The sequence below is a fragment of the Theobroma cacao genome, chromosome 8 (assembly GCF_000208745.1).
Source record: "Theobroma cacao cultivar B97-61/B2 chromosome 8, Criollo_cocoa_genome_V2, whole genome shotgun sequence".
Taxonomy (NCBI): domain Eukaryota; kingdom Viridiplantae; phylum Streptophyta; class Magnoliopsida; order Malvales; family Malvaceae; genus Theobroma; species Theobroma cacao.
Genome location: NC_030857.1, coordinates 5,614,993 through 5,754,422, shown reverse-complemented (window position 1 = coordinate 5,754,422; position 139,430 = coordinate 5,614,993). Strand labels below are relative to the sequence as shown.

General features: G+C 34.9%; 19 protein-coding genes and 1 long non-coding RNA gene across 29 annotated transcripts; 11 read left to right on the top strand and 9 right to left on the bottom strand.

Annotated features, from left to right (window-relative positions):
* Positions 1,402-4,009, top strand: LOC18592233 (ABSCISIC ACID-INSENSITIVE 5-like protein 3). Its single transcript, XM_018125637.1, has 3 exons — positions 1,402-2,266; positions 2,381-2,452; positions 3,792-4,009. The coding sequence occupies exons 1-3, from the start codon at positions 1,475-1,477 to the stop codon at positions 3,870-3,872; spliced, it is 945 nt and encodes a 314-aa protein (XP_017981126.1). The 5' UTR covers positions 1,402-1,474; the 3' UTR covers positions 3,873-4,009.
* LOC18592232 (uncharacterized protein DDB_G0290685) lies at positions 5,539-7,621 on the top strand. 2 transcript variants are annotated; one of them, XM_007018836.2, is made up of 3 exons: positions 5,539-5,934; positions 6,152-6,309; positions 6,960-7,621. In XM_007018836.2, exons 2-3 carry the CDS (start codon positions 6,181-6,183, stop codon positions 7,422-7,424), a joined length of 594 nt encoding a protein of 197 aa, XP_007018898.2. In that variant the 5' UTR covers positions 5,539-5,934; positions 6,152-6,180; the 3' UTR covers positions 7,425-7,621. The 2 variants fall into 2 exon arrangements, with proteins under 2 accessions (XP_007018898.2, XP_007018897.2); XM_007018835.2 differs by having other exon boundaries at positions 5,542-5,934; positions 6,954-7,621.
* On the bottom strand, positions 7,810-13,305 carry LOC18592231. The gene is made up of 13 exons (XM_007018833.2): positions 12,918-13,305; positions 12,740-12,827; positions 12,560-12,659; positions 12,397-12,470; positions 12,232-12,303; positions 12,014-12,091; positions 11,563-11,687; positions 11,290-11,362; positions 10,506-10,567; positions 10,044-10,424; positions 9,048-9,150; positions 8,446-8,655; positions 7,810-8,158 (listed from the first exon to the last, which is right to left on the bottom strand). Exons 1-12 carry the CDS (start codon positions 12,998-13,000, stop codon positions 8,455-8,457), a joined length of 1,440 nt encoding a protein of 479 aa, XP_007018895.2. The 5' UTR covers positions 13,001-13,305; the 3' UTR covers positions 7,810-8,158; positions 8,446-8,454.
* On the bottom strand, positions 14,028-18,302 carry LOC18592230 (uncharacterized protein At4g37920, chloroplastic). 2 transcript variants are annotated; one of them, XM_007018831.2, is made up of 6 exons: positions 18,063-18,302; positions 17,246-17,643; positions 16,647-16,815; positions 15,789-16,033; positions 15,003-15,190; positions 14,028-14,606 (listed from the first exon to the last, which is right to left on the bottom strand). In XM_007018831.2, the coding sequence occupies exons 1-6, from the start codon at positions 18,217-18,219 to the stop codon at positions 14,447-14,449; spliced, it is 1,317 nt and encodes a 438-aa protein (XP_007018893.2). In that variant the 5' UTR covers positions 18,220-18,302; the 3' UTR covers positions 14,028-14,446. The 2 variants fall into 2 exon arrangements, with proteins under 2 accessions (XP_007018893.2, XP_007018894.2); XM_007018832.2 differs by having other exon boundaries at positions 14,028-14,598.
* On the top strand, positions 18,380-20,841 carry LOC18592229 (pentatricopeptide repeat-containing protein At4g18520). The gene has a single exon (XM_007018830.2). It carries the CDS (start codon positions 18,552-18,554, stop codon positions 20,412-20,414), a length of 1,863 nt encoding a protein of 620 aa, XP_007018892.2. The 5' UTR covers positions 18,380-18,551; the 3' UTR covers positions 20,415-20,841.
* LOC18592228 lies at positions 21,591-27,588 on the top strand. The gene is made up of 7 exons (XM_018126277.1): positions 21,591-21,838; positions 22,681-24,029; positions 24,778-24,833; positions 24,931-25,164; positions 25,272-25,563; positions 26,067-26,263; positions 27,189-27,588. The coding sequence occupies exons 2-7, from the start codon at positions 22,761-22,763 to the stop codon at positions 27,340-27,342; spliced, it is 2,202 nt and encodes a 733-aa protein (XP_017981766.1). The 5' UTR covers positions 21,591-21,838; positions 22,681-22,760; the 3' UTR covers positions 27,343-27,588.
* Positions 29,515-31,489, bottom strand: LOC18592227 (probable glycerol-3-phosphate acyltransferase 3). Its single transcript, XM_018125630.1, has 2 exons — positions 30,794-31,489; positions 29,515-30,648 (listed from the first exon to the last, which is right to left on the bottom strand). The coding sequence occupies exons 1-2, from the start codon at positions 31,487-31,489 to the stop codon at positions 29,776-29,778; spliced, it is 1,569 nt and encodes a 522-aa protein (XP_017981119.1). The 3' UTR covers positions 29,515-29,775.
* LOC18592225 (alkylated DNA repair protein alkB homolog 8) lies at positions 32,829-36,038 on the bottom strand. Of its 4 annotated transcripts, XM_018126242.1 has the most exons (4): positions 35,883-36,024; positions 35,150-35,231; positions 34,120-34,819; positions 32,829-33,431 (listed from the first exon to the last, which is right to left on the bottom strand). In XM_018126242.1, the coding sequence occupies exons 2-4, from the start codon at positions 35,196-35,198 to the stop codon at positions 33,344-33,346; spliced, it is 837 nt and encodes a 278-aa protein (XP_017981731.1). In that variant the 5' UTR covers positions 35,199-35,231; positions 35,883-36,024; the 3' UTR covers positions 32,829-33,343. The 4 variants fall into 4 exon arrangements, with proteins under 4 accessions (XP_017981731.1, XP_007018888.2, XP_007018887.2 ...); XM_007018826.2 differs by having other exon boundaries at positions 34,120-35,231; positions 35,862-36,027; XM_007018825.2 differs by having other exon boundaries at positions 34,120-35,231; positions 35,883-36,027.
* LOC18592224 (aminotransferase ALD1) lies at positions 39,007-43,196 on the top strand. Its single transcript, XM_018126240.1, has 10 exons — positions 39,007-39,110; positions 39,242-39,270; positions 39,492-39,559; positions 39,714-39,830; positions 39,925-39,987; positions 41,338-41,442; positions 41,566-41,616; positions 41,917-42,237; positions 42,352-42,558; positions 42,714-43,196. Exons 1-10 carry the CDS (start codon positions 39,034-39,036, stop codon positions 43,005-43,007), a joined length of 1,332 nt encoding a protein of 443 aa, XP_017981729.1. The 5' UTR covers positions 39,007-39,033; the 3' UTR covers positions 43,008-43,196.
* Positions 45,223-46,012, bottom strand: LOC18592223. Its single transcript, XM_018125483.1, has 2 exons — positions 45,694-46,012; positions 45,223-45,608 (listed from the first exon to the last, which is right to left on the bottom strand). The coding sequence occupies exons 1-2, from the start codon at positions 46,010-46,012 to the stop codon at positions 45,223-45,225; spliced, it is 705 nt and encodes a 234-aa protein (XP_017980972.1).
* LOC18592221 (restin homolog) lies at positions 50,056-62,092 on the top strand. 4 transcript variants are annotated; one of them, XM_007018818.2, is made up of 12 exons: positions 50,056-50,187; positions 50,652-50,743; positions 51,134-51,236; positions 52,573-52,773; positions 52,990-53,112; positions 53,335-53,372; positions 53,449-53,578; positions 54,312-58,790; positions 59,494-59,649; positions 59,856-59,957; positions 60,040-60,182; positions 61,418-62,092. In XM_007018818.2, the coding sequence occupies exons 3-12, from the start codon at positions 51,159-51,161 to the stop codon at positions 61,695-61,697; spliced, it is 5,730 nt and encodes a 1,909-aa protein (XP_007018880.2). In that variant the 5' UTR covers positions 50,056-50,187; positions 50,652-50,743; positions 51,134-51,158; the 3' UTR covers positions 61,698-62,092. The 4 variants fall into 4 exon arrangements, with proteins under 4 accessions (XP_007018880.2, XP_007018879.2, XP_017981402.1 ...); XM_007018817.2 differs by having other exon boundaries at positions 51,098-51,236; XM_018125912.1 differs by lacking the exon at positions 50,056-50,187 and adding an exon at positions 50,419-50,529 and having other exon boundaries at positions 51,098-51,236.
* LOC18592220 (membrane-anchored ubiquitin-fold protein 6) lies at positions 62,393-64,861 on the bottom strand. The gene is made up of 3 exons (XM_007018816.2): positions 64,327-64,861; positions 63,355-63,525; positions 62,393-63,015 (listed from the first exon to the last, which is right to left on the bottom strand). The coding sequence occupies exons 1-3, from the start codon at positions 64,454-64,456 to the stop codon at positions 62,960-62,962; spliced, it is 357 nt and encodes a 118-aa protein (XP_007018878.2). The 5' UTR covers positions 64,457-64,861; the 3' UTR covers positions 62,393-62,959.
* Positions 79,503-82,052, bottom strand: LOC18592216. The gene is made up of 2 exons (XM_007018812.2): positions 82,007-82,052; positions 79,503-81,052 (listed from the first exon to the last, which is right to left on the bottom strand). Exon 2 carries the CDS (start codon positions 80,728-80,730, stop codon positions 79,885-79,887), a length of 846 nt encoding a protein of 281 aa, XP_007018874.2. The 5' UTR covers positions 80,731-81,052; positions 82,007-82,052; the 3' UTR covers positions 79,503-79,884.
* On the top strand, positions 89,298-94,645 carry LOC18592215 (aspartic proteinase-like protein 1). The gene is made up of 10 exons (XM_007018808.2): positions 89,298-89,778; positions 90,121-90,259; positions 91,019-91,260; positions 91,403-91,630; positions 91,767-91,905; positions 91,993-92,063; positions 92,149-92,248; positions 92,758-92,818; positions 92,941-93,012; positions 94,291-94,645. The coding sequence occupies exons 1-10, from the start codon at positions 89,474-89,476 to the stop codon at positions 94,515-94,517; spliced, it is 1,584 nt and encodes a 527-aa protein (XP_007018870.2). The 5' UTR covers positions 89,298-89,473; the 3' UTR covers positions 94,518-94,645.
* LOC18592214 (heavy metal-associated isoprenylated plant protein 22) lies at positions 98,239-99,137 on the top strand. Its single transcript, XM_007018807.2, has 2 exons — positions 98,239-98,645; positions 98,790-99,137. The coding sequence occupies exons 1-2, from the start codon at positions 98,492-98,494 to the stop codon at positions 99,083-99,085; spliced, it is 450 nt and encodes a 149-aa protein (XP_007018869.2). The 5' UTR covers positions 98,239-98,491; the 3' UTR covers positions 99,086-99,137.
* On the top strand, positions 103,119-107,219 carry LOC18592212 (agamous-like MADS-box protein AGL104). The gene is made up of 12 exons (XM_018125631.1): positions 103,119-103,365; positions 104,199-104,252; positions 104,360-104,392; positions 104,515-104,533; positions 104,655-104,716; positions 104,853-104,880; positions 104,966-105,027; positions 105,122-105,221; positions 105,325-105,375; positions 105,478-105,584; positions 106,657-106,780; positions 106,902-107,219. The coding sequence occupies exons 1-12, from the start codon at positions 103,181-103,183 to the stop codon at positions 107,043-107,045; spliced, it is 969 nt and encodes a 322-aa protein (XP_017981120.1). The 5' UTR covers positions 103,119-103,180; the 3' UTR covers positions 107,046-107,219.
* LOC18592211 lies at positions 117,236-117,755 on the top strand. The gene is made up of 3 exons (XR_001929048.1): positions 117,236-117,325; positions 117,417-117,510; positions 117,741-117,755. It is a non-coding gene; the product is annotated as an uncharacterized LOC18592211 (long non-coding RNA).
* On the top strand, positions 124,197-125,676 carry LOC18592210. Of its 2 annotated transcripts, none has more exons than XM_007018803.2 (7): positions 124,197-124,383; positions 124,561-124,614; positions 124,775-124,835; positions 124,964-125,025; positions 125,193-125,202; positions 125,314-125,375; positions 125,479-125,663. In XM_007018803.2, the coding sequence occupies exons 1-7, from the start codon at positions 124,253-124,255 to the stop codon at positions 125,504-125,506; spliced, it is 408 nt and encodes a 135-aa protein (XP_007018865.1). In that variant the 5' UTR covers positions 124,197-124,252; the 3' UTR covers positions 125,507-125,663. The 2 variants fall into 2 exon arrangements, with proteins under 2 accessions (XP_007018865.1, XP_017981173.1); XM_018125684.1 differs by having other exon boundaries at positions 124,200-124,383; positions 125,196-125,202; positions 125,479-125,676.
* LOC18592209 (zinc finger CCCH domain-containing protein 15 homolog) lies at positions 128,322-129,276 on the bottom strand. The gene is made up of 2 exons (XM_007018802.2): positions 129,126-129,276; positions 128,322-128,783 (listed from the first exon to the last, which is right to left on the bottom strand). The coding sequence occupies exons 1-2, from the start codon at positions 129,216-129,218 to the stop codon at positions 128,649-128,651; spliced, it is 228 nt and encodes a 75-aa protein (XP_007018864.2). The 5' UTR covers positions 129,219-129,276; the 3' UTR covers positions 128,322-128,648.
* On the bottom strand, positions 130,138-135,035 carry LOC18592208 (low affinity sulfate transporter 3). The gene is made up of 12 exons (XM_007018799.2): positions 134,561-135,035; positions 134,424-134,472; positions 134,038-134,245; positions 133,771-133,945; positions 133,494-133,559; positions 133,182-133,412; positions 132,958-133,084; positions 132,517-132,803; positions 131,017-131,210; positions 130,853-130,938; positions 130,683-130,759; positions 130,138-130,593 (listed from the first exon to the last, which is right to left on the bottom strand). Exons 1-12 carry the CDS (start codon positions 134,888-134,890, stop codon positions 130,441-130,443), a joined length of 1,983 nt encoding a protein of 660 aa, XP_007018861.2. The 5' UTR covers positions 134,891-135,035; the 3' UTR covers positions 130,138-130,440.

The window sequence follows — 139,430 nt, the reverse complement described above, 5'->3', positions numbered from 1 at the left end:
AGGGCAGCCCTCGAGCATTGGTGTAGTAAAAGTCCCACCAAATTTTATTTTATTTCTTCAGGATTCGTCAAACTGAAATGTCACTCTCTCATTCGATCGGTCCTTGGCAAATTTGAAAGGGCGTCATTCGATTGTAGTGTCAACCTTTCAGTTCTGTCAATCTTGGTTAGATTTCCTTTGGCCACAATCCAAAAAGTCTAGGGGAGCACCTGTCCATCAAAGGGTTTTTTTAGTGTCAAATGCCCTCTACTTTTGTCCACAACGCCTGCTTTGTAAGAACGCATGGGGGCACTCACTTCTGTTCCAAAATTTTGGGACCAGATTGGCATTTAGGGGATGTATGTATAACTTTTGTCATTCTCTCCCTTTACTCCCCATTTTCACTTCTTTAATAAAAGTCGAGAAATATATTTCTCTTTCGTTTCGTAAATCATAAGATCGTTTTATTCGTTTAACAAGACTCGAATCTATCACTTATAATTTATTAGATATAAATCATTCCATTCGCTTCTAGGGCATGCTCCCTTATCTTTTTGTCTGAATTTAAGCTTTATCATTTTATGTTTTCTAGTGGACATATTGTCCGTTGTCTTGAATCCAGAAATACAAACAAAACCCGAGATTTAATCTTGAACTGGGCTTGGCTGGTGACAACAAGGTCTAAACGAATCTTAACTCTCGAGTTAGTCTGGAAGAAGTGGGCTTGGGCCCAGGAACAAATGGAGGGGTATAATCGTCATTAAGGTGAAGCCAAACTTCATGCCCCGGGCAAGATGTCAATAGCGGATTGGCTCTCCAGTACATGAGAAAGATCCTCCACCGCCAAGAACTTCCAGAAATAACTACCTTAACGGTCAAATCAGTTGTTGGTTTCATTTCCCCCTCTGAAAATTGGAACAGCACCCACCCACACAAAGAGAGTTTGATGAAATAAAATGAGCTTGGTAGTTTGATACTACTTGGTTGGGTCTTGATTATTTTTTGGGAGTCTCATCTCTATAGATATCCCACCAAATTAGCAAGGAAAATAGGTCTGGCTGTTTAGATGAGTAATCTTTTCTCATTCTCTCTCTCTCACGCCCGCACTCTAAAAATAGGATTCTCCTCAACAAATCCACATCTGCCAGATCGTTTCCAACGCCTTCTTCGATCTTTCTGGCGGTTCAGATATTACTTCTCAACAGCCATCTACTCTCACCATTTTCTTCACAAACCCTGTATTTTCTTTCCTTTTTTTGGGTGGTTATATGTCACTGTTTTTCTTTACTTGAAACTGTATTTAAATTCCTTCCAGTCCAATATTTTCCTTTAAGTGATAGTGTGTGATTAGTCAACTTAGCTGGGATCTGGATATTGGATCATTAAGATTATACTGCTCGATGGTTTGAACTGTTATTGATCTAGAGACAAAAAAAAGAGTTGTTTTTTCCTTGGAAATGTTGATTACATTGTGATTTTATTGATTGATTGGTGAATGGGAGATAGATTTATGATGTCTCCAGATAGAGCTCGGGGGCAACGATTTCCGCCTCTGGCTAGACAGAGTTCTCTATATAACCTCACTTTTGATGAGGTGCAAAGCCAGCTGGGGAACATAGGCAAGCCTTTGAATGCTATGAATTTGGATGAGTTGCTGAAAAGTGTGATAGCTGTTGAAGGACAGTTGGTGCAAAACCCTTCTTCTTCGTCATCGTCTGCTTCTTTCGTTCTTGGGAATTTCAATTTGAACGGAACATTGCGTAAGAAAACGGTCGATGAGGTTTGGAAGGAAATTGTTGATCATGGCAACGTCAATGCAATGGATAACCAATTTGTTCAACAGCAATTGACGCTTGGAGAAACAACGCTTGAGGATTTTCTTGTTCGCGCCGGTGTTATTAACACTGCCAGTCAAAATGGTGTCCTTGATCCACAACAATTTATGGCAATTGATCCAATGGCTGTAGTTTCACAACAGGCTGATTGGCTGCAGTTCCAAATGGCTACCGTTCAGCAGCAGCAACAACAACAAATGACAATGATGGATTCAAATTTTAATGTTCCAGACTCATCAGTTTATGAAGGCCAAGTTGTAGACGTTGGGTACCCGAAGAACCAACTGGCTATGACAATGCTGACTGCGATGTCAGCAACATCTCAGGATTCTCAGGCGACTACTGCGAGGAAGCGCAGATGTTCAGATGTGATGGAGAAAACTATTGAGAGAAGACAGAAGAGGATGATCAAGAACCGTGAGTCAGCAGCAAGGTCGAGGGCAAGGAAGCAGGTTGATATACGCGAAATCTCTTATGAATTCTTCGTTTCAGAGATGTAGAAGAGTGAAAAATAAAGTGAATATATGTAGCCCAAATAATACTTATCTGTTTGTTTGGTATCATAGGCTTATACCAATCAATTGGAGGTTGAAGTAGATCAATTGAGGAAAATGAACAGCTGGCTCAAAAGGCAGAAGGTACCTTACTCGAATCTTTTTTGTGAAGAAAGTATATGCTTCAAGCATTTCTTTCAAGTTAGTGTTTAATTAAGCATCTTAATCACAGTTTGCAATGCGGTTATGACTCTTATGAAAGCAAATCGAGGCACCTATTGTCTTGGTTTATCATTGCATACCGTGTGCATTATCTTCACTGTCTTAGTACTGTTTTGCCCGTACAATGCTTTTAGCAAGCTTGCTATCATAGGATCATGAACAATGTTCTTGGCTTGGATAGTGGTATAAGCATATGGCCATAGCTCGATTTTACAGTTTTAGAGTAGAGAATTTCTGTCTAACTTTGTTCGTTGTCTTCCTGATTTACGAAGTAATGAAACAGATTATGTTAACCATTGATGAATTTAACAAAAATCTAAGAGATAATAAGGTATGTCTTGTTCTGGGAACAATTTTATGTTCACCCTCAGATTTGTTCTTAAAATATGGGGTTTATTAATTTATGTTCTCAGGATTTTCAAAGAATTGTTCTCCCTTAGAGCTTTGAGAATATGCAGCAAAGTTTGCATGACTTCAAGGCCTTGTCCAGTGTCAACTCTTTTCACCTATTACAAGTTTGAAATCAAGGGAATTTAGCCCATTTCATACCCTACTAGCCACTAACTTTTTAAAGCCTTGTTCTTGAAGACAAGGTCATAGAGATTCCCCCACAAAAATTTGGCACAATATTAAGAATTTCGCATGTACCAAGAAAAAAAAAAAAACTGAATGGGCATAGAATAATATTTGTTGATGGAATAAAAATTAATGGGTTCATATTACTTACTGGCTATCAGTTCAATTCTGATTAGCTATGCCTATGCAGTCAACCAATTCATGAGAAACTGACAGCTCTTTTAGGTTGATGGGATGGCCAGGAAACTTATGAACATAGGTTACTCCAGGGGCTGGTGTTTCTTTTAATTTCTGTTGGTATATTGTTTCACAGCAGAAAATCAAAAGTTATTTGCACAGATGCCAGACATAGATTTCGTTCCAACATGTTAGGAGTAGCTAGCTAAAAGAGCTTGGCTATAGACTTCAATTAACTTGTTTGAGATAGAAATGAAGGCTCTTCCTGAAGGGAAGATTTAGAGTAGCCTTAGCCAATCATATCTCCATATGTTAGTAGCGGAGCATATAACAGACTTGTGTGTTGTTGTTGTTTTTGAGGTAATCTCTTAAAAAGCTGTGAAAAATATGCAAGTGAAGGTATGTACTTAGTTTTGGAAGTAAAAGATTTACAGTTTTTAGCATCTATAGAAAGGTGGGAAAGATTAAACAGTCAGAACCACTCGTTTAATTGTACTTGTTTGAACAGGAAGTGAATATGCTTTTGTCCTCGAATACAAATGCTCAGCCCAAGTACCAGCTGCGGCGTACCAGTTCAGCTTCATTTTAGCAAAATTTTGTCCATCCTTGGCCAATTTCTGGTCATCATAAGCTTATTCTATTTATTCATTATTCTTTTAGATTGACATAGAAATTAATTTTTTTTTTAGATTGCATTAATGTGAGCTTTCCTTTTCTTGAATTTACCCTACACATTCAATGTTGGACATATTGACTCATATCCTTTTTGGTCCAATAAGGTTGAATATTACAATTAATTGGTTAAATTAGACTGCTCCTGGCATGCAAACAGCATTTACCAGAATTTAAAAGAGAAAAAAAAATACTGTAAAAATGGATCAATCATTTATGTTTTTCTTCTAGTTTATACTCTCATACCTCTCAATTAATCTCACCATAATAATTTGTCCATATGTACCATTCAAGTATAATTCAATCACCCCAAATTTCCAGTGGCATATCCTGTACAGAATATGCCAAAAATATATTTGTATGAATATCCATCATTTTTGTTGTGATCATGGTATCGTCCCAAATTTGATATAGTAATTAATTAATTGTTATAAATATATATGACATCTGTTTTCAGAGTTAAGGTCCAAATTTTATACTTGTTTCTTTCCCTTATCATCTGTTCCATTTTACTAATTAAAAACAAAACTATCAAAACTTTTTTTGGCCAAAAGTGTCTGTGCACTAATAGATATATATATATATATATATATATATATATTGGAACAAAGGATGTACTAATTAACCTAACCAAACATCTTCTCCCAGAGGTCCATGGCACTCAAAATGATTATTGAAACAGTTTTCTTCTGACCCCAAAATGGGCATTCATTATCATTACACTTCTTTTCATCAGTTTTGTTTGCAAAATCATGAACTGTCAAATTTCTCTATACGGCTTAGATGGACCCTCCCACACTGTACAGCATGATGTACTCCCTTTTATACAGGAAATATGGAACCAAAAAGTTAGCAGAATATGTTGTAAGGCGTGGAGCAATCTCATTTGAATAGAACGTACGACCAGGAATCCAAGCTTGGGGTGAGGGGGTGGGTCCGAGGAAGAATAATATCGTCAGCCAATGAGTCTTTGGAACAAATGCCAATGGCATTTCTACTTCATGTATGCGTAGCTGAGCTCCTTTTTTTTTTTTTTTAATATGCTTTGCTTTAATTTCTCATCTCTTCAAAAAAGGAAAAGAGAAGAGATCAAAGAGGGAATTAAGAACTAACTTTCTCTAATCTAATTACATTTCACCACGTTCACTCTATTTCTTATTTGCATGCTGTACTAGATATTTTCTTTTCCCTCCTTAACTAAAGAAAAAAAAAGAATTAGGTGTAGAAATATATATACCAATCATATAGTATGATCTTAGGGTATTAATTTAATCTAATTAAAGGGTATTTAATTTGAAGAAGTAGTGTTTAAGTCACATGATAAATTTAAACGGATGAAATACCAAACTTAGCTGTTAATTGAACTTGAATATTCTCAATATGACAAAGGTCTGAAAAAATAAAAAAAAAATAAAAGTATTTATCATTTCAAAAATAAAGGGAAGTATAAGAATAAAGGGAGAAAGAGGAGGAATGACCAACCAAACGTGCAGTTATATCGAATCCTATTCCCAAGCAACCAAATAATAAAATAAACTAACAAAGACTTCATTTCTTTAAGTCTTTTTTCTTTTTTTTGGCTCTGCTCTTACTTTCTCTCTCTACTCTTACTTCAAATTTCCACTGTACCTTGCCCCGTGTGTTTGTCTACCCTAACATTGACTCAAAGCTTTCACGTAAAAAAGAAAAAAGAAGAAACCCTTCTCTCCTTCCTTCTCCACATGATCATTATCAAACGGCTGGCATTGAAACAAAAGTCCAATCAGAACCTTGTTAACGTTGTAGCATAAAGCAGCCTTAGATCTATATCGTCCCCCGTTCTTTTCAAAGTACCCTTTGCCATGTCTTTCTCTTTAGAAACTTCGCAATTCCTTTTCTTTTCTTGCACGACTGCACCCCCACTCTGAATTTTCTCTCGTTTTTTCTTACATTTTCCTCACCTTCCCCGGAAAATTTCCAAAACACCCAGAGTTTTTCAGGTAAGCTTTTTTTTCTGCTCCTTTTTTGTCGTTTTCTTTTAACTAACGTTAACTGTTTCCGGCGAGACATGCATATATGTATATCCCCATGTCTTCTCTATTTTAGTAGTTTTGTTCTTCCTTTTTGGAACAAAACTGCGTAGATCTGACGGTTGAGATAACGGTTTATCAGATCTAACGGTCAATTGATTGATTTACTGTCGCTGTCCCTACGCAGGGGGTTTCTTTTTTCTGTGTGCCGTACAAATGGAGACTAAAAAAGGTAACATCGAGTTGATGTTCAACCAGGGTTTGCTAACGTCCGCATGGGGAACGCTGCTTACGCTACTCGCCTCCTTGGTTACGCTTCAAGCTGGGCAGCTTCTTTCACCACGAGTAAGTTTGCGAATCTTAATTCCTGAAAAAATCAACGTTATGTTTAAGTGTCTGTAATTTACATTGGATTTTTTTTTGGGTAAGTACTAGGTTTTTTTTTTTTAGCATGCTAACTTGCGCTGTTGTTGGTGAAGTGTACACGTTCGGAACTGAAATAGAAACATAGATTCGGTTTATGTAAGTTCTGTTGAGTTCCGTGAGTGTGATTCTTTGCGGGCCCACCATTGATTATCTTATCTTATTTTTTAATGTGACAAAATTTATTCTCATGTCAAAACCGATATCTTTTAACTATTACTTTATTTGTGTAAAGAAAATATTTCTTTTTCTTAAAAATATTTTCTTAAAAAAAAAGAAAAAAAAATCCTTTTCATGTATGCATATATATTTTATTCATCGTGGACCACGTTCAACCCTGCATATAATATGAATATATATGTAATAGTCTAACGTTAAAATCCGGAAGAAAATCTTTGCATGTTTGATTAGCCCAGTAAGCCTTGGATCAAAGGCCCATCCCATGTTAGTCATCAAGAAAGAAGCCCAAAAAAACCCAATAAACAAGGATCATCGTTTGTTTTGGACCGCTTCGCTTTCCATTGTGTCGGTTTAATGTAACTGCTAAGATTAAATTGATTTAATAGTTTCAGGATCTTATTGAGCTGTTGATAGCAACCCAAGGAAAAAACCGAGAAAGTTATTTGGGTGGACGTGAATGTGAACCGGTTGATGCTGAGGGAGATGGAGATGAAGACAATGATGATGGTGGGTATGGAGAAGGTGAAGAAGAGGACCCTTCCGATGAAGAGGGAGGAGGAGCTGATCATGGGAACAGTCCCAATGACGCAAATGGCGACTCCAAGAAGGGAACTGAAGGAGGGGCAAACGGTGCTGGAGAAGAGAATGGAGAAGAGGAAGAAGAGGAAAATGGCAATGATGACGACCGGAATGAGGATGATGATGATGCCCCGGAGGATGATGAGAATGATGATGAAGACAATGAAGGTGGCGACGAGGAGGAGAAAGAAATTGTAGAAGATGAAGAGCCCGAAGATGAAGAAGAGGCAGAGGATGAAGAAGAGCCTGTTCAGCCACCAAAGAAGAGGAAGAAGTAGTTATACACTTTTGAGACCTGCTTCTTTTTGTTGCTTCAATAATGCAAACTGAGTTCTTTAACCACAGTTTTATTTCATGTAGCTTAAGCTTTAACTATTGAGGGACAACAATTGATGACTTCAATTTTCGTTCATATATGCATGTTTAGACAACTTTGAAATTTCATGTTTAATTGGCATTGAAGCCAATCACAATATTATACTTTATGATTAGGACTTTATAGCTAGAAACTGATAGAACACATAACTTTCTTATTTAATTTTATAAGCACTATTACGTCATATATTTTATCCGAGAACGGACCCTAGAACTGGCTGAGGAGATTAAAGTTTCTCTTTCTCCTCTAGAATTCCAATAAATATCACTACACTAACAATAATAATATTAAATTTGAAAAGATAAATTAATAATTATATTTAAATTAAATACAGAAATCGAAGCAACACCGTGTTGTATCTGAGCAGAGGGAAAGAAATTTAACTGGAAAAGCAAAGCTAACCTGTAATATAAATATCAATGTAATTTTTGTTGAATAATTTTTTTCTACTATTTCTTTTTCCATGGAAAATAGGAAAAAGAAGATCTCAATTTACCTATAATTATATCTACAAATCACTGCCTGACATAATCTCTAGCTATTTACATTTAACACAAGGCCACGCATTAAACATATTGTAAATGCCAATCCTACCCCCCAGCATTTGTTTTGGTAAGCATATCCTCTTCCTTGAACCTATCAATTAAACACACAGAAGAAAATCATCTGTTAAGAGAAAAACCAACAATCAATTATTGAGATGACCAAACAAATTATCCTTTTCTACATCACATTTGGTAGATATGATCTCTTCTATAAGAATGGCCTCTGCAATGTTAATGCTTAACACCACGGTTTTGTTTGGTTTAAAGCTGTGTTTCTTCAGATTTCATGATGAAAGAAAATCATTGGCCTGAGATACATACTGCTAACATATCATAACTCAAGACTTTACTAGATTGCATATGCAATGTGTCACTTACAAGCACCGGTCATCTCTTTGTGGCATCAATAAACATGGCTCGAGTCCAATGCTCAACATCCTCTGTTTGTGACGGTGGAGGGGGAAATGTTGGATGCTCCACAAGATCCCATTCTTCAATAAGGCTTTCGTTCTTCCCAATATCAGGCATCTCAGTGGCAAAAAGAAAACTGGCAGCTGAACTTGGAAGGTTATGATCAGAGAGGTTTTTCTGCAAGGTCAACGTAAAACAAAATCATAATTGTTTATTCAAATCATCAAGCTTCCAAGATACAGTCCAAAACCAATCTCATCAATCGTGGTTATTACAATCTCTGTAAAAGTGGAGATAACAATTGGAAAAGCATATAAATTCACTACCAAAGCTAGAATAAAAATCAAGAAATGATCCAACCATGCAAATGCCTTTCAATTGAATGGCAACAGCTGAGTTGTAGAATATATTTTAGTCATATTTTTCCAAAACTTCTACCTCCCCAATGATAACAGCAACAAAAGATAAAAAGACAGAAAAGTAGATAGAATAGAATGTACAATGGTGAGAAGTCAACAAGCTAAAATCTCAAAAGGTTCAGTTGAACAAAGTCAAAGGCAATTTTATACCGTCAAAGGCAGCATGTGTGCACTCTCCAATAACATGCTTGATGACATGGCAGAATTGACATTCCATACAGATTTGTTAAGTTGTTGAGCTTGCTTACTTGACCTGAAAATCCAAAAGATAAGCACAATGAACAACTATGAAATCCAAAATATATACATACATGCCACAGGTGAACGTGTACAAAGAGAGCAGCAAATATAAAATAAACAACAGTTGTTCTCATACTCATCATGCCAACATATTTGTACGATAGATTCATCACCAGCCAGAAACTAGGATTTTATAGAACTGAGTATCAAATCAGTTCAAGCTCAGCTCCCTCCACGGTACAAGAGACTCAAAACAGTTTGTCTTTGAAGGCTTATCAAGACAATTTCTACTTTGACAAGACCAAACAAATAACAATTGGTGAAATGCTAATTTAAATTAGCTGTGAGTAGGTTTGATAAATGAAAGAGCTAAAAATCAAATGAAATTCAGTTTTACCAAAATTAGAAGGGGAAAAAAATAATTCATATCCTACCCAAGAGATGCCTTTCAGACCATTTATAATCAATATGTTGGTGATCTGTTTACTTGAAGCAAGTTAGAAGTGGGGAATATGGTGCATCCTAAAATCAAAGGGTTACTAATCAACTGATAAAGACATTGGAAAAGAAGCACAGTAATTTTGTTTCAGTATGTATGGTGACATTCAAACTCTTCCTACAAGATATCTGACTGTCTTCTCATTCGAGAAATTCAAATGGCTCATTCATGAATCCAACTCCTGAGACTTCCAAATTTAGCTATAAATTTCTCAAAGTCTACTTTGTAAAGGAAGACCAATTTAGAACATAAAGAACCATCTGAAAATAACTATACAAATATTTTTCCCCCTTAAGTCTTATTGAAGAGCACCTAAAACCAGTTGTTTTTGTAGTTCAAAATTTTCCGACTAGTACAACTTAAATGATGATTCAGTTCATAGATCAGAAATAGAAGGCAGGATATACCTTGAACAAGCCATTTTCAAGGAAAAAACAGATCGCACTTCCTTGGTTGAAGATAGAGTGGCCAGTAATTTAGAAAATGCTTCAAAGGTAGATGCCTCAGTAGGAACATCTAAACAGAGTGAGTTATAGCAGAAAGCTGTTATGCATGCAACACTTTTCTTCAGAAGAGATATCCCTATCTGCAAGTCCTTATGTGTTTCAACAGTGTGAGAAGAGGCAGAAGAATAATTGAAGCTATTACTTCCAGATGAATCCAGGCGGGGCCTTCTCTCGGATTCCATTGAAGCGACACCAAAATTACTAGAGCTTCTATCTGTCCATGAATTATCCCCACTAGTAGAGCAATAATTTTGGCGCGGTATAAAAAGTGGATATTCATTGCTGCAAAACACAAACCCATATTCAGTCCCATAAGAGAAAAGCCTTGGTCAGCCATGTTAATTAACATTTCTAGTTAGACACCTTCGAGAAGAAGGGCGTGCATTCCAATAAGAATCTCGTTGCCATATCCGTGAGCAAGACCCCTGAGATAAAACTATAATATGATGAGCATAACAATAATAGATATCTTGCATGCAATCAATTTGCTTGTTTATCGTTATTGAAACCAACATCCTTCTATGGGAAACAGCAGAACTTGAAAAGGGGAAATATCTCCAAAACATCGTTGCTAGTAGACATTTTGCACCACCAGAAGCAAACAATGGAAAACTAACATATTTAAAGAAATAATCACCAGCACAAAAACATAAAGAACATTTGAAGGAAGAACAACCGTCATAATGCTTTTCAGCATAAAAAAGTCACGAAATTTGAATTCTTTGAAATTCATTCTGGAAAGCAGAAGGTTGTTGAAAATGAAATGCAAATAATTTTGTACTGTAATCAATAAATTTTAAAGATGCAAGTCATCCTAATCGAAATGAAAAGATATTTTTGAGTAGACCTTGCAAAATGAACTACATTTCAAACATTAACAAAAAAAAAAAAAAACTCTTAGAAATGCTTAATAAAATGCATAAAAAGAACGATCTATTCTTTTACCAACACCGTCTTAAAGAATGGTAATTTTGTTTAGTAATTATTCATTACGATTTGCATTTTTAGACCTCTTGAAGATTACCCATGGGAAATGCAAATGACTAGAAAACTCAAAAACTCAAAAGATTCAAAGAAATCCAAAACAAAAATTTTCAAGATATTTTTTAGAAATAGCATACAGGTGTAATCAATTCTTCGTTCTTACCGCAAAACCTGAGTTATGAAGTACAGGAGCAGCCAAGTTATGAACAACAAGATTAAGAAGTTGCACCATGTATCTGTATTCAAATCATATGGATTATCAAAGTGTCAGAAAATAAAAACTCATAGTACTAAATAACTTAGATAATGATTAACATTTAAAACATAGGGAAGGCCAAAGGAAGTATCCCAATGTTATATTACCCAATGAGGTGAAAATAATTATAGCAGGGGTATTGTGGTCTTATAGCCTTATAAAAATAAGCAAAAACATTACCCTAATGAGGCAGCAAGCTGCTCGGATGGAACAGAGTGTGGATCAAGCCCTCTTGGTAAGCCAACATTGCAAATCAGATCATACTGACCACAAGATCCATCTCTTCCCTCACCATCTAAATTTACCTGTGAAAATTGAACCCATTTAGCTTACTTAAAAGCAACATGATTTAAACTAGGAGGCTTAGTGCCTCAAATAGGAAAGGGGAAGGGCAGGGGAACTAGGCATATAAGCTTTTTGGGCTAAATATCCTCATCGTAACCACATTAGCTACGTTGTTAACTGAAGGTAAAAGCAAAATATCACTCTAGGTTTTCAGTTAAATTTCCGTAACTTACATAATCAATTAAGATCATCAAGAAATGGTTGTTAACTAAAAGAAGCATATCAAGCACACTTAATAGTCACCAGTCACTATATGGGATCAAAACAAATTTTTCATAGCACATACCCGGCGTTGGGGAAACAATTTGCATATTTGTTTTATGACCACAGACTGCTTGTGAAGACGCTCTGAGGTAATTGCCATCTGCAACTCAGGAAATGCATTAAGTCACAACTTTTAGATAAATAAAGACATTCTAATAGACTAGAAAAACCAAGAACCCAACACAAACATAAATCTAAATTCTCAAAAATAACAAAACATCAATAACAGGCAGTTCTTACAAGCCCCAAACTCTGTGTGCAGATAAGGTTGGGATAGAACTTCTCGAGCTTTTCTACGCGATTCTTTTCCAACTGCAAAGAGAAAAATATAATGCCTATAGTTATCGTTCATACAACTTAAAAACCAGATTCTCATGAAGAAACAAAATGAGACAAAGTTAGTACCATGCCACGAGCGGATTCAAGCACTCCATACTTAACCTTTAAGTCGTAAGACACTCTCTCAATCTTAGCCTTCCCTATAAATAAAGCATCATTTAAAATAAGTCTAATTACAACTAACATGAATAGAAATTATGAATAATAACTAAGGAGAAAGCATCAAAACCTTGAGCTAATTGTTCTTTACTGCGACGAAGCTTCTCTTTCAAGTCAGTTAGCTTCTCGTTTTGAAGAATTTTCCAATTGAGTTGATCATCAGCTTTCCTCTAATAATAACACAAATAATAATTAAACAAAACTCGAAAAAGGAATTAAAAAAAGTTTAATTAAGTGAAAGAAATGGAACCTTTGCAGCAAGCACTTCGTCTAATTTTGAGTATAAAAAATCACGACGGCTTTTCAAAGATTTCAACAAAGAATTATACTCATTTAATCTGCAAAGAAGAGTTCATCAAAACAACAAAAAAGTTAACAGCTCAAAAGGCAAATTCAATGAAGTTTATACCGAAGATTTCTTTTTCTACCTGTAATTGACGCAAACGGCGCAAATAGAAGCGCGATTTGAATTGTCGCAAATAGCGCAGTTGCTGGCTTTTTTGGACATCATCTAAATTAAAACCGTCGTCTTCATCAAAAGATCCGAAAATCGAAATCCCTAAAAAGAGTTAAAATGAAAACGAAAAGTAGTGTTGGATTGACAACAAAACATAATAATGCGAATCAAGGCGGAAAGATTTCCCTTTTCCTTTTTCTTTGTCTCGAAGGGAAAAGCGTAGCAGAGGTTGAGCTGAGATAGGAAAGGACGGTGTATGATGAGTCACCACCGGAGACGTATCATGCTGGAGAAGAGTCCAACTCGAACACGACGCCGTTTAACTTTCACGTGTTACCGTGTATATTGGTTTACGTATAGCTGCTTCATTCCAGTGAAAAAAAAAAACCTGATAACAATATATAAATTGCTGATGTAATTTGATTTTATTTAATTATATATTTTTTATTGTTGAGATTTAGTAATTGGCATATGGACACGGGCGAAATAAGTAAAAGAGACTGATAGAATGTAAAATTAGGCTTTTTTGTTTTGTTCTTTTGCAAATTGAAGAGAGTGAATTTAAATTTAAAACTTATGAAATGAATAAAAAATAATTATATTCGATGGTATCATTTATTCCCCTCTTTTTTTAAAAAAAAATTAAGAACACAAATAAACAATATAAAACATCTCATCATTTCCTTTGCTCTTAAATTATCTTGTTTAGTTAATAATTTTATTATTTATTTTATAATTTTTTTTATAAAAACAACGTGATTATAGGTCAGGTGTCTCGACTTCATCAATTTCTTAGAACAAGTCCTTTCTTGGCCTTCGATAAGCTTGTTCTTTCTGAACAAAATCTATCTGCTATTGCAAAAACGCATGATGTGCTTCTTCTATGGTGACTAAAGGAGGTACATGTTAGATTCTTTTGCTTGTCTAAATGGGTGCATATGCAATAAGGAAGCCACCTCGCAGCTGTGCGATGATGCCCAGAAATGGCAAATTACTAATGCATAAAAAATATGAAGAAATATCCTAAATTAAAAACACTCTTTGCAGTGGACAGAGGTATTGGAAAATGAGAGAGAGAGACTACTCAGTACGCAATATATCATGTAATGAATAAGATGATTACTGTAATTCATACAAAAACTGATTAACAAGTTATACTATAAATTGTGATTAAAATTTCTAGGACTACAACATGATCAACATCAGCAGGAGAACATTCACACCTCTAAGATGTTTGAAGGTTCACATCTCAGACTATACTTCCTTTTGCAAAAATTTGTGGGGAAGTAACACTGGATTAAAGCTTTGAGGTACAAGCACAGTCGCTGCTCAAGCCATGAACCATGTGGTCTCATAGATTCCATCTTGCAGAAAAGCAAACCATGAAACTAGAGTTGCCACTCATATTCAGATTCGCAAGAGCAAGTCAGACTCAAAGATTGTCATCTCTGAACCAAGAAGCATATGTAGAGCTATTGACAAGTATGACTTAGCTCCATGTCACATGAAGTTTCTTTCCACGACCTTTATCAACTCCTCCAGCTTTTCAATTATCTTTGGATTCATCAAATCTCTAGCTTCCCTTAGGAGAGTGCCTTCCTGGCTGAAATTATACGCATCCACCACGGCTCTCATCAAGGTATGGAGCTTCTCTGGAGTCCTAACATTTCATCACAAAAAGTTAAACAAGGCACCAAAATTAGCCTAAAGAAAAGAATAAAACAAATTTAAAAGATACTTTTAAGTCCACTGTTGAGCTTCTGTCCATAGTCTGTTTAGGTAAATGATAAGAAATCCAGGCAACCAATTCTTTTCTTTTTCTTTGGGATAACTACTAACCCAACCCATCATGTTCAGCTGAATCTTTGTGCATCACTCTCCACCATATATACCCTTGGAAAGTGCAATCTCAAGGACTTTCACAAGGTGGAAAGTATAAACAGCAGAGCCTGAAACCCTAGCTTTGGAAGATAAAGGACTTTCACAATGCAATGCAAAGCCTAATTCACAGATGTACTAGATTTTGACAAAAATTAATTCAGAGCAATAGACTTACGTGTAAAGGTTGTCCACATCCTTCCCTTCAAGTTCTTCTCCTGGTGTAAATGCATCATTTAGGGCACACAATCGCTCCTCAGGATCCTCAATTTCAAGTAGATACTTCACAATCCTAATCTCTTTTGGCAGGAGTCTCTGTAGATTACCTCTTGCAGTCATATACAAGTGGTACAATATGTCTTTTACCTGCAATTCATAAAATAAGTTTGTAAGATATTTCAAAGCAGCATCCTACTCCTGGTAATTAATCATAACATTCATTTTTTAAAACAATTGGCTGCTGGTGCTTAAATGAGCCTATCCTGTTGAATCTATAAGAAATTCTAGAACTGCCAGAATTCATCAATAATTTTCTATACCATCATTTTTACAGAACAGAACATAGAAAAGAAAATGAATAGTAACAGGCAAAGGTCATAATTCAGGCAGCCAAGTACATCAATTCGTTTCTCATGACTGACCATTTTGTTACACCGCTTAGAATTTCTAATTTCTTCCACATTTTATCAAAATATAATCCTTTTTCCCTTTCTCTTCATCTAACATCTCTTCTCTATCTCCCAATTCTTTCAACCAGATGAGGAATTCAAATTTTTGGTCCATTGGAGAATTTTCTTCCCCTAATCTGATGAATTGCTCAAATAATTCATAAGATCATCCCTAAGGTTCTTCAGGGTGCAGTCTCCCCTGAGTCAAAAAACTAGAACTACATCTAGCTGATCCATAATATGATTATGCAGAGCAGAAGGAGGGCCTTTTCCCCCCTGAAGTCAGAAACAGTTACCTCATCTTTTGTCATGTTAGATTCCTTGGCAGCTGACCAAGCTTTTGTGATCATTAGCATCAATGCTGAATCAAGTTGATTTTTCGCAGCCAAACTATCTATCTTCTGACAAGCAACATCTAGAGAAGGAGAATTGATAATATCTTGGAATTTCAACTCTGCTGCATTAATTGCTTCAATGCTTTCAGTTGCAGTATCATAAGCTTGTACAGCAGCCAAGCATGTATTCCCAAGCTTTGCCAGAGCTGCCATATAGAAACAAATAAATAAAAGGAATGTTTTCATCAATCTCTGCACAGCATAAAATAATAAGTATATGAAATAAATGTTCTAATCACAGGCCAAGGTGAATTTTTTTCCACATTGAATTTAGGTAAAGTAATGGCCTATTAAGGCCTTGCCCTCCAACAAATGCATCAGCTAGGTATATAAAATCCAAGATCAAGGTGGATTTTGGCTTCGAGGTTGAGTTTTTTTTACCCTTGTTCAGTTCAATGGTGCCAACCCATATTGCACTGGAAACCAGAAACTCAACTCATTTGTGGCCTTCAGAAAGTGATGATCCTGGATTTATTGTGTCTGACTATTGAGAAGGGGGTGTGATTCTGTAGTTATCCAGTGGCCAATTTTAGCAAAGAGAAGGCTTGGACTTGCTAGCATTACAAATTAGCACTTTCTTTGTTGGAGAAATGAAAGAGAAGCAAACATAGCTAAAAGAGTTTCAATTTATAAATATACAACCTAACACATTTGTTAATGTTGTCAGGCATATAATAGAACATGGTACACACTAAAAGTTTATATTACAAACTAGTAATATAGCATTGATAAAAATATCATTCTTTCATCCTGCCTTACCATTTTGCTCTGTTGGATTGTCATAATATGATTCTGCTACAGTGTGAAGATGCACAAAGAATTCTTTTGTAAAATCTTTACGACGTCTAGCAACAATTTCGCTAACCTCTGATGGTGCACCCTTAACCACTTCAAGAAGTTCATTGTGTCGTTGCACATCTTCATCGATCTAATAACAGAAACTCAAACTGAATCACTACGACATCAGCATGAACTTAAAAACAAGAGCAGGATGCATCAGACATGCCTCAATTATTTAAATATCGCCAAGCAATTTATCTCAATAAGATGAACACTGCCATCCAAAGGATATAAGGAATTTGCATTCCCAGGAATCTCCACTGCACATGGATCAGCTCAGCATGTGCACATCATACAAGGAGGCAGCTTACTCTCCCTTTCTCTCTCTCTCAAAATCCAAGAGTAGGGAGAGTGTCAGAGCAGAAATTTTCTCAAAGACATTTAAATACAAATAATCAATTCATAATACAGAATAAAGAACTCTCCAGATTCAATATCCCACATAAAAATCCTGAATAAAAGAACATACAGAAAACTGATACCGCTGTCAAAAGATCATTATAAATTACATGACCCACCTCTTTCAATTTCCTTCCAAGTCGGAGAAGCTTATGCTTCATCCCAGGATCAGCCTCACCATCAGCTCGATCCTGACAACGTTTAAAGAAATGAGGCCTGATGCTGCTCCATTCCTTACTGAAAGCAAGTAATCTTCTCCAATCCGTCGGTGTGGGCTTGTCAACCATGAAAACTTCAATTAACTTGTCACAAACTCTGATCATTTTACTGTTATCCAAGCCCTCAACACTACCTTTTTCATCCTCATTGACGTCATCATTAATAGGTGAGGAATCAAAAGAATCCAGACCTGCAACCTGCTCTCCATCACAATCATTTGGCACTGCAGTTTTATCACCAACAACTGCAGCAAGAGGCCGCCGCAGCCTCACCTGATTAACAACCAATGCAGGACAACCTGCCATTTCATGACAGTTATCTGTTAGACAAATGGCCTAAGAATAATATATACATCTTTTCAAGAACTAAAGAAGTTCCTAACAAAGAAGCTTTCCCAAACCATCATGCTAACCAAAGTTCCCAATTCTTTTTTATCGGCAACGTTAATAACTACAGGACTTTAAAAAAATGGTAAAAATTCAAGAAACCAAAACATACCCAATAAGCACCAAAGAAAATAAATGTGACCCAACAAAAAAAACATTGAGCAAATCATCATAGAATACTTCAGCAGTTACTTATTATTATTATACTAAACTCCTGGTTTAACCCAATTCATATAAGCAGGACAACCGAGAAAGAGAGATGAAACAGCAAAGAAAGCACTAGGTTAATAACCTGCCGTTGCAAATTATAAGTTACAAAAGAGTATCTTACTTGAGAACTTCGAAGACAAACAACGAATCCGAGATGAATTTGAATTTTTAGTGGAGGAAAGCGAAGCAGAAGAAGACCCATAACTTGTAGCTTTAGAAGATTTTAATCTCACCGGCAACCAACAACAAGCTTGACGACTTGCACTAGCCAACTCCATGGAAAAAGATTAAAATTTTAATTTTATTAATTAATAACAGGAAGAAATTATCAAAGTTCTGGCAGGGTTTTAGAGTTCCAATTTAAGGTTTTAGACTCGGCCAAAAAAATAAAAAACGCTGATATTTTAACAAGGTTGCAACTGGCAAGCTCTCATTTTAGTTAGCTAAAACGACGTCGTCATTAGATGGCTTAGTGGTAAAATGGTCTTTTTCGGTTTACAGCCGAACGATGAATCGGCTTTTTGAAAGCCCCGGAATAAACAAGAGCTAAGAAGCTCGGAAACTGGCGTTGTTTTTTCGCGGGAAATTTTGAAGAGAGCAAAGCTAGCCAATGCTTTCGTTAGCGGTAACTTTACCGCAAGTTACACTCTTTCAACAACCTTCCAATTCCACCATTCAAAAGCCATCATTTCGTTGTTCAAATTCCAAAACCCAGTCCAAAACAACAAACACCAAAAATCCACCCCAGTTTTCTTGCTTTTCTTCTACGGATTCATGTTTTTTACCCGAATTCGATCATTCGATCTCTGTTTCAGCTTCCCATGAAGACCCAGATGCCGGTTTTATGGATATAACCCCGCCGTCGGTTAGTCGAAGCGTCGACTCTGACGACCTGGCAGCTTTGCTTCAATCTTGTTATAATGTAAGGCAAGCTAGGAGAGTCCACGCGGTTGTGTTGAAGCGTTTAAAGAACCCGGGGACCTATGTTGAGAATAATTTGATTAGTGTATATTCAAGATTTGGGAAGTTAATGGAAGCTCGAAAGGTGTTTGATAAAATGGCTGAAAGAAATGTTGTTAGTTGGACGGCGATGATAAATGGCTACTCGAAGTTGGGTTTTGATGATGAAGCTTTGAGGTTGTTTGCGGATTCGATCTCGAGTGGGGTACGAGGGAATGGGAAGATGTTTGTTTGTTTGATGAATTTGTGTAGTAGAAGGATGGATTTTGAGTTAGGGAGACGAATCCATGGGTGTATTCTGAAAGGGAATTGGAGGAATTTGATTGTGGATAGTGCTGTTGTTAATTTTTATGCGCAATGTGGGGAGTTGTCAAAGGCTTTTCGTGTGTTTTGTTGGATGGGAAAGAAGGATGTGGTTTGTTGGACAACTATAATAACTGCTTGCGCTCAACAAGGCAATGGAAAGGAGGCTTTTTCCATGTTTTCGAGAATGCTAAGTGAGGGTTTTTGGCCTAATGAGTTCACAGTCTGCAGTGTTTTGAAGGCTTGTGGAGAGGAAAAGGCATTGAAATCTGGGAGACAATTACATGGTGCCATAATCAAAAAGATCTTCAAGAATGATGTTTTTGTAGGGACTTCTCTTGTGGATATGTATGCAAAATGTGGGGAGATTTCTGATGCTAGGATTGTGTTTAATGGAATGGGGAGTAGAAATACAGTTACATGGACTGCCATTATAGCAGGGTATGCAAGGAAGGGGCTTGGTGAGGATGCCATTAGTCTTTTTCGAGTAATGAAGAGACGAAATATAATTGCTAATAACTTGACCATAGTAAGCGTACTCAGGGCTTGTGGTTCAGTTGGGTATTTACTTATGGGCAGGGAAGTCCATGCACAAATAGTAAAAATATCTATCCAAACGAATATATACATAGGAAGCACTCTAGTATGGTTCTACTGTAAATGTGGGGAGTACAATATTGCCTCCAAAGTCCTCCAACAGATGCCACTTAGGGATGTTGTCTCATGGACTGCCATGATTTCTGGCTGTGCAAGCCTAGGCCATGAGGCTGAGGCTCTTGATTTTTTGAAGGAAATGATGGAAGAAGGTGTAGAACCCAATTCTTTTACCTATTCGTCAGCTTTGAAAGCTTGTGCTAAGCTTGAAGCTGTTTCCCAAGGGAAGTTAATTCATTCCTTTGCAAATAAAACTCCTGCCTTATCTAATGTGTTTGTGGGTAGTGCTTTAATCCATATGTATGCCAAATGCGGTTTTGTATCAGAGGCTTTTCAAGTTTTTGACAGCATGCCAGAACGGAATTTGGTTTCTTGGAAGGCTATGATCATTGGTTATGCAAGGAATGGACTATGTCGAGAAGCTTTGCAGCTCATGTATCGGATGGAAGCAGAAGGTTTTGAGGTGGATGACTACATCCTCACAACAGTACTCAGTGCATGTGGAGATATTGAGTGGGATGAAGAGCCTTCCGCAGAATTATTACCGGCGACCTAATTGGCCTAGTGAGCAGTTTAGGTGTAAACTTGTTTATGAAGGCATGGAGTTGCGTTGCACTTGTCAAAATTATAACTAGTAATGCATGGTATATATAGGATGGACAAGGAAAAAACAAACCGCTCAAAAGAATGTTATTGGGTTAAGCCATGGCCTGTCCCTCTTGTATGAAGAAAGTTATGCTGGAAGAATTGCAGTAAGAAAAATGGAATTATTGGCACCAGTGTTGTTTCTTGATCATGCTGATTGCTGAACAGTGAATATCACTCCAGCAACTAGAACATATATGTAGGCATGCATGTAGTCCTTTGTAAACATGATGTAAATCTACATTCATACTCACAACTTGAAAAGATGATGTAAAGTTCGTAAATTTCGTCCTCTCCTTGTACATTATTAACCAATTCAATTCATTTTGTCTCACATGAATTTAGAATTTTCCCACTTGATAATTTATGAGGTATGAGTAAACATCAGGTGTCCTTTCTCCTTAGACGAAGGAGAGGGTTCTTAGAACATTAATGCATTCAAGGACCATGTGTTAGGAGCTTGCCTTTCATCTAATCTTCACATGGAGTGTCCGAGAAACTGATACGTACCTTTCATGTAGCCATTGCACTCAAAAGATATTTTCACGTGCTTGAGATACCTACAACCTTGAGGGCAAACGATTTTTACCTTCATTATGGTAACCCAATCCCTTGTATAACACAAAGAAGGAGTATTAATAAGCAAAACAAATTCATAAAATGTGTCATTATCTTTGAAAACTTCCACAACATGAAAGCATTAAAATATCCAAAAAACCCCCAAAATCATGAAGTTTTTGCTATAGTTTCAACAAGTCGTGTTGAATAAATTTCTTCCCTTTTGAACCTTATAAAGGTTTATTTCAAACACCATACAAACTAAAAACAAGCAAAGTCATTTCTAATTTAAGATTATAACAACTTTATCATTTGTCTGCGTTATGGTATTAAAATAGCTAATTCCTCACAGTACATTATATTTTTATGTAAATCTTATGAGCCTCCACCTAATAGAAATTAGGCAGATCTACCGTAATGTGGTTGATCCGTAATAATAAAGACAAGGAGGGGTTGAATGCAAACAAATGGGAAGAGTAGGGTCCAAAGTAGACAAAGGGGATAAGAGGCCCTGAAGTCTAAAAAGTGAGAAAGAAAAATGAGGAAACTCAAAAACCAGCACACGGACTTCCCGCTTCTCCCGCTTGTCTCGTCCCCTCTGAGAATCCTCCCCCTAATGTTTTCTTACCGTTTCATTTTCAATTAAATCCCTCCCTTCAAAACATAAAACAGGAAATTGTAACTCCAGAATTTAATTTGTTATCTCTCTCCAGATCTTTTTGTTTTCCAATTCACTCTTTCTCTTCAACCAAACACCTCTTCACTCTCTCCGGATCTGTAAGCTCTCTCTCTTTCTCATTTCCGATTTTCATCTCTTCCATCACGATTAACTTGCAAAACCTAGTTACTTTTTTATCAAACGATTTTTCTATGGTTTATTGATTTTTTTTCATTTTCTTTTTGTTTTTTTTTGGAGAGCTAAGTAGTCTGATGGAAATGAAAGCTTCATCAATAGTTAGTGATTTAATCTTTTTGTTATTTGATTCGGAAATATCTATAGTGGAAAAGCACTTTTCTATTTAATTTATTCTTTTTTGTTTTGGTTAGATGAGATGCATTTGTCTGCTAGTGTTTTTGCCTTTGACCTTTATGCTTTTAGTATTATTATTATGTATACATCTGCCTGCTTTGCTTATATCCATATGTAATTTAAGATTGACCAATTCCTTTGACTTCGAGTGGTCGAGAATCAAAGCTTTTAGGGCTTGATCTCCTTGATAGATTGTAGGTAATGCTTTAAGACAATTTCTTATCATGAGTACTTTTGTGAGTTTAAGTTTTGGTTACGTATATCTGCTTGTATTTATGTTTCTGATGTCACAATGATACAAGAAGTTAATGTCTACAGAAAAATCTACTGAATGAGCACTGGTATACTTATATAGAGCATTCTAGTTTTATGGTAATATGTTTTTCTTGTTTGTTCTGCCCAACAATTGTAAAACTGTTTGAATAGCTAAAAAGTGAAAACTGGAGATCTTATTGTTTATCAAGCAATTTTTGTAGTTATCTACTTTCAAATGTGACTCTATGTGTGAGATCTTATGTTTAATTTTTTTTCCTAATGGAATTGGTCTTCTGTTGAATTTGGCTAAGTTTATGTGAAAAATTCCCCGCAGGAATCTGCAAAGAAATCCTTGAATTCTTGTCTGCAGCAAGTACTAGAGCAAAGTTTGAGGGCCATGTTTTAGCAAGTTGGATGCCAAATTTATGTGTTGCTGACACTATGGAAAAGGAAAACTTCAGTGACAAAAATATTACAGATTTTCCTATTGATGAAAAACTAGAGGGAAATACTGATGGAATTCACAAAGAAGATCAGGGTAAAACTGTCGAAGAGATGCAAAGTCTGAACATCAGCAAGGTCGGCATTAATAAGTTAGATGATGATAATGGACAAGACAGCTTAAGTTTCAACAAGGATCAGAATAGAGTCTTGGAATCTAAAGCTGTTGGGGACAATTTAGACAATGATGACAAACATGTTGTACAAGGTAACAAGATAAATACGGGTGTGGATTCGGATTCTAAAGCACAAGAAGAAATGAATGAGACTACAAAAGAAGTTCTTGATGAGGAGGAGCCAGAACCTGTCTTTGATGGAACAGAGGTTCCTGGGATGGAAGCTAACCGGAGTTTATCAACTCGTTCCTTGGATCCTGATCCAGAGGAAGAGGGATCTGTGTGGCCTGAGAAAGCGGTGGCACTTAAGAATTTTGTCAAGGAGAAGGGTGCAGTTGCAGTAACCAATGTCCTGCGTCGCATTTCTTTTAAAAGAGATGAAGTTGAGCATGCCCCTGCTGATGAAGATAAGCACTCTGCAGATTCTGCTAAACGTGGGGAACATACTGCAATGTCTCCAAAAACCACAGAAAGATCTGCTTGGAATCCCCTAAACTACATTAAGATGTCACGTGATGCTGATGCAGAAAGCAAAGCTGAGCAGGGGGGGGATATTATCGAAGAATCACGTCTACCTATTGTCACAAAAGGAAGAATAATAGTATATACAAGGTTAGGATGCCAAGATTGTAGAGAAGTTAGGTTGTTTCTGCGCAGGAAAAGGCTTGGATATGTTGACATTAACATTGATGTATATCCCAGTAGAAAATTGGAGCTAGAGAAGTTTTCTGGATCTTGTGTAGTTCCTAAGGTCTTGTTTAATGAAGTACTGATTGGAGGCTTGAGCGAACTCAAAGGCTTAGATGAGTCTGGCAAGCTTGATGAGAAGATTGATTTTTTGATTTCTGAAGCACCATCGCTTGAAGCTCCGCAACCACCTCTTTCTGGTGAAGATGATGTGTCCAGTAATGGGCCTGTTGATGAACTAGCTCTAATTGTCCGAAAAATGAAAGCAACTATTGTTGTTAAGGATCGGTTTTACAAGATGCGCAGGTGCACTAACTGTTTTCTAGGTTCAGAAGCAGTGGATTTCCTATCAGAAGATCAGTACTTGGAAAGGGAAGAGGTTAGTTGGGATTTTTATTATGTTTTTCCTGACTAGTATAGTGAATTTCAGGTGATAATTGATTATTGCAAGGTCACGGTTTTCTATTACTTCTATTATTTTCTCCATTTGGAATTAGGACCAAAGATTTCCTGAATTAGAAGACTCTTTCAGTGGTTTCATACAGTAAATGAAAAGCTAAACCAAAGAAAGGTTTTTTTTACAGCATATTAAAATATTGCTTCTTTTGAACTTAAAAATGGTATGAACTTCACATTATTGTAGATGGCTTTCAATTTAGTTCTTGCATATCAAAATACTCTTCAGTAGACCTTTTATCGATATTCATTCCAGTCAGATGAATAGATGCAACAGTAGAATTTTTACTTAAGTTCTGAAAATTTCCATGAGGCCTTTTCCTGCCCTTTTTCTTTTCAAGCAATCTAGATAATGTTGAGTAGGCATATTGTGGATTATGGATGTCTGAGTTTATCTTTTACCATCATGTTTTATGATACTATATTGTAACAGTTTCAAACATATAGTAGTACATATTGCAATAACAACACTTCTCTTTTTTCCTTATCCTCTTGTTTTTTTTTTTTTTTGAATGGGTGGTTTTGGAGATTTTGGACCAAGTCAGACTGCCACTGCTTTTAAGTTTAAAATTTAAGATTTTGTGTGCTTGTTCTGCTTATACATGTTTGGATGTGGTTATATCTCCATTAAGTCCCCCTTCCCTTTCCGTTGTTCTTGCATTGTGGAACAGGCTGTTGAATTTGGGCGAAAGCTTGCTAGTGAACTCTTCTTTCGACATGTTCTTGAGTGAGTCCACACCATCCCAGTTTATTCTTTTGTGTAACATTTTTAATCTGTAGTAGAAAATTCTTCTCATTTTTTTGTCTATGGTGCTTTATGATAGTGAGAACCTATTTGAGGATGGTAGCCACTTGTATCGGTTCTTGGAACATGATCCTACTGTGTCATCTCAGTGTCACAACATTCCAAGGGGTATAATTGAACTGAAGCCAAAGCCCATCACTGAAATTGCATCAAGGCTGAGATTTTTGTCATATGCCATTTTTGAAGCCTATGCATCAGAAGATGGAAGACATGTTGATTATAGAAGTATCCATGGAAGTGAGGAATTTGCAAGGTTTGATGCTTCTTAGTATATGATATTGCTCACTCTAGTATCTTCAAAATTTTATTTGTTCTCTTTTAATGCTTAAGTATTCATTGTTAATGGAAAAAACATTTTAGGTACTTAAGAATAGTTCAAGAGCTCCAAAGAGTGGAAGTGCAAGACATGCCAAGGGAGGAGAAGCTCGCCTTCTTCATAAATTTGTACAATATGATGGCCATCCATGCAATATTAGTGTGGGGTCATCCTACTGGTCAATTGGAACGAAGGGAGCTGTTTGGGGAGTTCAAGTATGTTGTTGGTGGGTGCACATACTCCCTTTCATCTATTCAGAATGGCATTTTAAGAGGAAATCAAAGGCCACCGTACAATCTTTTGAAACCATTTGGTGTGAAAGATAAACGTTCACAGGTAATACAGTGTGAGTAAAATTGATGCTTACTGCTACATGATGCTTCTAGCCATTGGTTTAATGGCTTGCATTTCCGGATTAGCTCTTTACGTTGTTTGCTGTTAATTATGAAAACCGGTGAAAATACATAGCTTTTACTTGTTGGTGGAAACTATCAAGTGAATAAAATCTTTGAAACCTGTGCAGAATATTTTGTCTATATCCTTAGAATTTGGCAATCTTTTCAATTTCCCCATTGTTTCAGAAGGAAGAACTGAGACTTTTGCATATGAATTGACCTCACAATGCTCTTGGGTAGTTGATTAGGTTGACTTATCCTCACAATGCTCTGCAGGGTAGTTAATTAGGTTGACCTCTGGCTTGTGATTGTGGAGTCAGAATAAGTTTTGTTAAAATGTATCTCATCATCATGTACCAAAAAAAAACATACTTCATCATCAAGAGTCAAATGTCTCATGTGGAAATTCAATCCAGCTCATTCTATGTTGTATGTTTTTATCAGGTGGCTCTACCCTATTCAGAGCCTCTAATACACTTTGCCCTTGTTTGTGGTACCCGATCTGGGCCTGCTCTTCGATGCTACTCCCCTGGGAACATTGATAAAGAGCTGATGGACGCAGCTCGGGATTTCTTACGAGCTGGTGGACTTATTGTTGATTTGAGCGGCAAGGTTGCATATGCTACTAAGATCCTCAAATGGTATGTTATTTCAAGAGAGATTCTTGGTGCAAAAACTTATATTTCTTTCTAGAGACCTTTATTTTCTGTTTAGGAGGTAAAATCGGATTTTAAAATTTTCTCTACACATGTGCATGCCCTTCACACTAACACACACATGCTTAGATGCACACATGCACACACTCTAAAACTTATAGGCAAAAGGAACTTCTAAATACTGATGCCTTCATTTCAACTTATGTAGCCCTATAGAAGTTCTTGGTTGTAGAATTATGTAAGTTTTGGTGGCCTAAGTTGGGTTCAGAAGCAACAGAAGTGCAGGATAAAGTCTCAATTTAAAACCTCACTCTCAAAATTATAGATTACTCTTGCACACTCATGTACACTAGGGAACAATAATAAGATGGATGCTTTGTGTTTTTATTTGTTTTAAAAAAGGGAGTTATCGAGAGATATAGGGATGAAAATAAAAAGTTACTGCTGGGTGATTTCCATTTTCTTTAGAAAAGAGAAATAGTAGAAAAATGAGAGTTGTTGATAAAAATTTAATTCAAATATGACCTAAATGAGACCAGTGCACTCACAACAGAATATGACTTGTTATTGTCTTATTTAACTTTTTGGTAAATTCAAATTGAGTTGGTAATAGTGGGTGGGTACCAGTTGAACCTCCCTATAGTAATATAGATGAAGTTCACTTCGAACTGCAGAGAGAAACAAAAGATGTGAAAGATACCATTCATGCAGCCACCAAACACCATGCTGTAGTAAAGTGATTTTCTTAGAATTAGTAAAAGATGAGTGATGGAAATGCATACCACTTCCTTGGTTATTGAGAGATTTTCCAAATGTAGTCAGCTTGTAAATTTTTGTTGCTTTATTTATATACTTCTTCTGGGACTTTAACTTGTGTTGCTTGCTCTCTGTCATTCTAATCAATAAACAGGTTTAGTGTGGATTTTGGCAAGAACGAAGTAGAGGTATTGAAACATGCTTCTAATTACTTAGAGCCAACCGAATCTGAAGCTTTGCTCGAGATGCTTGCTGATGATCAGTTGAAGGTTGTATACCAGCCATATGATTGGGGTTTGAATCGATAGGGTTAGACTTTTCCTTTTTATATACTCCTTATACTTGATCATACAGGTTCCCTGTTTTACAAAATTTTTGGAGGGAATTACGTTGCAAAGAAAACTTGAAGATACGTACAGCATTAGATATCTGTCAGGCTGCAGTTTTTATCAAATTAAAATACAAAGTGATCTAAAGTTTCTTGTTTTGTTGTATATTGAGAATTCCAATGCGATTACTTTTACAAAAGTTACACCTTGAAGTCATTTGCTTAATCTTCCCTTTTGAGCATTTACCATATGAAAATATCTATTCCTTCAAAATGCACAATCTAACCTCCATGAAGATTAAGCAAACATAGTGTAGTATGGATCATAGTGCATTGTCACTTGGGCCTCATCATGTTTCTTTGGTTCAGAAGCAGTAGCGCCGTCTAACTATGTGATAACAAATTGCGTAATATCTAATCTCAAGTCATTATTTTTGATAAACTATATATGGTAAGGTTTTTAAAATACTAAATCTGCGATAAAATATTTAAATAAGTACCCACTTCCCAAGCCAACTGCCTGACATATGTATATTCCCGTGCAACTGCAACCACGAATCTAACATTAGTTTAGAATTCTTCATGACCTTGTCCACGTTTCCCTCTCCATGCAAAGCGTAACGTACTCAGAGGTCTCTTCTCTTGGACAACAATGTAAATTACAATCACTCCCTCTCCCTCACTCCCACACCACATATCCAATAAAATGTGACAGGGATTTGTTGGCCGAATTAGAGTTATAAATGAAGTTCAGTTGCGTCGGTGATTGCTTAAAGAAAGCATTCTTTGCCACGACCCCAATGAATATTGATTAAATAATACTAACTACCCACTTGATAGCGAACTTGCCATTGTCTAACCAGTGAAGCTTTTTCTTCTCTTGAAAAACCTCACCACTGCCACTACTGTTTTTGCTTTGTGTTTCTTTTTAATTACAGGAATCCGGAAAGCTCTTTCGGGGTTTCATTAACTCTGGCACAACTAATAACCAATTGTATAGAGTAACCTTTGAGATTGCTCTCATTAATAATTGTTTTTCAATTTCTTATAAATTAAATAATTTTAATTTTCTTTTTTTAGAACAACCTCATTTAATTTTGATAGAACAAAGAAAATGAAAGAAAGAAGATACGCTAGTTTAGTTTGACCTTTTGTTTCCAAGGAGATGGGATGGCTCTTTTGAATCATACGTATTACCTACCAACTACCAAGTCTCTTGATTCCGCTTGGCAATGTTTTGAGGTGCAATCCGGTTGCTCGTCGAGCAAGATTTAGAAGGAGTAGATAGCCGATGGAAGCATCAGGCTTTGAAATGTCTTAATGGATGAAAAGCCGAAGGCAAAATAGTTGATCACACCATAATCAGATCTTAGACGGTAAGTTACGCTCAATAAAACCCTTTGACGAATTCATTAATAATATTTTTTTTCTTTTTAATTATACATTTTTTATAATTTTTTATCAAATAAGTAAAAACAGTGAGTGAAAATGATGAATATGTATACATATAAAGCAAATGTAATAATCAAATTAAATACATAATGCTTATCTAGATGATTGAAAAGATTGATTTTGAGGTGAACTTAGAAATTGAAATTTGTTCAAGAAAAACTCTGAAGCCACAAGAAAAAAAACGTGGCGCACAAGTAATCATGGATTTTGTCAAGAAAGAAGCAGATGTACGGAAGGTTTCAACTTCAGATGACTTAGGTCTGAATCCTGTATGGAATTGCTTGCCAAAGTGGCACCCAAGGTTATGTACTGACTTTTTATTTTTACTTTTAAATTTAGCCATTCTATTGTTAGTTATAGCCTACCTTCTATGAGCATGTTTTCATGGAAAATATTTTTACAATGATTTAAAACCTCACATTTTACTCGTTTATATCGCTTTTTATGCCATAAATTGAAATTCACTGCTTACATTTAAGATTAACTAATTGTATGATTTTGATAAGAGGCAACTCTGCATCAGGGCAGTACTTGTTACAATTAGAAACACACAAGGTTTCATGTATCAGCCAAGTAGCAGGTTCTACACAGCAAACTGTCAAGAACTTGCACTCTGCATCACTCTTTTTAAGCTTGAAACTGTTATTATGCTATATATTCTTTTCAGTAAAATTCAGGAAAACTGCAGCACATGGCATATAAGGACGCACAATCATCACACACAATCATGTTCAAGAACAATATTTGTACCTTAAATATCCTACTAAAGTTCATTATTTGATCGTCCAAGCTTATTCGGTTCATGCTTTAAGCTCTCGTCCGATCAACTAGATCATAAGTACTGCAGGGGTTACAGTATCTACCTCTTTAGTGTTGCACATAGGAAACTTGATCCTCCTGGAAATTTGTTCTGCTCAAATGAAAAGTGCATGATTGTTTCTTGCGTCACTCTCCTAGCATCCTATACGATCCCCTCATTGCCTGCCAAGATTGCATACTTGTCTTTCCTTGTAAGATTGGTACACTCAAATCCTAAAGCTGCTGCAATCTGATTCTGCACATGATTGGTAACTTCGAACTTTGATTTCCCTCCAGTATTATGTGTTTGGCAACTTGGCAACTTGTTAAGAATCTTGACCGAGCACATAGGATTTGGATTCATGAGGTGAAATGTTGAGTCCAAACATTTGAGTCCGCTAGCTGTAGATCCGTAGAACAGGCTAACCTGCAATTTTATTGCTACAGGAACTATTTCATCAGTCATCTCTGCGAATAACGGGCTGAACCTTAGCAGATAGGGTTCTCTGCAAGTGGTTCCTTCGGGGCAAACGACAAGGTCACCTTGGCTCAAAAGCTTCTTCATAATTTTTCCATCTTTCTCTCGATCTCTTGATAACCTGACCGTCTTAATAGGGGAAATTACCTCACTGAATCTACTAATGCTGTAGGTGACAGCATAGACAGACTTCATGAGAACTGCACTTAAAAAAAGTGGGTCTAGTAAAGTTCTGTGGTTGCAAACGTAAAGCATGCCTCCTGGTTTATTTTCACCATTGATTGAAGCAGTAGTAGGTTCTGGTTTTGATACTGTAATTATACACCCAGACAAGGCCAATAAAGGCATAGATAACTTAAAAGGTAATGATATGAAAACAATGGTTCTGGTGATGTTCAGAAGGAAGCCAAATGGAAGCCAAATGAACATAATTAGCGCAGCTAATGGGGTTGGCCTAAAAGCCAACCTCCCATCATGGAAGATTAATGGCTTTGGGTATCTCTTCCTTGGAAGGACTTGCCAATTTTTCTTTTCTGCCTCTGTTACTAAGTAAATTTCCTGTTGCAACACAGATTTTCTTAATGCTCCTTGAATAAATAAATGTACTCATAAAATAAAAAAAAATTAATCAGAGAAAGAGTAAGGGGCTGAGAAGTGGAGTGAATGGAAAGGAGAGTTTGTTAGTCTTAGGAATTTTACCAACCTTGCAATGTGAGAAAATCTTCTGATCGTGAGATTTTCTGAAGCAACCTAAACCAATATTATGAGTACACTCGCTTATAACAAGTCCAGCATCCATCTTTTCCTCCATCAAACCCAAGAAGTACCCGCGAAATTCCTTCAACTCTCTTGCAACAACAGCATCAATTCCCAAGTAGTCTCTTAAGAATCCTTCAACCATGATTTTAGGCATTCCAGTCACTGCTACCCTTTTTTTGTAGCTCATCACTATATCAAAGCCTTCACAACCCACATCTTCCAGGAAGAACTTGGGCAAAATGGCAGTCCCAGCTCTAAACTTCTCCTTCGTAATACCAACAAAGCTTACAAAAACCAGAATCCTCAGTCCAAGCTCCTTCCATATTAACAAAACAAGAGGGTACAAAAGAAGCAAGATAAGTGCTCTAAAGAGCCCACCTGCTTCAAAGGCCACCAGCATGAAGTAAGGAAACAGTGAACATGACTTCAGGAGTGCACCCTCCACGTGAAAAACCAATGTCTGGTTTGCAAGCTCATCTGTTCTATGGACAAGTGTGGAATGCTTAAGAAATTTGAATTGGGTTGCAGGGCCATTGCTGACCTTGAACCTTAGATAGGGCAGCTTCCCTGATGATTTAAGCAGGGTTTCGAACAATAAGGAAAGAGCTTTTAGTGGGAAGAGCTTCTTTATTTTTGCCATTTTTTTGCATACCTTGTGACCAAAGGGCTGAAAATTTATACGAACGAGTATTGTTATTTGTTAGTTACTTTGGTTTAAGATGGACAACGGCTCATTTATTCCTCTAGCCGCGTCGTCAGTCTTGATAACTTTGATCGCTTATTGACAAAGGTTTCCATAAATGGCCGAATTTAAGTGTTAATGTACTAGGCAAACTGTTTTGAGTCCCCAAACTTGTCCCATAGCACTGATTCTCGGTAGGCCATGGTCACCTTCGGAAAAATTGATGTAAACCACCCTCAGGACTTTATACATACACTAACGTAAAGGGACAAAAAGAAATTGGGACAATGTTTTCATGTTGCTAATTTTGCAGTGTATTTTTTTCTCTACTATGGTAATCTTAAAAGGGTAGTTTATATATATCTAATAAATGATCTTCCATATCTTGTAAATTAAAAGAACTCAGCTAGAATTTCACATTTTCGAAAGTCTGAGATGAAACTAATTATGATTAATTAGACAAAAATGTGAGGAGGGGGGGTGGGGTTGGGAAATGAGCTTTTGCTATATCTCTTAAATCTTGGAAAAACGTGAATCATTAATAGATAATGTTCTTGTTGTGCAATCCAATGCTTTGTCTTTTATTAAGTTCGTTAACAATTCGTTTTCCACAGTGGTTGATGGGAGTGATTTTATTGCTTGATTACTGCTTGTTCTGCCGAAGAATTCGGTGGGAAATAAGCCTCACATAACCCACGAGGTGCTCTGCTTTCAATCATTTATAGCTCTTAACTGAATCAATTTTTGGTCTTCTTTTCCATTTTGATGCATACAATACTTTAAGTAGATACATATATATACATACGTAAATAAATACGCAAATTAACTTCTAGCCAGGAAATAAAATTAATGTCGATCTCTTGTCCATTAAAATTGAGTTATGTTATCAGCTGTGTATTCTGTGTCTTTGTTCTACAGCATTATTATTAATGTTATTTATTAAGACAATTGATTCCTTCCATCGGAACAAGCACTATATTTCTAGCTAGAGCCTAGAGTCACTTATGTTAGTAAAATAATTAAATAAAACATAAGGGTTTAAAACATAATTAAGTGAAATTGATATTCTTCACCTACATGCACCTCTTTTAAATTATTTCATGGCACTTGGTTAGAAATTAATTCAACAAATTATCAATGGAAATAATGCAAAAACTCATTATGTTTTGAGCTATACCTAAATGAAAAATAACTCTTTATCAACTTAAAAATCCTCGCTAATTATAATCCTCACAAGAGTAATTAAAAGCAAACAATGATAACCTTTTAGCATATTGGTTATACTTTCTGCTATGTAGGAAACAATTACATATCGTAACTCACAAGCGGTAGCAGTTGCTGGTTTCTTATTTATTTAATGCATTCTCAATTCACATGGACAACAGATGAACAACTGACAACCTCGATCCAGGATGAACCATAAACTCACAAGTCACAATCAAAAACCTGTAAACAGAACTTATCCAAAAAAAATCTGTAAACAGAATTCTTCGCCAATGTGCCTCATTTAGAAGAGAAGTACATACTCTGGTAATACCAACTCATTGTACATAGTTAAAAGGGTTGAGCAATCCATATGTTTGGCCGCTCTCCCAAGTCCATCTTTTACCACATTGATTAAGCACCTTTGTAACTAATTAAGAGATGGTAAAGTATCATTAGCCGGGAACTTTTTAATCTCAGTCCACAAATGTGTAAAATCCAATTCAACCATGAAGAGTGTGCATAGGCTGTCCCTAAAAAGCCGCAACAACAAACTTTCTTCGATTCTAATTCCACTAAGATCCATTGAAGTAATGCAAGTCTTTACCCCTATAAAGTTTTCTCAAGAATGATACACCAGTTTGATTTGTCATAAAACTTATTGACGATCACAGCATTATCCATTCCAGATACCAACCTGCAGAATTTATTTTAAAAAAAAAATGAGCAGATGATATTTATCTGCATATGTATATGACAGTAGGTAGTTTATGGTCCAATCATCAAACCCCAACATCGTACTCTAAAAGAAACAAAGGAACTAATTGATTTTATTATGGTAAAATTTTAGGCTTGACCATGTTCTTTCTCAACCCAAATCATCTAAATCCCATTGACGTCAACTCCCAATGCAATTAATGATTTCCAAATTAAACTGTTGTAAACCATTTTCCATCCCCTAGATGCAAAAAGAACATTTTTACACCAAGTAACTATCACTGAAAAGCATGACTTTCACCATGTATCTTAAATCCATGGTAAGCAACATCGTCTTGAACCAATGGGGGAAGATAAAAGAGATGATTGCTATGATCACTTACTTGACATATGCCAGGTTCAAAAAGGGTTCTAATATTGTTATGTCATGACAACATGTCCACTTAGATTGGTAAAATTAAGTATATTATAAACGCCAGTTAGATAGATAAATTCTTTAGCAATCACATCATACATCTAGGATCAGAACCCACTATCAACCCCATTTTGGAGAGTTAATTAAATGGGGGAGGAGGCTCTCTCCAGCTGCAGCCCAATCATTGGGTAATATGTTAATAAATAAATGGATAAATAGAACTTAAAGCACTTGCAAAAATCATATTGCATACCTTTCAAGCTCACCTTCACCAAACACATGGTAATATCTGTCATACACTACAGCACCCTTCTTATCATCTTTCCTTGCCAGACCATTTGCAAGAGCACCGGCAGAAGCACCACTAACTTCAGCACGATGATAAGGTAAGTGCCAAGGGACAAAATATTCCTGTTGACTCATTCTGTGTTTAGAAACCAATACATCATCTTCATTTTGAGGGGTTAAACACATTGATTGTTGCATATTCTCAGTTAAACTATCATTAGAATCTTTAGCATGTGCTTGTGAACCATTTTCCTCAGTTTCAGGAATGCTTTCTAAAGTGAAGGGTGATGGCCCACGAACACGAGGACTACCTGGTCCTATCCACTCTTCCACATACTTTTCAGCAAGTGGAGTCCATTTGGTAAGTAATGACTTATCCTCTTGTTCTACAGCCCAAACGGTTATTAGAACTAGGCCACCCTTTTTGACCACCCGGACTAATTCTTCAATGGCTTTCTTTCTCCTATCCTCTGTACTTAAGTGATGTAACATGGCAATAGAGATTGCTGCATCACCAAAATTTGTTCTGTAAGGAAGATTAACAGCATCTGCAACCAAAACTTCATGCCCTTTATCTGCACATATTTTGATAAGAGGGGCACTTATATCACATCCTATAAAATAGCAGCTGGGAGTTAAACCCAGATATTTCCCATTTCCACATCCTGCATCCAAGATAAGAGAGCCGGTAGGCAAAGATTCCAAGAAAGCAGCAACCTTTGGCCACTTAGCAAAACGGGTGGAACTAAAATGGGGGGCAATAGCATCATAAACACGATGGACGTACTTCTTTTCTATTTCAGGAGTAGATTTCACGCTTATAGATGAGCACCTATGGTCCTCACTTACAGACACGGATTGCATTATATGGGGTTCTCCATCAGGTACAAGAGTACACAAACTAGAACCATCTTTTACTTTGATTTCCATCATACTGCTACAAGTTACTGGATAAACAAATACACAAAAACTGTCAAGGGATAGAGTGCATTTACCCCAAAATCGATGGATGTATCTACCAGCTCTCAGAGAAATAAAAACCATCAGTCTTAAGCATTGTGCCTAAGCAGGTTTGACCTGCATAAAAACCATTTATCAAAACACACACATCAGAACCTAAGAAACAGCAAGCTGTACATAGTTTTGCACCCCAGAATCTTTAAAAAAACCATTTGGCATCACCAATCTCAGTTGGATATCAATAGGGAACAACATAAATGATGGTTCTAAAATACTAGTGAAAACATCCAGGGAAGCACACACACGTAAATTTCACTAGTTTATCTATTCGAAATTCAGCAATGCTGCTCCTTGCTTTTCAGCTGATTAATTCTACCTAGTTAATGCAACAGAAGAAACCCAAACATGTATTGAAATAAAGCCAAATATTAGAGTATTTCTTTGATTAATGCACTCTTGAGCTTCAACTAAAACAAGCCAAATTTCATATCAGCAAACTAAGAAGGGGCACTAATACCAACCAGCAATAACCACATTCCCCCCAAAGCTATATAGAGTTCCAACCAAATTACCATTTTCCATTTTTTTTCTTAACAAAAACTAAATTAAAATATTTCAATCTTATATTCTTGTCTGTATAACAAGAAGACAAAAAAGAGCTAAAGAAAAATAGCAGAATATTAATGGAAAAAAACACTAAAAATAAAATATTAATTATTCATAAAAGAAAAAGTTATACTCTTTTACCAAGAGATTATGGTAGCTTACATGATTCAGTCGGGATAGAGAAGAAAAGGATTAGAGCGGTGCCGAATTCATTTGATTTTGCGAATTTTGTGAATTAGGGTTTTTCAGAGGTACGGACAGCATTTTTTATGGGTAAAAGATAGGAGAGTAACATGTCTATAGTAAGCAACGTGAGCCCTTCAATAATGGCCGATAGATTATTCTATTATTCTATTTTATTCACTATTCTACCGATGCAAATTTACATTATTGCTTATCCTTTGTAAGTTTTGCGAAGTTTGGTCCATAGCTGATACATCATCATTTTTTCAGATTAAATGAAAGCTGAAAAGGGCAGTCATATTATTAAATAGAAATGATTTAATAGTTAAAAAAAAATCTTGAAGTATATAAAAAGATTTAAATAAAATTTTAATTCTTACTGTGTTCAATTAAATTTTAATATTTTTATTTAAATCAAATAAAAATTCTCTTATCATTTTTTTTTATAATTGGAAGAGAGATTCGAACTCTACTCTTTAGGTAGGAAGATTATGCACCAACTAATAAGATAAATATTCGGTTTCTCTTATCATTTTTATATCATATAACTTGATAACATATTAAAATATATGATAATATTATACATTGAGACATGATAAAATTATTACATTACCGACATAAAAATCATAAATATTATTTCAAGTTAATGACAATTAATTAATCGTTATTTAACTCAAAATAAAAATATAAAAATTTGATTAATATTATAAAAATATATATAATAATTTTTTAAAAATAATTCGAGGGTTTTTATAATATTATGTTATTTGAAATCAAAATTCATCCATAATCATTAGGGTAAAAAAAAAATTTTAATTCAATTGTTGTATCAGTGTTGGAAATGAATGGCTTAGTAAAAATATAGATTTTGATTTCCTAAGAATCGATTTGGGTGGCAAACAAACCCTGAAATGAAAACAAATTCATTTGGATTAACATTTTCAAAAAAGGTATATTTTGTTTCGAATTACTAGTTAACTATACACACGAAAGATAAAAACTTTTGGAATTTGTCTTTTTTTTTTATTATTGCATCATTAATGTGATAGTGATTGCTTATGGTCGAACACTTAATTTGACCCAAAATGTTGAATGATATAGCTGCGGTGCAAATGGAGAACTTATTTTTTATTTTTATTTGAATTTCGATTCAATGCATCTATCTATAACGTAAACGTGGGAAGACAAAAAAGAATAGTTTTCTATATGTCGCCATATGTAGTTGGTGATTGTAGTTAGAGGTCGCGGCAGGCTTGAGACGAGAATTAAACATGTGTTTCACGAGGCCAAATTCATGCAGGAAACTCGTGTCACTCTGCTTTACTTGGCTTGGTTCAATTTTTAACTTGGAATCCATTGAAAGGATGGGTTGAGCTTGAGATTAATTGTTATGTGATGATTAATGGCAAAATAGAATTGTTCTGATGAATAATAGTAGTTGATTTGTGGTAAAGGATAAGGAGTCTGCTAATCTTGAGCTTAAACTTCAACAAGGGGAGTCATTCTCATTAATCACTTTCGTGGATGCTGAGGCAACTTGAAATCTATTCCAGGCTCAGGGGACGAAGATGCAATTCCAAAGTGACAGTGACTTGGAGCTTGGAAATTGGAAAATATTGCTTAATTCAATTTTCCTGCATTGCGGACAAGGTCTATAAGATCTTAACCTCTACATTTTCTCTTTGAAGATTTGTTTGTGGATGTATAGTGCGAATTGTCAGCATCAGAATGGAAAATGTTCCACTAGTTCAAGACAATTTGGTCCAAGCCAGCTGCCGCACGACGCCTTTTACTGTGCTTTAGCAGCCAGTCTCTCATCAGCTTATGGAGTCATGGTACTCTCTATGGCTCTTGGTCCCGCTACAATTGAATTAGTTGTGCCATGTGGCTAAATAATTCTTTCTTGCTAAATAGAAACTCCACCATATAGCTAGTCTCGTCAATATTGCAAATGGTGCGACTTAATCTTTTCTTTCCTTTTTTTTTTTTTCCCTAGAAAAGTGTGGCCTTGTCAATGAGTGGTGCATAATGGGACTTGAAAATCGAGGTAAGTTCAAGGAATCATCCCGGGCGAAGTTTTTGCGTTGGAAATTTCTTCTGCTTGACGTGCTAGTGTGGAAAATACAAGTTCCTGCAATCAAGGGTGAAGCTAAAATGGCTAAAAGCATCCATATCTGTCATGTTCCGAGAACGATACTGAAAAGAAACCTTGTACACTGATGGCAGGAGCGGTTCAATAAAATTAAAAGTTTAAAGCGATTATCATATATTTTTTAAATAATTAAAATTTTTAATTTAAATAAATCAATTATCATATAAAATAAAGATAATATAATAATATGATATAAACTCTAAATTAAAATGAATACTTATTACAAACTATAAATAAGGCTCACGATTTTATAAAGATAATAACATAACATATTTTTTATTTATTCTTTTAAGAAAAATTGAAGTTAAAAAGAAGAAGAAAGAAAGAGCAAATGAGAAAATAAAAATTCAAAAGTAGATATTATACATTGAAAAAAAATAACTGATTTTATATATAAGAAAAAAAATAGTTGTTGAAATTTATTAAATATGTTAATTGAAAATAAGAGAAATAAGTAAAAAAGTAAAAATTATTGGAGATGATTAAATACATATGACCGTTAGTTGAATGAAAATAAGAGAAATAATTGAAAATTAATAACATTTTAAAAATTAAAAAATAACAAAAAATTAAAATTTATTAAAAAATAATTAAAAAAAGTGAGAAAATACATAAATTTATTAATTATTTTTATATATTTTTTTAATTTAATTAATTATATTATAAAATTATAGAACCTTCTCAAATTTGGAGCCTTTCTAAATTGGAGGCCTAAAGCCCTTGCTTCGGTGGCTTCACCAAAGGGCCGGCCCTGACTGATGGCTGGCGTGAGCAGATTGATCTCATTTTTTGTTTGCTTCCAGGAACCTCCACAGCAAATACTGTTGCATATCCACAACAGAGATGGTCCCCGGTTGCACATTGTTCTCAGTCAGCGTGTGGCAATTACAGGCAAGTATATATAGGCATTGCAAAAGCCACTGATCTCAAACTCAAAGACTCCATATTAGCTTTTGAACCGAATTCTGAAACAGAAAAATGTATTATTCTCAGCATTTATCATGCATTTGCATACCTCATGCAGTGTTGTTACAACCTAAAAGAAGTTGGAGCAGGTTGTCAAGTACATTAATGAAACAGTCCTTACTATCAATTATTTTTACTACTGTTCTTTCAGTTAAGTTTAGGCGATGTCTTTTGCTTGACACTTATTTGTGTTTCCATTCATTTTTGGTCTAATTTGCAGTTCACATTCTAATGCTGGGAAGAGACTTGGTAAGTGCACCATGCCAAATTTATTATGTTATGTTCTACTCATTTTGGTGAAACTCTTTCTTCTCAAAATTTTATGGACTAACCTGGGAATATCAGTTTCAACATGTCAAAGTTGTAAATATACTTTTTAATTTGTTCTGGGTAAGAACAATACAGAAGAAATGCAGCTTATAAGCTATTTTCGGCACTAATTAACAAGTATGAGTCCAATGTCATTGTAGGTCATTGCACACAGGTTCCACGAAATGTGAACTTGGAAAAACTGCGGAGTGGATATCTGTTTCCTGAGGTTGGATGCATCTAAATTGATGTTTTCATCAAATTATTATCATGTGCTAATGTCTGCATCACTATTATCTTGTAATAATGGCTTAGGGAGATCTCTTATATTCTTCCCAGCTAGTACTCTTCAATGGACTTACCTTTTATGTTTCCTTACTCAGATATCCAGGCGAGAGTCTGAACACATGCAGAAGAATCCACACGCAAGCTTACTAAGACTTGGTATTGGTGATACAACAGAACCAATACCGGACATCATAACACTAGCAATGGTTGAGGTATTAACCATTTGGCTGTGATACTTAAAAATAGTTCCCGATTTCTTCAGGTTTTCAAACTGTTTTTTTTTTTTCTGATTTACAAAAATTGCAGCATGTACGTGGCCTATCAACAATTCTAGGTTATAGAGGATATGGAGCTGAACAAGGCAACATGGTATTATGACATTTTCATTTCCTTTTTTCTTTTGTTCGTTTTTTCTCACATCTGACTAGCTGGCAAGAATGCCAATGACTCTGACCAACTTTATATCATGGTACTAATTAGGAGCATTTTACCTGGATTTTTCTGAATGCCAATGACTCTGACCAATTTTATATCATGGTACTAATTAGGAGCATTTTACCTGAATTATTAAGCATTAGATTCTCTTTGTTATTATTTACCCACCACTGTACAACATACATCCATCACTGTCTGATGATCAATCTGTTATGTTAACTGCTGCCTTGTTGTGGATTTGATTTGTTGCGCATTTTGAAGATTTAGATATTCTGCCCGGATGCTTACAAAATTGGCAGGGAGACATTTTCAGTTGCAGAAAGGACTACTTGATGGAGCCCAGGAGAATGGAGTTAGGAATTCTTTGTATTGCCATTGATGAATTATGAGGCAGTGTCCCAATTTTGTTGAGACATCCTTATCAATGGTACCAAATTGTCAAAATCATTGTTGCTGGATTGGCACTAGGTAGTTGGCCAGCATCATAACAAATTCATCATAGTAAAATATTTGGCAGAACCTATTTAGGCATATGTATACATATACATATATATAAAAGCTTGATCATTTCAAATGGATCCCAAAAGAAACTTCTTTATATCATCATAGATCAAATGTCAATAGATTGGAACCGTCTTTGTCGACAGAAAAATTCTAGGGCACAAGAATCATTCTGATTGAATAATTACTCAACAGAATGCTGCATTTATATCACATAGATTGCAAAATCATGCAAAACAGGTGTAGGAACGCTATTAGATGATGTTGATATATATCTTCATTGTGACAGTATTGAATGTTTTAATTATGTATTAAAGTATGGCTTCCCAGAGGGATAAAATCGAAGTAATTGAAGTCATTCTGTTAAGAAATGTATTTTATACACTTTTCAGAACACCAAAACACATAATATCTTCAGATTTTTCAGCCTGTTTCACCACCCTGCGTTCACAGTTGTATTAAGCATAGGTCAGGTCATTAATTAAAATTAAGACCACTATTTGAATTGTCAGAAGATTTTTCACTGCTAATCAGCATTGTCTCGCATAAAATTGCATAAATTAAATGTCAATAAATTCAAAAAAAAAAAAAGGGAAGAATGAAATGTTGATGTTTGGCCAGAGAAATTAATGAATGTATGCATTCTTCAACTTTGAGAGTAACGATTTTATTTCCTTGGCAATCTGAGATGTAAAGTTGCGTGGAGTGGCTTTTTGATATAGCTAACGTACTCTGTATCCTTTTCATATCTACTACAGAAAGATCTTCCTCACTTTTTTGCAGGCACTAAGAAAGGCTATCGCAGAAAAACTTTACCAGGATATGGGTATAAAAGCTGATGAGATTTTTGTATCTGACGGTGCACAGTGTGACATTTCTCGCCTTCAGGTAAGCTTCGTGTATGTGGCAAATGTGCAGACTCATTACATCAGCAGAATACAAGTGATTAACACCTTGTTTTCTGTTTTAGCTGGCTTTAAGTTAATTTTTCATGGCTTTCCCCTTTGGCAGATGCTTCTGGGACCCAATGTGACAGTGGCAGTGCAGGATCCATCCTTTCCAGTAAGTTTTCAGTAGTTTTTTCATTTTTTATGAAGCGTACTTAGAAAGTAAGCATATTTATTGTCAAACGTAGTGATGTGGTACAACCTTGTGGACCTGGTGAATTAGGTTCCTTCAGATTATGCTCTGAGATCATTTGTTTTGGCTGTTAATACCCCTTCAATTTGTTTCTGGGTAAGAACAAGCGTGTAGAACTCTTTTAAAAATTAGCAGAAAACTAGCAACAAGCATGACAGTGATTGATATCATTCTTTATAGTTTATACCCTTTTGCCACCATATTGATGTACCATTTGGACAGGCCTATATCGATTCAAGTGTCATAGTTGGTCAAGCTGGCGAGTTAGAAGAGGAAACTGGGAAGTATGAAAACATAATCTACATGAACTGTGGCCCTGAGAATAATTTCTTTCCCGACCTGTCAACTACTCCAAGGACAGATATCATTTTCTTTTGTTCTCCAAACAATCCCACTGGTCATGCTGCATCGCGGCAGCAACTAAAGCAACTCGTAGCGTTTGCAAAGGCTAATGGGTCTATAATAATTTACGACTCTGCATATGCTGCTTATATCACAGATGAAAGCCCCAGATCAATCTTTGAAATTCCTGGTGCCAAAGAGGTTGGTCACTGTTATTAATTGTCCTATTTATTAGCTAGTTTTGCTGCAAATTTAATGTGAGCTTGTTTAGATTTCTTGCTAAAATCTTGCTATTCTATCCATTTGGTGTTGCAGGTTGCTATTGAAATTTCATCCTTCTCCAAATTTGCTGGGTTTACAGGTGTGCGACTTGGCTGGTCAGTGGTCCCTAAAGAGCTGCTGTACTCCAATGGGTTCCCTGTTATAAAGGATTTCAACCGCATTGTGTGCACTTGCTTTAATGGTGCATCAAATATTGCTCAGGCTGGAGGCCTTGCATGCCTTTCAACAGATGGTTACCAGGTACCACACTTTGTACAAGGGTCTGATTAAAATTTCAGTACTAAAATGTACTGATCTGAGAAATTTCTGTGAGCTGTGACAGTACGCTTCTGGCCTACTTGTAAGTGATGATGGTAAAGTTTATCTTTTCAGTGAAATTGTATTACTGGTTGCAGGCACTACGTAATGTTATTGACTACTACATGGAGAATGCCAACATAATTGTTGATGCATTTTCATCGCTTGGTTCGAACGTCTATGGAGGCACGAATGCACCTTATATATGGGCACACTTTCCAGGATTGAGTTCTTGGAATGTATTCAGTGAAATTCTTGAGAAAACAAACATAGTGACTGTTCCAGGCAGGGGATTTGGTCCTGGAGGCGAAGAGTATATTAGAGTCAGTTCATTTGGTCAAAGAGAACGTATAATAGAAGCTTCGAGGAGGCTAAAAAGATTTCTAAGATGAATTATATATATATATATGTATGTATGTATACCCTTCAGTGACTAAAAGATGAGGGGTTTCCGGTCCAATTTTAATTGATGAAACAACCTTTGTCTAGATAACAATGACTTTGCGCACCTAATGTTCATCGAATTTGGTTGAAGCTTATGCTCTTTGCTGGTCATCAAACTAGAAATATGTTCAGTTCAACAGTTTTGAGTACATTTCCAAAGTTGAAGTAATTTCAAAACCCTGCCATAATGTTCCATCAAATATACAAAAGAAAACGATTGAGCACTTTTCCTTGTCAAATATTCATTCGCATCAATATCAATTCAGTGGCGCACTCTGAAACTATAAGATATTTGTTTGAATATCTGGTTTCATTGCTGAGATGCAAACTATGTGAAGTCTATGTGAAGTAGAAAACTAATCTAAGGAATAAGCAGGAACCAGGAAAGTTAACTAGCCACCCACGGTGTGGTTGAGCAAGAAAACTTATGTCCCTAGCATTTCAACATCAGGTTAAATGAACTTCAAGAAAAAGAAATTGTTTAAACTGAGTGAAAGCGTTTGAAGCAGAAATTTTCAGTTTGACAATCAAATTTTCTATAATTATGATGGAATTTAGATCTCTACAGACGCACCCCAAACAACCCTCAAAGAACTGTAATTTTGGAATCAGGAAAGTAAAATGGTAGAAAAAAGCAGAACAGTTTATAGCATCTAGTCTCATCTCTTAGGCTTTATCCTCAAGTCCTTGTCAGGAAATGCCAAGATTGCAAAATTCCAAACAGCATGGCATAAAAAAAGTCAGTAAATCAGCAACTATAATATTATCCCTTGCTCACCAAGCTAAAAATCTACCTTCCAACAAAATCGAGCACTTTATACGTTCCCCCTTCCCTTTCTTGTCCCTGTCTTGGAAAAATTGCAAGCCGCCATGAAATAGTCAGAATAAACAATAAACTCAGCTCTTGATTTTGTGCTTGCTTGCCCCCCAAGCTGAGGAAATCGATTTTTCAATGAAAGAGTCTGGTGGTTGTTTCTCATCAATGTTCAAGAAGATACATCCCAGTCATGTATCAACATCAGAGCATGGCAGAAACGAAGTAAAGAGTTATGACCACGATAAAGGTTAACTGGAATTATCAGCTGCCTAGTCTACTGCTCTCTGTTTCTCCTCATCTTTTTGGACATGTAAGATACTGCTTAGTAGAGTAAGGGGTTCTCCTTGCTTTCTGTTCTGCTTCATTTCTGACTCACCTAGATGTCAGCTGCACCCAACAATATGTGCTTCTGCCTGAAATGTGAATTCAACCATATTGTAACATCGACCGGCGGATCCTTTGAACTCCTGGCAATCAGCTTTGTATTAATCTTATGATTGTTGTTTACTATGCTTAGCCTGCTGTCAGGTTGGTGTGATTAACTTATTGTTTCATGCTTGAACTTGTATATATAGCAGCCTTTGTACTGTTAAAATGGTTTGTGAACTTTCTTTACTAAGTTTTACCCTCTTTATTGGTAATGTTTTAGCCAAAAAATTGGCATCTCATATGCCATAGACTTGGTTTGGATCGGTAGATTAATAATATAAATCAACTATCACAAAAATAATATAACAATATAATATAAACTCTAAATTAAAATAAAAAAATTTACAAAAATTAAAACTATAGTACCTAATTATTAAATGTTTATTGCAAACAGTAAATGAGATTCATAGTTTTATAAAAATAATAACATAACAAACTTCTTGCGTATTATTTGAAGAAAGATTAAAGTAAAAAAGAAAGAGTAAATGATAAAAAAAATTCAAAAGTGAATATTATAAATTGAATAAAAAAAGATAATTTGTTTTATATATAAGAAAAAAATAAATTGATTGCAAATAAAAGAAATAGTTGAGGAAAAAAAGTTACTGAAAATTATTAAATACATATTACCATTACTTGATTGGAAATATAAAAAATAGAGAGTAGAGAATTAATAGTATGGTGAGAATTGAGAAGTGATAAAAAATTTAAATTTATTAAGTATATAATTAAAAAAGTAAAAAAAATATTATTTTATTAATTATTTTGTCTTTTATATGAAAAATAAATTAAATAGTTGACAATTAATAAAAATGTAAAAGAGAGAGAAAATAAATACCTAGTAGGACTGAAAAAATAAATAATTATTTTAATTTTTATATATTTTTAATATAATTAATTATATTATTATTATAAAATTAAAAACTTAAAGCCACCGTTTTGATGATTTTTACCCTTGAGCCGGCAATGACGAACAGTAAACTCTGATGAGGGAAGAGTGTTGAAAGAGGAGAATTATTCTCATAATTATTGCTTAATATTGACAAACCAAACTCATCAACCTTTGACACGTAGCCGTAGCTCATAACGAGGGACAAATGTAGACAGGAAGCAATTTCAGTTCCAAGCTGAGCTACATGCATAATAGCACCAAGTAAAGCATTCATGAATTCTATATCACCTGCAGTACCTTTGCCTTTTTCATCATTCAAATTCTCCTCAGATCCAATATGCACAATTACTAAATCAAATTGGCTGGTATCTAATATCTTTCCTTCTTGAAATCCAAGCAACCCCAATAATTCTGAAGCCAAACAATTAATGGACTGTGCAAAGGTAAAATTGATATTTCCAAATAATCCATTCAAATGCAACAAAAGATTTCAAACCATAACTGTTAGTCAGTAGAGCAGCTCTCATTCCCATGAACCTGTCTGACATGGTTGGAATCAAGGATGACTTCTGGAACTTTGCTTCAGTAGAAAGTTGCCCATTCTGGTTAAAATATGCCTCGCACGCATCCATCAGTACCGCAAACTCTCTTACTATCCTATCATCCTCGCTTTCTGAAGGAGGCGCATTAGGGAGGCTCAAAAAACCACAGTTGGCTTTAGATGCGAGAGAGTGGAGGTGGGCATGTGATGGCTCAATGAAACGGGCCAACCCGTCCCCGTATAACACCAATCCTCGGCTTGGCTTGTTCGCCATTGCTGTTACTCAAAAAGCTCAAAACACAAACTTGAAACCAAAAAGAAAAAAGAGATGGAAGGAAAGAAGGAGAATCAAACTTCGGATATTATTTCGCACCAAATATATATTTATATATAACCTAGCACATTCCCAATTTTTTATCAGTAACACCCTCTCGTGCTTCCTTGAATGAAACTTTCAAAATTGTTTTTAAGTGAAATTAATATAATATAAATCATAATGAAAATAGAACATAAACTCTTCTAAATCTATACTTTGAGTATATGTCTATTTATATTTTTTTCTCGAATATACATATAGGAGATTAATTTATGTCACGTTATGAATCAAATATAATTTAAAGATGTCAATTTCACTTTATGAATCAAATATAATTTAAATATGTCAATTATATTTTCAAATGAAAAAAAAGAAAATAAATAAACTTCGACTCAAATTATGTAATTTGTATAGATTTTTATATATACATCTAGTAGAAACTAGATGCCACTTTTATATATAAAGTATAATTTTTTACATTAAATCAATTTGAGTTTATTACCTTTATAATATACACAATTTCAAATATAAGACGAGATTTCTTGTTATTATTTCTTTTTTGATAAATTGTCACATGTTAATTCATTATCTTTACATGTCAAGAGAGTATATTAATGATGATAAAGAAATTTCACATCCATATTTTTTTCACTTACTTTTTGATTTATTACAATAATAATTGTTATTATTCGAATAACAAACTTCCATTCAATAATAACCGAATCTTGTAAAACCAATTTCTAAACACATTTCGCACAAAAGCTTTGTCTGTGCATAATTTCTTTACCCCACTCCAAGTCATAATTGAATCATCATGTTACTGTGACACTTAATGATCCAACTTAAATTTCATTTAAACCACTATCCATCAATTTCTTGATAGGTTAAGTAATGTGATGGATTTGATTCATTTCATTGTTTAATAGACTTTAAACATTCGAAACGAGAAATTTCCAAAGGCATGGAGGCACGGCCCTCAGAAAAAGACAAAGGGCTACCCAGTGCCAACGAAGAGGTGAGGTTCGAAGAACGAGTCTACACTCCAAGGAAAAGGGAGAAAAATGCCACATCTTTGCTGACGCATACGCCATCTTCAAAACTTTTGACGTTAACTGTTAGGTGTTTTAGCACATATTCGCTGACGCCACCGTCCCTCTCTAGGTAGAATCCGACACTTCCTCGCAATCGACACCACAGAAAAGAATTCAACAATTTCAGGCTACCAATTCCTTGGCCTCCAAGCCAATTCAAACCTTTATCCCACATGAGACATGACCCTACATGGAAGTTTCGCTCTTTCTCCCCGCGACAGCAGCCTATAAATTTTCCAATTTCGTTCCAGAAAATTAATCCCATTCATTTCGTCCTAATTCTGCCCTCCAAGACAAGTCTGATTAACAATCATCTAGCTCGTCTGAATCTTTGTTCTATATATAGCAATCTAGCAAATCCCAGATTTCCTAGTTCAAGTTTCTGTCAGTTAGGCAATGGCTGGAGTTGGCTTTGCAGGAGTTGGTCTAGCAGAAGCTTACGTGATGCGATCTCTGCATAAAGAGAAAATGAAGAAAATGGAGAAGGAAGAGGCAAAGACTGATAGGATTCTCGATGAAGAGAAGATCCCTGGTGGTTGTTTCTTCTGGGTGTCTAAGAAAAGCCACTCTGCCAAGGTTGCATCTGCTGATTCTACAGAAAAACCTACTCAAAACCAAATATGAGATGACAAAAGTTGTCTTGGGGGACCTTGTTGGTTTTTCTTTAATTATGGGGCTTGGTCCTAATTAGATATTTTTTTGGTTTGCTTTGTTTAAAATATATTGGGTCTTTAACCTTTTGGTTTGGTACATATTATGGCCACGGAAAAGACCTTTTAGCTTGATAAAAGTAGGCATATTAGGCAAAGCTTAGCATCTGTGTGGTGAGGAACTGATGATTCTGTACTCTTATTTGCACCAAAAAAAGGAAACAAAAAAAGAGGTCGATACTTGCAAATTTTGTTTTTGTACATAAATTGAGCATCAATATATATATTTTTCCCTTTTTATAGTAAAAATTGTTTTTTTATTGTGATGAATGGCAGCTACATTTTAATGGGAAAGAAACTGGACCCATGGTTAAGTTTGGGCCTCTCTGTTTCGGCCTAAGGGTTAATATCAATCAAGTCTCTTCATCAAAAGTAATAAAGTAGATCAGATACAACTAATCATGTCTCCACCTCTCCTTAACCATGCCTAAGCCTGTACACCAAACCCACTTTAACCACCTAATACTTTCTTTTTTACCCTTTTTAATTAAGTAAAGGTCAAAGAGACCAATTAGAAATATGATTATGAAGTTGGGATTAAAGTATTAAATCATTATCTCATAAAAGATATACTACCATTGTTTCTAATGTAAGATCTGTTCATGGGAAGTGGGGTACAAACCCATTCCAATCCCACAGGATTAAAATGTAATCCTACTAATCAAATCAGAAGCTGATCCCCCAGCCGCCCTCTTTTTTTTTTTTTTTGACTTACATCTTTGGGGGGTGCATGTGCTTCCTGGGGCTATCACGTGCAATGTCCACATGATGGTGAGGGGTGTATCACGTGATAAAGGGGTGTGGTGACGCTAGCTTTTAGCTTACCTGTGTGACAAGATACAATGAAAACTCTGAAATTGGAGGCCCTTTAACCAGAAAAACAAAGCCATGTGCACAAGGTCCATCGTGGCCGCTGAATATGACCCCACGATGACAAATTTCCATGCCAGAGTTCATGCACACACCTTGCTCCTGGACCAACCCAATCATGCACCAATGCTTCTTTTACATTTTTTTCCCTTGGCTGCTACTTGTTGTCTACCTCTGCAACACTTAAACTACTTTGATTGGAATTATGGAACAAAGTTTACTTCCCAAATGGTAGACCCAAGCATGCTCTAGCTTTTGAAGTTACAGTCTATCACCATATTCTCTTCTAGACCATGACAAATCTAGACTCGCAGACCATCTTCTGTTGAGTTCATTAACTCAACAATATTTGAGTTATTTCATTAAAGGGTTGTCTCTCAATCATGCTATACCAACTTTTCAGAGTAAAAATAGACTTGACTACGTTATAGTAAAAAGTCCAAATTAATTGAGCTTGAGCATGTGAAGCTACAGAAGTAAATTATAGGTAAAACTTTTATCCAACACTCATTTAATATTTGTTTTAAGAGCCAAATTTACATATAATTTCAATCACAAATCCAAAGTACCAGTCACTGAGTCACTGGGATTAAAAAAAGAAATAAAACATGATAAGGTATGTAAAGGAAAATTTCCAAAGTAAGGAGTGGAAGAATAGAAATAAAATTGTAACCATTTTGAGTAAATCCATGGTGGTCCAGAGGGAATAGTGATCCCCCCAAACAACCATCAAATTTCAAAACTCAATTATGAATTATGAATGGTCCAGCTAGGTCTGAAGTGGAGATCAGTCATATATGCCTGAATCATGGTCATTGGGTCAGTCAATTAAATCCCTTTTACACCACTGAAAAACTCCAAAAAAGCTTCAGATTAATCCCTGTAATGAAAAACCCAAAAAGGGGGGGCTTTTCAGTAAACTCAAAAGGGGTTCATACCCCACATAAGTATATTCATAATGGCAATTAAAAATCCTGATTTTATTAATTTGCAATAATTAGCAAACAATTGACAACAACTCCAAGCTTTGGCGGGATGTCTCTTTTCTGCTAATACAAATCAAATCCCATCCTTTGAAATCTGAAAGCTGATATTTTACCTGCAAACAAACCTCCATTCCACCTTATTATCTCTCTTCTTTTTTTCTTTTTTTTTTTTAATTTAAATCAAAGCAAAACCCCAGAATTTTCTCCTTATTTACGCCAACTAGAACATCTACACACTCTCCCAAAAATCCCACCCAACATAAAAGTTTACTACAAAACACCCACACAACAAATAATAAAGAAACCCAACAGTTCGAAATATAAAAAAGACAGCCTTTTTTTTTCTCTGTCCCTCTCAAAACTAGCTCTTTTTTTTTTCTCCTTATTCACCGTGGTTGTGTCTGAAAACAGAACCTTCTCCGTAAAGATTCGTCTACTCTTTCTTCCAGCTTAAGCACCTGCAGATCCGCTACTAGGTACCTACCCTCATTGGTCCTCAGCACTTTTTTTACTGATGTATTTGGTTTTCTTTTTCTTTGAGTGGTTAAATGGACTAAAAATGTCAAACTTTTTACATGGATTATTGTTTTTCTCAATTGGGTCCATTTTTGTTTTTGTTCTTCCAGTGACAAATCTGGGGGTTCTTTTTTGTATTTGTTTAGATATTTTGTTAAAAGAAAAAAAATTAAGGAAAAAAAGAGTGGTGGTGTGAAGCTTTGTTATAGGTGCTATTCCTTTTTCTACATTTGGCTGTGGCATTTGGTTTTGGATTCTCTTTCACTCTATTCCTTTCCCCTTTTGTGTCAGTCTTTTTGAAGGTGGTCTTTTGCATCTTTGTTTCTTTTAAGTGTGTGAAGTGGCATTTTCTCTTCTTTGCTTTTGTCTTTTTTTGAGGTTAAAAATTTTGAAATTCACTGTCTTTTTTTTTTTAATAATAAAGGGTTTCGATCCGAGATTTTTTCAAGTCAGCATTTTGAAGTTTGTTTCTGGGGTTTGGCATTTTGGGAAAGGCCTTGCCTTTCTTTGAATAAGGTATGTTCTGGAATTAGCTATTTTCTATGTCTCTAATTTGGCTTTTAGTTCAAATATTCTCCTTACACTCCTTCAGTTTGGATCTTGTGTTGGTTTCTGAAGTAATGGCCGTGATCTGAATTGACCTTGTATGCCTTTGGGGGTTTGAAAAAACTGTGTCATTTGCTGTTACATCTTTTTTCCAAATTATGTTACTGTCATGATGAAGTAGACTTATTCATGGGATCTTAATGCTGGCAGTAGGCTTTGGATTTCAAGCATGTGTCATACTTGCACTTGAACCAGCTTGTTAACTGGTCTCAGCTGTCAAAGTTGGAATGATATGGTCATATTTCGGTTATTTGTTATAAGCAGGGGCAGTTTAATCAAAGGGATTGTTATGTCATACAGCTGGTGATTAATTGATTTGCTGGTAATGTCGAGGGTCACTAAGTGGAAGATTGAGAAGACAAAAATAAAAGTTGTATTCCGGTTACAGTTTCATGCTACACATGTAAGTTACATTTTGTGTTTGTGAAATTTTGTGGCACATGTTTTTTTTTAAGTTAATCCCTTCTTGATCTCCTCAGATATATGATTAAAACAGGTGAATGAATTGGTATATTAGAATTTATCTAACAACAAATATGTACCAAATTGAACAATGTAGCTTATTAAGGTGTTTTAAGAAATCCAATAACTATGCATTGAATGTATAACTTCAGTTCTATTATATGAATGTTCTAAGATTCTCACCTAGCCAATTTACCTTTTATGTTACTCTGCTGTGTGACTGCATTTTCATGTAAATTGCTTCATTTTGTAGGAAACATATATTTGAAAGCAAAGTATTGCTTTTAAGTCTTTGGCTTGTTCACAATTAAAGAGTTTTAGGTCAACTTTTTTGGCACTTCAAACAAATATTTCCATTTCCCAAGGAAAAAATTGGTAGGGAAAGTTTACTAAATGGTTTTAGATTGTTCAATGTTCCGGAGTTTTAGAAGGTCAACTGCTTGAGAGATCAATTTGTATGCAGTAGCCATGAATTTAGTCTTTAACTCATACCTTCTTCCAGAACCTGTTCCATGACTGCAGATTGCAGATTTGAGTGTATGATACACCCTCCTATAAGAGTAGTGTCAATCCTCATGCTCCTGCAATTGACACCGGACCATCTTGAGTCCTGCATTTGGGCCATGATGTATTGAAAATTGTAAAGATTTTTAGAAGGTATAAAACACTCAGTGGTATATATGACAACATCCATGTAAATGAGAAGAAAAAACAAGCAATTAATTGGAATGTCCATCCATATGATGAAAGTTAGAATTTAATGCTTTGATTGGTAATTATGTCAATGCTTTATGTTATGCCTCTTTTAACCTTGTTGATTCATATTAACCATAATACTGGGAGAAAATTTAGAATGGTTTAACATCAGTCCGCTAGACTGAACTTCTTGAATCATCCAAGTGAATCCTTTTCGTCCATTTTATCTAGTCTGTATGTAAAATACTCTTATGTTGTTACTAATTGGTAACCTTTGAGTTGCATGCCATTTTACATTGTTTAATTGTTCATATCAACCGTAATAGTGGAAGAAGAATATGATGGTTTAATTTTACTCAACTACACTTCAGCCCTATACTGGTTGAATCATCTAATGAATCCCTTTCTCCATTTCATCTGGTCTGTGCTAAAAGACTCCCAAGTTTCCTACTATATATATTGCTTATTTAATATGTGATTGTCTGTCCATCTTTCATCACTGGGAAATATATTCTGATGCATCATTCATCTTGATTGTCGCAATGACTGCATACTATATATATTTTTTCTGCACAATTCAGATTCCACAAAGTGGATGGGATAAACTGCATATATCCTTCATTCCTGCTGATTCTGGAAAAGCAACTTTAAAGACAACCAAAGCAAATGTGAGAAATGGAACTTGCAAATGGGCTGATCCAATCTATGAGACTACGAGGCTTCTCCAAGACATTAAAACTAAACAATTTGATGAAAAACTCTATAAGCTTCTTGTGGCGATGGTCTGATCCTAATCCTTATACTTCAGTTGCAATATTTGAGCGTGCGTTCACACACACACACACACACTCTTTGCATGATTTAAATTTGAATTGCAAATTCTGATCTGTAGACAGTTTATTCCACACTTCTAGTCACAGTCAGAACAGATTTTCTTACCCTCTTCTTGTTTTGACTGAGATTAACTATGTCTTTCACCTGAATCTGATTGGCATCAGGGTTCCTCACGATCCAGCCTTCTCGGTGAGGCTACCATCAACCTTGCTGATTATGCTGATGCATCAAAGCCTTCTATTGTTGCATTGCCTCTCCATAGCTGTGATTCTGGAGCTATATTACATGTAAGGTTTTTGAATTTCTCAAAACAGTCTTGGGGGAATTTTGGTAGTGCTTTTTGGATCACTCAGGTCATTACATGTATTTAGAGGCTAAAATGTTTTTGTGTAGCCTACTCTGAAAAGTATGTGGAACTCTTTCATGCTTGTTGTTGAAGTTTCTTCTCTGTTATTAGAGATTAATAGTGTTTTATGCCTAAATAATGTTTAATTTGTATCGATTGACAGGTCACTGTACAACTGCTAACCTCTAAAACTGGTTTCAGGTATATACTAAAAACATGTAAACTTCTTGGTTCAGCTAATTTCAACTAGCTTATCTGTAATTACACTTGGTCTCAGGGAGTTTGAACAGCAACGAGAACTTAGAGAGAGGAAATTGCAGGCAGGGCCAGATCAAAATGGTCCTGATCAGTCATCTTCTGGGAAAGTATCAGTTTCTGAGGAGAGCGTCAACAGTCACATGGACAAGGTTCAGTCATCTGTTCTTTTGGATTCCTAGATATTACTATATTTGTTGTATAGTAGTCAAGGTTTTTTCCTTTTGTTTCGTACGTTTATTCTGAGATCTTTACACATATATAGTCTTTGCTGGAAAATGCATAGTAGATCATATGTCTTTTCTTTCCATGACAGTTATTGAATAATACAGATTGCAACATATATTCCTCTTGAAGAGGTGTTAATTCAGATTACATATGAAAGTATTAGCGGTTTTAAGGTCAATCAGATCACTTCTTAAAGAGATGTGATGGTATCTATTTCCTGGTTGAATCTAGAAGAATATTAAATCACAGAGATAATGATTAAATAGAGCTTGTTGTTACTAAGAATGCCATTAATATTTGCATGGATTTTTATGGCTTTGCTGTAGAAACCATGGAAAATGGTGTGCTTATGAGCTAATGTGAAGATGTTATTGAAAAGTCAAGATGGTTAAATGAGCAAAATTTATATTGTAAAGCTCTTTAGCAGTCCCATGCTACAATACCAATATGCAGAAGCACTTTCAAAAATAAAGTTTTCCCACAAATTTAGGTTTCTACATTTTGGGTGAAAATTAGGTTATCTAAGTTATATGAAAATCTATATTATAGGCTCTTTAGTTGTTCCAAGCTCCTTTATGAATGAGCAGCAAGTGCTTTCCTGTTGCCTTTCACAGTAGAGGATAATCTAATTTTTATGACCTTTTCTTCTGTATATAGGTCAATACAAGGGTTAGATTTAAAGAAAAATCTAAAGAGCACCATTTGCTTGAAGAAGATGTTGGCCTGAATGAAGAATACGGAGACTCAGCTGTTGGGTTTGATGGCTCTTCAAATACTTCAGAAAGTTTATATGCAGAGAAGCATGATACGTCCAGCACTCATGAAATTGACAGCCTGAAGAGTACAGCCTCTGGTGATTTGGGAGGACTTAGTCACAGCCCTCAGCAAGAGAAAGGGGATCCCTCTGATCATCAGATTTTGGCACAGGGGACTAACGATTGGATTCATGGCTGGAGTTCAGATTATTCTGCAGATAATGACTTAACTATTGCTTATGAAGAGAATAGCAGACTCAGAGGATGCTTAGAAGTGGCAGAGTCATCTATTCAGGACCTTAAGGTGGAAGTAAGCTTGTTACAAAATCATGCTAGTCAAATAGGTGCTGAAACAGAGAAGTTTGCTGAGCAACTTGTCACAGAGATTTCTTCAGGAGAAAGGTTGGCAAAAGAGGTTTCTGCATTAAAATCAGAGTGTTCGAAGTTGAAAGATGACCTTGAGCAGATGACAAATTACAAACTATGCCCTGCATTGAGCAGCAAAGAAGCTATTAGGAAAGACCAGGATCACTTATTTCAAGACTTAGAGGTCACATGGTCAAAGGGGCTTTTAGTTATGGAGGATAAGATACGGGAACTTCAAAACAAGGCATGTTTGAATAACCATGAAAGAGACCTTAGGTTCCTTCATGCAGACTTGGAGGCATTGCTTGGTATTCTGCAAGATCTCAAACAAGGAACTCAAGAGGAAATATCTGTTCTTAGATCAGTACCATCTGAGAGATGCAACATGAAGGGGAGCAGAGAAATTAGTTTAAATAATGGTGAGCAATTTATACCAGAAACTAGTTTTGATGCAGAGCTTTACCAACCGGAACTAGGCATGGTTCCATGTGTTAGTTTGCCTGGTCTTATGTCACATGAACCTGATTCTGTGGGTGCTACTACTGCAATGAAAGGCAAAATCTTCGAACTACTGAGAGAGTTGGATGAATCAAAAGCCGAGCGGGAAAGCCTTGCAAAGAAAATGGACCAGATGGAGTGCTACTATGAAGCTCTTGTTCAGGAGCTCGAGGAAAACCAAAGGCAAATGCTGGGAGAATTGCAGAGTCTCAGAAATGAGCATTCTGCATGCTTGTATAGGGTGCAATCTACTAAAGCTGAGATGGAGACTATGCAGCAAGATATGAGTGAACAGATCTTGAGATTTTCTGAAGAAAAACAAGATTTGGAATCTCTGAGCAAAGAACTGGAAAGAAGGGCTATTATTGCAGAAGCAGCACTCAAAAGAGCACGTCTTAATTATTCAATTGCAGTGGGCCAGTTACAAAAGGATCTCGAGCTACTTTCTTCCCAGGTTATGTCTGTGTTTGAGACAAATGACAATCTCATCAGGCAAGCTTTTGTAGATTCTTCACAACCAAGCTCCCAAGGATACTCAGAGATGGTAAAGAATCGGGAATTGGATCCAGAAGAATTCCAACCTACCAAGCCCTTGCATTGTCAAAACCAGTATGTAGGGGTGAGGAAACAGCAGTTGGGTGGAGATATCCTTTTAGAGGACTTGAAGAGATCTCTCCATTTACAGGAAAGCCTTTATCTGAAGGTTGAAGAAGAAGTTTGTGAAATGCATTACCAAAATGTATACCTAGATGTGTTTTCAAAGACTCTACAAGAAGCTTTGCTTGAAGCAAGTGCTGATGTTAAACATATAAAAGAGAGAACAGATGAGCTTATGCGGCAATTGGAACTTTCAGTCGAGTCGAAGGAGTTATTGATGCAAAGGCTGCAGAGCGCTATGGATGACGTTCATTCCCTTAATGAGTACAAGGCTACTTGCATTGCCAAGTATAATGATATGGCTGTGCAAAAACAAACTTTAGAAGCCAATGTAGAAACTGTCACCCATGAAAATCATCTCCTTTCTGAGAAGATAACTGAAATGGAGCACCACTTGATGGAATACAAAAGTTACAAGAGCAAATATGATGCCTGTGCCATGGCAAAGACAGAGTTGGCTAGTTTATTGAAGAAGGAAACCCTGGAAAATGGTAATCTTCGAAATGAGAACTCTTCTTTGCAGGAAGATTTGAGAATGATCAAAGGTGAGTTTGATGAATTGGTTACTGTGAAGACAAACTTGCAGAATACTGTTGACTTTCTTCGAAGCAGGTTGCTGAACTTATTGTCATCTTATGGCAAAAATTTTGATGAATTGTCCCTCTTGAGTGATTTGGTTGGTCAGGATATTGAGTCCAAGGACTTAACATCTGTCATGGTGTGGTTAGAGGAGGTCCAGCATAATGCACATGAAAAATTTCTTCATCTCTTAAAGGAAAACAAAGAACTGATGGAAGAACGAGATAAGGCTCTGGTGTCATTAACTGCAGTGGAATCAGACATGGTGCTGATGAAACAGAAATTCGAAGGTGATATACGAGCCATGGTGGATAAAATGGATTTATCTAATGTAGTGGTACAAAGGGTTCAGTTAGAAGTTGAAGCTGTTGCCGGAAAGCTCAGGGTTAGCTCTGAAGTTGAAGAAACTTATGCACAGCAGCAGAGAGATCTTTTATCTGATATTGAGCACTTCGAAGCTGAGCTGCAACAGCTTACTTCTAAGAACAGGGAGATTGCTGAAGAACTCTTGGTGTTAGAGTCTGTCAATGAAGAACTTGGAAGTAGTAAGCTGACCGTGACTGAACTTATGGAAGAAAACAAAGCTTTGATGCAATCTTTACAGGATAAATCTGAGGAGTCATCCAAGCTTTCTTTGGAGCTTAATGGTTTGAAAGAAAGTTTGCGTTCTGTGCATGATGAGCTGCTAGCAGAAAGAAGCTCGAAAGATAAATTAGAGAGTTTGGTTACAAACCTTACTTCCCAAATGAATGAGAAGCATCATCAGTTGTTGCACTTTGATCAGCAGAAATCTGAACTTATCCATCTCAAGCAAATGTTATCAGATCTAGAATTAGAAAAATCTAGAGTTTGCAGTCGTTTACAACAATCTGAAGAATGCCTTAACAATGCTCGCAAAGAATCTTCTTCTATTACTTTTCTGGAATCTCAGTTGTCTGAAATGCATGGATTTTTAATAGCTGCAGACGTTAGCCTCATTTTCTTAAGAAAGCGGTATGAGACCTGGACTGCTGACCTTGTCTGTCAACTTTCCCTCTCCGAAAGCCGCCTTGTGGAGCTTCAAAAGAAGCATCTTGATGCTAAGAGCATGCTTAATGGTTGTCTTGCTCGTGAAGCACACTGCATTGAAGAAAATGCAAGATTATCAGCGAGTCTTGAGTCCCTAAAATCCGAGTTAGATGCTTCAATGGCTGAAAACAGGGTACTTCTCAATAAAAATAGCTCTGTAATAGCTGAGCTTCAGGAATACAAAAGTAGAATTGAAAAACTTGAGTTTGGTTATTGTGAGGATAAAAATCAGCATGCTCTTGAAGTCGAAAGGCTGAAGCAGTTACTGGTCAGTTCTCGGGAAGAGATTGATAATCTGATGGTATTGAAGGAAGAACTGGAACTCAATGTCGTAGTACTCAAAGCTAAATTGGACGAACAGAGCTCTCAGATAACCTTACTAGAAGGGCCGAATGATGAGGTGCTGTTGCTGCAGAATCAGTGTAATGAGCTTTCTCAAAGGCTTTCTGAGCAGATTTTGAAGACTGAAGAGTTCAAAAACTTGTCCATTCATTTGAAGGAGCTTAAAGACAAGGCTGATGCAGAATGCATTCAGGCTCGGGAGAAAAGGGAATCTGAAGCACCACCAACTGCTATGCAAGAGTCCTTAAGAATTGCATTTATCAAAGAACAGTATGAATCACGGCTACAAGAACTGAAGCACCAGTTGGCTGTCTCCAAGAAGCATAGCGAGGAAATGCTATGGAAATTACAGGACGCCATTGATGACATTGAGAATAGAAAGAAATCTGAAGCTTCTCTTTTGAAGACAAATGAAGAGCTTGGAGTGAAGATCTTGGATTTGGAGGCTGAGTTACAATCGTTGATTTCTGACAAGCGTGAAAAAATGAGGGCTTATGACCTGATGAAGGCTGAACTGGATTGCTCAATGATTAGCCTTGAATGCTGTAAAGAAGAAAAACAGAAACTTGAAGCTTCTTTACAAGAATGCAATGAAGAAAAATCTAGAATTTTAGTTGAACTTAGCATAGTGAAAGAATTGCTCGAGACCTCCACATCAACCATGAGTGTTCAGAAGGAAAGAAATGACAAACTGAAAGATGGTTGCATCTCTGACGAGCTGGTTGTCAATAATGCTCCAACTAGCGATGTTGATCTTAAATATTCGGAACAAGATACTTCAACATACACTGAAGAAGCAGAACAGGCGTGCTTAGTTCCCATTGATGAAGGTGACTGTACAAGGGTACTCAGAAATATGCAACCTGAGCAGGTAAACTTTAACGTTTTGCTTGGAATATCTTCTTCTAACTATTGTTTTGTTCAATTACTAATTCACTGTTTGTTAGTGAATTATAATTCTAAAATTTTCATTTCAGCAAATGATTCTGTTGTGTTTTATATATCTGCTTTGCATTATCTTAGACTTAATGGTATAATTTTAGAGAATTTAGTATGTTGATTATTGACTTACTGTAACATGCTGAGAAGTAGACTTCACTTAATGTCCTTTAATAACAGCCCTTAGCCTTCCATTCAAGTTCTTTTAGCTTCATGGTAAAAGATTTTCAAAGCATAATCTTAGAGAAAAATTTATTGATCATAATCAAACAGGTATATAAGCTATGACATAATCTAACTTTAATCAGTGGTCTTAATGCTATCTCCCTGGTATTCTAGTTCTTGCCTGTTGCTTGGCATCTCCTGCGTGAAGTGCTGATCTTAAGGTCTTTTTAGTTCTTTTGATGAGCTATCTTGCATTTTTGTGCTGGACTGCTAAGTAATTAATTTATGCTAACTGGTAAAAAAAGTTTATTTCAAATTTACCCTATTTCCTTTAGCAAGAATCTTGGACAAAAATGATCTTTGAAGGAAATGTTAATATACTTTCATTTATACTTTGTCTGCTGTGTGCAACCTTTCAATTTACGTAGTGAAATTTCTTTGTAATGATGATTTGCTTAATTGTTTATCAGGATTTTCTTGCATCGAGCAATGTAAATGGAGTTCAAAGTCTTGCACTTGTCAACCCAGAGAACTTGCTGAATAGTGATGCAAAACATCTAGCTTTAATCAATGATCGTTTTAAAGCCCAAAGTCTAAGATCTAGCATGGACCACCTAAACAGTGAGGTATGTATATCTTGTAAGCCAGTAAGGTGCAAGTTAGTGAGAATCCAACTAGAAGTCATTTACAATTTCTTATATTGTTGAGCATGAGGGAATGTTATATGTTAATCTTCAGTCATCAGTTAGCTTTTTTACAGTTGGGACAAAATTTTTTTAGGATAATGCTTAATATAATGGTGATTAATATACATTTTTTTTTGTGCTTGTAGCTGGAAAGGATGAAAAATGAAAATCTGCTTCTTTCAGAAGATGGTCATCATTTCGACTCTAAATTTCCAGGTTTACAGCTGGAATTGATGCAGTTGCATAAGGTGAATCATATGGACCTCTTTACTTCCATAAGGTTTTGATAAAAGCCATTCAACCAGGCTCTCAGTTTTGGCCTTTGCACAGGTGAATGAAGAATTGGGAAGCATGTTCCCTTTGTTTAATGAATATCCAGAAAGTGGAAATGCATTAGAAAGGGTACTTGCATTGGAACTCGAGCTCGCCGAGGCATTGGAAACTAAGAAGAAATCAAGCATCCTTTTTCAGAGGTATGTTATGTCCTAGAAAAGAACATTAGTCTGCTTTCTGATTCCTTTCAAACTTATTGACAAAATCATTTGATTAAATCTCTCACTTGTCAGAAGCTGGTGATTAAGAAGCAATTTGCTTTGTCCTAAGGGGCTTGTATAGCTTTGACCTTGAAGGTTACTTCAAGAAATTTGCTGTGTCTTCCATGTTTAAAGTTCTAAACCTGGTGCATATTAAATACCTAGGGACTAGATTGTTGCATGCATACATGACATTTACAAGAATAAGTGGAAATTCATAACCCTCCCTTAAATTTTGTTCTGCGACTTGTGCATCTCTTTGTCAACCTACTTTCAAACTAAGATAACTGGCTCGCATGAAATAATTTGTTACGTGCACACTATCATGATCTACATCCACTCTGTATGAGTTCTATTTATACCAGGATTAGCAGGTGTTGTATCTTTGTTGCTGTCTGCAACCTTTGTAAGCTAACTATAAGTTAATTATTTTCCTTCAACTTGTCTGTAGTCATATTCTCAAATGTCTGTTTTTTGTGTGCTGAAATTGTTGGCTATAACATGCACTGATCACTAAGTTACTACACTAACAGAGCATGGGTCTTGTGAGTCTGGTGTGGCTATTATGGTACACACTTGTGTGTGTGTACTGTGGCTCATTTTTCGTTAACAGATTCTGGCTTTGGCCAAGATTTATTTGGTCACAAAGATGACTGAAGCAACCGTTTTGGTGGCCTGGTATCTGGTGTACCAGTAATTTGGGTGCAGCAATCAAACCGATTACTGGTCTCCAGTTATTCCTTGTATACCATTCAGAGTATGCATCTAGATACGCATTTAATTTGCTTGATCTTTCCCCTTTAAAAAATTTTAAAAACCATTGCCAGTCATGTATGATGTATCCAATGAGCTGAAAGAAACATTGACTGGGAAATTCTCATAGGCATCACTTGGTATATCTTCTGATAAGTGGAATCCTTGCAAAATTATCAACCCTCTTTCACTACTGTTCACATCTTTTACTTGTGCTTTCCCCTGGACTTCCCTTTACTGATTTCGTTTCTCCCTTTCTGAGCCTCATTCACACATGATATGTCCAGCAAGTTTGGCCAGAAAATCTTAATTTTATTATAAATTGCAGTCTGGGGTTGGGACATTAAGACAAGTTAGTTTAAACTCTAGCCCAGCAAATGGAACATCAAAGAAATTTGACATAACTTTCTCTTGTGGTCCAGCTCTTTCTTGAAACAGCACAATGATGAGGAAGCAGTGTTCAAAAGTTTTAAGGACATCAATGAGCTAATCAAAGACATGTTGGAGATAAAGGGAAGATATGGAGCTGTAGAGACTGAACTAAAAGAGATGCATGAGCGATACTCTCAGCTAAGCCTTCAATTTGCAGAGGTTGAAGGAGAGAGGCAGAAACTCATGATGACACTCAAGAATATGCGGGCATCCAGGAAGGCCCAAAACTTGAATCGCTCCTCATCAGCCGCTCTTGGGGACCATTCCTAAGCCACAAGAACAAACTCGGCTGTGGAATTCCTGTTTGCCATGTCCCAGAAATGACCACTTCACAGGGTTAAGTTAATGACAGCTCCTTGTCATTATATTATCAAATTTCTTCAGAATTCACAGGCTATTGAGCTATTGCAGAGTTCAAGTTTTTCAAGCTTGATACACAATGTCAAAAAGCAAAGCAGCTGTATTTTATGTAAATAAATATATATTTCCCGGTCTTTGTCACAGGAAACTAGTATCATAAGATATAGATAGATGTAACACTTGGACCTTTTTCCCCCGGTCCTAGTGATTGAATTCTTCTATTGTATAGTGAATCAAATTCTTTGATTGACAGAATCATTTTTATTTCATTACTAGAAACAACGGTTCATCCCTTGTTCACCTCATCTTTCCCTTTCTCTGCTTTCATTTTTCTGTACTGCCACTATTTCTGGCTGTAGTTTGTTGATTACCTGCTTTACCTTGTGTTTTCATTTTTCACCCCCATTTCACTTGCCTTTGTCTCTTGTTTTGCTGATTTGGATGAACCTTGTTTTCACTTCTGGGTGCTTAATGTTACCTTTAAGAAGCGAGTTCCATTCAATCCAGTGGTTAAAGATTGAATATCTTTTCCAGTAAGTATAAATAAAAAAGGAAAATGCTAACATCATGATCTCAAAATGAAGAATCCTGTAAGAATTTTCGACTCTGCTAATCGAGTGCTTGTACTCATTTCTGGTAATGGTTCTGGTCCTGCTCTTAACTTTCTTTCCTTGGCCATGGATAAGCATTGAATTTTAGTTATGCTTCATGGCTAAAAATAAAAGAACGAAACAAGGAGAAAGGATATAAACCATTGTCCTCAATCTAAGGCTGCTCACCATCTTGATGAAAAAGATAATTCTAAACGATCAAACATGGGGTCATCTGGTATGCAGGTGACACAAAAGAATCACATTTTCAAGAGCAGTCTAACTAAAAATAACGAAATCAATAATTTGTCCTATAAATTTCTTTTTTGAATCTTTTTTTGGTCTATCATCAACTAAGCTTCAAATTCAACACCCCTTTCTTTCACAAGCAATAATGGAAATGCAAGGTTTTCCAGTAAAGCAAACCACACAACTTTTTTTTTTCTTTATGTTTCTGCTGTCACCATCATTGGTAATCCTGAAACAAGTAATGTTGAAGAATTGCATCTCAACAGCTGTAACAGGAATGTGTTTGAAGGGGCCGGCATCAGTAGAACAAGCATCAGCAATCTCATTAGACAGCTACAAGATTGTGCATGCACAGCTGCTTTTCTTTGGAGAATCATTCTGTTGTTTCTCTGTGGATATAATGTCTGAGTGTTAGTGTTCAAGTAGGGATACAGCATGCTGATCGACAAGAGTTAGTACATGAAATAAAGTACACAGTACAGGTTAATGTAGTACTAAACACACACACAGACACAGACACGATAATGTGAAGATGGTTAATAAATACCAGAAGAAGCGCAAAAAAAGGTTATTTGAAATCAAATGCTCCATAAGAACCCTTCACACTTGATGGAATCAGAAAAAATCGTGGTATAAACGAATTTCAGTGGCTAAAAAAAGCATAGATGTACCGTAGCCCACAAATCCCTTCCACATGCAATGAATCAAATACATGCCCTGTGGATTACCATTGTTTTTGTCTGACAAAGGAAGACGCAGAACGACATGCATTGTGATTACGCCTCCTGGAAGCTCACCAACCGGGAGTCTGGACTCAGCGAGTGTCCTGTTGTTTTCAAGTATCTTTCCAGCATTAATTAGCTTCACATCCTGTATTGTCTTTGGGCAATTTTCTTTGTCTGTGAAACAGAGAACAGAATTCCAGGTGAAAACATAAGCTAATTACACACCAAAACACAATGTTGTAATAACAAAACAAGAATTCAGATACAAGGCACAATATGGGAGGATTAAAAGCAATATACTACCTCAATGTACTAAAAACAAAGGGCACTGAAGGATAATATATGACAAGAGACATAAGTGGAAATCAGTATATTGCTCATACAAGTAACTTAACTTCGTCCGGTCATCTAAATTGAAATTCAGATTGCACAATGCTATATGTGTAACCATAGGCATTCTGGAATGGCAGAGTGGGTGTTATGTTTTCACCTGTCAGCCTAAATTAGCAATGAAAAATAGGAACAACAATGCATCCGACAACTTCTTACACTGCCTTTCTCTATTGTTAACAAGTAGGAATCCAACAAAATAAATCATTGACCCTATATTATTCAAGAAATCTGTATGTTATTGATCTAAATTCATCTTTGAGTTCCTGTAGCATTGGATCCAACATTATGAAAGGGTAAAGAAAAAATAACCGATCACCCAAATTTGCCACCTAAGAAGAGAAGTAGCAAAAGTTAAATCAAGCGAGTAGGGAAAGAGTAGAACAAAGGACTCGTAACAGAGTCAACCAATTTGCAAGCATACAGTACCTTCACTCTTGATACAGAATGATTTTCATTTTTGAATCAATGAATAACAAGACAAAGACGCTTTGCCTACAAGATAGACTAATCGGCAAAAGACTAAAAGCACAAAATTCATGATGCATACAATTATAAAGGTAAAAATGAAAAAGTTTGAGTAACCTCTAGGCCACTGTGCAAGTATTTTCTCTTTGAGGGATGACACAGTTGTAGCTGGACTATACTTGCTTGGACCAATGTCAGTTCCATCTGCAAGCCTGAATTTGAGCTCTACTAAATCTTCTCCAGCCATAGATGAAATTCCCCCACAGAAGAATCCACCTCAAACTCTCATGCTAATCTCTAAAAGACCAGTCTTTTTTCCCCCTCAATCAGATTGAAAGAACTGTTCACTATAAAGCCTTTCTTTTTCTGTGCAGAAGAAGTTCGACAAAGAACGGAAAGTTTGCTTCTTGTAAAGGAAAACCAACAACCCAGGATAATCTTTTTGCAAAATTCACTGCAAAAAGTAATCACTTGAACAATGAGGAGACTTCAAACTCCATAAAAAGAAGGGTATTTTTAGAGGCTTGAAACCTAAGAGCTGGGACTGATCAGAAATTTGGGATAAACAGTTCAGATAATGAGGAGAGAGAAACCTTTGCAACTTGATGTAGAAGGAGAAGAATGAAACCACGCAAATAGGAACTGTCCAAGTGAGATTTTTAACCTGAATCTAACAGAAAATCCAATGATATGGAAAGTGACACTTTTACATGGTCACCCGTTCATTTTCAGTCTAATTACTAAAATAACCCCACACACTAATCCATTAAATGAATATATGACTAAGATTAACTAGTGGATAAAACTGGCTCATACAATTTCTTGGCATGCAACTTTGAGGAATATGAACTTAGTCAATTCCATGTAACATGTTCAAGACATGCAAAAACTCAGATTTGTGGAAAGGCATTTTGGAAACATGGCCACAGCAGAAAATTGGACGGTGAAAATTCTCAGAAAAATGGAAGGAGATGTGAAAGTTCTTGAGTTCACTTTAAGAAGTTGACTCAACAGCTTAGGCAAGTTGGAAGATGGAGGGGGCATATGGTGCTGAGTGGAAATCACGTTTTTATCACATTATTAGTGAAGTCTAATTAATAATTGGTTCTTTCTGAGTTCTGAATGTGCAAGTTGAGCACTGACAAACCACATTAGCACCACTTTCTTCAAAAAGAGAGGAAATATTTTCTTCTTGTTCATCTCTTTTTCTTTACCATCTTAAATAATCCCAAAGTCTGATATTTTTGCAGTAACTTCCCACCAATGTGAAAAGTGAGAATTATCAAGAAATTTCAACCTATTCAAACAAAATAATGGGGACATTAGAAGTATCATTATTGGAAGAACTGTTTTTATCATATTGAAGAGACTGGCTCCTTGTGATGGTGACACAAGAACAATTAGCAATTATTTATGAGCAAGCCTCATCTGACTGGCCTGCAAGGACCACCAACAGTAGACAGAGAAAACTTAGGTTGCCTGATTTTAAGGCCTACACCATAACGATACTGTCAAGTAAATTATGCAGCAATCGATGGCCAAGATTAAAAACTCTACATTTGATTCTTCCAGGTGAACAGAATCATACTCCAACAACAGAAGGTTAAACTAATAATGCAAGAATGAAGAATCATTATCATTAAGATAAATATATAGGTTGCATAATGGAGAATCTAACACCATTTGATGTTTATTCAATATTAATTTACTGTAGAAAAGACTTGTGGGGATGCTAGGTTGACAGATTCTTTTGGAGCAGTATGGAATCGCGGCCACGCCAACAAACCCCACATCACTATGAGGATCAAAGTTAGGGAAAGCCAACAACCGAGTATATTGACAATACGATGAATAACAACGAAAATTTCCGAGGCCAACTAGCAAGACCAAATCATGCCGTCCAAATTGTGACCAATTCAGCTTGAATCTGTCAATGGCAGATGAAATGACAGAGCTGAAAGCAGCCTAAATCTTAGCCCTAAAAGCAATCAACATTCATTCAAATTATTTCTAAATAAACTACTACTTAGGTTACATCAGAACTAACTACATCTGAATCAGGATGCCGAATTTCCCAGCCAAAGGCTGACTAATCAGAGATTCCTGGCAAGATAGCAATCCTCCCCACCCCAACAACAAGGGACAACTAATGAAATAGCAGTCAAATTCGAAGGGAAGAAGTTAAATGTCAAATCCTCTATCTTCTATGTTGGTTTATTTTCCACCACCCCATTTTTCAATGCTATGTTACATCTTCTGCAAGCAAATTCTTACAATTGTTAAAAGAGTTCCATAAAAGCTGAGAATCCAAAATGGCCACTTCCTAAACGGACTCATCGTTGTCCCCACCATCATTTATTTTTACTTGTTACTTTTCAATATTTTGGAAGTTCCACTAGCAATTCAGGCTTCAACCAAATTAGTATAACTCTTCATAATCAAACAAGTTAGTTTATGACACCACAAGCCATCAACAGCTTGTAAATAAGCAGCAAAAAGCACACCGCAATCCGAAATTCTGTATAAAATGGTTATAAAATCACCCAGATAATGAGATAAATACATGAGACACTGTTTTACATTTGGTAGCTGCACAGCAGGGAGGTCCACCACTAAAAGAAAAAGAAGACTCAGTGGAACTATGAAATCCAGGAGAATATACTTATAATAATAATGTTTCCCTAGCATAACCGACAGAATATGACTTAGATTCTTGCTTTAGCCTTTATACAAAAAATTCAACACCCCCAAAGAAAAAAACAATTAATAAATACATATAGCCTGGCTAGAAACTAGAAGTGGATTCTTGTCTTTCATCTACAAACTATGAAAAGAATTGCACATGATCCATGATCTTGGCTGAAATTAGGGCAAAGTAAGCTGTAGATTGATATGTTCCAAGATTAAATAATAAGTTAAGATAAATAACTAAGGTTTCCAAACCAAATATGCAACTATGATAATGGATTAGCCCCTCCGTACATAGCATTTCATTCCCCTTAAAGAACCCTTGTCCTCATGGGTTAAGTTTTGGGAAGCATCACGGGAGCTTTCCCTTGCCAATCATGGATACCATACATGTATTTTTGCTTGCAGAAGTTTTTGTTCGCTTAAACCACCAACACACTTGAAAACATTTGAAAGGATATAATCAGATCACAATCTTCTTTTACGTGGCACATTTTGAGAATATGAATGCTTATAGCACTGGACATTTGTAAGACCGTTCTTTTTTCTTCTCAAGGAATATTGTGGGCTTGCAATCGAAGTGGTGCCAAGCTGTTCAGATCTTCAGCTGTATCCTTGATATCAGTTGGTGCTAATCGAAGGGAACATGCTTCTATTACTTGATCCAACGAAAAATCTTTCATTACTCTATTTTCTACTGCTTGGTACAACAGAAATTATAGATCAGCTTCTGAATAAAATTTCAGCATTTGCCAAAAGATTAATAACCTGGTATTTCTTCTTTCTTTTTCCACCAATGAATGTAGCACCTAGTTCTTCCTCTTTAACATAGTAAACAACCAGCACCCTGTAAAAGACTTTACCACTGTTAAAGAGGTGTTTATTATTTCTGTAGCAGCTCCCATGTTCCAACGAGGAAATTAATGTTTTCCCAAGACAGAAGTGGACTCAAATAGCTTCAACTGTCTAATTTCTGAAGTGCCGAGTCTTTTCAGATTGGCAATCCACTAGCAATAATCGATAGAGCTCCACTTTGAACTGATATGACAGCATTCCGGCATTAAAGATGAAGTCACTTAGAAACCAAAAGAACAAATGCTAACGTTATCAGGAACTGTAAAAGTCTACGGAAAATGAATAATATAACAAAAAGTTGATGCTTCAGAATTACAAAATAATTTCCAAGTGCCCCAGTTTTTGTCCCTTCCTATAATGTGCAGGTGCCGGTTGCCAATATAATGTAAATCTTTCATCACGAAGCATTTTAAGAGTAGGCTAAAATTCCCTGGAAAAGATATGCTTTGTGATAAGATTTAGAGGGTTTAGTATATTTAACTTTGAATAATTTGACATACTTAGCTTCTATGGTATTATAAACAATATTCCCATTCTGATTTTCCATTTCCTTCTAAGAGTTTAGAAGCCAAACCTATACATCGACTATTTCCTTTTCCTTTCCCTTTTCCTTTTTATGAAACACAAAGTAAAAAGAGCAGAAGTTGATTTATTCTATATATAAGGTATAAACCTATCATTTGTTTTGATCTTTCCTTCTGGTTTGCTGATGTCTTTGGAGTGGAAAATTTCTAACAGAAGAGATGACTACATCAATAATTTTGTTGATTTTGAATCTCAATTATGTATTGTTAATTATCATAAAAGAAGCGCAATTAAAGATTTGCAGCAGGCATAGGATATGTATTGATGAGCAGAGTACGTGCTGGACCTGCAGGAATTGAATCCATAAAATAAGAGACAAGAAAGACTCCTAATCAATTAGCAACCAAGCAGCAAACTGTGCTATTTTCTTTTCTTTTCTTTTATTAATTATTTTTGTGAAGTTTATCACAATATGCATTACACAGATGCATTAAAATGAGGGTGCAGATTGACATCTGAACTTGTACTCATGAAATCACTAAATGCTCATATCCTGATCCAGAGGATACTGATATCAGATTGCTCTCCTTTAAATTGCTATAACTCAATCTTCTACAAATTGAAAGGTATGTCGCCCAACAAAGGTCCAAATTAGCTACTGAATCTAGCTGTCTAACCAAAAACAATTTATCTGACTCTGTTTGCAATGGTTTTTTTTGGCAGTTCAAGTTTGGTTGCTTGCCGTAAAAAAGAACCAGAAAATTTGATAAAGAAAGTGTAAGGTTGTCTAATGACACGTGCCCGAGCTTGAGGGATTCGAATCTTATTTTTCAAGTAAGAAAATTATGTATTAATCAATAAATTAATTACTCGGATGCAAAAGCTAAGTGCATATTTAATCTAGTTTTTTTCAATTTATCTGTCATTTAAAAATAGAAGTATTTTAAGAAACTCTTAAAAAACAGTTTTTTTTAACAAAATTAAAAAAAAAAAGAATTTTAGAAAAAACTCCAAAGAGATTGCATTTTCTTCTTTTTAAAAACACTGCAAGCTTTTCAGGAAATTTTTTTTTTAAAAGATATTCTCATCTACTAAAAATAATCATAACATTATCCGTTTCTATTTTTTATACAAAAATGCTTTGTATATTTTAAAATTTTTATTTAAATAAAATAAAATAAAATAAACTTTTTTTTCTATTATGAACAAAAGAATTCATGATTTATATAAAGTTATATTAGTTTATATAAGTTGTTTTGTTAAATAACTTATTTATAAAAAAAACTATTTATAAAAGTAAATTTAACTTAATTTTAAAAATTATTATTTTTATAAAAAATTTAAAATTTAAAAAAATTAACCAAACAATATTTTAAATAAATACGTGTTGTTCTGCCTTTTCCCAGTAGATACGAGGTTTCTCTGACTCGGCCTATTAAGTTTCTTGGGCTCATCTGGCCAAGCCTAGATTTGTCGATGAAGGCGTAATTTTTGCTTACGGGTCATGCACAAGCCCATCAACATAGATGCATTTCAATTTTATAGGTATCTTCGCCTTATGCTGGTTAAATCCACATTGTCTAGTTAGCTAATTGCATCCCTCACTTTGTTCTCAATTGTACCTCCATTCTAATTCCAATATAATTAATTAATATTTTGATCTAACAGCGTTACTGTTTTTTTTCTTTAAGTTTAGAAAAATTCGAACCCAATTATTTTTCTTTTAAACGCAAAGCACATTGAATTAATACGAGAGAAGTACAAAATGCTCTGAAAAGTCTCTACTAAAAAGGGTGGAGATAATCAGTAGCAAATACAACCCAAAAAACCAAAACGATCGAGGTCCAGTCAAAACACAAGAACCCACCCCAGACAGGATCTGAACAATAAACAAACCAAGATCACCAAGATACATGAAATCAACATCACAAGCCAATCGAGAAACACATAACGATCAAAGCAACAGAGGAGAGACAAAACAATTCAAAGAAAGGACCTCAGAAGCAAGTCAATCAAAGGAGCATAACGGCCTCAACAAAAGCACAGCAACCATTCCAACCCTGGAATAAATCACAACTCAATCCCTTTGAAAACCACAACTACCACGAGAAAAATTTGACTTGAATTCTTGTCAACCACCAGAAAAAGAGACAACACAGGCCAGTATCAATTAAGTCAAGATCACTCCATGACAAACATCAAAGCAAAGAGATTCCCCACCACCTTAAATGCACCAGAGGTGGAAGAACATTGGGAATAAAAAATGCAGTAACGATAACCATGAATCAAGACCAGTTCCAAGATCAACAAAATTTCCAGTCACCACCATCTCTAGTTAATCATAAGCATATCAGTTTCTTTCCCCACCCCTACCTTAGCAAGCGAGTCCGCAACACTGTTAGCAGATTTGGTAATATGAAAGATAAGCCATTCCTTCAGTTTACGTGTCAGTTTGATGATATGAAGAATTTGTTTCCTGTGGCGCCATGGCACTATTTCGGGACATTTAACCCATTTAATAACATTAACAGAATCACTCTTTAAGACAAGCTGATGAGAATCTACCCTATTGGAGGCCACATAAATGAGAAGTGCTTCTTTAATAGCTAAGAATTCGGCTCTATTTGCATCTCCCACACCCGTGGCTTTGGAAAAGGTGATAAAAACTCTGCCATGGCTGTCTCTAAGAACTCCTCCGATGCCGAACTCTCCAGGATTTCCCTTAGCAGCTCCATCAATATTAAACTTGAGTTGGCCATGATTAGGAGCTTTCCATTCAACAGTAATCTTCTTTTTTAAAGGTTTTTTAGACAAAGTGGTCTGCTGAGGGGTTCTAAATATATCCATAACTGAGCTTGTTTCATCTTTCCATTTGGATCTTGTCCACCATGCCATCCTAGTCTTTACCAAGTCAAAAATTTGAAAGCGGTCCCACAACTTTCCATTAAAAGTCATCTCGTTTTTTTGTAACCAGATAGACTAAAGAATTGCAAAATAACCCATTCTCCACACCTCAACCCTTCCTTTATCAAGATGAGTTGCATTCCATGCGGTAAAGAAGGCACCCGCTTCACCTGGGCTCACCCAATTAATCCCTCACATGTTGCAGCAAGCAGCCCACAATTTCCAAGTAACCTCACATGAAAAATAAAGGGTCAACTGTTTCCAATTCTCTTATACAAAATCACAAAAGGTTCAAACCCGATTATTAGAATAAAAAATAAGGTTCTTAAGAAGTTACTTTATTATACAAAACTATATTTATGCTGCTTCTAAAGAAGTAATCAATATTGAACTGAACAAACTAAAAGGACGGTCGAGTTACACTAGCTTGATAGCTTCTATCTCTTGACAGTCAGAATTTAATCTACTTAACCAAACAAGATACATCACATGCAGTAGTACTAGTAGTTATGGGAGGAATAATATTGCAGAATGCCAAAGGAACTGAACTGCCTTCTTGCTCACCAGCATTGCAAAATATTGAACTCAATTCGGATATAAAACTACCCGAATACGTCAAGCACTTGCGTGGATCTCCATATCTTTCATTCCCATGATAGAATTCAGGCACTGAAAAACTGATGAGATTGTTGTTGAACCTTGGTACGTACAAATAGCCATTATCTTCATCATCACCATCAGCTTCTGGTTCTTCGTCATCATATTCTTCGACCTTCTCTAATTCCTCTCCTTGGAAAAATTCAGAGTTTTCTAGCTCCACTTCCTCATCTTTTTCCTCATAAACCGCGTGACAGCATGTAAAAGTATCATCTAAAGACACAAGCTCGAGAATAAGCCGACCATTTTCTCTGTATGCTTCAAAATATTCATGATACTTCACTTTCTCTTCTTTAAGAATGAGCCTCCCATTCCTGTAATGTCTCCTTAAAATCCATGGCATGTGACCTGGCATATTCCCTGTTCTTGCTAGCAAAGGAATCGCAGGCGGATATGCTCCTTTCATTGCAGGCCCTCGCTTTCTCTTATCCGGGTTGTAATCACGATTCCCATATGCTCTCTCCATCTCTAGCATTCGCAATTCGTCAGGGCTCATGTAAACTCCACTTTCAGTCCCAAGCATATCGTCCATCCCAGAGGACCAAGAAGAGTATGATGAAGAGTGAGTGCTTAAGGATCGGAACAAGGATTGGAAAGAATGCACTGCATGTGGGATTGTGTAGGAATGGATGATGAGAGGATTTGAGTGAGTTGGACTTTGAGTTGGGGGGGTTCCTGGTGCATATATTAGGGTTTTGAGACCTGGTAGCAGGAGATGTTTATAAGCGGTGCCTTCTTTTTGGATTTGCATGGGACATTGAAACCTAAATGACCGGGGAATGATACTACAGAGGGATAAAACCATGGATATAGTTTTTGAAATCAACCCATCTTCCTTTGAGAATCCCATGCTTTACTAATAATAATGAAAGAAGGAAAGCTTCTACTTTAGTCGAACCCCAGCGAGCAAGCTGACTGAGTATGGTAAATATATAAACAGACTTGGTCAAGCGATTGAAATGGCTCTCTTAACCTGCAAGGGGAAAATTAAGGGAAAAAAAGCTTTTTTGGTTAGAAAATAATTGAAGCTGATTTTTCGTAAGAAAAATATTGATCAATAATTCCTAAAATTAACTTTAATTAGCCTAGAAAAAATCCAAGCGTTAATATATATACATTTATATGAATTTTGAAAAAAGTGATTAATGCCATAATTGAAGGTTATTAGGGCTCAGTAGGAAAAGGACCCACTGAAAATTGTCTACAGTATAGAGCAGTGCTTTTTAACAAGAGGATGGCATAAGCTCTCAACACTCTTATTTTCATATGCATTCCATTCGATCTCCTCCGTTTATCTAGTTGACTTAGTTCATCTTTCATCATTCTCTATAGCAAGCAATCCATGACAATAATTGCGCAATGATGAAGATTTCACTGATTTTTTTTTCTTTTTTAGTACAAGAAGATTCACTTATTTAAATGTGTCAAAATCAAATCTTGTATATAAGGAATATTCAAAGAATTTTAAAAAAAAAAAATTAATGTGTTATTCTCACCAACATTTGAGAAAAATAATATATTAACTCTTATTTTATAATTTTTTTATAAATATCACATTAATATCTAGTATATTTTTCCGAGGAATATTAGGTATATTGGGAGAAAAGTGTGGGCAAGGCATCAATGCGGGGCTCTCTCTCTCTGCTTCACTAATGTTGCATGAGGACAAGGTGACAAACTCTCCTAAAGGTCCAACACCTTTATAAATTGAAGCATGCGAAACCAATTCTTCCCTAGGCATACATGCAAAACGACAGTAATTTGAGAGGGAAACTGATCTTTAACTGACACTCACCGATTTCCACTGTCATTTCGGTCAAAGTATAAACCAGCAGAGAAGAAAAACAAAAGAAAAGTGATTCTCTAGAATTTTGCCTACGTCTAAAGCACAAACATATAAGCTACCTACACTTGATAAAGAGAGAGGGACAAGTAATATAGCCCACACCACAGTATACAAAAATGAACTTTCAAGAAATCTGTAAGCAAATTGTAGATGGAAGGGAATGCAACAATATATATCCATAGAAAATGAAATGAAAAAGCATCTATGTAAGATTAATCACGTTTTTTTTACATTAAAAAGGAGAGATTTTGACAATCGAAGTATATCGAGCATTTATTAGTGGTTTTACTTGTATTGTGCTTAATTAGATAGCCAATGTAATAAGAGAGAAGGGGAGAGATATCTTACTCTATATGCGGATGTGTACTAGCTACATTACTCCATTCTCTCTTCCTGGTAAGCCATTTTTGCATACATTTTCTCTCGAACTAGAAGAAACAAAGAGAGAAGTGAATTCGGCAAGGAGAGACTGACAAACACTCTCTCCAGTCACAGTCTCACGCAAACAGAACTTCACATCTCTTGAGCAATTTTCTCCAACTTGGTAACCTCTCTTTATAGGAGAAACTTCAGGGCTTAATCTCATTTTCCCATTATTAATTTATTGGACAGTCTTTGGCAGCACTCTTCATTAAAGGTCACTATAGTCATTCTTCGTGTCTAAGAGAAACGGCTGCCCTTATGGGACTTGGAGCATCTACTGTGCTACTTTTGGCTTTAGGATTTGCTTAGCAAGGCACAATTATAAGCTTTGAGTGGAAATGAGCGTAGGGAATCACAAAGAGAAACCATCCATCAACTGATTTTGTTTGGTTTTGTATCTTAAGCACCAAGTTTTTGTATACCATTACCGTTTTTTTTCCTTGGCTCTCCATTAACAACCATTTTGGACACGTTTACTATCGTCTCTTCTTTTTAATTTCTTTATATATATATATATATATATTTTTTATTTAGCTGAATTATTAACGAATAAAAAAATATTGTTAATGTTCATCACTTTCAAATGAGTCAAAACTCGTAATATTTTGGTGAAAAACGATTTGACAAATGTAATAAATAGAGTGAAATCCCCTCGATCATCCCCATGGAGGTTACAAAGCATTCTCCAAATAAAAAATATCAAAGAGCAATTGGGGAGATGGAGTATAGTTCACACTCTGAGATGTACTAATGACATGGCAAATAATTTGGCAAAGAGAATTAACATTTGAATTTTTAATTCTCTCCTATAAAATTATTCTTCTTTCTTGGTATTAGTAGGTAGGCTCTAGGCTAGTTAACCATAACAAATTTTAGTACATTAAGTACAAGAGTGTGTAACACAAGTCAAGGATAATCGAAGTTGGTCAAATATCCTCAACAACAGAGTGAAGTCAATTTTACACACAAGTCAGCTTTCAAATATAATGTGTTTCAGTACTACATGTACCAAAAAATAATGTGTTTCGCCAATACCCATTGCCATTCAAAATTAAAAACGGTTTACACGGTGGAAACCACATTTTCCACTAGGTATATCTCCCTCTAGAGACGGCCCCCAAACCTTACAGATTGACTAAAGAGTTTGCTTTCATGTGCATCTTCACTAGCTTCTAAGTAAGCATTTCAATGTATGAGGTTGAATAATGAAAAATCTTCAAATCTAAACCTAGGTATTAAAAATTATTTTCTTTTATCAAATAATATCAAATTAAATTATCGTTACAATTTATATTTGTGATCATCATAACAATTTAGCTAATAACTTATATGATTCTAAAATGAGATCAAAACTCAATTATAAGTATATAGGGGATGGAAGGTAGGGGAAAAAGGGACTAATTCAACTTAAAGACAAGTTTATGTCGTAATCATCACTAATCAGGCAGTAATCAGTACCCATGATAGCTGCCTTACAATCCGTTGGATCTGATGATCAGGAGGTTGTGAGGTGAGTCCACAATAGAGGTTAAATTGTTCACGTGGGCCCATGTGCCAACTGAACAATAATGTACTGTACAGTGCATAAATTAAATTAACGCGTGCTTGGTAGGACATTGTATCGCAATAGCACACGTGGGCTACCTGAACTTCACTTCTGTGACAGCTTAGTACGATACGAACGTTTGGACGGCGTCTTTTTTTTGTTGACTTGTATGATTTTATTGACATCATTAATTATTGGTGAGAACTTTAAACCTCCTCTCACCCTCTTTCTCAATTTCATTTTCGGTTTTTTCTTTCGTACAAAGAAAAAATAGCAACACGCATGAATCAAGTCAAGTTCGTGATTAGCCTATTTAAATTATATTTTATTATTAAAATACAAAATTATTTTTTAAATATTTTAAAATTAAAATAAATATTTATTAATATAATGATATTTCAACACAAATTTAAAAATTCTTATGTAATCAAGGTTTGACTCGAGTCAAATCAAGTACATTCAAGTGGGTATAAAGATGAATTTCTTGGCAAAAATATGCATGAGTTACTCGAATACTTCAATAGACCCTCTAATACCAATTAAATTGTAAGCTTAATTTTGTGTGCAAAAGATAGATAATTGATTTTGTTTATTAAGTCTTGAATTTCCTAAATATCTAATTTGATCATCAACTGTTGAAAATATTCATTTATCAAATGAATCCAACCAATGACAAATTCTCTCTACCTTTTTTTTTTTTTGAAAAAAAATTGAGTTATATTGATTTCAATCTGTACAACAGCACCAAAAAGGCTAATTACAGTAGCATGATCATTCACTTAGACCCCCTTCAAAAAGAAAAACACATACTGTACATCTTAATTATCTCATCATCCCACATATCTCCTCATGGGCGTAACAAATAGAGCCCATTAAGACCTTATCATCCAAGATTGGTGAGATCTCGGGTCATTTCTAGATTAGCTTTTCAAAGTCCCATGTGTTCTCATCTTCTCACTTGCTAAAAATTTAGGAGCTTACTGTGGTCTAGAACAAGTCCAATCAGGCATGCATTAGGGAATGGAAATAGAGGAGCAATACACAACCAGAAAATTATTCACAACAACACAATAATGGAATTAGCTAAACACGTTGAGCAGCTCATGGGTTCTTTGCACACCGAACTTTGCTCAATTGTCCGCTCCATGATTTGATTTTATTAAAACGTTGTCAATCTGCCATTCTCAAGCTTGATCTTTGAAGCAATCAACAAGGACAATCCTCCTTGTTTGATTTTGGTGGCACATAGTTTTCTACATCATCCATATTAAAAGAAACTTGAATCATAAATAAACATTTCTCTCCTCTATTATAACCTTATGCAAAGTAAATATTATTCCAAAGAAATAAGATCATAAATATTAAGGTGCACAAAAGAACAAATAAAGAAAAAATAAAAAATAAAAGATCATCATTGAGTAAATCAAACAGTAACCACTGTTGTAGTGAAATTATCCACCTCTATGATCTGTATATGTCGGAGACAATGTCATGTTTTTGGTTTTGATAATTTTCGACCACGACAAAGTCAAACTTCCGTTTCTTTTTTCTTCTAAAAGTATTCAAAAAGAAAGCAATCGTCGTAGTTTTCAAACGACTAAAATATCATTTCACGAGAAAAATAATAAAAACTGAATGCATTTGCATTGGTTCAGAAATTGTCGTTGCCTTGAAAAAGTTATGACATGATCATCGAACCAGTCCAAATGGAAGGATATATTGTTAATTAATCCCCAGCCGAATACCATAAACAAGAATTTGAGCATACAATCATCAAATCATAAAGTGATCATTTGAATGTCAAAAGAGAATCGAGGATATGAATGAGATCATAAGTTTGGCTTTAATGGGAACCAATTTCTTGTGGTGCAAATTGCCTGCAAAAATGCATATTGATGCTGGCATATATCAGGTCCATTGAAATCATTAATCACCCGTTGATTCAATATACAATATTAAGTGCTGCAAAATGGAAACAAACCCAAATAATCCTAGTGGCAATGCTTGATTCAATACAAGTTGCATGCCACGATAAGGAACAGTATAGATGCACTGGATTACTGATCACCGAAGTTGCAAGCTAGCTGTCATCCAGATTTGATCATTGAGACTATTAAAATCATCACGCGGCTGGCTTCAGTAGCACAGGTCATAAAAATTAATGCTACCACTAACTTGGTACCTTCGTTTTGTTTTTGTTTTTGTTTTTTCAAATTCTACAATAGGGTTTGACTCATGTAATGAGTCTATTGAACAAGGCTAAACAGTTCTAACCATTTATAATACAAAATTACCCCCAGAAATTTGATGAAATTTCACACCATTTAGTGTGTAAAAGGGATTCATATTAAGATTCAGACCGTTTAGGTAGTATTTTCCTACTTAATATTGGAAAGTTAAAATTCATTGTAATATGTAATTAAAATGTTAACAATTGATTGAGTTTATTAGTGACCGATCATGGCATGGTAGAGTTTAATTCCTTAACAAACATGAATCAAAAGGGCTTGACCTGTGACATCGGTAGATGAACCAGCCAGCTGCCAAAATAAGACAGTGAAAGGGTAGGAAGGATTTGCAGGGAAATGCCGAGGCAGAGGCTGCAAGGCCAATCATGAGGACTGACAGTAATATAGATATTGGGAGGTAGCTGTACTTCATATACTACTTACTATCGCAGATAGCAGCATACATTATGTAACATCTACGTGCATGATGATGATTAGTACTTTGGCCCCCATTGGAAATTGCCCCCGGCCCTGGCCGGTACTTTTGATTGTCGATTCTTTCTGCCAACACCAGTGCCACGCCGTTCTGTAAAATTTTCTTTTTGAGGGGCGTGGATATCATGGAACCCAACTAGATTTTCTCTTTCATGCTTGGAGAAAAAAAATATCTGAACTCTACGCCTAGTTCCTTCCTGGTCATCACCATAATACATTTTTCCCTCTTCCCTTTTAAATTCTTTTTCTTTGGGGAAAAAGTATCTTGATGTTTCTGAAAAGCTACCTTCTAGAGACGATTGATTGATTCATGATGCTTTGGAAACATGAATTTTTCTTTTTTCCAATCTTTTCTATTTAGCATTTGCCTCTTAGCTATGAGCAACTGCATGCACCCCCATTTTCCTTTTTATAAAGAAGAGCGAGGATCAGGAGTAATCAGGTTCTTATTGTTATCTCTTTTCTGATACCTGAATGATTTGAGCTTTCATTTTTTAAAAAATAGATAAGATTATTAATATTAATTATAGTATACCTCAAAGTTTGCTGTGCACCCCTTTATATATATATATATAGTAAAGAGAGAGGTATGCTTAATGTTCTTAATCTTTGCATACGTGTCTATCTATGCTTAATAATCTTTTTGAGTTGATGATATTAATAAGATATGTCATCCTATATCTTAAATATCTATATCTTATTCTTTATTCTATCCAATCATCCAATTTAATCATAATCCATGTACACCATATGTACAATTCAATATCAACCATTTTTTAAAAAAATTAAAAACATGAAAACAACAGCCTAGGAAGGTCGTACGTACAAATAAAATGTCCCAAAACGACCCCCTCAAATTTGTTCAAGTTGTAAACCAAATTGGTAGTAAAGGCAATGGAGAATGACAGAGTTTAGCAAGGGTGCCATACTCTTAACCCTTTCAAGATTGTGTGGATTAATCATTGATGATCTATATGAGTTGGGCAGAACAAAATTTGGGCAAAACGCCAGAAATAAATGCATAATTGCCAATGAAATTATACCATAAGCCCATTCCCATTCCCCATCAAAATGTACCCTTGCAGCGCCTTGCATGTGCCATGTTATGTTGTTTGGTCAGTATCCATATACAATATCCTTTCTTTGCAAACATAAAGGAGGAGAAAAGGAAATAGTTACATAAGAGGGAATTTAGCATTTGGCATCGAATAATCTACACATGAAAATTGCCAGCTAGATAAACCCAAGAAAGGGAAAAAAAAAAAGGGAAAACCTGAAAAAGCTCATCCCTTACCAAAACGAAAAACCTATTTGTTCATAACCACAGGACAACGAAACCCTAACAAGATCATACCCCTTGGAGCCTCTACCACTAACCCTAAAAGGGCATGGAAAGGAGAAATCACTCTTATCACATCAATGAAGATGACCACCCAAAAGAAGGGGGAAAATTGGAAAAGAAAAAAAAAAGTAGAAAATTTGACTCCTTATGGAAGAGGCTTTGCTACCTAACTGTGAACTGGCCTGATTGCTGGCACTGGCAAACCGAGAAAACAAGTGGGACTAGCTCTTACACTGCTGTAGTTCAAGCATTTTCCTCCATTTGCTGCAATCCCATTCTCCATTGGAGTCTCAGCCATTGATGAGCATTTTACAATTGAATCTTCAATCACAGCATCATTATCTTCAACCAAAGTTTCAACAATATTACTCTTATCATCCTCGTCGTCATTGTTAATATTGATGTCAAAAACATTGACTTCAACCTCTTCCTTTGCTTCTTCATGATCAATCTCGCAATCCTCAATACCATCAATAGGATGATGGTCAGCCAAATCGTTCTCATCCAAGGGCACAAGATGCAATGTTAAACGACCATTGGATCGGTGAGCCCGGAAATATTCCTGGTGTCTCACCTTCTCCTCCCTAAGAATCAACCGTCCATCGCTAGTGTAATATCGCCTGAGCACCCAAGGCATATGAGAAAACTGATTTGCGGTGCTGGCAAGCGACGGTATTGGTGGAGGAAACTCTCTCTTCGTCCTCTTACGCCGTTGTTCTCTCTTCCCACGGCTTCTATCGCAAACCCCAGAACAATCGTTGCTATTAACATCATGACCACCATCACAAGTCTTGGAAACACAAACCTCTTCGCTTTTGTCGAGATCAAAGCAACTCTCCGTGCCAATGTAATCACCGATCAAAGAAGAAGGCGATGAGGAAACCACGCTTGAGGCAATCATGCAAGAATTGAAATGCTTTTCAGTTTGGCTCTTCTTTGGACCAATCGTTAAGGTCTCAAGGCGAAGCTGTATCTCCGACGATGATGCTGAATAATATTTCTGGGGCTGCATTTGAAAAAAGACAAAAAAGGGGTTTTCGGATTTGGGGAAGAGGGACGGGGTGGTTGGAAGGTAACAAAAACTAGAGTCGCATGGAGAGAAATTGAGAGAGAAGGGTAATTGGGTTATAAATAGAGTGAAATAAATTGGATAAAATAAAGAAGAGTGTGTTATCGAGAAGAGGAGTATTGAAGGGAGGGAAAGACGGACGGATGGATTGAGGCAGAGAGAGAAGAGAGATGACAGCTAATATCTGTGACGTCAAGATTGCGTTATATATGTGACATGGAGCTAGATTTTCACGAGAATCTCCTCTATTTTGCAACTTTTCCACCTGTTTTTTCCACAAAAAAATCAAGGAAATTATTAGTTTATATATATATATATATATATATACCTACTAAAATACTTGTCACTCTTTTAATCCATTATAAAGTCTAAAAATCTATCTTATCCACTGGATTAAATAAATATCATCAATTTTACTAGAATTTGAAACATAGAAAAAACTCTTACAAGGAAGAAAGACAATACAGGAAGGAAGGAGGGCATATCTGTTTTTGGGTATATTTGAAACAGTTTCGTGGTGTACGTGGTGATTCTTTTACACGTGTGATGTCAGTATAATTTGTACCTATCCTGAGGTGTATTATTCAGTTGAATATATATATATATTTGGCTCCTTACCCTAAATTTGTAAATTGAATTTAAATAAAACGTTTTTTTTTTTTTGAATTGTTGTGAGCGTAGCTCCATTGCAAAGTGCCACTTAATTCTGTACCACAATTCAAATTTATATTAAATATAATATTTTTTATGACATGGTACTAATCTATGGATTATATATATAGTTAATGTACAAATCAAAAACATATGATATAGAGGAAAGAAACGTGAACAAGTTTTGCTGCGATGAACAAGAAAAAAAATTTATTTTTGATAGGCTAAATAATAGAAAAATAAAACCAAAAATCTAATGATACGCGTCCGAAAAAGGCTTGAGGGTCAAGAATGAACCAACACATCTGTCATGCAAACGCACGCCAGGAACAATTCTTCCCCCTTCAAAATCATTGATGAGAATTCCCTCTAATGATTGTACTATTTTATTTGCATAATAAAATAAAAATCAAGCAGTCATTGAAAATTAATATAATAAAAGGAAAGAAACATTCAAAACGTGTTTCTCCCCTAAACTAATGATTGTGGGATTATTTTTTTTATATTTTATTTGATCAGGGAAATGGACAAGGCTTCAGAAAGGAGACAGAGAGGGAGAGCAACGTACCAATATTCAAAGCCAAAATTCAGTCACATTTGAACTCCTTCAAGCCCTAAAAGAAAACCCAGATTCAAGAAGGTTAAACTAACTGATATCAGAAAGTGTAAAAAAAAAACTGTGCAAGAAAGACAAAGGGAAAATGGAGATGTGGAAACTTGCCTGAAAGAAAGAAAAACAAAGGGAGAAAGAAAGAAGAGATGATGATGATGATGATGATAAAAGAAGACAACTCACAAAGAGAAAATATATAGGGTAGAGACAGAGAAGCAATTAGCAAACGCATCCCCGTAGTAGTTTCTTTGATTGACAGATAACATGTGTCGTTTTTCATGCTTTCTTTGTTCTTTTCCTTGGATATAAGATAGTTTTTTTTTTTTTTAAATGTCTAAAAACTCTCTTCTTGGAATAAATTACCTAATTTTAGGCGAGGTTTAAGGGATTAGGGAGAGATTGATCATGGAATGGATATGTCCCCACTCCGAAGTAACGTTTTAACCTTTTAATGGGCTGATTTTAGGGTTTTCTTTTCTTTCTTTCCTTTTTTTTTTACTATAAGATAAGATGATAAGGGGATGATCATTAATTATTTCTTGTCCTTTAATCTAAAAAATAAATAAAAGTGAAATTTAAAGACAACAAATATAGTAATTCGATTTTAAAAAAAGGTAGTAATAATGCTTATTGTAAGAATTTTTTATATAAAATTTTAAATGATTGTAATTTTTATATATTCCAGAATGAAACTTTAAAATTTTAGCATAACATATCTTGGTGCATCTTCCTCATATATAAACTAACGGTAAGTTCGTAAATCACTAAATTTTAGACAGATTAACTTTCTGAGATTGGTCATTTACGATTTAAAAATATTATTAATTTTTTATTTATTTACAATCATTGCTACATTGAATATTGCTTTAATTTCGACATGGAGAGTGGTTGGATTGTTTTTGGCCTCAAGAACTCGACCTTAATAGCATTACTCTCTCAAATTCAAATCACATTTATTAAAAGAAGAGTTTACATTTGATATAATATCAGTGTATAGTATCTATACATTATAATTTAATCACGAAGTAACACCTCATAAATGCATAAAAGTAATAATTCAAAAGTCTTTTAAAATAAAAATTATGAGTATTTAGAATTTTTAATTTTTAAATTTATTTATTAATAAAGTGAGAATAATTGATTCACTGTTGAAATATAAAATTTATACACCGACAGTGCATTAAATATTAATTTATTAAAATATGAAATATTGAGAAAAACAGACAGTTAGAAAAGGAAAATAAGTTAATTATTTGAAAAAAAATTGAGTAATTTTGTGGAGAAAAGTTGGTAGTTTTTTTAAAATGTATTTTATAAGAAAAATAAAAGGACTTCTGAATCCTTAAATGTATACTATCTGTGTACTATGATAAGTGGTTTTTAAATAATTTCACCAACTTAATTCGTATTACTTGATTCGGATGCTTAACTCGATAATTAGTATTATATGATAGTATAGATATAAATTTTTTCCAACTTTATGTTAAATTTAGTCAGTCTAATTATTTAATTCATCCTTCTTGTAATTTATTGGAACTAGCTATCACTTTGGTTGCTTGGACTTAATATTCTATATCTATATTATTTTTTAATGAAGCTTGATTGAGTTTGGTATTGCAAGACAAGTGACATCATTTCAAACAAAAAAAAATGATTTAAAGGCTAAAATAAAATTTCGATAGTAATATAAGGATATTTCTGTTACGCATCACACATAAAAAAAAAAGGATGAGATAACTCTTTAGTTTATATGTAAAGGTTTTCCTCCATTTAATAAGCATGTTTTTTGGATTAAAAATCTAAAATCGTGACGAGAGTCAAGATAGCTCCAAATGTTTTTAGGGTTGAAAATATGGACGTGATACTCTATTCCACATCGAATTTGAGTTTTTGAATGTCACATGGTTTAGGTCTAATAGTTGCTAGGATGGTACTTGGACTTGGGCTGTTATAATGGATATCAAAGCTTATACAATTTTACCGTGTCATGTAAATATAATATTAAAACACGAAACATGATTATCCAAAACCTAAACTCACTTAAATGTGTTGTTTTTTGATTGAAGTGTAAGTTTTACCATAATTTTTTATAAAAGAAATTTTTTTTTTGAAATTAGAAGAAAGGAGATTTAAACTCTATTTTTCAAATAAATAGATCATACACTAATTAATAAATCAAATATTCAAATATTTATTATAATGATAGTTGGATTAGAGGGAACTCAAAAACCAGAAATTACTTCCTGATTTGAAAGGACGTAAGAAAGGTATCAACCAGCCAGCAATCCGCCCAAATCAGAGTAGTTATCATGGGCCATCTAGGTAAAGCTCAATTGTATATTGGGCTGTAGGCCTATAGTCGAAAAACAGTACTAGTTCTTTTTTTTTTTTTTACGAAAAAATTTAATATATATGCACACATTAATTAATTATTTTTTTATATACACACATTAAATTCACATGTACATTGAATTAAAGGGAAAATGTTTTTAAAAGATAGACATCTAATGCATTAAGATCGAATGGATTCCCACCATACATATAAAATAAATTATATATATAGCAATAAAAATTAATATTTCTTGGATTGTGCTACTTGAATTATTTGATAAGAGTAAGATAAAGTTGGAAGAATATTCAAGATTCAAAGGGCAATATTTATACTTAAATAAAAAATTCATCGGACCAATACTTAATGCTGTGAGCATTGGGGTTTATGGGCCACTTATGGCCCACCATCTTCAGCTGATGTTTCTGTTTTTTGCAAAGTTGAATTTGAATTACTTGGCCTTCTCTCCATTACGAAAAATGTCTTTTTATTATTATTTTTAAATATTTTAAATGAGGGTAAAATATTCTTACATTTTTAACTTTTAATCAAAATTTTAAACGGGTTAATTAGTTTTCGAAATAGATACTCTACTTTAAAAATTTTTTTCGTTGGGTACATAAGTCTAGTTGTTAGTTGATCGTTAGAGTTTTTGTTAGTTTGATAATGTGATAATATTAAAATAATAATTTTATTTTTTATTAATTTTAAAAATTATTATTATATAAATTTATTAATTTTTAAAAAATAAGTGCTCCTCTTTATTGAGGAGTTGTGCTTCCTATTTTTTTTATTTCTTTTAAAAATATAATAATATTTTTTAAAATTAATAAAAAATAATATTTTAGTCTTTTCATACTTTTTATTAACGATATTTACATTTTTGAGGCAAAGTGTTCATTTCGAAAACTAATGGATTCATTTGAAATTTTGATTAAAACTTAGAGGTTTAGGGGTATTTTACCTTTAAAATTAAATTAATTATTAACTAATGTTCAATTTGGGGTCAAAATCTTTAGGTTTTTGTCAATTTTTTAAAAAAAAGTTTAAAAAAAAGCTCCAATGAGGAGTTTTTTCTTCTCTTCTTTTAAAAATATAAAAGAATTTTTATTTTTGTTTCAAAAATATTCTCATTTGTTAAAAATAATTACAATATTACCTTTTCAAAAAAAAAAATACCTTTTATGATAATTTTAACAAAAATTATAACTTATTAAAAAGAACTTATAAAAAGAAATTTACCAAACAACTTTAACTTAATTTTAAAAACTATTATTTTTTATAAGAACTTCATAATAGCTTTTAAGTTATAAAAAAACCAAACCAAACAGGCTCTTAATGTAATTTTTTATTACGTGTGATATACGTTCCATCCATCTGTCAATTTAATTCTTAATTATAAGTGTAAAGCCCGACCTTATAAAATGCTTGTCATGACATACATGTGATGGATAGCATGTTTACATACTAGGAGAGTCCCGAAAAATCGATAAAAATCGGTACTGTACTTAGAGGTACAATAAAATTGATCTAAGCCTCGAACTAGGTCAAATAGGGATTTTAAGGTGAAATTCAAAATTTTACAGTCAATGAATGACTTAAAATGGTGATTCGGAGTTCGAGGATTAATTTGGAGTTAAATCGAAATTTTCACTATCTAGGGGTAAAATGGTAATTTTACCACATGAGGATAAAATTGGAATATTGGAAGAAGTTTTTGATCAATATTGATTACATTTGACTCATTGGAGTATAATTTAAGGTTGATAAGTGAAAAAGTTCTAATTTCGATATTTTTGTAGCATAGGGCAAAATGGTAATTTTGCCATCCCAAGGGTAAAATAGTAATTTTCCACCACCAGGATACTTGTCCAGCACATGGTCTTCCCTTATCCTCATTTTGACCTTTGACTAATCATGTGATGGAGAATGGAAGCATAATTATTAAAGTATAAAAAGAAAACTAGACTAATAAGCATGTGACACGTGTCAAGTAAGAATATTTTATTATTTTCTATAAAAATCAGCCCATATTTATCCCATTCTTCTTCTCCATATTTGGTCAAGACAAAGGAAAGAAAGGAAAAACTTGAACAAACCCTAGATAAGAGAATTTCAAGAAAAATTATGAAAATTTCAAGCAATTAAGCAAGATAAGGTATCATTTTTCAATTTTTGCTTAAGATCTAGCATACCCATGCTTTATTTTCTTATTTTCATGGCTGAAAATTGAGTTGGCATGATGAAACCCATGAAGGTCGAATTCTAGAGAGAAAGAGTTTAGTGATGGTTTGGTTGGATTTTAAGTTATATGGATGTTTTCAATGATTTATGGTGTTTAGTGTAAAAATCAAGTTTGAAAATCACCCATTCTTTATGTGTTCTTCATTGGTCGAATTTTCTAGGGAGGATATTGTGGCTGAAATTGATGATATTTCATGATATTTTAGTGATATTTGATGTTTAGTGAGGCTATAAATTAAATGAGAAATTTTGGTGTGAAAATCTGAATTTTTGCTCAACGTATAGACATGTGTGATTATTGATCCGGGACTGATAAATTGAATCTCATTCACAGTCACTGAGGTAATTTAGGTATAATTAGAGTGTAGAAAGTGAGAAGAATTGATTTTGAGTTAAATTGGAAATTTTAGCCGATTAGACCGAGTATAGTGTGACTTAGGTCGAATATCACATTTAAGCAATTAATCAGACATTTTGCATCCCATCGCATGCATTCATTTAGATTTAGAGAGCCTGAAATAGTTTATGACAAATTGACACAAATTATTAAATTTTGTGTCATGTGTGATGTATAGGTGATGAGCTATTTGATAAGGATAAAGAGATTACACCAAAGACTGGGACTAGGAGTATTTCTACTTCTGATATTGTGAGTAACCTTACTATCGTCTTAATTATCTAAAGTAATTTTTATCCGATTTTGAGATTTTATGGTAAAATGGGTTTAAATGGTAAATTGTTATGCTTTTTTAATAAATGTGATTTTATAAATTTTTAGAAATTAAATGATGATTTTGGAAAAATAAAGTAATTGGAAATTGTTTATTTGTTGGGAAATTAATTTTGTGTAAATTGAATGACTTATGACAATATATGAGCATGAATGGCTAAACTGATTTTTGGTGTTAGAATTATTTGTACCGTGTATTCAGCTTTAAGAGGCTAGGTTGCGATAAATTGTCATATCATGCAGATAAAGATTTTATAAATCAGGTGGTAGATAAAATAATCCATAATTCCTGTAGTGGAGGTTCTGTGGACCAGCCTAAGAGAAGGGGCACAGAATTAGATATACCTTACCTCGATCGGAGAGCCGTGTGGAAGGTGTCTCTGGAGGTAAAGATTTGAGTGCACTTCACGTGGACCACCGCGTGAGAGTGAGACTCAGCCAACGCTAAGGCATGGCTAGATTTTCAAATGTAAAAATATGTTCACGTGTGTATTACACTGAACAACCTTGGCTGTCTCGATCAAATGCCTAGGCCAATGCATCCCCGAGAATGATTTTGGCAGGAGCCAAGTTTTGTGAAATATATAAGCCAAGTTGATTATTTGAGTAAATTGATTATTGATGTTATAAAAACATACTGGAATGAAATATCTTACTTGTCTCCATTTACTCGACTTTAGATGGTTTAGATGGTATCTGTTTACTCACTGAGATTTTATAATCTCACCACCCTCAATTCTCCACATTTCAGGCTCGGGATAGCCGATTGTATCAAGAACTTCAGTTAGCCTTGCATCGACAAAATTGTAGGTTCACAGACTCACACCTTATTGGTTAGTTGGGGGCCCACGTGTCACTGTAAAAGTAATTTTATACTTCAGTTATCTGCTTTAAAGTACGTATGAATATATTTAGCTTTTACACTACAGAAATTAATTACGAATTTCTCTATAAATATTTTTTTTAGAAAATAGAATATTTTATTAAATATTATTATTTTATTCAAATAATTATAATTTCATTTCAAATAATTATTTTAGACATCTAAATTTACTTTTAATTATGAAACATGTGTTTTTCACCCACATACTATGTTTTTGGCGGGTTTCGATATTTCGAAAAAAAAGATCAAAATGCCCCTGTGAGTCAAAATAATATTATATTGTTTTGGTTTGTAAACGACTTATGATTTTTTGAAATGTGAGATTTAATAACTGTCGCTCACCGGGGAGATACGGAAGCTGATGCTAAGCCTTACAGGGTTCCGATCGATATTCCGAATAATGAGTGCTTATCGGGACGTCGTGACGGTTGTCATGGGTCCGATGAGAGTTTTGGGTTGTGACAATAAGGAACAAAAAACATTTACCCTTAATTATTACAATTGAAATACTTGCTTTTAATTAAAAAAATCCAAACATTTAGTTCAAATTTGATCATTTAATTTTAATTATTTATTTAAGATATCTTGTTTCAGATAAAATGTGAATGTAATAGTTAAAATTTATATAAAAATTTAAGTTAATCATTATTAATAATTTAATTTTAATTTTTTTAAAAATTTATGTGATTTAAGTTTGAAAAAGAATATTTATTTGTTTGTGATGTATTTAAAAATTGTTCAGTATTACTAAGGTTGGAAAACAAAAAGAAAGAGTGATTAATTAGCGATTGGTCCAGAGCAGTCAAATGAAACAAAGAAAACAACGCAACGAGGATGAAAAAAAGTCGAGGTTCGTAAGTCGCAATCGCATCATTTTTTCTCCTTTTAAAAAGCTTACTAATAAAAAAACCCCACGTGCCGTCACCAACCGTCCATTCCCACTTTTCGACACGTATTCAACCAGGACCCATCCTACGTGTCTGTCTTTCATTGGATCCTACTCTATCAAAGGAAAAAAATATTCAAATTCCCCAATCCGCCTCTTCTTATACAACAGGCCAACAGCCCTTTTGCCTTTCCCGTGAACGAACACACCCTCCAAAACGACACCGTGCTAGCCTCCCTAGCCTATGCGCACTACGCACCCCTCTTCCCCCTCCAGAAAACCAACCGGCTCTGCAAATTTCAAAAGACAGAAACAACTCTCGAAAGGCTTGAAACGAGAAACGGTTTCTGATGGAGAAACGCGCGGTGTTTTTGGTTCTAAGCGTTTGGCTTTTACTTGGAGGTTCTGCGGCGCTCACATTTTCGTCGAGGTTGATACACAGGTTTTCCGACGAGGCGAAGGCGCTTTGGACTGCTCGAAACGGTAATGCAGGTAACGGCGTCGTTTCTTGGCCGAAGAGGAATAGCTTGGAGTACTTGGAGTTGCTTATAGGTAACGATTTGAAGAGGCAGAGGATGAAGCTCGGCTCGCAGTACCCGCTGCTGTTTCCCTCTCAAGGAAGCGAAACTCTCTTCTTCGGAAACGAGTTTGACTGGTCATCTTCTTTGAAGTTTTTTTAAAAAATTTTTCTTTCAGAACTTATTTTCTGTTTTTCTCTCGAGAAAAGTATAGAGAAAAGGAGAGGAAAAGTTCCGCCTCTTTATTTTCTCAGTTTATATTGCTTTCTAATATTTTTAGTTATTAATTTGCTTCATATTTCTTTTTATTTCGAAAAAAAGAAGAAAAAGAAACAGAAGTCCTAAGACTGTTATTAAAGGTCAAAAGGACGTTCAGTTGTTCGTGTTTGTTTTTCTGGATAAAAAAGATTTAATCTTTTTTTTACTAAATACTAGTACAAATAATTAATTTTGTTTTTGGGGTTGGAAAAAATTTACAGGTTACATTACACATGGATAGACATAGGAACACCGAATGTTTCATTCCTGGTAGCATTGGATGCTGGGAGCGATCTGCTGTGGGTCCCATGTGATTGCATACAGTGCGCTCCTTTGTCTGCCAGTTACTATAATTCCTTGGTAATCTAATGATAATCTACCATTTTTCCGCTACTTCTTTTCTTAATTACTCCATTTTTCACTTTTATTTATCTTTATCTGTTTCAATTTAAGTTTACTTCTTACTGTTTACTTACTGATGTTTCTAAGGCTGTTTTGCTGTTGTTTCAGCTTTTCAACTTCTTTACATGTTTGGGGTTCTTGGTTCTCATGTGACAATGAATTGGGTATTTGTATTCTGATTACTGGTTGGTCCTTTTAAATATACATGTGAGGTTTAATAATGACCGGAACAGCTTCATTTCCAAAGCAAATAGTACTAGCTATTTTTCTAGTTAAAATGAATTTAACTCTGAGTTGGTGGTGGTTGGATAGGAGAATGGTGATCATTTTTTAACTTCATTGGAAATTTGTAATTAAAATATTGGTTATAGAATGGTACTAATAGATTGGATAAGCATGGATATAAGCTCAGTTAAAGATGAAACAATTTGGTAATTTCGGATTAATTTGCTTAAGTTAACAGAATATTCTGCCTATTAACCATATTATAATGGGCGTGCTAATTTTGTTCAAAGAGGGGAGAAAAGTTTGAAACTTTGATTGGAAAAACTGTACAATTTCTTTTTGACTACAGATTAAAGGGACAGTTAATGTGATTGCTTCCATTGCTCATGGACTACTTGTTCTAAGAATTGGTAGACGGTTACTGTTTTAGCATTTTAATTCCAATGATTGATTGGCAGGTGCTCCGACATACTTGGGGCATCTATTGTGCAGGATAAAGATCTGAGTGAGTATAGCCCATCTTTGTCAAGTAGTAGCAAAAACCTGTCTTGCAGCCATCTGTTGTGTGAGTCAAGTTCCTACTGCAAAGGGCCGAATGATCCCTGTCCATACATTATTGAATATGACTCCGATAATACCTCAACTTCTGGATATCTGGTTGAAGATAAATTACATTTGAAGTCATTTAGCGGCCATTCAGAAGAGAGTTCACTACAAGCTTCAGTTGTAATAGGGTGTGTTGTGATTGTACTTCATGTTATTTGTTCTTTTTCTTTTTCTGGCCAAAGATATCTGTCTGATATGTCCAAATTAGTCTTGCTCATGCCTTTGTTTATGATGTTGCTTGTTTCCTTTGTTCACTTTGTTTGAATTCAGCTGTGGGAGGAAGCAGAGTGGTGGCTATCTGGATGGAGCTGCTCCTGATGGTCTAATGGGATTGGGACCTGGGAACATTTCTGTTCCAAGTTTGCTGGCAAAAGCAGGATTGATTCAGAATTCCTTCTCAATTTGTTTAGATCAGAATGGTTCTGGAAGAATTTATTTTGGTGATAAAGGGCTTGCCACTCAACAATCTACTCCATTCTTACCAATAGGAGGAAAATAGTATGCCATCTATATGACCCTTCTAAATGTTCTTTTTGTTTGCTTTATTAGCTCAGGCACTTCTTTTATCTGGTGTTACATTTTGCTGCTATATTATTGGTGGTGAAATTCAGTAATTTTCTTTTAATTGTTTCAGTGAAAAATACTTCGTAAGAGTGGAGCATTTATGCGTTGGGAGCTCTTGTCTTGAGAAATCTGGATTCTCAGCACTGGTGGATAGTGGCACATCTTTCACGTATCTTCCTCCTGAAATCTATGATAAAGTTGTTCTGGAGGTGCTGCTTTTTGTTTTTAACATTAATATAGTAGAAATTATTATGTTTATTGTTATATGGCCTGAAATTATTGTTCCTTTATTACAGTTTGATAAACAAGTAAATGCCAGAAGGATTAGCAATCAAGAAGATTTTTGGAAGTACTGTTACAATGTCAGGTTGGATGTTAGACTGTGTGTGAGGTTTGGAAGCCTTTTTCTTATTCTTCATTCTGATTGTCCGCTGTTTCTTCCCTTGGAGCAGTTCACAGGAGCCGTTCAAAATTCCTAGCATGAGACTTAAATTTGCTATGAACCAAAGCTTTGAAATTCATAATCACATATACTCCTATACTGGAATTGAGGTTATTCTCTTGTTCTTGTCTATCTTACATGTGAACTTTCACTTTGAGACTATTTAAAAGTAGTTTGCAAATTAAGGTAAGTCAGATGTCAATATGATTTAGCTGAAGACAACAAGCTGCTTGCAAAGGCTTGTGCAGCATAAATCATGCATGTGTCAAATTCTGGTGTAATTTCTTTGTATGGGGGTTGTGTCCCCTTTCTCAGTGGTGTTTCTTTCTAATTATCGTTATGATTGGAAAAGAAATTAGCATTCTTTAGAGGCAGAATAACAAACTTACATTCCCCTTGGCACTTCCTAGTTCTTTGTATAAAAGCCAAATAATTTTTCTTATTTCCACATTTGTTATGCTATGGTTATGAAGGTTGCCTACTGAAATCTCCTTGGAAGTTGTTGACAAATTCAGCTAATTTATTTTGCTCCCATTCTTTTTATTGATATCTTACCCTAGGCTGGTCCTAATTTTCTATGGTTTTCATGGAAACATAATGTCTGGACATTTTTGTGCAGGGATTTACAGTATTCTGTTTAACCGTATTACGTGGTAAAGATGACTTTGGTATCATTGGACGTGAGTCTACCTCCCTGGCTGTTGATACATACCTGCATCTTTTTTATGGCTTTGCTATTTTCTTCTTCTCTCTCTCTTTTCCCTGTTTTTAATGACACTGGATCAACAATCATGTATTGCAGAAAACTTCATGACAGGTCATGACATTGTTTTTGATCGAGAAAATCTGAAGTTGGGTTGGTCACATTCCAGTTGTAAGTAACTGATTAGATCTTTCCACCCTTTTAGTTATATCATGTGTCATTTTTCTTTTTGAAGGGCTTCTCCTTTATCTTGGGTTTACATGGCTAGATTGAAGAACTTCTTAGTTGTTAGGCATAATTGTGGAAATTAGAGAATTTTATCAATCATCCTCTAAAGTTGACAGCGGCTTTCCCTCCCTGTAGTTTTTTAGATGCTAAAGCACTTGCAATGACCAAGGTGACCACTTTGTTGAGCAATACATTCTTTTCCTCATCTAATTTTGACGATTGAATTCCCCATCAATTCTCTGCCCTCCTTGTATCTTTTTCTTGCTTTTGAAGTTTTGAACCACTTGTACCTTGTCCAGTGTCTAGCTTTTTTTTTCTAGCCTGACTAGTTTTTTGTAGTATGTGTATACCATGTCATGGAGATCGGCATGGGTATCTACTTTTAAATTTCTCCTTGAAAGCCATTCAAAGGTCATGCAGGACTGTATACATGCAACGGCATGCAGAAACTGAATTGAACTCTGTTGTACTCCCTCCCTCCCTTCTGTGCTCCCTCTCTCTGCAGAAGAAACAAAGTATTAGAGGGATTGTTCTTTGGCATGAAAATTCATGGGTTCCAGCCATGATCGTACACTTCATTGCACTTTTAATGGTTGTTTACAAGTTTTGTTCATGTTATACATATTTTAAATTTATTTATTGGAAAAATAGTGGCCTACTAGTGACTTTTTTTTATGATTTTTTCATTTTCCGTGAAAAGGTTATTAATTTATCTCACACAATATTGAACTGAAAATTCATGTTAGAGGCATCATTTGTTACCAGAACATTATATTGGAACAGGATTTGTAGCAGACATTGTAGATGTTATCTCAGAAAAGAACAGTCCCACATTTTTCATTCATCTAAGAATTGGATGGTGCAAAGTAGCAGACTTGGACTATTGATACATGTGCATTTAATGTATATATTTATGTATAAACACTTCGATTAGGTAGCAGTGGAACCTTAAATTAGACAGGAGTGGTGCAAAGCATAGCTTCTTGTGAGTCCTATACTTAATATATTTTCTCTTGAGGAGGCCAAGTTATTTGTTTATATCTATACCTTCCTTTAACTTTGCTTCCTCAATAATCTTGTATTGGTCATATTTTTTTTGGGTGAGAAGCGACATTAGAGCTCTCTCCACCTCAGTTTTGCCTCTCAAGCTTCCAATATGTAAAACAAATTTTCTTACTTAACTACATAATGTACTGAAGTTATTTCAACTTGGATCTGCAGGTCAAGATGTGAATGACAAATCAAGTGTACATCTTGCGCCTCCTCCCAGTGGTGAATCTCCTATACCATTGCCAACCAATGAGCAACAGAGCACCAATAATACACAGGCAGTAACTCCGGCAGTCGCTGGAAGGGCTTCCACAAATCCTTCTGCAGCTTCATCACTGCAAATTCCCACCCTGCTCTGTCCGATGGCTTCATTGCTAATTCTAAGGTGTTTACTTTAACCATAACTAGTTCTCTCTTGTAAATCCTCCCAATTCTTGTCAGTTTCTTTTACAAATTGCAAACATTGTTCACCTTAGTTTATTTTAATGAGTGGGGTTGGTAGTAAGAGCATTTCTTTTTTCCTAGTAAATCTGCGTTCAGTATATGTTTGCTTGCATTAGATTAAATAATTTACTGATGTTGAGCCTGCACGTAACTGCTGCGAAGTTCCTGTGATCCGATCCGTCTTTATCTGTGTTTGAATTTAAGTTATGAAATTGAAGGCTTAGTTATAGTACAGGAGCATGTTTGTCTGGGAATGTGATTTAATAATATTCAAGTGGGAAGAACTTTTCCACAATATCAAAGCAAAATTATAATTATAAATTAGGTATGTGCATACCTGAATATTATAACATGAAATGCTGGGCATTATTGGTTGCCTCTGTTCATTGTCAAAGTGGAAGAGACCCTTTTGATGTTAACGTAAAACTTACCCCGAAAAGTACCACCACATGAAGGAAAAGAAAAGAAGCTTTGAGCTTGATGTATAATTGATTCCATTCCCCCGCCTTCCCCAAAATGGAGGTGGGGTCAATAGTTGCATTCGTGTTATTAAGAAGGCCACTATCAAGAACTTGAGACCCCTTCTTTGTTTGGTTGCCAGAAAAGAGTATTAAATCAGACAAAGTAAAAGAAAGACTTTGAATCTGTTTCATCTTTCATGTGAACTTACAGCTTGTCTTGATCAGCTGTTTCCCTCCACATATTGGTAAAGAAAAAGAGGGTGCAAAAGACAAATGGTGAAAGTAGGATTTTAGGTATAGGTATAAACAGCTCTGCTTCTGAAAATCCACGAACCTGTTTCACTATCTGTTCAGAGCACAAGCCTCTAAGTCTAGCAATTCAGTATAATTTGTGGGCAATTATTGAGTTCTTCTTTTATGATTGGTATGTTGTTGCAGTGTGGGTCCTTCTAATTCCTCATTGCACATACCAAAGTGAAGGGCATCCTTTACACAAATTATTGGGGGGAGGTGGTGGTGTTGGCTTGATTTGAGACCTTGCTCGTATCGTGCATTTATATTAATTTGTCTTTTTCATTACCATACCGACTCCAAAGATCTTAGGAAGCCATTGCATAGGTATGATTGAATTTTATATAATCTAATAAGGTTTTCTGTATTCAAACAAGGATCAAATTACACGCGTTGAACACATTTTCCTTAATCCAGGTTTGTTGATGTACATTTCAGACATAATAACGTAGGAACATACTCTATTAAAACAATAAGTATTTGGCAGTTCAACTAAACTTGTTTGGTGGGGGAGAGACTGGAAAACTCACGATTTCCCGTCATACGGTATTAACAGTGACTGATGGCGACGGCGATAGCGATTGGAACTTCAGTGATAACTCAGGTGTGGCATCAGGGGTTGCCAGGTGCACAGGTAAAAGAAACTGTTTTCTGGGCATCCAGGGCATTTCCTGGTGGCATGTGTATTGGGGGACATACCCTGTCTGATCTTCTGGGTAGGGTAGAGTTAAATCAAACTTTTGTCAAGATAAAAGTCGGATAGGAATAAAAGCTAAAATTTTTTTGGATTAATAAGTTGAAAAGAAATAAGAAAAAATGATTTACTATAATTTTTAAGAAAATTATGCTTAATCATATACAAGATTTTATATAATAATTAAATATATAAATTAACAAAATAAAACTTTACATCTTTTTAATTTTACACAATGATGATTTTTTGTTTTCATAAACTTTTTTTAAGAATGAAAATATTGCAATTGTGAGATACAAAAAAGAGAATAAAGTAAAAAAAAAAAAAATAAAAAGAGAGAAAAAAATGCGGAGAAACTTGAAGAATTAAGATGAAATTGAATTGGATTTATGAAATTATTTTATTATATCAATTATTAAATAAAAATTTATTTTAATAAATATTAAAAATATATAATAAATAAAAAATTTTAAAAATTTTGGGACCAGGGCCCATCAATACAAAGAAAGCTACGAAGGGATGTATAAAGAACATAAAGCAAGTCCTGCATCATTAATTAAGGAAAGCGCTTCGCCTGCAAGCCGCAGAAATGCTACTGGTTAACAGGCATAGGCTTGGTAAAAATTTAATGATCCTGGGAGAGCTTCACTCTCAAGAACTAGATTGCATGGCCATATGGTTGACTGACTGATCAAATAGGATAATGAATTAGTGATAAAAGAGGGAACTACAGCTCTTGAATGAGGCAGTTGTAAGCACTGTGCATTGCAATTAATATTGATGTATTGGTTTAAATGAATAGAATGACCTGGACACAGACACATCTGCTACTAGTTTGCTGATACATTAATCATAGAAAGTCACTGTTCCCGCGTGGTTTTATCCATACAGGAATTGCAACAATTCTTTTCATCCACAAATTTACGAACTTGAAGATTTGATATCAAGCTAATTTCAACATAAATTTAGTTAGTTCTTGCTTTATAATTTTTTTTAAAACCAAACCTAATTTTTCCCCTTACAATGAGTTAATCTTAGCACCATAAGATGAATTTAATTAGGTCGATTCTGCTTCTCGAAGAAAGCAATTTAAGCAGTAATTTCATAAGATGTATATAATAATTAAATTTAAGGGCATACCAAACATTGCACGACAATTAATCTGGGCCTTATCCCAACAACTTCGAAAGGAAAAATTTAGGACAACACAAGTCCATAATTCGTTTAAAAAATTCCAAGAAATAGAAACCTTCATTTTCATGGAGGAGGGGCAGCTTTTAGCTTTAGATTTGGATTCAGAAAGGTAGTAATGTAAAATACTCACCCCTGAAAGCTTGCTGCCATCTGTCAGGGCAGCCAAATACAATCTCAGCTTTGTTTATTGTTTCTTTATATATTTCCTCCCTTATGTGCAGTCCCACCGCCCAATCAAACCCCAATCAACCAAGCAATTTCACAAGTGGACGATCGCTAGCGAGCAACGCTGCTTTCAACATGTTCAAAGCTAACCCCGTCCATTGGAGAAATTTCTTTTCCACGTGGCCTGGGATCACCCCCTTGGAATCTTTTCTACCCACGTGTCACTCCAGATCTTCCCATACGTGGCAGCTGCTGATGTCCATCTCGCTGATCCATTATTTTACTTGAACATTTATAATTTTTCTTTTTGTTGGTTGAAAAACACAAAGAAATGTTCATAATTTTTTCAACTCTTGATATTTGTCTCTTTCCATGGGACAACGCTTTTCTTCTTTACTTTCACATTTCGTGTTCCTAAAGCATTGAACTCTTTGGCAAACTAATCAAGGTTCACTTAAACCCTTTTATCCATTTTAGGCTTTTCACCACTTTTTTGGCCAAGAACATGAGGGTCATGGCCTGCAAACGAAGAGGTTTCTATTCAGGATTTGCTCTTACATAAAATCAACTAAAAGTGAAGGTTAAAAAGAGAAGACTCTTTAATTTAAACCATGTCACTTTTGTGTTCGTTCCTCTAAAAGAACAATAGCCAAGGGGAGAGAATCAGCAGTGTCCCCAAGGAAGTTTCCTGGAGCTTCTAGGAGAACCGGCTTTCTAATATTTTAATAGTAAAACGACATTAAAGTCACTTAATTAATAACGATATTATAATTAACTTAATCTTTTTTACTTTTCTTTCAAAAAGACCCGTTTACTTTTTCACTATAAATCCATACAGGCTGGCCGTGACGACCCAGAGTACCTGCTCCCTCCTCTATAAATCTTTACGCTTCTCTCTTGTTACAATTATTTTATGTCCATTTTGAGACGAAAAACAGTTTGGAGTGGTCATTTTCTTCAACCTAAGACAGAGCCATCCTACATTAAATATATTTTTACTTCTTTTCGAACCCTTCTAACCTTTGCCTTCCTCTTGAGCTCTTTGCATTTAAATCAGCTAACCGTTTCCTTCATATACTGACATACACTCTTCCTTCTCCAAGTGCATCAGAAGTAAAAGAACATGGGAGTTGAAGGCACCTTGGAATACATCTCTGATTTGCTTAGCAGCGTGAAGAAGAAAAAGAAGAAGCACACACAGACTGTAGCTCTCAAAATCAGGATGGATTGTGAAGGCTGTGCCCGCAAGGTCAAGAAAGTTCTCTCCGGAGTGAAAGGTACTATGCCAAACTTCCACTATAGTTCAATGATAAGTGTACACTTCCTTAGATGAAAGAATTAAATTCGAATTTTTTGAGCAAAATATAATATAACATTTCGTTCTTGTGTTTCTTCTTTTTGGAATTCTTCAATTTCTGTAGGGGCTAAGTCTGTGGACGTGGACTTGAAGCAACAAAAGGCAACGGTGACGGGTTACGTAGAGGCAAAGAAGGTGTTGGCGGCGGCGCAGTCGACGAAGAAGAAGGTGGAGTTGTGGCCTTATGTGCCGTACACGCTGGTGGCAAACCCTTACGTGGCTCAAGCTTATGACAAGAAGGCGCCTCTCAATCATGTCAGGGCGGTTCCTGTCACTGCCAACATCACTGAGACCACCATGGATGATGGTTACACCAACATGTTTAGTGATGAAAACCCTAATGCTTGCTCCATCATGTAAATCATTTTAATAATAATATTAAGGGGATTTAAAAGTTTTAGTTCATTTGCAATATGGAATCTTGAAAGAATCTTTGCATTAAATTTTTCTTGGAGAGTTTACGGTAGACGTGAACAAAGGGGAATTATGCGGGTCGTTAAGCGACAACTATTTATTTGATGTCTATAGCATTTCCTTCCTGGTTTGTCTTTTGCATGAGGCTAGTGGATTTTTACCTTGTTCATGACACTTATCATTAACCAATAAGAGGAAACTCTGAACAAAATAATTGAAGCTGGAGGTGTAATGTTTGGCTAACTTTGACCGGCCACAGCTGCAAATTTGGTTTAATTCTGGGTTTAACGATGAGCCCAGCATGATTTGATTATGGAGACTACTTTGGAAAAGGTTTAATTCGTTATATATTCGTCTATATATCCCAATGCAACAAAATTTCATTATATTATATAATTTAAGAGTAAGATCTATTAATTTATGATTACTTCAATTTATATATGAATGTAATGTTTAAAATTGAATCAATGAATACTTTTCATATCAAGAGAGACAAATTTTTTGACAAAGAATGTACCAACAATCTAATTAATATGTACCCAAAAATAAAAGACAATCTAATTAATAATGAATAACAACTCTTGTTGAGGACCAATATAGCATTCTTGACAAGTCCATCAATCAATTTATTTACAATTCTAGAAATATGTTTAATTTTTTAATTGTAAGTTCAATTCAGATTTAAAAAATTCAATGTATAAGATAAAATTTCTTATCCTCTGAAAAGAAGATTAAGGGTTTAACACCCATTCCACCATTTCACTTAGGCATATCCCTAGAAAAATTATTTCAACACCTTGCCCTTGTTCTCAATTTTTTTTCCTTTAAAGATGACATTATTTAATCAATTTGGTTTTGGCATATTTAGAGAACCATTAAATTTTGGATTATAGTTTGTTTTTCTCTTATAAAATTCACTATTCTTGTTTTGAAATTTCTAAATTGAAATTTCAAATTCTAACTGCTTAAGTATCTTGTAAGAGATTATTTTTTTTTTCTTTTTGGAAAGTTGATGTCATATTTATTCCTAAATTTAGTCTCACATTTTTAATCAAAATGAGATTTGTTTAATCTCGGGTGCATAATAAACTCCCCAATTAATTTTTACCAAGTTGGCAATTGGTACTTCCATTTTCACTAGTATTAGACTTTTGATTAGGGGTTTTATCCAGAACTCTACTTATTTTTGAGATTATCAGTGTTGAGATGTTGCCAAGTGCCCCTTGAGCAGCTGCTCCTTTTGTAATTGAACAGAACAGGCTCTTCTCAAGATAGCTTCTATGCCAACAGGAGTCTCCACGTCTAAGACTCCCCATGGCATTCCAGCTTATCATTAATAAAAACTCATCCTTCAAAAAAAGGAATCTCATGTCATCAAGCACACAGGTTTCTTCAAATATAGCTTTCTTTTAATTTAATGTATAACTATTCTACCGCCCTATCGTAGGTTGCTTTTAATTAGCTTAAAATTTTTTCCCTTTTGAGCACGTTATCAGAACCGAACCAAGTTTTCCCAAAGTCCTATGTAAGACTATAGTTCCATAATTCCATGTTGCTGGGATTGATGAATTGCCCATAGTTGGAATTCTATGTTCAACAGATTTACTTGTATTCAGTGCATTTTAATTGTAATTTGCAGCGGTATTACGTTGGATAACTTGGAGAGCACGGGTTGTAGGAAGTGGTCCTTCATACTTTAATATACGCAAAAAAGAAAGACAACGCTGGAAAGCAGGCAGGACAAGGTTAGGAATTTCCCCAAAGAATATTACTATATGTTTGTATACCTTTGCCCAATTGCCTCCTGGAACACCGGAATTCACCTGCAAGAAATGAATTTAGGACCGACCAGGTTGACAATTTGGATTCGGGAAATCCCACCCCTCAACCATATCCAAAAAATATTTTACCACTCTTTATTGCTGGATATCATACTGCTGACGATTCCTTTAACTACTGGTAGTAATAAAATTAAATTGCACCGACATATGCATGCAGCAGGTTGAATTAGTGATTTAAAATATACAAAGATAAGTTTTGGTAACAGTAGTAGGGGAAGAGGGCCGACCATTTAAGAAAAGCAATTGAAAGGAGAAAAAGCACACTGAAAAAGTCACCCCATCATCTGGAATTCATAGTTTTGACGTGTTGGATCGCCCGCCCATTCTGTTCGAGCCTAAGCCCAAGATAAATATTGTTGGGTTTTAGGAAGGCAAGCCACTTCGGTGTATATTTCTGCAATGAATCTGTCTTTCACTAGAGTCCCATTGAGCAGGCCTAAATTGTCTTACCCCGTAAAACTCAGAGAGCCCTTCTTTTTTGTTTTAATTAAAAGTTAGTCCAAGCACAAAAATGATGGCACAGCAATCAATTAAGAGCACTGGATATTCTCTCTCTATTTACAATTTTCATTATCTTTAATTATGACCACGAATAATGAAAAAATATATATGGTATATACCCATCATCATTGACGAACAAAGCACATATATATGAAGTTCATAGAGACCTTGATTAATTAGGTATAACTTGATCCAAATTGAGACACTTCCTCTCCATAAAAATGTTTAGACCATCGGAGTCAGGTCCCCCTGCATTGTGTTAATGGGGGTATTGGATGGTTGCTGCTATTTTTCGTTCCCGGTTTTTGTGGTCGCATCTGCTGGTTTTGTGCAGGTTGTCTTTATGTGCTTGCATCTGGTTATTGTGCAGGCAGCCTTTCTACTGATCCTTGGAGGCTCGGGAACCTCGTTGGTTCAGCTCAAATGGCGTGGTTGGCTGTAAAAGGAAGTCTTGTGTTTTCCAGCCTCTTGCGGTTCGGCATTGTGCAGGGGAGTTTTTGCTCTGTTCCTTTGTTTGGGTATTCTTCTGTCTTGTGAATGTGATCTGTCATGTATAGAGTCCCCATCTCTTTGCCCAGGTTTTCCCTGATGGGATGGAGAAGGTTGAGCTAACCTTTTGGATATTGGGGGGATGTATATTTTTGTATTTTGGGGATATCAGAGGTTTTTGGGTACTGCAGCTTCCTTTTTTGTTCTGCTGCAGGTGTTATTTTAAGGAAGCGGTGGTTATGACCGCTTGAATATAATCTAATTCAGCATTTCAAAAAAAAAAAAAAAACAAAGTGCTAGGAACCTCTCTGACTATTACAGGGCAGCATGAAATTAGACAGTGACTAGATGACAAACGGGACCGTACCGCCGCATATTGAAGAAACTAGGCTTGTTCGGTAAGTCCAAAATCCCAGCTCATGACGAGCATTCACATAAATACCTAATTATTGGCTTATAAATTTCGGCTGGTCGGAAACAAAGTAATTTATTCACTGCTGAAAATTATATGAATGTATAAAACAAGATAGCTGATTCTTATGCTGAAGCGCATTTGCACAAGTATTTTCCTGGGAAGATGTTGGCAGCTTGGAAACATTAGCCATGGACTCCCGTCCCTGGTACTACCTTAGGATTATCCAAAACCACTTTCGCAAAGTCGGCCTGTTTCATTGGGAATATGCGAAATATATATATATATATATATATGTCATATTGGAATTAAGGTTTTTGGACAATAAGGAAATTTGAGTTTGCCAAAGTTTTGGGTCCTCAAATGAACGTGACATGAAGATTGGTGCATGCATTGGTTAAAAAAGTGTGACTCCTAAGGGCTGAAAACCACCAAAAAAATTTCCCCATTGACCAACAAACCTCAAACACTAAGGAAGCAATGCAAGGAACCAAACGAACTAAACCGTTTAAATCAACCATTGAAATAATCCCTTTCCAATCTATGACCCCTTCCCTCTCTATAAATCCTTCAATCTCTCCTCTCTCCCACCCATTTTTAACCATCTCCCTTTCCCCCTCTCTCACATCTAACCACAACCCTTGTTTTCAGGCTTCTCTTGTCCATGCATTGACAATATATAGGCTTCTCTTAGATTTTCTTGTTCTAAAAATAATAAAAAGTAGGGTCTTTTGATTCCAAAGTTTTCAAAACTTCCCTTTTTAATTAGCATAGAATATTTAGGTGACACAGATCGAGATGGGGCGTGTTAAACTGGAGATTAAGAGAATAGAAAACAACACCAATCGCCAGGTTACATTTTCAAAGCGTAGGAATGGGCTTATTAAGAAGGCTTATGAACTTTCCATCCTTTGTGACATTGATATTGCTCTTATCATGTTCTCTCCATCAGGCCGACTAAGCCATTTTTCCGGCAGGAGAAGGTGCAAACACAGCAGCCTTTTAATTTACCCAGATTATTTCCTGCCTTTGCAATGCTTAATTCTTCTCGTTCCTTATATATATACACACACATTACTATGACTACGGGCTATTTTCTTTAGCATTCATTCATTCCTTTTTGTTATTAGATGGTGGCTAGCTTACCGTTTCTTCCTGTCTTACACCTCAAAGTTACGCTTATTTAATCTTACTGTATTTCACTAGATTTTCTTGAAAATGATAACTCTTCAAGAATGCAATGATTTCCAAACCTTTATATTGTTTAAGAATACTAATATTGTCAAGTAATTTCGACAAACTTTTGTGATTTATAAGTTATTTTCGTAAAATTGTTGTGAAGATATATATACAAAACATACTACAACAAATACTACCTCTTGGGAATTGCTTGCGGTTTTCAATTATCTCCATGAAAACCTGTACTAGTAATGTTCAATCCAGAGTTATAATTAATTAGCAGGCAAAATCACCTATATATATAATATTGTAATTAACTATTAGTGTTAAAAATAATCCCAGTCCAACTTAATCCTACGTGCGTGTAAGAAAGAATTCATGCATGCCGATGCCCTTAACTCTATTAGTTGGCCCTGTTTTCACAAACTTTTAACTGTAAAGCTGCAGACAAGGACCATGGACTGCACCATTGAACACATTCCGTTCTCAATAATATTAGGATAAAAACTAGCCTGTTGGTTCTATCTTTCATGTTTTCCATTTTTCAAATTTGTTGGACTGCAAGCATGTAGACATTTTCCCCCCCAAAGGAAACTTTGTTAAGTCTTTAACCTTTTTCTTTTCTTGTCAAAACCAGGATTGAGGATGTCTTTACGCGTTACATTGATCTCCCTGACCAAGAAAGAGAACAGTATGCCCTTAAGCAATTTTATGCTATAACTAATTATTCTGCAAGGTTATATTCCATTTTGTATGTTGACTTGGTAACATAATCCCCATTACTCTTATGTGTTGCAGTGCTCTGATTTTCCCGGACCAAATCAGACATCCGTATGTTCTCTTAAACCCTTTTTTCTTTTAATTTTTCCTTAAAACTTGTCATTCCCTCTTTCAATCTTTTGCTGTAGTTAATGTTCTATCTAGAGATTTACTTATTTATATTTCTGTTGCAGTGACATCCAAAACAAAGAGGTAAGATAGTGACTCACCTTTTACTGCGTGAAAATGCATGGAGAAGATACCTGTTGCATGAAAATGAAAATAATTATGAGAATGGCTTGTCATCAAACTCCGGAATTTGTATTTTATGCAGTACTTGCTTAGGATTCTCCAGCAGCTAAGAAGTGAAAATGATATTGCTCTACAACTTGCCAAGTTAGTCTGCCTTTTATCTCTATCTTTGAGTTGATTTGCACAAATTTTAAATTCATTTGTATGATTATTTTAATTAAATGATCTAATAAAGAAAAGTTTTTGTCTCTTTTTTCAATGGATTTGTGCCCCAAAACAGCCCTGCATCTTTTAGCTCTGATTTTGAGGTATTATTAACATTCTCAGTCTCTTACAACCTTAATGTGTTCTTCTTTTATGGTTTGTTAGTTTTGTTAATGTTTTTCATTACAGGGAATCCAAGAAGAAATTGTAAGGTTACAGCAGCAGCTTCAAATGGCAGAGGAACAGCTAAGGTAGTTAAGATCAGGAAACACCTACAACTTAAAATAAGATGGAAGAATACATATAAATTTTGGGCTAAGTGAGTTACCGGTTCTTGAAATACAGGGCATATGAACCTGACCTTCTCAGGCTCACATCCATGGGGGAGCTTGAATCCTGTGAGAAACATCTTGTTGACACATTAGCAAATATTGTGCAAAGAAAGGTTGGAATTTCCCTTATAAATAATTATATTTATATTTTTTACCTTGTGTAAAATTTCCTCCTTTCCATTTTTTATGTGAAATCCCCATTCCTTTGGTTTACAGGAATATTTATTGAGCAACCATTTATCTTCTTATCATCCATCTCCTATACAGGTAATGTTACTTACCTGTAAAACAAATAAAAACTCTGGGTAACTTACAAATTTAGATTTGAAATCAACATTGGTGAAGTTATGAATTTTATTGGATTGACAGCAAGGGCTGCCTCCATCTTTCGACAATGAGGTTGTCAACTGGCTGCCTGATGGTGGTCAGAACCAATCCCAAATCTTTGATGCTTCATCATCTTTAAATCAACTCAGGTAAAGTGCATTTTTTCATAGGCTTTAGTATCATGTAGTTAGACTTTCTTTACTTCAATTGCCCAATCGTTTCTAGCAAAATGAATCATGCAAAAATAAATACAAAAACAAAACCATAAACTAATAGCTGAATTTGATATTCCCTTTCCAAAAGAAAAAAAAAAGAAGAAGGAAAAAACCCATGCCCGAATTTATATGTTTTATGGTATGATTAGTTTAATGAATGTAAACTTACCAAATTTCAAAAAGTTGATGGAGTTTATGATTTAGCTTTCTCTCTCAATACATTTAACTCTATACCGTGGGATCTCCAAATCCTCTTTACCTGCTCCGGTAAAACAAGTCCAGCCAAGAAGAACAGATAACTTGAAATGCTAAAATTAAAAGAGAAAAAAAACAATAAGAGAAAGAAACAGAGAAAAAAAAAATGGAAAGACTGAGAGAGTGTGGTAGAAATTTCTGTGTCACAAATTAAGAGCTTAATTAGTGGTCTATGCGGCTTGGCTGTGCAGATTATTCCAAGCCACTGAGCAAGAGATAGAGAGACGGAAGAGACGATGAGGGAAGGTTCTTGTTCAATCATAAGAACAGAGAACAAGTGAGGGATGGTAGTAGTACAGTAATTCTGTTTTCTTTGGGAGTCTTTGGTTACCTTTCCCTACCTTTTGTTTATTCAATGTTTAAATTTGGGATAAGGCTTAGCACCCTCTAGTGGATACACCTGCTAATTTTGGACACAAGCTGCTAAGATGATATAAAATTAGTGAGTTCGGGTTTTATACAATCATTTCCTATTCACATGTCTAATTTTTATATGACAAGTTTAATTAATTATAAAATAAGTTAATTCATATAATTTACGTATCTAATTCGTTAATTGTATTTAAATGAATTAATTGTATCAAGTCTATATACGTAATTTTTCATGTAATTCACGTCTCGTGCTTATTTCTAAAACTTTTAATATGATTAATATTTGTGTCAATCCATTTATCTTTTATACTCTTATTTTTACGCAAAACAATTGTAACCCTTTTCGAAGAATTCATAAAAGAATTTCTAAAAATGACAGGGATCTTTCGTCTACTGTCTACGATCCATTGTTGCAAGGAAGCATTTCAAATCCAAGTGGCGAAGATTTCCAACCCTGGCCTCAGCCTTTTGTTTCTACACCAACCTTATATTCCCATGTCCAGGTTCCTTCTAATGAATCACGAAAATTTTCATTTAAGTTTACAAAGGAATAAAACTCTTAGACAAAGTAATACACATACGAAAAGCTTCTTAATATCGTCTAATTATGTTAAAATTAAGCAGCATGGAATGGTGGGTCCGGAAATGACAGAAATGATGGCAAACGAGCAGATGGAGATCCCAGGGAACAACAGTTCACATGGTCAGGCAGCGGAAAATGGAGGGTCAAATTATGAGAACAGAGTTCGTCAGCTGAATGGGCAATGACGCAAACCCTTGGCTCTATGCCCTTGATGTGCTAAAACAACTGCACCTCAATTCTCAATTCCTGTTGTAAGACTCTAAACCTGGGCCAAGCTTCCTCCGCATAGATGCATGCTATGTAATGCAAATGTACCATTGTACACCGATTTTCTTCTTTAACAAAATTTGTTCTGCATATTGCCTTTCTAGATAATTAAAAAATAATAATTGCATATTTTACTATCTTTTTTATCTTCATAACTGAGGTAAATTTGGATTATTGCTAAGCTTGGTTCCCTTGACCCAAGGGTTGGGATACGAGTTGCCCACCCTTGCTTATTTGGGCCAGGCTTGAGCAGTGATTTTTTAATCCATTCTTTGCCCAATTTAGCTCCAAATATTATTTCACTATATTATGAATAATAATACTAATAATATATTGTTTAACTATAAATTAATTTTAGAACGTTTAAATATTATAAAATATTTATTCCCCATGTGGGTTTGAGCAATTTTTTTTATAATTTTTTAATTGTGGTTTAAGGCTTCTCACCAAATATATACCTTTATCCCCAAGTTTACCTACATCTTAACATTTTATTCATCATTCGTTTTGGTTTACTAGTGATGTTTCATATACGAAAGAAAAAAAAAGGCTACGTTAAGTCAAGTTGATTTTTTTATGTTGATGCTGACACAATTTCACGAGAAAGGTTCGTTTGCAATTTTGTATTTAATTTCTCTCCTAATTGATTGTAATTGGTCCCTCTTGACTACTAGGTATAGTCTCTCACTTGAAGACATATCGTGATTTTCTTTTATACTTGTGAAACATATCAAGTTAAATTTTTTTGAAAGATAAAGATGAATTTATGATTAATGATAGAGAAAATCAAAAGAATCTAATAAACGGGTAACGGTAACGAGTAACGGATAACAGATAACGATATGTAGATATAAAATTTGATAAACGAGTAACAAGTAACAAGTAACGGTAATGAGTAACGAATAACAGATAACGATATGCAGACATAAAATTTAATAAACAAGTACCAAGTAATAGATAACGAGTAATGATACGTAGATTTGTTGCCCTGTTTTTATTCTTTCTAATCATTGAGAGTTGCATTGGCTACTCTTAATTTTTTTTTTCTATGGGAGAGACTTGTTTTAGTATCTTTATATCAAGTGAAATAAATATTCATGTTGAGTTTTAAAAAAAGAAAAAAAATTAAATAAATTAAACAACTTTAAATAATATAAACTCAACTGAAGCTAATCAAAATGACCTTAAACAATACAAAGATTATAATTTTCGACAAAATAAACCACCTGACCAAAAACAAAAACCAAATCAAGAAACAAAAGGAAAGCATATCCAAAGTAAAGAACCAGCTTACACAGGGGCAGGCCAAAATGCTATGCTCCAAATTAGACTGAAGAGATAACAACGGAAAAAGAACTTTGAAACTCCAAAAGCTAGAAGCTGAGAGAAATAAACAACCCATAATTCAAGCACCGGAGATAAAAGAAATGCACATAAAATCAATTAACCCATCCATGGATAACCATGGGGCAAAGCAGAAACCTCTAAGGCAGAAGAATAATATGTTAGATAATTTGTTAATGTCGGATTTATTAATGAAAAGTTGTGATTAAAGAGTTATAAATAATTACTTTATTAAAATATAATTTTTTAATAGTTGTATTACACTCGAACATTTTGTTTATTGGTTGATGTATGATTTCTCACTTAAAAGAGTAGAGTTTGAAATTATATTATAAAAGGAAACAACTATTTGAAGAGTTATATTATAAAAAAAAAAAACAAGTTTTTTCATACAATTTAAAGAGTTATATTATAAAAGGAAATAAGTCTTTTTTTTTCATTAAAAGACATATACGTTGGTTTATTGCTACTTTCACAATTCTGATTGGTGTGTTAATATCTTGGAAGTTGAGGAAAATATTTTAAAAAAGTATTAATTCATGCCCTCAAAGTTATACCCTTCTCTTTTCTCAAAATTTCTTCTTTCTTCTTAAATATTTTTAACATAATAGAGCTCCATGGTAAAAGATTTCGAAGGATAGGCTGCTTTATCCTTCATAATCTTCATGCTCTAACTCAACCAAGGTAGTAATTATCTCTTCATAAACTCAACAATCTACCAATTTCGAAAACCTAAAGAGCTTCATTTCTCAATTAAGTATTTCGATGATAAATATCGAGTTAACTTTATTAAGTAACATATCTTCTTTGATATAAAAATTTCAATTTAAAATCTGTAAATTAAAATTTTAAATTTTAATAAGTGAGTCATTTCCGTAAGAGTAAAACTATATTTCGATCTAACAAACAACAAATACTGTATATCCACACTTTAGCCGTGCTTATGAACCTAAAAGAATTCAAGTGACGTCGATCCCTTGTCTTTCCTACAAAAAATAAGACAAGGTTATTGCTTTTCAACAGCACGTGCTCTCAAATGTTCAAACAGGGAAACCAAATCTGGTTAGATTACATTAGATTTTGGGAGAATCTTCCTTCCAGATTGCTTCTAGCAAAAAAGATGATTAACCGCTACCTGCAATCTTCCCTTCTAATTTACAAGGCTTGAGAACCTAATAGAGGGTGGTAAAGTGGTCGGTCCATGATTAAATCATATGAAAATAAATAAATTATACTACTTATGCTTGATTTTTAAATGAATTTTTATTTTCGTATTGTAAAAATGTAGAAATAAATAAGTTGCTTTAATCAAATTTTCTATTAAAATGTAGATGTGCAGTTTCCTGTTTTATCAAGAATCTACAATTTAAATAGCGTCAATGAATAATCATTAGTGTTCGAATTATATATATATCTACCAATTGAATTATTTGTATAAATGAATTTCTATTACTGCTACAAAAATGGTTTTCTTCGATCAATAGTACTTGTATGTTTGTCTGGTGGTTTTGTCTTTCATAGTTTAACTCTTTCTAATGGCCCACGGTTTTAAGAGATGAGATTTCATGCTCAGAAAATTAATACCATGCATGGACCTGCCTTTTATGGTCTTTGCCTGTTTGGTAAGTTCTCATATTGTCTGACAAAGCAAGAGGCATTTTGCATGAGTGGGATAATAAATAGTGAGCCAATCAGGGGAAGAATAGCGTGGCAAAGCCAGAGAAGAGACTTCAGTTTCGCAACAGAATCCACTGTAGTGTTCATGAACCTAACCTGACCTTGAATTTGTTCTCCTCTCATTCATTTAAAGCCCAACCTCTGCATGCAGTAATTCTCTAGCTCAGACTGCATAAAAAAGTTTACATGCAGGTAAAGTCAAACTTTTCACAACTCATCACCTCATCGAAACTGACCTTTTTACAATGCTTAACATGGATATACATACATACATATATATATATATATTGTGTATAAGAATAAATTATTGCCCAGAGATTAGTATAAGTTAGAGATAACAATGTCATATTTTGTTATAAAAAATAGAATTAAATCCTAATTGTAATTGTTCATGACATAAGTAGTAGTACCGCAGATTAGCTTGATAGAAACGATAGTAAGACCTACGTTTGAGGACTGAATTGATCACATGGTAATTGCATTCTATATATTTGGAAAAAACAATGACAGTCAATTTATAGGGAACATTTGACTATTCTATATAGAAATATAAGGCCGGAAGTTTTAATTTCTATATACTACATGATTCTTGATTTTCTTAGTTTTTTCCCCAAAAAAGAAAAATTAAATAGAATAAGACAATTATTTTGCTGGAGGACAGATTTATTTTTTAGGGTTAGAAATAAAAATTGGCTGTTACTTTATATTGAAGGGTATAATTTTATTTTTATCCATAAATATACATAACATTAAGAGCACTCTCACACGTTTCAGAAGTATCCTAAACCAATGATTTAACCATCTTTTAACTTTTGTGACACACACAACAAATTTCCCCTATAAATAATACGTCCAAGTTTTCATTTCGAGGCCACAACAGTAGTGTCTAATTCCTCCTTTTTCTTACCCATCACCATCTTCATTCTAGATCTTATAGGCTTCTCATTTTACCCTTATCTAGCCCCACTGCTTGGCTGGCTTCTACTCTCCTTTTTCAACAAAGGAGACCATGGCACGGCAGGTAAAGGGCCCTCTCCACCTTTTTTACTTTTACACATCAGGCCAAGTCGATTTGTTTTAACCATTATCATGATGCATGTTTATCTCTAATATCCACTTGTTTTTGTTTCGATTTATATTTGTAGAGGATCTTTGCTAATAAGACTTGTACAGTAGTGTTTTGGTATTGCTATATGTCCTCACCTTCAACTTTTGGTCCAGTTGGGGTTAGATTCTCCCTCACCTTTCGAAGGGAAAAACTACAAGTTTAATCCATATTTATATCCATGTCAATAGCCAACGCAAGGAAAATAATCACTATCCATGTCTATATCCATGTTTCTGTCACTTGGATCTATGTACAAGTACATATATCATGTGTGTTAGATTAGATATTTATGTGATTGATCAAGGGTAAGATTAGAAAATTTTTCAAATTTTTTTGAATTGTCGTTTATGGAAGAGTATAAATATATGTAGTTATTTATCGTTTATCATTTACTTTTAAAGAGTTCTATTAATATTTTCATTTTGATTATCTTAGATATATTTTTGACGCGTGTCCGACATAAATAAGATAAAATTGAATGAAAGATTGTATATAATTTATGTTTTAGATTAATCGCGCGCATATATATAGATTACGAGTTGACCTTTCAAACCTTTTTTTTTCATAAATTCATTAGTGTAGGGCATGGGAATGGTGGGAACCTTTGTTGTCTTCAGGGCAACTAGAATGATTTCTATTAAGCGAACGTTATCAGACAACATTAAATATGGTCTTGTTTTCTTGTCTATCAAATAGAAATTTTAGAAGGAAAGCATAGCTGGACCTGGGGTGCCACAGAAGGATTTGAATCCTTCCTGGGCTGAAAGTCAAATTATTCCCTCCTTTGCTGACATGGCAAATGTTAGAACCTAGTGTTACCTTGGGTCCACCAAAAAAAAATAATCATGAGATTGTCATTAAAAAAAATCATAATTAAAAAACATTAACTTAATTTTAGATTTTTACACACACACATATATATATATATATATAACTCATTTGTATGATATATATCAAACCCAAACTAAATATTTGTGAATGGAGGGTCAATTTCTAGGATTGATAATTATTTGTAACATAAAAAAATGGGAAAAATAATAGAAGAAGGAATATTTTTCTAAACCTTGTCTGAAAGCCAATTAATGGACGTTATATAAATTCAAGTGGTGGAAAAGCTGAAGTGAGAAGTAGATTAGGGGTTTGGTTCTACTACAATTCTTACCGGATACTAATATATAATTCAATCAATCATTGTTTTAGGGCCTAATCTGATTTTTTTAACCCATATTTACAATAGCTCGTGTCATTTGAAGTTGATTTTCAAACAAAGCAGGCATTTTCATTGTGTTTTCTACTGTAATTTCATTTTCAGGCATAATTTAATTTGCATGATTGCTTTGTTTGTTTTGAGCAGAACAAGATGAGGAGTGGTTCAAGGGCAGCTAATTTGGAGATCCAATTGTATGACTTCAGTGAGGGTCAGTTAATTGACAACCGCAATATGGTGGAAAAATACCAGCAGAGTGAGACAGTTGGAAATTTGTCAATGGTAAGAGCTAAATAAGAGGTGAAATTTGCACTTATTTTGACATATTAAAGATCACCTAATTATCTTGGTGAACATTTAACAGTAATCACCTCTTTTTATCATTTTAAGCCAACCTTTTTGTAATGTTTACTTTAGGCAACTGTGGAGGCAGGACCACCACGTGGAAGCAGTCCACCTTTGACAAATCAGCCAAAGCACAAGCAGAGCCTCTTAGCCTCTGAATTTCCCTCGGAGAATAATGCTCCAAATACTGAAGAAGCACCACAGGAGCAGGAAACACCAGTACATCTCCATTTCCTTCACTCTTGCTAATAATTTCCGTCTTGCCAGGAGAGTAATTATATGATGAATTTATATTTCATTTATTTCAGTGTACCTGGCTTTGGTTGAAAATTTAAAATAAGTCCGAGGACATAATATCCTGGACACATTCTTTCTACGTTTACCTTTCATCTCGGTTTGCCTACAATTAAAAATAATGTTCGTCCTACGAAACTTCGTTTGAAATTGAACAGGACGTTGTGGAACTTGAATCGCCACCAGGAAGAGACTATCAATTTCAGCTGGATCAAATGAACGCCAATCCTGACGCTTCTGGACATCGTGCATTTGTTCGCCCTGACAACTCAAATCCTGTGCATGTTAGTGCTCCCAACTTACATGCATCTATTGATAGAAACATCCTCCTAGCACACCACTAATTAATTTCGATACCACATTTATAGGGGCATAAAATTAACTATCACAATTCCAATTCATTCTTCTATTATATTGGATATGTTGCACCCTTGTCCTACGAAAGAAAAAACAAATGGTCATATCTTTTGTAGTACTAATTATATAGTGCGAGTACATTTATACCGTAGATTGCATTAAAAATGAGGCAAATGTTGGGCATTTTCTCTTATATGAACTCTTTTGGCATAATCCATTTTTCAGTAAGAGCAAATCAGGTTTTTATGTAAATTCTTTCAGCACTCCAATTCTATGTTAAATAGTTCTCGTTTGTTTATTAACGTAAAAAGTATCCTATTTTACAATAGAAGCGAGTGGAGTTCGTATCATCACCTGGCACTACTGTTGAATCTTTCCTTCATGCGAACTCCACCCAGAACCTCATGCAGCCAGCACATTCTGGGTTTGAAGGCAGTGGTTCTTCACGTGGTGATCATGCAACAGATGCACATCAAACAGAAACACCCCCCTATAGTCCTTTGATAATGCAGCCAACACATTCGTTCCCTTTGGCACTGGTACCTCCAAACTCCATTACACTTAGATATAAACACCTTACATTATGATTCCTATTTAATTCATCTCCCCTTACAGACGTGATAGGCAGTTTCAGAATTCAGCTTGGAAAACACGATGAATAATAACAGACAATGTCTCTTATCTTGATCAGGCGGAAAAGATGCCAGAAAATGGAAGTTATTCGGCTCAATCATTTTACTCAGAGCATGAGGTCAATTCCGTTCAAGCAAATCAGCTTAATGGTCAAATTGGAAGCAGCAGCCTAACTGAGCAATGCCTAAGGTATGTTGATGCTATTTTTCTTATTAAAATGTGTAATGAAATATTATCCTGTGTCAAAGAATAAGTCAAGAGGCATGATCTTTTCCTCTTTTCCTTTTTTTTTTCTCTTTCAATATACTTGTGTTAAAACAGAACATGTTTCTAACATTGATACAGGCCTCAACGGGTAGAACCACTCAATCGAGGCAAGGCAGTGGTTGCTGATCAGTTTGAACAAAACATTCCAAACAACTATTTCAATGACAATCAGCAACTTCCTTTCTCAACTTTGTTTCCTCAAAGTCCAGTGAGTGCTAATTGTTTACTTAAGTCAATATCTATCAAATTCACCTCTCACTATAGTGTTTATGCATTTTTTGACTGAGTTGAAGTATGTGATGAGCAGAGTGGGATAGGATTTTTGAATGGAGGACCTACACAATTCAGCCAGCATCTACCTTCTTGGCTCTCTAGTAACGAGAATCATCTTTATACGCCTCTGGCTCTTTTGGGGTATTGAATTGATCTAACGTCAATCTTCTTGTTAGGAAAAAGAATATAAAACTGAAGTATATGCATAAGTATCAATGTTCCTACTATTGTTTACTTGGATTTCAGGTCACAAGTTAATCAAATCAAAGCAACTAACAGTTCTGATCCGCAGTGTTACAACTTCATGCAACCTAGAACTTCTGCACCTTTAAGGTATTTGCTATATCAAATCAAAATAACTATATACATGCATAATTAATACACTTCAACACATGATATTTAGAACCATATAATGAATTGATTTTTCATATTTCTAAATATAGGCCCCAGCAGTTAAATAATCCGCTACAACTCCTTAATCAAGTCCCTAATATGCCAAATGCATCTGACCCACTGCTCCAGCAATCTGCCCTGACCAAGCATTCAATGCCCATGCAGCTTATGTATTTGATCTGCCTCTATCTCTTTCTAATATATCTTGCAAAATAGACTTAAGAACATTGTGAGAAGCTTCTCTTGTTCTTTATTTATTTTCATTGTTTGATTTAGGCCTCAACTTTTCCCCTATCAACATACTCAATTCCCAATGGCACCTGGACCATATAATTCACAAACTCCTAGCTACATGTTACCGAAGTCTTCTATGCCTTTGAGGTACCTCGTCTTTCTTTCTAAAATTTGTTGTCAAGGAAGTAAGCATAGAATAAAAAATGATGGATGACTATGGTGCAGTTCATCTTCTCTTGCTGAACTTAGGAGCCCAATACTGCCTCCTTATCTACAAACCAATCCATTGGATGTATCAGATTTTCAGTATCGTAACTCTCTGCAATCCAAACCCGTCACGCTTTCCAGGTACATCCTACGCTATGAAGATGTCTTATTTGTGTATTTTTCTGTCTTCTTTTTTCTCCCTCGAGTAATATAGCGGTATGAAGTTGCAATAAGTATTTATGATTCACAGCCTTATGACTATTTTTTTTAGTGGGGGATTCAACTTCCAAGATTTAAGTGACCATCGACAGAATCAACTTAACCCAACCAAGCAGATAACAAATCAATTTGGTACACAATGCTCCAACTCCATGCTGCAAGAATCTCTGATGCATTCAGGGTACCCTTTTTTCCCTAACTGTTGCTTGCTTTAAGGGTCAAGCTGGTGCTTCTAAAGATTGCTGTTCAAATGGCATATGAAGTCTAATTTTGCATATGTTTCAACTTTAATCATAATTCTGTTTATTTGAAGTTTCAGTTCCTATCAATTACCAGCTATTCAGCAGGCAAGTAATCAATTCTCAATGATGCCTAGTTTACCAAATTTAGAGCATCATAATTCTGAGCTGCCTGAAAATTCTCTTCTGCCTAGGTAAATTTTGGTTCCTCTCTTCTTTTGGACAGAGACTAAGTTCAGACCAAAATCCTAAATAATTTCATATTATCTTCACATTTAAATTGTTTGCAAGCCTTTCTTCTTATCTGAATGCTGTGTTATTACATATATCAATTTGAAGTACGAATGTGCCTGAGATGATTTTTACTAATTACCTTCTTTAAGCTATTTGTATCCTGTCAACCACTGAATATTTATTAATTGAGGACTAAGTTATCGGATCAAGGAGAAATGAAGCAAGTCTTTGTAGTACCTAATATGATTCCATTTTCATATGAGAACTATTCTCATTGTGAATATCCCGTGCCTTTCTGATAACTGACTTTGAAACTTCCCTTGAAGGAAAATCTGAACCATTGATTAAACAAACTGAATACTTAATAAATTAGCAACTCCTTTGATATTTTTATAAATGAGTTTAAAGTTGAGTAACTTTAAACACTTACAGTTGTTTATCCTGCATTGCTCTTGTTATCTGATATTAGATGTAATTTCATTTATAGGGCACCAACTGTGCAACAACAAGGATTGCTGACTCCTACTGTAAGACCAATTGCTACATATCCTAGCTCTGGGGCTTCCCTGTCAAGCCTAGTCTTCAACTCATTACTTCAACAAGTAAAAACCTTTCTGGCTAACAAGATTTCTTGGAAATAATATCCCTTTCCATTAAAAAAATGAATTTTCTATCACCTTCTTGGCAGGACAATGCTGGTGCGTCAGCTCCTCATCAGATGGAAACATCACTGAGCAGCTTCAATGAGGTATTTATCTCACCAGCAATAATACAGAAATTAATTTGTTTCCTCTACTTTTGAATTTTGTTTTTAAATTAATTCAGCAAGAAATTCTTGGACGACGAGGCCATGCAAGGGGCAGATTGGAATTGGGAGAATCATCATCTTTCAAGCGGTTCAGGGTATTGACTTCTCCACCTACTCAATTTGGCTTGAAAAATTTCAATATATAAATTTTGTGGAAAAAAATTTAAAAAAAAAAAAGGATTAAGTAATGTTAAACTCTGTTATGTATTTGGTTTTAAGTTAATCCTTTCTGGATTTGATCAATCGCAGAGAGAATCCGTTATGCCACAAGCATCCAGTGCTGAACCAGTGAACATTACTTCTTTATCTCCACAGAATGAAGCCGCTAGTCCTAGTGCTGCCAGCTTTTCTCATCCAAGGTTTTTTGACAGATTTCATTTGCCTTTCCTAAATCCTGAATAAGTTTCTCTACAGTCTGGAATCCTAACTAGAAAGTACCTATGATTTCAGGCAAATTAAAAATTCAGTCTATGATCCAATATATGAGGGGCTTGGGCTGCCAATTGATCCCCATTTGAGGATGTTTGCTAGCCGTAACTTGATGGTAATTGCTTTCTGAACCCAACTAATTAAACGAGCCTTAATTTTCTTCCCTAAATAGAAATTATCTAACCTGGCATGATTCTACCAAGATATCAACATTATTCCATATGTACATTGTATACAAAACCAGACAATATTGTCTGTAAAATTTTGCTAAACCTGTATCTTTATATAATCCCGGGAATAGTGAATTACTCCTGAGGATCTGATTATTTACCTTCAATTTTACAGGGATGACATGTCGGGATTGATCAGCGAAGGACTCTGAAGTTCCTTCCTAGGAGTTTGTTATGGATGTCAAGTACAGAATTCTAAGTTTTCTGATGAAACTTCATTAGAAACAAATAGTTATATTCTGGAAGATATTTTGATTAAAGTGTTGGAGTTTTATTTGCTTTTCAACTGAATTAGGATTATCCATGGACTCCAGAAATTTGATATGGAGTTTTAATTATTGAACATTTCAAACTGGCTATTTAAGTGATATTCTGGATGTTCATAACTTCTTCTTTTTTTTGAAAAGCAGTGAGATTATATTAAAATAGCAGGGTAGATTTATAGTATACTGAGACTATGAGGCTTAGCGTAGCCTATATCCACTCGCTCAAAAGCTGCAGGGGAACAATCTGGTAGTCCCTTTTTACCTGTTTTCAGACCTGTTCACCCCCCTGAGGTTAGTCTAACCACCCTCCCAAAATGAATCCCCCTATCAGATGAAGCATCAGCAAAACAAAACCTATACACATACCTTCTATACAACCAAATTTACGACAACAATCTCCCTGTCTTACCCCTGAGCATTTACCAAATACCTCCTGACCGATGTTTGAACTTGGCTCTCCTCATAATTCTGGTCGTCTGCTGCTTCATTGACTAATCACAGTAGCTCTACAGGGCGGCAGATCCCAGTTTTTCCTAAATTATCTGCAACGTCAATGCCAGTATGTGGGATTTTCCTGATGTTCCAGTTTGCTATTCTGGAGTTCTGTCCTTAGTTTTCATTATGGTGCTCCTATGTTTCCATGGTACCTCATGAGGATTTTGTATCCATGATGCCACATTGTATGAATCACTCTCAAAGAGAGCTCCATGTGTATCCACCCATCTAGATGCTGCCATTATGTGAAAGCCTTCCATAGCGCCAACAATTCAGCAGTATTTGAATCTGTGATGCCCACTGGCATAGAGAACAGAATCATGATCCTTCTTTCCAATGGGCTGTAGAATATACAGCCTGGAAATTTAACATTTTACCATAGTCCAGAATTTTTGAATTTCCAGATATTCAGAGATAAGGATGACAACAAAATTAAAATCACACTGACCCTGTCAATAGATAACCAAAACCTGTCAGGACAAAGCTTAAGCGTGACTTGCGTGTAAGCTCTCCCCAAAATCTGCAAGCTTCAAAACGAGAGTTTTAACTGATGGAGGGACAGGGTTTGGTACATTGCAGACAAGAAACTCTTGGCATCATTTGCATTCCCACGTTGATCAGAAACGTAACGCTGGGCCTCTTTTGTTAACTCAATAACATTTAACGAGAGAAGAGAAACAAGGATCAATAGGTTTCATAGCATTGGCAGCAAGGCAAATATGATTAAGTAAGATGTATACTCATTACAAGAAATTTGACAATTAACAATATAACTATCGCAACAACTACCTTAAGGCCGAAAATTTTTTACTTCAATTATGATAGAGTAAACAGTCTTATTCTTATACGATTAATTGGTTATTGCAAACTAAATTTCACAACATCTATTGGCAACATAAGATTGCTTCAAATACTGTGTATTCATCCCAACTTTCTGCAATATCTTGCAGCAATTCAAATTTTATTGCCAAAATCTTTTACTAGCAAAAAATTATTTTTGCTAGAAACAATTTTTACTACAATCAAATATTAAATCATTGATTGTTGTGCACTGTTTTGATTTCATTACACCAAGTTATAGGTGATGTGGCAAGTGGCGACCTTCGTTATAATTAAAATTTCTTACTTTTTAATTATGTATAATTAATAGGAATATATATACAACTCAAACTTAAAATTAAAACTTTGTTCTAGTAGTTTAAGAAGAAATTAACACTTAAATTACATGCATTCTTTAATCGAACAAAATGAATTAAAGATGATAACATAAACTAAATCGACAATTAATTACAAGACTATTCAAGCATATTGGCGAACGTATATATCTAACGTTCAATATTATTATATATACATAAATCCATTATTTCGAGGGAAAAACTTATGATTTACATTAAATATATTTAAATTTGTCATGATCGTGGATTTTTTCTTCTACAAATAGTCGCTTTTATTAATATGAAAAACTTATACAACATCACAGTTCAAAACAGTAAACTGAAAAATCATATTAGCTTGATTGTTCATATTAACTTGAAAAATCAATCGTAGTCCGCAAGTTATCTCCTAACAAACACTTTGGATCATGTGACCAATCAACAAACGCACTGATCATAGTAATTCTATGCCCTTATTGACACCATAAATCGAATCATCTAGGTAGCTTTTGCTAATATATGGACGTTGATATACCGAACTAAGTTGCACTGTTTGAAAATTTTGTTATTCCACCAGCGTCGTCTATATCTTTTTAATTATATGTATATGGCATGCAATCCTTTTGCAAATTTTCATTGCCAAAGTTGGAAAGAAACATTAATTTCCTATATATATATATATCGGGTTCTCTTCCTATATAAATCCATAATTCACACCGTTATTTTTGACTGCTTAACGATTGACTCAAGCTTCTGTCCCCTCTTTGTTAATTTTTCTTTCTTTGATCTCCTCCTCCTCCTTGACGGGTATGGCTGATGTTAAGATGACTGGGAAGGAAAAAGGGAGCGTCGTCGCTGCCGAACCTGCAGTCGTCTCCGTTTCTCAGCCTCCAACACTTCCTAGCCTACCACCAAGAAAAAGGTTTAGTTTGATTGATATATATATATATGCTGATCAGTAAGATCGCCAAACATTCTTCTTCCTTTTTAATTGTATGTTCTTTTCGTGTCTTTAGGTTCAGGAATATTTCCAGACAATCTGACGATCATGATTCACAGTGGAGTAGGTAAAACTTTCTTTTCCATAATGAGAAATTCGGATACTCCTCCCTTCATTTTTTCCATATTTAGTTTCCTTAAATCTTCTTAAATTTTGTTGACATGCAGCAGTGACGAAGAGGAAGAAGATGATAATATAGAGGTGAAAGTAACAGTAATTTCTCTCCTGTACATTATTGTAGTTTCCATTAATTTAAGATATCAAAACATTATTTTCTCTACGAATATTTAGATTGATTATTATCCTATCTAACTCAGTGATCGGATGAGATGTAGTAATATCAACAATACATAAACTTAGATATTATTATCACGTGTCTATTTATTATTAAAGAAACATTAAACTAAAATTTAATTTCGTCGTGGAAACAAATTATATTTGCTCATCCGACATTTTATGTTTCACTATCATGGTAGGATAAATAATTTTTTGGGCCAATTAGTAGAAATTTATCAATTATGAACAAAGTCAGTACTGAATATAATTTACCAGTTTTCTACTTATCCTTAGAGATAAATTAATTTGGTCATAAATTGTATTTTTCCAAGTTGTATAACCTGCTTCTGATAATGGCTCAATTTGCATTTCGTACAATTCAGGAGTTACGGAGTCTACTTGTGGTATTGCGTCAAAGAATGCTGGCACTACTGAAGAAATACGCGTACAATTACCTAATTAAACCCTCTCACCAATATTTTCTTTTCCTTTCTTTGCATTAAATTATCTGAGTATTTATACATGCACCTCTGCTGTCAATGAAGGAAACTGATTTCAACAATATAATTTCATGTTTTCATTTCATATACATATATAACTAATTTGTAATTACTTGAAGAAATCATTTACATTGCTTGACGGATGCTGATCTTTATATCAGGTGGAAGGCCCACGCTGGTGCTTGATGGGTGCTGTCAGATGGTTTGAGTGAACAGATCAATAAGGAGCTGCATGCTGTTTCCCTTTAGAAATATGATCTTCAGTCAGTTGAGGATTGGTGTCGGTCTCCCCCTGATCTAGCCCTCCATGCTTTTACAGTTTTAGTCCTTAATCACATGCATACATGTAATATATTGAAATTATTTTCTATTAATGTGTTGTGCTCTCAATGATGTGCTCTTCCGTCCCTCCTATAGTATGGATTTTCAATTTGTTTATAAATAAATTGTGTTATTTTGTTAAATAAGATAAAAGTTAAATATAAATTTAAAAATTTTGACCTTTTTTCGTACTTGTGAGATAAGATCTTTTTGTTAACTAATGATCATATGATTTTTTTTTAAAAAAAATGTATTTATAGAACTAAATTTGCCATTAATTAGATGACGACTTCATATAAATTGGAAAGAGGCTAAGAGCTAGTGAAGAAATTAAATGCAAAAGGAAATGGGACAACTATAAGAAGCACCGATAGTGCCATGGTAATATTGTAAATGGCATAACATTCCTTTGAACAATGATAATCGCCAGGAAATATATGCAATAAATAATAATAATAACCACACGAGGGCGGTGGGTTGGAAAAACAGATGACCACACCCTGCTGCTCCTGGTTCACCTTCAATCAAATTCCTGCCGAATTGCATGAGCATGGGAGTCAACGTGGGCAGGGTGCGAAGCAGGGAATGAACGTGAAATAGGGAGTGAATCAGAGAAAGGAGGGGTGGGGAGAGGTGGGAGGGGAAGATTCTCATGTTGTATGACTAGGATTTTACACAAACGCACACTTTAAAGAATGTTTCCAAGATTTTTTTTTAAGGTAAATTCGTATTGTTTTGAGAAGTGAAGTATATAATGTCGATGTGAATCTCAATTTTAAATATGATATTAGAATTAATTCAATATTTATGTATTTTTTTTCAATTGATATAAATATAAAACAAATCATGACAGAGATTTGAACTCTGTTAATATTATTTTGACTGCTATCAAGATTCAAGAGTGGGTAGTTTTTTTTTAAGTTCTTTTTATCAATGAATCCATAAGTAACGCTTTTCATTAAATAAAAATCAAATATGTTTTTTGGATTCTTATAGATTTTGCCTTGAATCACATTAATTTTTTTGAAGTAATCAATTAGTTTTAGCCTCACTAATTATTAAAATTAAATTTTACTTTGAACCAAAATTAATTGACTTGCCAAAAATTAAATATCCACATTAATGTCATACATCAAAAATCCAATTTTGGGAGCTCATTTATTATGTTCTTAACCCCACTACTGAGTCATTAAACTCAGATTGGTTCAAAACTCTAGACAACTCAGCCACTAATTGTACCTCAAACCAGTGGAACCCACACAAACTTTCAGCAGGCAAAAGAGAGGCTTTCGTGGCATTGGCCTAGAGGGCTTCAATTTCTTTTCCATATAAAGCAACCCAGCTAAGGAATCTTTATGACCTTTAATTGCAGAGTGAGAAACCTGGCCCCAGTTTGGTACACTAACAGACAAGAAACTGATGGCAGTGTTTGCATGCAAAAGATGAGTGCTGCTTGGCAGTTAAATTCTCACTGGGACAACCTTAATTACACTCAAATTTTTTGATTATGGTGCTTATATGGGCAATTTAGTCATTCAAGTGTGGTGGGAAGGTCGGGATCCTACTATTAACAAAAAGTAGCTAAGGAATAATCAAGACTCAATTAGGTACTAGCAATAAAAAGTAATTTTAATCCAACATAAATCTTGAGGATGGAAAAATCCTGCATTCTTCTACTAATTTAAAATTAAAGGATTATAATAATAAATTCTTTCTTTAAATTAATTTTTAAACGAAATCATAAAAGTATAATCAAAATGATAAAAATTAATATAATAATTAATCAAGATTACATTTTTAACGATTTTAACTGATTATACTTCTAACAGTTTTACCTTTTTTTAATAAAATAATGATTAGTCAAGATTATATTTTTAACGGTCTTAACTGATTGTACTTCTAACGGTTTCAACTATTTAATGGTTTCAATATCGTATTATGTTACACAACAATTATAAAAGGGAAGCAACATAATGTTTCCGGCATCGACAACAATATAATTGCTTTAAGAAAGTAAAAGTTTTAGTATAATAAATGTTCTTTCCACGAGTCGTTTATTCCAAGTAGATGGTTAACAAAGATTGTATTTTGAAAAAATGAAAAATGCAAGTTATCAAATGATATAATCTAAATAAATTATCAATCGATCTTCATAAATACGTGTAAATTTAATTAGGAAATGAATCTAAATGAAGATTTAGTTTGTGTTAACATTCAAAACAAGATCGATCAATCGAGCTCGAAGAAATATATGTATTGAGAAGAAGAAAAAAATTTATTGTCTAAAATATACATAGTATTTATTTATTTATTTTCTTTTTCCTAGCTTGAGAGAGTAACAAATTAAGATTGCTTTGTTAAATTGTTCTCTGTCCAAAATACCCTTAAAGCAGTGGAAAGGATCAGTTATACCACAATGTGTATGACTTTAAAGTTCTTGAGTGGCCCCAGGAATGGACAGGTCGCATGTGCAACTTGCCATGCATAGCAAGCACCTGTCAAAGCCCAAGGTTTCACTTCTCCTATAAAAGCAAGCAAAGACTTTACCCAGTTACTACTCAGATACAAGCCTCTCTCTTCTACTTCTAAGCCTACAAAATAATTCTCTTTTCCCCATGGGCAAGCCGTTGGTCAATGACGATGACAAGTCTCGTCAAGGGCAGCCGCCAAACAATAGGCGTTGGAGGCCCTATATCTTGCCTGAGCTTAACCTGATCATTTTGCCACCCCAATATCCCACCAATAGGTATCCTTCTCCTTTTGTTTATGCAGCAAATTAAAGAGAAGGAATGAAAAAGTTGACACATACCAAAACGAAATCTCATTGTGTTTAATTTTTCTTGTATATACACACTGATTCACTTTTATATACGATTTCCGCAATATCTTTTTAATTGCATGTACGTTATTCCTTTGTCTCTAGGCCTGATGAGGATCCTCTGATCTCTACTGCCCATCCAGATTCAGAGCTAAGCAGGTAGAAGAATATAAAGAACTTCATTCAAAATATTTTTAAAAGTGCAAAGAACTATTTTTCTTTTTTTCTTAGAAAAAAGAAACAAAACCATTTTAGTTCTCCTCAGAATTTTTTTCTTTTCCTTTTCCTGTTTTGGTTTGATAAACTAATATACATGCAGTGATGATGAAGTTGATGACGGTTGTGAAGATGATGGAGACTCTGATTATGAAGATGATGAGGTGGTGTGGTTGATTAATTAGTTGATTGATAATTAATTATCTCTCTTTTGCATATAGGGTTACTCCTCAAATAAAACTTAATCTAATTGTTTTACTTGTGGCTTTGCATGGTGCCATACGTGAAACAGGAAGTAAGGGAACGGCTTGCTCAGCTCACTATGAGCCGGGAGCTAGCAATTCTGATGGAATGGTTATCTCTCGAGCCCGCTACATATTCATTAAAAATTATCCTTTTTAATTCCTATTTCATTTTTTATATGTGTTATTTTCCATTATTTTTTATATGTTGATTTAATTCTAACATTGTTCTTTTCTTTTTGGGTTTCTGTTTCTAATTAATTGATCTACCTCACATAGTAGGATGGAGGTAATATTTGCATCCAAATGATTTGTTACTTAAGTCTGACGCCCCAAAAAAACAAAAAAGAAAAGAAAAAACTAGTTTAATTAACCGAAAAATCCTCTTCGTTTTTCTCAGGAGCTTCGCCGAGAAATCCTTACCATCCGTGAAGAGCTGCGAGTCCTGCAGAAGAAACTGGGGTCAGTCCTTCAACCCTAATCCTAGCTTGCATGGCATGAAATTCTCAAGTGTAATTAACTGATATAATTATTCATATTTTGCGATATGTGTTGATTGAAGCAGATGGAACCCTAAGAGCTTTGGTCCTTGAAGGGCAGTTCGGAAAGTGCTGAGAACAAGGAGATTGGAAGAAAACCAAACTATTTTCTGCTTTCAGTTCGTTGCTTTCAGTTTTATGATTTCAGTTTAAAGTTTTCTGTTTCGAAATGCTAAATGGCAGAATGAAATAAAATTTGCTTTTTCATTAGGTGTTGATCGTTCATCTCTCTTTCTTGCTTTGTTTTTGTTTAAATGTTACAAACAAAAAGGTTTATTCGATATTTCGTCTTATTTGTTACATTAAATTAAAAAAACACATCGAAAATAGATTTTGTACTAACATTTCTATCAATCGTCACTTTATCCAACGTACTACCACTACATGCCGACGTTCATTTGTTGCAAAATTCCTAAATGTAGCAAATGACATTACTTTTCTACGTTTCTCTACATATATATAGTGTTCAAAAGAGTTTTATTATGACATTTTTACTTGTTGTTAATTAATCAATATTACGATTTAATTAAATGTCGATAAAAGATATTAAGCGTCGCAATAAGATTCATACCGCAACATTTGTTAACATTTTTGAATACATTAAACATTGTTATACTAATATTTTAAAAGGTTGCTTCAAATTTACAATATCTATCTTTCTTCTCAAATCAATAACATTCATAAATATCATTTAATAAATAACATGTTAGAAACATGAAATTTGAGATAAAAAAAACATCATAATGAATAAAATTTTAAAGACATAGATGTCATAATAAATTTTGTAACAAAATAAATTATAACAATGTTTATTTCAATTATCGTTATAGTTATAATTTTTTCATTTTAAACCATGCTTAAGGATTATATTGTTAGAAAATCTTCGCAACAAACATAAATATGTTTTTTTTTTAAAAAAAAAAAACATAATGATAATATATTAATCGAAAGAGTACAACAAAAAGCTGAAACCAAGTCTTTAGCCTAAGTGAAGGCAGAAGACTTGCCTTCAGCCTTAAGACACATGACCCTTTCATAGTTCCCCTAGACCACAATTGTGGTCATCCCTTCACCCAGTGGCCGGTGATCAAGCAGCCTGCCATGGCCTCTCGTCTTAGGCTAAACCTTCTGCTTAGAGGTTACTCTTACATTACACGAAAAGCATCCATGTGAAACTAATCCCCGAGATTTGCAGTCTACAATTGTTGGAGTCAAAAAATTCAAACTTGTTGCCACCAGTGTTCCCCTTAGTCGATCCGCTATGCCGTATGGTGATAAATTACTCCTCGCATGCTAGCAATCCTTCATGGTAACAAACATATTTTGTTGCAGTGAAAGTCTTTCGGGAGACAGCTATTTATGAATAAAAAGTCATTCTTAGACTGAAGCTTTGCCATATATGATCGTGGTTCTCTCTCTCTTCAATGTTGTTCCTCCTAATCTATTTGATGAAATCCAAATGGCAATGTTCAATCTCTTTATGCAGCCTCGCAATGACATCCACAAGATAAATTAAAAAAAAAAGAAAAGAAAAGGCACATCATCTTAGAAGAAATATATCGTTATGTGACTATATACTAAGGGAATAATTCACGATCACATAAAGCATCCAAAAGAGATCCAAATTTTTTAAATTCTTTGACCCTTTTAACTATTACAGCATGATAAAATGCCCCTTTAGCCAACGAAAATTAAAGAAACGATGTCGACATGTAGTACTAGAACTCTCCAATATTGGTTGTGAAACACAATATTCAAGGAAATGATGTTTCGCTTTGACATTATTCGACTCTATATCACATTGTGGATAGGAATGATTATTCCATTTCTTTGCGCCATTTTCACACTGCAGTCATTTCCTGTATATTTCATTTATGTTTACCAGACGATACTGCCTAAGGACACGCATTAGGCATTAGGACTGTTTGCATGGTTTACTCAAAGTAAGTATGATTGCTAGTTGCTAGCCATACAGTTTTGAGTGCTTATTCAAAGACACGAATCATACGGCATTAGCTACAAATATTCAAATAGAAAAATGGCAGGCCTTCATACCAGGAATGGGGCTCCTGCAGTGTGTTGCAGGCTCGATAACTACCACAAGACCCCCAAAAAAATAGACCTCTAATGAACCAACACGGTAATTGGTTAATTTACAAGTCGTGAACTCCAGGGACATTTGAGTATACAAACTTCTCATATTAATAAGGCGTGGGCTCTTTATTCACATTACAATACCATGGCAGTTAAGTGCCTATTCTAAAAAACAGAGAAGATCACCATCCAAGTTTTTATACACAATTGTATCACCAAATGCTGTAAGCACATGAGATAATGTTTCTTATTGGTTCCTTGGGTTTGTTCCGCTTTGCATTTAGGGTTTGTGAGGAACAGATTCAGATAGGTGGAGAAGAAAAAAGGAACAGTATAAAATACATTTCATCACCTATTCTTACTTGCCTTTAATCCTTAACCACCTGCAATCACACATGCTACTTGCCAATCAGTGCAATCTGATACTCTAACCTCATACATCTACCACCTTTTTGTGACTGTGTGCGGACACCTTCATAGTTAAACTGGACAAGAAATTGAAAATGAGATTGCTGTGAAACTAACATATGGAGCTTAGATCTGTTAAAAAAACTGATGACAATTTGATTACCCTCCGATATGCTTGAAAAAAGCCTTTCCAAATTTCAAGTACGAATTCAGGAAACTAGGCAACTGGCTTGTGGGATTAGTGTTGGATCCAAAGGAAACTTGTTACCAGCAATTCCTTTGAACACATTAATATCATATTTCACAATTTTACTTAGTATAAAGCTATAAATGACAATAAAAAATACAAGACCACAAGACCACAGTCTACAATAACCATAGCAATGAAGCTGTATAGATTAAAGAGTACCAAAAAGAATTCATCAACCAACATGGTAATATCAATTGATCTCAATGGTTTAAGTATAAAAAAAGTTAGCACACTAAAGAATGGGGAAACGATAAAATGAATTGAGATACACTATCATCGTTGTGACAGAAAACATATAAATAATTTTTCTTGCTCTTGCCATAGGACTAATTCTTCCTTCTCTTGAAGAAACAGAGCCCCATGACTTGAAACTTGAGAGGCAGAGCCTCTACACAGTAGGCCCAGTTGGAATCAGCATTACGTGGTCTTTCCTTGAAACTAACCTTAATATTGAGAGTTATCAAACACCCAAGGTTCATGCAAGAAAAGCTCCCGCCCATTCATTTGCACGGTCCCTGCTGCTATATCTTCGGCACGTTTCCTAGCTGCCTCAGCTTTCTTCGCTGATGCATCTGCATCCTGCGAATGACATGAATTATAAGTTAAAAAAGCTGATAACTACTATCGGAATAATGCTGCAAAACCTGAACAAATTGTTCAATTGAACCTTTAATTTTCTTAAGACTCTGGAGTCTGACCACCACAAACATTTAAGATTTTGATGGTAACTTGAAATTATTCGTTTCTCAGTTCTATTGTTTTCGAGGCATGAATGCGATTTTGTTGGAAATTAGATGAAAATTGAATAAGAAAGTGAGCACAATAGAAACCCTAATCGACATAAATAATTAGAAAGAAAAAATCAACGATTAATATACGGAAAATAGAGAGAGAAAGATAGAAAGGGAAAGAAAGAGAGACCTTTTGGCATTTCCAAGCGAGGAATTGGGATTCCGTAATCGGATTGGTCCTTGGTTGTTCCTTCTCTTGCTTTTGTTCTTCTTCTGCTCCCATTTTTTTCTTTTCTTCTTCTCCCCGGCTGAGTCCAAAACTCGTGATATGTATGCTGCCTTGCTTGGTCCTAAACGTCGGCGTTTCAGAAAATATATAATGTCCTTTTTTGCGAATTTTTTTTAAAAATTTTACAACATATAAAGATAATTTTATTTTCCATAATAATCTACAGATAAATTTAATTTTTTTTAAAGAAATCACATTCTATTCTATGTAGATTGATATGCTTATTTAGTTTAAGTCAATTGAATGACATGTTTGATAATTATTGAACACTTTTTTCTTATAATATTTAACAAAGTTATTGAATTATTTATAAAAATTTAAATAACTTATTATTTTTTATTTTCGTTCAATCAAATTATATTTTTATTTTAAATCAAATAAATCTTTATAAATAAGGGTTGATTACATGACATACTAATATGTTATAATGAATGATGACCTAACATTTTTACTTTTCTCATAAATGACTCATTAAGTCACATGACATTTTAATTAATTTTCTCATTAATGGCACATTAAGTCACGTGACATTTTAATTAATTTAATCAACCATTGATGATAAAAGTTTATTTGATAAAAAATAAAAATATAAAAATTTGATTAAATGTAATAAAAAAATAAAAATTTATTTAAATTTTCATAAATAATTCAAGAATTTTTTGAAACATTATATTTTTCTAAAAAAAAATTGAATAATTATTGTAACCATACAATTTTGATTTGTTCTAATATGATTAAGCAAAATGATCTCAAAATTCTAATATAAAATTGTTTAAGATCAAGCTTTGGATCTCAAGCAAATTAGTCTTTGACTTAATTATTAATTTTCTTTGTTTAAGAGTAGAAATTTCACGTCTGATCAGTTATATGAATAATTAAAAAAAATTGGGGCAGAGACAAAAACTTGCAAACCTAAGAAAAGTCAAACCATATGTTTCATGCAATTTTTTTTTTAAAAAACTGCAAGCCATGATATCATACAACATGTTTTACATGTTGTCTGCATACTCTAGGCCACGCTGCAGACAGATAAAACAGCTTCTGACTTCCATGATCAAACCAATACAAATTAAAGTAGCCAATTATTACCATGCACAAAGGCTACACTAGCATATATAGGCATACTTTAGTCAAATTCTTTTTAATGAAGTTCTTGATTAAAAATCATTAATCAAGAACTGGAATCGAAACCTAGCTATATATATATATGGAGCTATTAGCAGTTGTTGGTGCTTTCTAATTTGGAAGCAAGGCATTCTTCCACAGCTTCACTAACAGTGAGAAAAATCCATTCTGCTCCAATCTTCTCCATAAATTTTGCTAGCTTTAGCTTGTGTATGGCTTGCCACCTTAAGTTCACCATTGCCAACTGCAAAAAACATGTAAATTTAAGCAATTGTCTAAATTATACTACAAGCAGGAATAGTAAAGATTGCAATGGCAATGCGATGAGCTTACTCTTATGCCTGATGAAACCAGCTCGTTGTGCAGCTCTTCGAGTGCCACAATTCCAGAAGTGTCAATGTTCATCACATCTGTCACAAAGTAGAGCCACTTAGTCTATAGTCTAGTGGGTGGTTTTTTTTTTTATGATTTTAAATTAAATCTGTGATATTGATCAAACTCACTGGACATGTCGAGGATTAAGATTTGAACTCTCCCTTTTGCAGTTTCTTCTGTTTCATTTTCTTCCTCTGTCACGCACCTGATTATTCTGAAACAAAGAAGGCAATGCTATTGTTAACTCAAACGGAGTCACCTTTCCTCTCTTGGGAATTGCAGTTACACTTACCTTTCTCTGAGAAAATTGGCATTGGCAAAGCAAAGCAAGGCAGAGTTTACGCGAAGTGTCAAGATGCCTGGAGTCTTAATGGCCATAGGATATTGATCAATCTCACAAAAGATATCTGTTCTTGGTAGTCTTCCTAGTTGTTCAATGGCTGGTCGAATGGAATTCAGCAATATCTTGGCAAATGAGATAGTTACCTGCAATGAATGGAAAATTTCCCAATTAGGAACAATTGGTGCCTCTTCCAATTTAATATGCAATTGTAAGAAGAATGATTGCTAACATGTAATCCATAATACTTTCAAATATGGTGCATTCAATAACTAACACCAATATCAATTCGATCAACTTCATCAGTAATTTGCTGTAGAATTACAGCATATCAGCATTCTAAGTAGGCTTGGGGAATAAATATAAGTGAAGTTTGTGCAATTGTTGGTCTGATAATTGAATGCCTCCCTAAAGTGGGAACAGGAGTGGTTGAGTCTAAGCTCGTAGCTCTAATTGGAATTATTGCTACCTACCTAAGAAGATTGAACACGATTTTTTAGTGCCATATAATACTGTTTTTTCTTGTTCTCTTGATACAGGGGGAGAAAAACTTACGATGTTTACCCAAATTCCACCCTTTCAACTGTCTTAGTTAAACCCAAATAGCAATATTTTCATTATCATTACTCATCAATAAATTCTGTTAAACATATATTAAGAACCTAAAAAAACCTCAATAAGGATCTAGCAGTCGACATTGAAGTCCATTGACAGCAGAAACATTAATAGAGGTCCCTCACTGAACTGTTTCGGCACACTGTATAGTAATATTTTTCAGACGGATCCAATCTATTTCTGTCTCTTCTGATTACAATTTCCACTAGCTTATAAGCAAGGCCCGATGTAATTGAGATCTACTTACTCGAATAGCAGGCAGAAAGTGACAGATACAATTGTACTGGACAACAAGCGGCAAGGGAGTGGGGTTCGACCACAAGTTTTTCAACAATTATTTGTCCAGAAGGCGTGGTGACAGCTTCTGACTTCCTGAGTATATAATTTTATGGACCTTGAATTATGGAGCTCAATTATGAGATGGAACCCACAAGTCACAAGAGTTTGAAATTCTTTCAATTTTGAGCACTGAATATTTGAAATAACACACCATGAGTAATTGATCATAATCACATGTTTTAAGCAGGTAATAAATTTATAGTAAAGTTGTCTGATTGCTGCGGTTTAGGTTCATTGGCTATGTACAAGATCTAGAGATTATGGGTAAATGCAGGTGATTCCTGCCTACCTTACCTGCCTATATATCTGCACTTAAGATAAATCATTGGGGCTGATAGTGCTATTTACTCATCCAATAATGGTGGGATATGCAAGCCCTAGACATCTCTTACTAAATCTTATATATACATCGAGGTTGTTCCTAACAAATGCAAATGTTAAGATAATTGCCTGATAATCCTTTCGTTTAAGGCATAAAAGAAAATATTAAGAAATTACCGCAGCTAGAAGACCAATCTCCACCGATGCGAACAAGACTCCAAAAAAGGCACCAATGCAAGCTAGGAAGTCTAGTTTGTCAACCTTCCAGATATAGCAAGCTTCATTAAAGTCAATAAGCCCAGGAAGTGCAGACAGAATGATGGAAGCAAGGATGGCAATGGGAGTGTAGTACAAAAGCCTGGTAAACAACTCCAGTGACAGTAGCACTGTGATGGCCATAACTATATTTGACACCACAGTCTGGCAGCCCGCGCTGAAATTCACAGCAGTCCTAGAAAATGAACCTGCCAACACATATGCGCAAAATGACTTTTATTCCATGTATAGGCAGTGAACCATTATTATGTCGTAAGTACATTTGGATTTGGTAAATGTAAATATGACAATATGACATTAATTCATAGCTTCATATTCGAATGGCCAAAAAAAATAGCTTACCAGTTGCCACATAGCAAGAAGTTAGAGATCCTGCAAGGTTCATGAAACCCATGGCCATCATTTCTTTGTTCCCATCTAAATGGTATCCTTTGATTGAAGCAAATGATCGGCCAACTGCGATGGCTTCCTGAGATTTATGTTTTAAGTAAAATTACGTTATGCAAGCTAATATAGATTTTCGTTTGCCAGGAGAAAAAAAGAAGAGATGAATAGTAATTACGCACAGTAAGAGCAACAATAGCAGTAATTAATCCAATTTTGGCTGCTTCTGCTACATGGGGGCCTTCAAACTGTAACTGATGGAGTGAACTTGGATTCAGGCCTCCTTTTATGTGTTTTACTATCTTTACCCCATGCTTATCAGCTTTGGTAAGATACACTATCAGGGTAGATAATATGACTGATATAAGAGGAGCGATTGCTGGGAACCAGAAGAGTTTTTTGTTTCTTCTTCCCTGAAATCAGACAGGTTCTTCAGACTTACTAAACAAACAAAAAAAATTACTACAATTGGAAGCAAGAATTTGGTTACTTACGATAAACCTGGCGACTAGGAGGAATACCAGGAATAAACAACCAAGGACGAAATTCAGAGGATACCACTGTTCCAGAAAGGCAAAAAGGGTGAGATAAGATACTTTTAAATAGTTCTGACAACCAGAAAATGAACAGCAGGGAAACCAAAGATTCCAAACTGGAGAAACATTAATCTAAGCATCAATACTCAGATTATAGGTGCAAAGTTTAATTTTTTTTTTTTTAATGGCAAACAAAATGAAGGCTTATGATGGGAATTGATTCTGTACGACTTACTTCATGTTGAACTGATTTGAAAACCGAGTGCAAGACTGATATCACATCGGTTTTAGTGGTGAAGTGACTCATTCCAAATAGTCCCTTAAGTTGCTGAAGGCCTATGACGATGGCTGCACCCGCCATGAATCCAACAATTGCAGCATGTGAAAGAAAATCCACTAGGAAGCCCAATCTGCGTGTATCAGATAGCAAACTGTTTGTTAGAGAAGAACTTGTGCGTTGATCACAGGAAAACGTCAATTCAACTGCAAAAGGATTTCTAACCTGAACAATCCAAATATGGCTTGGAAAGTTCCAGCAAAGAATGTCACAGTGAATACTAGCCTTCTGTACCCATTGGGGTCAGCTGCAGGATCCACCAGGTTTGGAATCATGGAAGACAGCAGCATTGACACCACAGCCACCGGTCCGATAGCTATCTCTCTCGAACTCCCCATTAAAGCATAAATAAGAGGCGGGACGACACTTGTGTCTAGATGAAACAAGCCCAAACCAAAAAGCAATACATATATCAGTATCAGGAAAAATGTAGATGCAGCTTATCTTGTTTCTTCCTATATAGGAAGACTGCAGGCTGCTTTAATGGATTGGACAAAACTAATTCTTTGAAACTTCAAACATAATAATAGACTTTGTTTTCAGCAACTTACATAGGCCGTATTGAGGATCAACTTTCGCTAAATTAGCATATCCAATACTCTGCAAAAAAGTTTAAGGGTTGGAACAAATAGAACATAATATGCTTAGTAACACAGAGAAACGTAAGAAAAAGGAGAGCTATCTAGACCTGAGGAATGCTAAGGCTTGCAAGAGTTAAACCCGCCATTAAATCATGTTTAAATTTTGAAGCCTTGTAAGTCCTTCCCCAGCTGAGGATTGGAAATAGACCTTGGAGGAATGACATGGCAGTGGCACGTCTCCCCCCGGCTGATGAGGAGTGCTTTCTTCCATGAGGAAAGACACTTCCTCTGATGGCACTAACAAGTTCCTGCCAAAAACTAGGAGGGTCAGGTGAATTGATCAACCACTTTTTTCTCTCAGTTCGACCGGCATCCTCCAGGTCTAGCTGCTGCTGCTGCTCCTCCACAGAGAAGGTCTCATCAGGCAAGGAACCCATAATTGTTTGAAGTGTTTGGGTGAACTCACTCGCTGAGCTAGCTATATGTTATATGATCCTAGAAACATAACCAGTCCATAATAATTGGAAAATATTGAAAACAAAGCAGAGTTTATGAATTTTTTTAGAGTCTGTGAATGTTAACATTGTCTGGACCATTTATATATATACAAGAATGACTTAAAATTTTAGAAGTAACACGGCTGACGTGGGATCATGATGTCTCTTGTGTCCAAACCTAAGGTTATAAAGGAAAATAATCATTTCTTCTTATTACCGGATCAATAAGAAGAAAATGTGAGTAAACAATTCAGACATGTATAATTGGCATTTCTTAGAAGTGGCTTTCAAGTGCTCCATTAGAAATGGATAATTATAATGTGGATTTGGAATAATTCTTCTAAACAAAGTAACAAACAAGCCAAAGAATAATGATGCTTAAATGATAAATAAGTTATATTAAAATTATTATGATGTAGATTAGATCCTAATGATTAGCACCCATTAGATTTTGCTGCTAGATCCAGCAAAACCAGAGTTTGCCTTGTTTAAAGAGCAGGGCAGTCATTACATCGATGCATTCATGAAGAACAAGAATTTCACTGTTAATTATTTGATACATGACAGGCTTAAGAAAATTCCAGGAATAGTTCACACTGTCTTATTGGATTGCTGGTTATCAGTCCATGGTTCAAGAATCCATTATCTGAATACAACATGTAAGCATATTGTAATTGTTTTACACATTTTTTATATTCTCTTATTAAAGCATATGAACCCTCTTTTCTAAAAACAAAGCATGTGACTTGATTACAAACAATGCATGTTCAAATGCAACTGAAGTTTTTCTTCATTTTTTTTCCTTGATGTGGCTGACAGCTTTTGGTTGCAAGGAATCTTTTTCTCTTTTTCCAAACAAACAATGATGAGAGGTAGCACTCTCCATTTCTTTTTAACTTCTTCCTCTAAAAGATCAAAGACCCAACACCCAAGGGTACACTGCTTGATAAGCTGGAGAAGATTTTTCATTTTAGGTATTTCGGGATGATTCAACATGTTCTGGAAGTTCTTACATGAAAATATTGGCTTCTGAATAAACTACTGATTTAAGTTTTTGATCACACCATAATTCAAGTGGTCCCTAATATAAAAAGAAAGCTATTAATTTCCTGACTGACTGTGCCCACTTTGCCGTCACACTGTGGTCCATTTGTGCTTCATAAAATGGATTGTGGTGTTAAAATATGGTTGCACTTATAGCAAGTCGATTTCAAGGGGCACACCCAACTTAAAGCGAAGAGTACACCAGATTCATCAGGAGTCGGAGTTGAGGAACAAGCCACTGCAATTATGCTATATCATTTTCTATTTCTTTGGGTGAAAAATGACCAAAGCACACCATTTCTATTGACTCATACATGACAAAAATGAGAATGAGTGATTTGAGAGCACTACTTGTTAAAACATTTTCATAGTGATAGATGCCAATTGACAGTAAATGATTTTCAATGAATCATAATGACTGATTAAACCCAAATGGATAAATTGTTCAATGATTGAAGTTTCTCATTAGTTAAGAGTCCATTCATTTGTTTTCTTTTTTGGTTTAGCGCCAAGAATTAGACCTGCACGTTTCCGTAAGGTGCATTTGTGTTTGGTTTTGTTACCAGTCAGTCAAGACAAAAAACCTAAAACTAAGCACATCTGTCTGGTGTGCAAGAAAAGGACCTTTCTTGAATGTGTGTTATGCAACATGATAACCAGGGAATTTTCTCACCCAATATGAGGACGGCATCTTATTTTTCAAATAAGATGGTTGAAATGTTATTTATCAAATAACATAGCAATTGGTGTACATTGGCTGAAATTAACCAATGTACTAATTATCTTGCAAAGTTGGGAGTTGATTGAAATGATTTATCTGTGAGTTGGGTCTAGGATGCAGGATTTCTAAATATTCTAAGCCATGTCCAGGATAGTGCAGAAGGTGGAGGTATGTGGCTTATGGATTGTATTGCGTGAATGCAGTGTCTGCATATTTTTTTCTTTTGAAAGGTCAGTGTCTGCATATTAATGTGGGGGAATTTGTCTGTTGTGCTTGGGTATGTGCGTGGTTATATATGTTGGGGTTGCTCTGTTTGGGTGATGATGCTGCTGTAACAGAGCTTCTTCATCTTCACTTGTATCTACCATATTTCAATAAAATCGTTAGCTATGGTGGACACATGTACTATCTCATAAACAGAAATTCCCTTCGCTTTTTTTCATGTACAGAAACCATATAAACGAATTGCAATATATATATATATATATATATATATATATATATATATATATATATAAATGTGTGCGTATATATGTATATCACTATTTAACAATATCTAAATAGATTGAGTAAGATTTAGATACTTTATAAATAAATTTGAATAGTCAACATAGTACCTGTTTTTGTTTTAAGTACGGTAAGATAAGATATTTGTTACTTAAATGTAGTTTGAATAATAAGTTTTTAATTTTAATTTTTTTACAATTTTAATCTTAATTTTATAGTATTACAGTTTTTTTTTGGACTAATGTGGTATTACACTTTGGTTTCTAACTTTACAAATAAGTTATAATTGATTGATTTATTAATTACTTGCTCAAATTCATAAGTGGTGTAAATATAATTTTTAATTTTAATTTAATTTTGATTAATAAATATGATTTTTGAATATCATTTTTTTTATTCCAATCAGTTTAGGTTTTTAAAACATGTAACTAATTATTGAGTTCAGATTTTAATCAAGTTAGAGTAGAATTTAGGTAGCTAATAATTGTTAATATTTAATCAATTTAAGTACAAATAGAATTTTTAATCGATTTGGATTAGGATATTTTGAAAGAGATTCATCGTCCTTTCTCATTTCTAGCCATGTATGTTTAGCACTAGAAAAGAAAATCCCTACCATATATTTTGCAAGTTGCAACATTTAGGAACAATAACCACCTACACTGCATTAACCATGGCCTTGATTCCAATTGATTGAAACCTAAAAGAGCCTATAATAGACAAAAAGAAAACCACTATTCCGGTCGCTATATATTTCCTACATCGCACGGCCTGTTTAGATGGGAAATTGATGGGTCACTGCCATTGATTGTGCTTGGATAAGAAAAGTTATGGGTCCTGTACCTGATAAGTGATAAACGTGGAAGCAAGATATCCCCAAAATGGTGTTAAGGGCATTGGAAAAAGAGTGGAAAGACCACGTGTTTGGATACAAGTTCTTGGGGTCCGCAAACTCATTATTAATGGAACCTATACGTATGGAGGAGATTCAAAGATTGGCCCTAGATCATGGCTTTCTGTCACGATGTGTCCTTTTTGGCTCCAATCCCTCGAAAGAAACATTTTTCCAAAGCGCTCCTCATCTTCATCCTTTAATTGTTGCCTTCTGTTCCCCCGTTATTCTCTGATTGCGCTCCTCTAATCTAAAAGCAGAGCACCAACAATGTCAGCCAAACGTTGGGATTGAACTGCCGACCCACTAACTTAAGATTCCAAGACTGTTCCATCTCTTTCATGTTTTGCCCCTTGTATCAATCACCATATATTCTTCTTTTACGTATCCCAAGTCTTTGCCGTTTGAAAAATGCTGCAGCCGATGTTCCTTGTTGACGAAATCATGGCAAGGTGAAGGTTGCCACTGCACAATGTGCTAGAATTCACGGGTGCTGCCTGCACTATATGCAAGTCAAACATTACTTTTCAGTTCCTTACCCTTCCGCTCTTATCACTTGCATGAAATCGACTAGATTTTTTCCTTTTTCAGAAGGTCCTCTAATTTGCCTCTTTCAAAGAATATATCGGTTTGATTGCCAATTCCAGGAAACCAACAATTTTTTATTCCTAGAGAAGACCATCACACTTAACATTCTACTGCACCCTCAGCTACAATGCCAGCTTCAAGGTATACCATACCATTCTATTCATTTTGTGCACTTTGAATCATGTAGTATTATGAGGATCATGGAATGCTGAATAATTATGAATGAACATGAGATTGTGCATGGTATCTACTTTTCTGGAAATTTGAGTTAGTTTTTGGATAGATAGTTTAGCTAATGGATTTTCCTTCTTAAAGAAGAAAGACCAATCGTTGGTCTCCACTCTCCATTATCTCTGTTTTGTCAGTCCCAAACTTAGAAACTATGATAATGCACTTGTATAAGTCTTTTTCTAAACCAAAATATTCCAACTTCTTCCATACCAGATCGATGCACGTTTTATATATTTTACCTTCAGAGCTAATTGGGCATAAAAGCCCCCACGAATACCTCTAATCCCAGCCATGCTAAAGCCAGGCGATAAATAGAATATATAATTATTGACATAATATTTTTTTAAAAATTTAATTATTTTCAAAAAATTAAATTTTTTTTATATTATTGGTGCTTGTAATGAAGGCTTTGACATTTTTTATCATATGATATCAATGTAGCATGTTAATGTATCATAATCGGTAATGATATGATATATTAATTTATCATAATGAAT

Excerpts from the sequence above, each read along its gene's own strand:
- LOC18592233 (XM_018125637.1), top strand. The coding sequence starts at position 1,475 with ATGGGAGATAGATTTATGATGTCTCCAGATAGAGCTCGGGGGCAACGA. Across the intron at positions 2,267-2,380 it reads GGTCGAGGGCAAGGAAGCAG|GCTTATACCAATCAATTGGA; the intron begins GTTGATATACGC and ends TTGGTATCATAG. Across the intron at positions 2,453-3,791 it reads GCTGGCTCAAAAGGCAGAAG|GAAGTGAATATGCTTTTGTC; the intron begins GTACCTTACTCG and ends TTGTTTGAACAG.
- LOC18592232 (XM_007018835.2), top strand. The coding sequence starts at position 6,181 with ATGGAGACTAAAAAAGGTAACATCGAGTTGATGTTCAACCAGGGTTTG. Across the intron at positions 6,310-6,953 it reads GGCAGCTTCTTTCACCACGA|TTTCAGGATCTTATTGAGCT; the intron begins GTAAGTTTGCGA and ends TTGATTTAATAG.
- LOC18592231 (XM_007018833.2), bottom strand. The coding sequence starts at position 13,000 with ATGATGTCCAAAAAAGCCAGCAACTGCGCTATTTGCGACAATTCAAAT. Across the intron at positions 12,828-12,917 it reads GCCGTTTGCGTCAATTACAG|ATTAAATGAGTATAATTCTT; the intron begins GTAGAAAAAGAA and ends TCTTCTTTGCAG. Across the intron at positions 10,425-10,505 it reads GCACGCCCTTCTTCTCGAAG|CAATGAATATCCACTTTTTA; the intron begins GTGTCTAACTAG and ends TGTGTTTTGCAG.
- LOC18592230 (XM_007018831.2), bottom strand. The coding sequence starts at position 18,219 with ATGGAGTTGGCTAGTGCAAGTCGTCAAGCTTGTTGTTGGTTGCCGGTG. Across the intron at positions 16,816-17,245 it reads TTGGAAGGAAATTGAAAGAG|ATCGATGAAGATGTGCAACG; the intron begins GTGGGTCATGTA and ends TTCTGTTATTAG. Across the intron at positions 16,034-16,646 it reads CAATCCAACAGAGCAAAATG|CTCTGGCAAAGCTTGGGAAT; the intron begins GTAAGGCAGGAT and ends TCTATATGGCAG.
- LOC18592229 (XM_007018830.2), top strand. The coding sequence starts at position 18,552 with ATGCTTTCGTTAGCGGTAACTTTACCGCAAGTTACACTCTTTCAACAA.
- LOC18592228 (XM_018126277.1), top strand. The coding sequence starts at position 22,761 with ATGCCAAATTTATGTGTTGCTGACACTATGGAAAAGGAAAACTTCAGT. Across the intron at positions 24,030-24,777 it reads AGTACTTGGAAAGGGAAGAG|GCTGTTGAATTTGGGCGAAA; the intron begins GTTAGTTGGGAT and ends ATTGTGGAACAG. Across the intron at positions 25,165-25,271 it reads GGAAGTGAGGAATTTGCAAG|GTACTTAAGAATAGTTCAAG; the intron begins GTTTGATGCTTC and ends AAAACATTTTAG.
- LOC18592227 (XM_018125630.1), bottom strand. The coding sequence starts at position 31,489 with ATGGCAAAAATAAAGAAGCTCTTCCCACTAAAAGCTCTTTCCTTATTG. Across the intron at positions 30,649-30,793 it reads AGATTTTCTCACATTGCAAG|GAAATTTACTTAGTAACAGA; the intron begins GTTGGTAAAATT and ends GTGTTGCAACAG.
- LOC18592225 (XM_007018826.2), bottom strand. The coding sequence starts at position 35,198 with ATGGTTTTTATTTCTCTGAGAGCTGGTAGATACATCCATCGATTTTGG. Across the intron at positions 33,432-34,119 it reads GGTGAAGGTGAGCTTGAAAG|GTTGGTATCTGGAATGGATA; the intron begins GTATGCAATATG and ends TAAATTCTGCAG.
- LOC18592224 (XM_018126240.1), top strand. The coding sequence starts at position 39,034 with ATGTATTATTCTCAGCATTTATCATGCATTTGCATACCTCATGCAGTG. Across the intron at positions 39,831-39,924 it reads TAACACTAGCAATGGTTGAG|CATGTACGTGGCCTATCAAC; the intron begins GTATTAACCATT and ends CAAAAATTGCAG. Across the intron at positions 42,238-42,351 it reads AAATTCCTGGTGCCAAAGAG|GTTGCTATTGAAATTTCATC; the intron begins GTTGGTCACTGT and ends TTGGTGTTGCAG.
- LOC18592223 (XM_018125483.1), bottom strand. The coding sequence starts at position 46,012 with ATGGCGAACAAGCCAAGCCGAGGATTGGTGTTATACGGGGACGGGTTG. Across the intron at positions 45,609-45,693 it reads TCTACTGACTAACAGTTATG|AATTATTGGGGTTGCTTGGA; the intron begins GTTTGAAATCTT and ends GTTTGGCTTCAG.
- LOC18592221 (XM_018125913.1), top strand. The coding sequence starts at position 51,159 with ATGTCGAGGGTCACTAAGTGGAAGATTGAGAAGACAAAAATAAAAGTT. Across the intron at positions 52,774-52,989 it reads ATAAGCTTCTTGTGGCGATG|GGTTCCTCACGATCCAGCCT; the intron begins GTCTGATCCTAA and ends GATTGGCATCAG. Across the intron at positions 53,113-53,334 it reads ATTCTGGAGCTATATTACAT|GTCACTGTACAACTGCTAAC; the intron begins GTAAGGTTTTTG and ends ATCGATTGACAG.
- LOC18592220 (XM_007018816.2), bottom strand. The coding sequence starts at position 64,456 with ATGGCTGGAGAAGATTTAGTAGAGCTCAAATTCAGGCTTGCAGATGGA. Across the intron at positions 63,526-64,326 it reads ACTTGCACAGTGGCCTAGAG|ACAAAGAAAATTGCCCAAAG; the intron begins GTTACTCAAACT and ends TCTGTTTCACAG. Across the intron at positions 63,016-63,354 it reads TTTGTCAGACAAAAACAATG|AGAAACAACAGAATGATTCT; the intron begins GTAATCCACAGG and ends TTATATCCACAG.
- LOC18592216 (XM_007018812.2), bottom strand. The coding sequence starts at position 80,730 with ATGCAGCCCCAGAAATATTATTCAGCATCATCGTCGGAGATACAGCTT.
- LOC18592215 (XM_007018808.2), top strand. The coding sequence starts at position 89,474 with ATGGAGAAACGCGCGGTGTTTTTGGTTCTAAGCGTTTGGCTTTTACTT. Across the intron at positions 89,779-90,120 it reads TTCGGAAACGAGTTTGACTG|GTTACATTACACATGGATAG; the intron begins GTCATCTTCTTT and ends AAAAATTTACAG. Across the intron at positions 91,906-91,992 it reads ATGATAAAGTTGTTCTGGAG|TTTGATAAACAAGTAAATGC; the intron begins GTGCTGCTTTTT and ends CCTTTATTACAG.
- LOC18592214 (XM_007018807.2), top strand. The coding sequence starts at position 98,492 with ATGGGAGTTGAAGGCACCTTGGAATACATCTCTGATTTGCTTAGCAGC. Across the intron at positions 98,646-98,789 it reads AGTTCTCTCCGGAGTGAAAG|GGGCTAAGTCTGTGGACGTG; the intron begins GTACTATGCCAA and ends CAATTTCTGTAG.
- LOC18592212 (XM_018125631.1), top strand. The coding sequence starts at position 103,181 with ATGGGGCGTGTTAAACTGGAGATTAAGAGAATAGAAAACAACACCAAT. Across the intron at positions 104,717-104,852 it reads ATTGCTCTACAACTTGCCAA|CCCTGCATCTTTTAGCTCTG; the intron begins GTTAGTCTGCCT and ends GCCCCAAAACAG. Across the intron at positions 105,376-105,477 it reads ATCATCCATCTCCTATACAG|CAAGGGCTGCCTCCATCTTT; the intron begins GTAATGTTACTT and ends TTGGATTGACAG.
- LOC18592210 (XM_007018803.2), top strand. The coding sequence starts at position 124,253 with ATGGGCAAGCCGTTGGTCAATGACGATGACAAGTCTCGTCAAGGGCAG. Across the intron at positions 124,836-124,963 it reads CTGATTATGAAGATGATGAG|GAAGTAAGGGAACGGCTTGC; the intron begins GTGGTGTGGTTG and ends TACGTGAAACAG. Across the intron at positions 125,376-125,478 it reads GTCCTGCAGAAGAAACTGGG|ATGGAACCCTAAGAGCTTTG; the intron begins GTCAGTCCTTCA and ends TGATTGAAGCAG.
- LOC18592209 (XM_007018802.2), bottom strand. The coding sequence starts at position 129,218 with ATGGGAGCAGAAGAAGAACAAAAGCAAGAGAAGGAACAACCAAGGACC. Across the intron at positions 128,784-129,125 it reads TCGCTTGGAAATGCCAAAAG|GATGCAGATGCATCAGCGAA; the intron begins GTCTCTCTTTCT and ends TGTCATTCGCAG.
- LOC18592208 (XM_007018799.2), bottom strand. The coding sequence starts at position 134,890 with ATGGGTTCCTTGCCTGATGAGACCTTCTCTGTGGAGGAGCAGCAGCAG. Across the intron at positions 133,413-133,493 it reads TCCTAGTCGCCAGGTTTATC|GGAAGAAGAAACAAAAAACT; the intron begins GTAAGTAACCAA and ends GTCTGATTTCAG. Across the intron at positions 130,760-130,852 it reads CTTAATCCTCGACATGTCCA|ATGTGATGAACATTGACACT; the intron begins GTGAGTTTGATC and ends ACTTTGTGACAG.